At 38.7% G+C, this 144,179-nt stretch overlaps 4 protein-coding genes and 1 long non-coding RNA gene across 6 annotated transcripts; 3 read left to right on the forward strand and 2 right to left on the reverse strand.

Annotated features, from left to right (window-relative positions):
- Positions 1 to 8,869: 8,869 nt before the first annotated feature.
- LOC135463114 (protein NATD1-like) lies at positions 8,870 to 14,194 on the forward strand. The gene is made up of 3 exons (XM_064740436.1): positions 8,870 to 9,068; positions 10,438 to 10,568; positions 12,256 to 14,194. Exons 1-3 carry the CDS (start codon positions 8,885 to 8,887, stop codon positions 12,358 to 12,360), a joined length of 420 nt encoding a protein of 139 aa, XP_064596506.1. The 5' UTR covers positions 8,870 to 8,884; the 3' UTR covers positions 12,361 to 14,194.
- A 5,815-nt stretch (positions 14,195 to 20,009) lies between these two features.
- Positions 20,010 to 52,566, reverse strand: LOC135462862 (uncharacterized). Its single transcript, XM_064740151.1, has 10 exons — positions 52,300 to 52,566; positions 47,634 to 47,712; positions 44,507 to 44,674; positions 43,217 to 43,450; positions 40,001 to 40,237; positions 39,045 to 39,290; positions 33,205 to 33,489; positions 24,893 to 25,138; positions 22,255 to 22,491; positions 20,010 to 21,271 (listed from the first exon to the last, which is right to left on the reverse strand). Exons 1-10 carry the CDS (start codon positions 52,312 to 52,314, stop codon positions 21,177 to 21,179), a joined length of 1,842 nt encoding a protein of 613 aa, XP_064596221.1. The 5' UTR covers positions 52,315 to 52,566; the 3' UTR covers positions 20,010 to 21,176.
- A 1,102-nt stretch (positions 52,567 to 53,668) lies between these two features.
- LOC135462819 (vacuolar protein sorting-associated protein 4-like) lies at positions 53,669 to 68,028 on the reverse strand. The gene is made up of 11 exons (XM_064740098.1): positions 67,903 to 68,028; positions 67,553 to 67,565; positions 66,857 to 66,986; positions 66,284 to 66,416; positions 65,615 to 65,800; positions 64,701 to 64,854; positions 63,305 to 63,353; positions 61,082 to 61,308; positions 60,313 to 60,503; positions 57,679 to 57,755; positions 53,669 to 54,744 (listed from the first exon to the last, which is right to left on the reverse strand). The coding sequence occupies exons 1-11, from the start codon at positions 67,931 to 67,933 to the stop codon at positions 54,619 to 54,621; spliced, it is 1,317 nt and encodes a 438-aa protein (XP_064596168.1). The 5' UTR covers positions 67,934 to 68,028; the 3' UTR covers positions 53,669 to 54,618.
- An 8,536-nt stretch (positions 68,029 to 76,564) lies between these two features.
- On the forward strand, positions 76,565 to 92,135 carry LOC135462799 (uncharacterized). Of its 2 annotated transcripts, XM_064740065.1 has the most exons (10): positions 76,565 to 77,444; positions 82,897 to 82,925; positions 83,536 to 83,556; positions 84,645 to 84,665; positions 85,843 to 85,983; positions 87,354 to 87,411; positions 88,416 to 88,544; positions 88,929 to 89,015; positions 90,060 to 90,164; positions 91,346 to 92,135. In XM_064740065.1, exons 1-10 carry the CDS (start codon positions 77,345 to 77,347, stop codon positions 91,435 to 91,437), a joined length of 783 nt encoding a protein of 260 aa, XP_064596135.1. In that variant the 5' UTR covers positions 76,565 to 77,344; the 3' UTR covers positions 91,438 to 92,135. The 2 variants fall into 2 exon arrangements, with proteins under 2 accessions (XP_064596135.1, XP_064596137.1); XM_064740067.1 differs by lacking the exons at positions 88,416 to 88,544; positions 88,929 to 89,015 and having other exon boundaries at positions 76,572 to 77,444.
- Positions 92,136 to 108,667: 16,532 nt separating this feature from the next.
- LOC135463157 (uncharacterized) lies at positions 108,668 to 114,622 on the forward strand. The gene is made up of 3 exons (XR_010443528.1): positions 108,668 to 109,527; positions 112,993 to 113,042; positions 114,106 to 114,622. It is a non-coding gene; the product is annotated as an uncharacterized LOC135463157 (long non-coding RNA).
- Positions 114,623 to 144,179: the final 29,557 nt, after the last annotated feature.

Here is a 144,179-nt window from a genome sequence, read left to right on the forward strand (position 1 = left end):
ATACAATACGTTAATACCAATATCTTAATACCCTATACAAAATCTTAATACCCTATACAATATGTTAATACCAATATCTTAATACCCTATACAATATGTTAATACCAATATCTTAATACCCTATACAATATGCTAATACCAATATCTTAATATCCTATACAATATGTTAATACCAATATCTTAATACCCTATACAATATGTTAATACCAATATCTTAATACCCTACACAATGTTAATACCAATATCTTAATACCCTATACAATATGTTAATACCAATATATTAATACCCTATACAATATCTTAATACCCTATACAATATCTTAATACCCTGTACAATATCTTAATACCCTATACAATATCTTAATACCCTATACAATATCTTAATACTCTATACAATATCTTAATACCCTATACAATATCTTAATACCCTATAAATCCTCAACAAATTAGACCAGTAAAGTATACAATTTTACAATTTGAAAATATAATTCCTTACACTTTGAAGTCTAAATTGCATTGTTCAGGCAAGGGTAAAAATGAACTTTAAGAGTAGAAATGAAATGATCACACAGCCTGTGGACATCAGCTGACATAGCTCATTAATATGTCCAAACATGTCCCATGCCTGGGGGTGAAATTGTGAGGGTATACGTGTTGAGTACATGTTTCATACATCCCAAGAAAACCCTGTCTTAGAAGCTTTATGGTACAAATGAAAAAAGCTAGTTTACTCTCATATTCATATCACCTGTACAGGTACAGTTTATACCTGTATGACCTACACTTAATCTACTTAACTCTGCATGTCAGCGAGCTGGACACAGCTGACTGCCCAGATTATAGCTTGATTTACCTATTTGTATGTCACATGTCTATTATACCTATTTTTGTACATGTACATTACACTTGACCACTACATGTGTGTACACAGTATGTCTATAGCTCGTTTTACTAGTAAGTAATGTACATGAGTTATTAGGCTCATCAGTATACAGCTGGTCATACATGTATAGCTTTACGAATCACTTACCTTCCTCGTTAGTGATTAGGTAAGTATGCTCATTAAGCGTCAGAGAGGTGGGTTTGGCTGCCATGCTGAGCGGCCCGCCACACACAACTGACTGGTTATTACCGCTACAGGTTTAGGGTACACAATAATAAGAGTACACCATGTGTACCGCACATGTCACATGCAGAGCAGGACACCCCTCAGGCTGTGCTAAATGACCTGTTTTTGTGAGCTGGTATTACAATATTAGGACAGGGTTTTCATGGCCAGTACCTTACTGGGTTAATTAAAATACATAAATCGGCCAGATGTTGTCCTCGAAAATGGTGTATGACTTGACTGATTCAGTCTATTTGTTTGATTCGTGTTTTAGGCCACACTCAAAAATATTTCACTTAAAAAAAGAACGCTAAAATATGAAGTAAGTTTTGTGATACAGACAACTGAAAACTATGTGTAAAAATATGTTTATTTATTTATTTATTTTTTTTTAGATTTTTTAAAGAGTGCTGGAAGGCATTCAGATATTTGAATTCTATGGTGGAAATTAACGGCCAAAGGCCTACAGCAACTCGATGTCACATCATCTTTTTTTCCTGATGTTCACCAGAAGAAAGGAATTTTTGAACACATTATATCAGTAATCTTTTACCCATGGGTCAAAAGAGTTATTACAACATTCAGTGTCCTGATTAAAGTTGGAAAAACTTCTTGTGAGTTCCTAAACTCTGATAGTATGGTCCATAAAGCCCACCTTAGAATTCAAAGGTTTAAACAGCTTTAACTCTCTCCACAAAAAATCTAACAAAAATAAATGAAAATACATTTATGCATAGTTTTAAGTTGTCTGTATGATGAACCTTACTTCATATTTTAGCTTTCTTTCACTTTAATATTCAACAGCAGCCAGTAATGTTATTAGTTTCACTGTAAACAAACTACATATTCATCTTGCAACCATGATGACCTGAGACTTGCTTCAGAGCAGGAGAAAAACTCCAGTAAAAGTATTGTTATTGCTTTTTAAGTACATAAGTGTATAAGTATGCTTGTAGTTGTTGTAATGTTTAAGTCAAAAAGTACCTACATGTTGGTGTCACATGTTTACATGCCTATTTGTTTTATAAAAGATTTTTTATTTACAACAATATGATCAATGACGGACCATGGAAACAACAACAACAAAAGTAGCCTCTCTTATTATGGTACAAATTATCAATGGTTGTCATTAATAAATATTTGTTGGCGTTAACCCAATTCAAACCTATCTGAAAAAATATAACTGATCAGTGAGTGAGTGCTTGGGGTTTTATGTCGTGCTCAACAATTTTTCAGTCATATGACGACAAAGGAATCCTTAGGGTGTATGTAATGTGCCTCCTTGTTGCAGGACGGATTTCCACTGCTCTTTTATCTAGTGCTGCTTCACTGAGACGACTTACCAAAGGCAAGTAAGCCGCCCCACCCGAGCCATTATACTGATAAGGGTCAACCAGTCGTTGCACTATCCGCTTCATGCTGAACGCCATGGGAGGAAGTTACAGCTTCCTCTTTTAAAGTCTTAGGTGTGACGGGACCCAGGATTGACCCCGGATCTACAGCTCGCGAAGCGGACGCTCTACCAACTGTGCTATCCAGGCTGGTATATGATTGATCAGTAGGGAATTATTATTATTTTTTTTTAAAATCTGCCTAATGAAAGAGATAAGGATTTGAAAGAAATCAGCACTGAGAATAACAAAAAAAATTAATCAAAACCTCAATTAAAACCCGGGAATACATGCATGTAGGGCCTTTTTGTAGGGTCAAGGTTGTCTGGCCCCAGCACATCCCATAATCATATTTTTAATGTCAATGGCTTTAAACTGACCTGAAGGGGCTTACACAAGGGGGACGTAAATGTACACAGTACGATGTACTTCACGACAGTGTGTCAGTAGGCTAATTTCAGTCACATATAGATAGTGGATAAACAACTGCTTTTTAAGTACGTAAATGTATAAGTATGCAGTGACTTGCTATTTTTCTTAGCAGATGACCTTCCATTAATGATAATCTGGTCAACATTGAACATTGACCCAGTACTGTAACGCCCTAACATTTCATACTCAAAGTATGAGTGGCTGACAGGTGGAGATAGGATTTCCTGTGTTAATCAATCACAGCTCATGGCCCTCAGTATCAAGTGTGTCCACTGTTGGTGTCAGAGAGAGCTTGGACTGTGTTTAACTAACACTCAATTTTCACGCTGCCATACCTCCTTGATTATTGTTCTAAAATGTAAAAATCTGGTCGAAATTGAAATCACGATTGACAATAAATACTTACCCTAATTCTTGAGTTAACAGTCATTATTAAACACCGAGAGAAAACATTGCAAAATTGCTTTGTGTGATTATATTTTTGTTGAGCATATTTTTACAGCTTCAAGTAATTGGCTTCCCTTTAGACCCGGCAATGACATCAATTCAGGTCTTTAATCTCGTTTTTCTGGCAAGTTAGGTTCCTAACCAGCCCCAAAAAAGCGAACATGTCACAATAAAATCAAGAACGACACCACAAAAGACCATGAAACCTGCATGAACTTGAACATTTCATCACAATTAGTGCACATTTCATCACAATTAGTGCAGATTTCATCACAGTTAGTGCACATTTCGCGCTGCACCAATCAATCTCCGTAGGCCTGAACTGCACAAAGCGCCATCACATATCTGATACAATGAAATTGGATCTTTATACCGGAGATCTTAATTAAGCTACAGTTTAAATTAAACTGGTGTGTAGATTGTTTTCACAGTTATATTAATATACCAATCAACTGTATATTCCTAGCATTGTTTGGGTTCTAACGGGATCAAGAATTGTATGAACTGGTCTGTGTGATAGTTAGGCAAGTCCTCTGTGTACCTTACCTACTTTAGATCTTCAAGTGTTTTGACCTGTTAAGCACCTTTTTTTCCAGCAGAATTTATGCTGACAATTACCATGAAAATGACACCAAATATGATTGTTTGTGTCCCTTAAGATACAAGCTTCATAGAACTGAGCAAATTATTTCTCTCCACCCTAAAATTCTCTCTCGGAATGTTTCAAAATATTGAGTGAGTGAGTGAGTGAGTGAGTGCTTGGGGTTTAACGTCTAACTTAACCATTTTTCAGTCATATGACAACAAAGGAATACTTGTGGGTGTATGTGATGTGCCTCCTTGTTGCAGGATGGATTTCCACCGCTCTTTTTATCTAGTGCTGCTTCACTGAGATGCCTTACTGAAGGCAAGTAAGCCATTTCTCCTGAACCATTATACTGATATGGGTCAACCAGTTGTTGCACTATCCCCTTCATGCTGAATGCCAACTTCCTCCATGACTAAGTTGCACATTTTTTCATCACGTTGGCATGGCAGATTTACACAAGCATGTCAAGAGCTGCACAGCTTATCCCAGGAAACTCTATCTCCACTGAAATACAATCAACATTGATTCTGTTAGTATCCTTTTGAAAGACACATCCAAGCGCTTTTTGTGTAGCGCAATAGAGGACGTTACACAGTTGTAGCAGGGTGTCGGCAATGGGCTGTTTCCCACAACCTTACTTCTCCGGCTGGTTGGGACAGTCGCGGGGACTGCACTATTGGTTGCATTGTTGCTTTTTTTATATATAAATATATATACTCTGACTTCTCTTTTCAAACTACATGGTGCTTTATCTTGTTTTATATATACTGATAGATTTTTGGATTGCACTCAGTACAAGTACATGTACATGTTTCCTACATGTATATATTTGTTTTCTCTGTCAAGGCCGTGGGCAAGAACAGTTTCATTGTAAACAGACTGAGCTACCTGTGAGAAATAAAAATATTATTATTATTAATAATAATAATATTATTATTATTATATACTTCGACAATATGAGGGCTTTGTACACATTTATATTGAATATTTTAAACACCACTGATCTACTGCTCTACTTCACCACTGCAGCTGATCCTTTTCCGTTGTACACAAAAATACCGATTGCCAGGTTATACAATGTAATCTTTACATACATGTATAAAATGGTAGACAGGATGGGATGAATATACCCTACATAATCTAAAACTTTGTCCATGACTAAGTTGCTCATTTTTCCAGATTCTGGGAGAATTTTTGGTTTTAGAAAGGTGCTTTGAGAGGTGTTTGGAAGGTAGGATGATATCCTACTGGGAAAATGTAAATCAGAAGTATAAATATATCCTGACATTTATTTACCTCCAAAAATGCTCTTTTTTTGGTTGAATTTTTAGGTCATTTTGGGTATTTGGTGATCGATCTAAATGACTTACATGAATAAGAATAGTGTACATGTACTGACTATAAAAACACAATTAGCCAGTAAAGGTTAGATAGACTGCATAAGTACTGCTGCACTAAAATGTGGATCATCTCTATCTGCGGGTGGTCGAGAGTTTCCGCCGGGCTCTGCCTGGTTTCCTCTCACCGTAATGCTGGCCGCTGTCGTATAAGTGAAATATTCTTGAGAACGGTGTAAAACGCCAATCAAATAAATAAATACATCTACATGTAGACCACAATAACGGGCCTTTCTGGCCTGGTGGGTTATAGCATGCTGACGCAGCACAATGACCCAGGAACCTCCCACCAATACCGTGGCTATGAGTTCAAGTCCAGCTCAAGCATGTCAAGTCCAGTGAGTGGGAAGGTCCACCAGTAACCTGCGGATGTTCGAATGTTTCCCCTGGTTTCCTCCCACTACGATGCTGGCCTTCAATCATACAAGTGAAATATTCTTGAGCAAGGCTTAAACCACCAATCATATAAATAATTGTAGGCTGCTTGAGGCCTTTCCAATAAATTATTTCTGTATGGCTAAAACTTCCATGCCCAGTCACACAGTGGTGCAGAGATACATGTATGTCGATGACCTCCATTCAAAAGTATAAGAAAGCTATAATATGAAGCAAGGTTCATCATGCAGAAAGCTGAAAACGATGCACAAATATCCTTTCATTTCTTTTTTCAGATTTTGTTAAGAGTGTTTAAAGGCATTCAAATATTTGAAAACTATCATGGGCTTTATGAGCCATACTGACGGTATCTAGGAACTCTGATGAGACTTCATGTTTTTCCTGATGTTCACCAGGAGGAAGGAATATTTGTTCAAGGAGAAGAAAACCTAAAAACATGTCACAATAGGCTGAAAAAAGCACATTTTTCTATCTGGTGGTGCCTGCTGCATAATTTTGAAATTTTTCCTCGCCATACATGTAAAGCCTGAAAACGGCAAAGCTGGCATAAATCGCCGAGTCCATCATGTCCTCCATCTTTAACACCCTGTAATTTATGCTGGGGATTTGTTGTCTCTCAGCCAATGAGAGTCCTTAAATCTGTCGGCATGTTCCAGTAAACTTGGAACCTACGTCCAACATTCCGGTTTCCCGGTCATCAAGCGGAAAATGAACTGTACTGTTCGCTAACTTCTGGGAAGAAGAGTTCTACTGGAAATGTACGAACTAAATATCGGCGGTTTCCGACGGCAATTCTCCTCCTAACACAGAAGACTTCAGGACTAGTTCTTAGGCAAAATGGAGTCGCCCACAGTGGACTTTGGCGCTGACTTTATTTATAATTTGAGGTACATATTAGATTTTTTATGGCATGCACCTGCAAGGAAAAGCATACTCTTTTCAATGGTATTTGATCGATACTTAAATTTTCTTCTCCTTTAGCATTATTTCAGTATGGGATAACTCAAGGTTCATTTGCGTAACTAGAGTTGAAAAAAACTTCCTATGATATCAGAGTTCCTAATCTCTGATAGTATGGTCCATAAAGCAAACCTTAGAATTCAAATGTTTGAGCGCCTTTAACTGTTTTCACAAAAGTCTAAAAAAAAAATGAATGTATATTTAAGTGAAGATTTAAGTGATCTATTTTGTGATGCCTCTTTCAACTTTTTGAGGTCTCTTCTTTAAAAAAAAAAAAAGATGTAAAAGTATGTTAAGTTTTAAGTTCACCACTGTTGACTGTATCCTCTAAATTACTGACCTTAAAGTCTATGCCACACATAACACTACACACAATCTGATATTCATGCATCAGTTGTCAGTATGAAAAATGAAATACATGTGTTTGGATAAAAATTTACTTTTTAATATACTTGCACCCCAGCCTATTAACATAAGGCATTAATTTTCTTTTATGACTTGAACTTTTAACAAGTTTTTTTTTTAAATATTTTTTATATAACTATTTTTTTTCTCTACTAATATTATTTTTGGTCAACAGAATAGTGTTTTTGGTAGGATATACTGTGTAATCTTCTCTGCCATAATGTTACAATCTTAAATATTCATAGTGTTATTTATATATACTTGGCTATTTATCTCCTTTTTATCTCTTTTGTATCCCCCAATCTAGTGGCAACTAAGCATACCAGTACTGAAATAAAAATTGCATCTTAACCCTAATGGTAAGTATGGTTACTTTCTCAATCTTTTGTTCTGGTAACGTTAAACTAACCTGCCCATCGCATACTGACGTCATCACCTGCACGCGATATGATGCATTATGGGCTTTAAAAATGGGGTCAGAGTTATTTACAAGATGGTGGAAGGTTGAGTACTGCCCACATGCTCAGCACACATGCTGGAACTCTCATTCCTCAACCTTTTCACATAGGACAGAGCAACTTTCAGTGCAATTTGTGTACACTTTTAAGTTTATCTTGACAACAAAACTACATTGGTTGGACTAGCCAGTTTCAGGGCATCACAAAAAGTGTACTTATCACCAAGACAGGGCTGGACATGCTATAAACAATGCGAAACCAGTATACAGAGCTAACAAACATGTTTCAATGGCAATAATTCTTTGACCTCAACAGCACCTGCACATTCTCATATTGTCTCTCATGCCCATAAAGTTTCATGAAAATGAAATCAAAACTGCAGGAAGAGATTCATTCACCAGGGCTCATGACAATCTACAAGTCCCCATTCCATTTTTAAGGGGTATTAACTCTGGAAATATTGGATGCAGCACAATCCAAATGGCCTATGCTTATCCTCAAATGATCCCTGTCAATGCAATAAATTGTCCCAGGAATCGAATCATAAATATTTTGACTGAAGTCTGAACAGGATTTGCCTAAGTTCCTTAACCACTCATTCACACCCTCTCTCTCCTTCAGCACCCACCACCACCCCAGAAAGCTTAAGCAAATTTGTAATTGTAGACTTAAGGTTGCTACAGCTGGTCACAGTGGGCACCCTTTTCAGATCTTTGCTATCTCAACTTTACATATGCTTTACCCAACAGGGTTTTAAGAAATTAGAGGTCGTCATACTACAAAATTCACGAAAGTTGATTTTCTAGCATTAAGACCCATGTTAAAGTGCTCTGTTCAATCTCAGCTGGCTCTATGCCTCGAACAGACGCTCATCTGAAACAACCTTTGACAGGCAGCCAGAGAGTCCCAGCCAGATGTGACCATTCAAGGTTCAGTTTTCGATGTTTAACAAACGCTCACCTTCATTAGCAGACACTGAACTTGTTTCATCTTCATTATCAAGAAGCCTCGTGGTTACTTCGCATTCTGGATCAGCCATCTTAGCATGAACACACGCCAATCATCCAATCAATGTTAAAATGACAATAGTTCCGTAAAAGTGTCAACCTTAGTTTTGTTTTCATAGAGATTAGATTCGCGCCTCCAGCGCTGGAGAGCTACAACCCAGCTCTGTCAACTTCCGCCATGTGCGTGCAGACTAACGATTCAGTTCGAAGTAACGATTGTCTACCTTGTTCTCTATACATTTGCGGGTGATTGTTGGCACGAAAGGCATTTGTTGACGAAATAATTTACTGGAAATGAAGCTGACTCAGAAGCTGTTCAGGATAGTTGCAGATCAAAGTAAAAATTTTGGTGAAGTCAAAAATTTTTGGAAACAACATTTGACATCTGCCAAAATGTCAACCAAAACGTCAACCAAAACGGTAAAAGATGTCCAGCATAACAAAGAGAAGTGTGAATTTTTTCTTCAAATTTCTGAAGGTATGTGGAAAGAAGGACAAGGGTAAGAAATGGAAGCTGTAAATAGGGCTGTTCTGTGGAAGAGAAACTGATTGTTGTCACCAAAAAAGTCTCGGTCGTACCAAAGATGTTAAAAATGGTAGTTGTTGAAATTGAACTTGTTGCTGCCTCGCTTGGCGCTCAGCATTGAGAAGCTAGAGCAAAGACTTGGCTTCAGTGTCAGTATAATATGACTGGGCAGGGTGTCATGTCTGGTGTCTTCGGCATGATATTTCAGTGGAGGCATAGAGTTATTGGACACACCTTTAATGACTCCTTGTCATCATATGACTGAAAAATTGTTAAGTATGATGTAAAACCCCAAGCATCCACACATTCCAAAATAAGTCAAGCAATAACATTTGACACATACCCCGCTCGATCCTGCCCCCCTTGCCCGTTCCAGTGAATTAGTAGACAAATTTAGTGCAACGATGCATACAAGTGCAGTAGGTATACATCTTACTTCCAGAAGAAAAAATGTGAGCTCACTCATTGTCAGCAAATACAATACAATTGGTGTTCAAAAATTACTTATAATTGTCATGGTAACCAGTTGTACTATTGAAGAGGGGCCTCCGTGGCTCAGTTGGTTAGCGCGCTAGTGCAGCGTAATGACTCAGGAGCCTCTCATCAATGCGGTCGCTGTGAGTTCAAGTCTAGCTGATGCTGGCTTCATCTCCAACCGTAAGTGAGGTCTGCCAGCAACCTGGGGCTGGTCGTGGGCTTCCCCCGGGCTCTGCCCGGTTTCCTCCCACCATAATGTTGGCTGTCATCGTATAAGTGAAATATTCTTGAGTACGGCGTAAAACACCGATCAGATATACTACTGAATGCATGAATTTAAATGTGCAATATAATCTCCCTGGAAATGAGAAATGGCGTAATAAGCCTGATTTTAATCATAACGAAGTTGATCAAAGCATCACTGCGTAAATGTAAAATGTTTCACAAGTTTTCATTCCATTTGCGTGAAGGGATAATTATCAATTTAAGTTAATATTATTTTACATTTACCTGGTGATGCCTCGACTTCATTATTATTACTTACATTGAACCCAAATATAACTATGGGTCTATTATTATTACTTACATTGAACCCATGTATAACTATGGGTCTATTATTATTACTTACATTGAACCCACATATAACTATGGGTCTATTATTATTACTTACATTGAACCCACATATAACTATGGGCCTATTATTATTACTTACATTGAACCCACGTATAACTATGGGTCTTCAGCAGTACATAATGGGTGATCTTTAATTATTTTGATGTTGTGATCCGTGGTTTTAATCAGTACTACACACATCAACTAACTAATGAGCTGCATTTCCCCCCAGGTGGGCAGGCACTAAGGAATCACAAGGCTCTCCTATCTTATGCTTGGGTTGACTCTGCCCACATAGACATGTACCATACTGAGGTGCCATCCATATACAGAGGACAGGGTGTGGCCAAACTCTTAGCCAAGGTAAGTTATAAGTTCAGTAGTTTTTAACTGTCCAGAATACATGTACATAGAGAATGCAGCACGGGATGGAAAGCTTAGCTGACAATTAGCACAGACATTCAACCAAGTTTGTGTATAATGTGTGAGATGTTAAATTTATTAATTTACTGATTTGATTGGTGTTTTACACCATACTCAAGAATATATCACCTATACGACGGAGGCTAGGATTATGGTAGGACTCAAGGAAATCAGACTGAACTTCACGAAAACCACGACCATCCACAGGTTGGTGACAGACCTTCCCACACACGGCTGGAGAGGAAGCCAGTATGAGCTGGACTTCAACTCAGAGTGACCACATTGGTGAGAGGCTCCTGGGTCATTACTAACCACCCAGGCCAAGGAGGCCCCCATACTGTTAATCTGATGCAAGGCGTAGTTATCCACAATCAAGTTCTGCAGAAGTCCTGAAAGGGCCATGGGATTTTGCACAAATTTTGTAAAACTGCATTGAAGTGAGGTTTGACTGTACTATGGAGGTCAGGTTTATTTGCGGAGGAAACCAGAATGCTTACAGTAGGCCTACACCTCTGCCCTTCACCAGGTAAGTCCTGAAAGGCTGTGGGATTTTGCACAAATTGTGTAAAATTGCATTAAAGTGAGGTTTGACTGTACCATGGGGGTCAGGTTTATTTGTGGAAGAAACCAGAATGCTTACAGTAGCGCTGCACTTCTGCCCTTCACCGGGTACAGTAGTGCTACACCTCTGCCCTTCACCGGGTACAGTAGTGCTACACCTCTGCCCTTCACCAGGTACAGTAGCCCTACACCTCTGCCCTTCACAGGGTACAGTAGTGCTACACCTCTGCCCTTCACCAGGTACATTACCCCTACACCTCTGCCCATCACCAGGTACAGTAGCCCTACGCCTCTGCCCTTCAGGTACAGTAGTGCTACACCTCTGCCCATCACCAGGTACAGTAGCCCTACACCTCTGCCCTTCAGGTACAGTAGTGCTAAACCTCTTCCCTTCACCAGGTACGTACAGTAGCCCTACACCTCTGCCCTTCACTGGGCACAGTAGCCCTATACTGCTGCCCATCACCAGGTACAGTAGCCCTACACCTCTGCCCTTCACCAGGTACAGTAGCCCTACACCTCTGCCCTTCACCAGGTACAGTAGCCCTATACTGCTGCTCATCACCAGGTACAGTAGCCCTACACCTCTGCCCTTCACTGGGCACAGTAGCCCTACACCTCTGCCCTTCACTGGGCACAGTAGCCCCAATGCCCCAATCCTAATGCAGTATCATATGCATATTATCAGCCCAGCTTGTGCGAAAATGGTGCGGATGCTATGCAGATCTGACAGCCATGTCAGCCCATGTGCAGATGTTGGCCGGATCCTATGCCTATAATACTTGGCCGTATGATGTGAACATGATCTTCGTATCTGTGTGAGATACATCATTAGAATTGAGCAGTACTGATAAACCTCCTCATCAGGCTGATGTAGCAGAAACACCGCTCAAGATCTGGATTCTAGGCAAGCTGATCCAGACCTTATTCTTCATAAAATAGCCTGGAACATCCCCATTTTATCACCACCATATCAAAATGACTACATTCAGTGAGTTTTATCTAAATCTGTGAAATTGAAAACAGGTTCCAAAATATATAATGTTACTTTTTATTTCAATTACAGGCCGCCTTTGACTTTGTTGTGAAAGAGGATCTGAAGATGACATTGACGTGTACATATCTACAGAAATATTTCAGGGAGAATCCCTTACCCCGATTATCAGAGTAGAGTTGTATAGCTTGAGTATGCCGTAAAGAATTTTGGGAGTGGCATCAATTACATATCAGATAATTTAGTAACAAAAATTGTCCGCCATACTGGAGTACATAATTACCATGGGTTAATGGTTTAGCAGTCCGTCTCCAACATGGCTGTCACCAAAATAGGTCATGAACATGTTGCGGTTATGTTGTGGTAATTGTAGGTACATCGAAATGTGCGTCACTGATAATTACATAGAAATCTATGTATGTATTATGTGGATAACACTGTAGTCATTATTGTATGGAAATGTACAACTCAACAGCGCATGTGTCGCTCTCTTACCTCTTACCTCTTGACCTTTGGAGCCTGTGAGATGCACGTAGCCTTGTTTAGGCTTAGCCTCATCACTTGTCTCCTCTCGCGGAACAACTTAATCAGCATTTATAAATAAAATCGTTCCAGGTTTTGGTTAGAATCATGTTGTGCATGTGCTAGATAAAGAGAATGCATGTGTATAAAGTATTATCCGAGATAAAGGCTGAGATGGATTGTTTGTGACCCCAGTGACCTCGGCATTGTTGAAGATTTCTGTACAAAATTTGCTATTGGTGGCAGTGATGTGAAGCGAAAGATAGAGTGACACATGCATGCATACATTGTACATATGTAGGTCTTCATGTACATACATATATACATACTGGTATGGCTGGCTTACACTCAAAATTTGTAACCTTTGATTTCTGTGTAAACCTTTACATGGTGACATATTTGATTTCTCTGTAAACCTTTATATAGTGATATATTTGATTTCTGTGTAACCCTTTATATAGTGACATATTTGATTTGTGTGTAAACTTTTATATAGTGACATATTTGATTTGTGTGTAAACCTTTATATAGTGACATATTTGATTTCTGTGTAAACCTTTATATAGTGACATATTTGATTTCTGTGTAAACCTTTACATAGTCACATATTTGATTTGTGTGTAAACTTTTATATAGTGACATATTTGATTTCTGTGTAAACCTTTATATAGTGACATATTTGATTTGTGTGTAAACCTTTATATAGTGACATATTTGATTTCTGTGTAACCCTTTATATAGTCGCTATTTGATTTGTGTGTAAACCTTTACATAGTGACATATTTGATTTGTGTGTAAACCTTTATATAGTGACATATTTGATTTCTGTGTAGACCTTTATATAGTGACATATTTGATTTCTGTGTAGCCCTTTATATATTGACATATTTGATTTCTGTGTAACCCTTTATATAGTGACATATTTGATTTCTGTGTAAACCTTTACATAGTGACATATTTGATTTCTGTGTAAACCTTTACATAGTGATATATTTGATTTCTGTGTAGACCTTTGTATGGTGACATATTTGATTTCTGTGTAACCCTTTACATAGTGACATATTTGATTTGTGTGTAAACCTTTATATAGTGACATATTTGATTTCTGTGTAAACCTTTATATAGTGACATATTTGATTTCTGTGTAACCCTTTACATAGTGACATATTTGAATTCTGTGTAACCCTTTATATAGTCACATATTTGATTTCTGTGTAGACCTTTATATGGTGACATATTTGATTTGTGTGTAGACCTTTATATGGTGACATATTTGATTTCTGTGTAGACCTTTATATAGTGACATATTTGATTTCTGTGTAACCCTTTACATAATGACATATTTGATTTCTGTGTAACCCTTTACATAGTGACGTATTTGATTTCTGTGTAGACCTTTATATGGTGACATATTTGATTTCTGTGTAAACCTTTACATAGTGACATATTTGATTTGTGTGTAAACCTTTATATAGTGACATATTTGATTTCTGTGTAGACCTTTATATGGTGACATATTTGATTTCTGTGTAACCCTTTACATAGTGACATTTGATTTGTGTGTAAACCTTTACATAGTGACATTTGATTTCTGTGTAAACCTTTATATAGTGACATATTTGATTTCTGTGTAAACCTTTATATAGTGACATTTGATTTCTGTGTAAACCTTTATATAGTGACATATTTGATTTCTGTGTAGACCTTTATATGGTGACATATTTGATTTCTGTGTAACCCTTTACATAGTGACATTTGATTTCTGTGTAACCCTTTACATAGTGACATTTGATTTGTGTGTAAACCTTTACATAGTGACATTTGATTTGTGTGTAAACCTTTACATAGTGACATTTGATTTCTGTGTAAACCTTTACATAGTGACATATTTGATTTCTGTGTAAACCTTCACATAGTGACATATTTGATACACATACATAATTACCTGTTTAGTGTAACCTATAACTCCTGCTACATGTACAGTCTTTTCTTGTGATGCCTTATGGAATAAGATTTTCATAGTACCGGTACCTTGTTCCTTGCAGCTTAAAAGAAGCAGTGGTTTTAGTGAGTGTTTGTGAAGTAGGATTAAACAAGATCTCCCATATTTGGAAATGGATTGCTGAGATCACGCTGTCAGGTACTTAACATTAGCCTGATGAGATTTACTTCACCCACGATGCTAGCAGTGAGTGTAATTCCCTGCAGTAGACTTATCACGTCTATTTCGTGCTGCAGGTGGTTAGCGCGCCAGTGCAGCACAGTGATCGAGGAGCCTCTCACCAATGCAGTTGCTGTGAGTTCAAATCCAGATCATGCAGTCTTCCTCTCTGGCCATATAACGTGAATTCACTCAGCAACCTGCATATGGTAGCATGTGGGTTCGTCCTGGGCTCTGCCCGGCTTCGTCCCACCGTAATGCTGGCCGCCGTCGTACAAGTGAAATATTTTTGAGTGTGACATAAAACAGCAGTCAGATACCGGTAAAAAAATAACCCTTCTGTAATCATATTCTATCACAATGAACACTTTGGCATGTCTTTTTAATTTCTGTCAGGTACTGTTTCTTTGTTGTACTCTATATGATTCTTACAGCCAGTCGTTATCATTGGCATACCCTTGGGTTGAGAAAATTCCCTGTAAAGAAAAACATAGTTCCTCTATCCACTTATTTTATAATGTAGTCTTAATACTGTTCAGGAAGGCCTGGTAAAATTAACTTTGCAGTATGTTTGTGTTTCCGAAATTACAAAGTATAATTTCAGCAGTGCAGTAGGCCTAAGCCCAGCTCATGTTGTGGTAGGTGTGCCAGGGTTTCCCCTGGGCTAGTCTGATCTGTCTTGTTTCCTCCCACTATAATGCTTGCTGCTGTCGTATGTGTGAAATATTCTTGAGTAGCTAGCTATGGCATATACCTCCAGTGTCACATTGGAATCCTTGTCATCCTTCCCGCATAATTGTGGTAATTTGTGGGAACATAGTGCTCCCAGTTCATCTCCTTAATCAAAACAGCATCATGCAACCACCCCCACCCCTCCCCTCTCACCCTCGCCACATCGAGATCTTTATTATTTATTCAGTAAAACTGTAAGAACCGTTTTATTATATGTCAGTTAAGTTTTTAGGCTCCTGTAAAACCATTTTCATGTTGATTTTAACCTTTAATGGACGTTACTTTTCTATCATAATGACAGATACGATCCCAGTTTTGCCAGCACAGGAATTGTTAGTGTTTTAGGGTACAAATTTAATTATACATGAACCTCAGGGTCAAGATGTGGATGTCCACTGTTAGCGCCCTTAGTTTATAATTATGGACCCTTATGTTTTAGGGTACAAATTTAATTATACATGGACTTCAGGGTCAAGTTGTGGATGTCCACTGTTAGTGCCCTTGGGCCATTTATCATTATGGACCCTTATGTTTTAGGGTACAAATTTAATTATACACGGACTTCAGGGTCAAGTTGTGGATGTCCACTGTTAGCGCCCTTGGGCCATTTATAATTTTGGACCCTTATGTTTTAGGGTAGAAATTTAATTATACATGGACTTCAGGGTCAAGTTGTGGATGTCCACTGTTAGCGCCCTTGGGCCATTTATAATTATGGACCCTGATGTTTTAGGGTACAAATTTAATTATACATGGACTTCAGGGTCAAGTTGTGGATGTCCACTGTTAGCGCCCTTGGGCCATTTATAATTATGGACCCTTATGTTTTAGGGTAGAAATTTAATTATACATGGACTTCAGGGTCAAGTTGTGGATGTCCACTGTTAGCGCCCTTGGGCCATTTATAATTATGGACCCTGATGTTTTAGGGTAGAAATTTAATTATACATGGACTTCAGGGTCAAGTTGTGGATGTCCACTGTGAGCGCCCTTGGGCCATTTATAATTATGGACCCTGATGTTTTAGGGTAGAAATTTAATTATACATGGACTTCAGGGTCAAGTTGTGGATGTCCACTGTTAGCGCCCTTGGGCCATTTATAATTATGGACCCTGATGTTTTAGGGTAGAAATTTAATTATACATGGACTTCAGGGTCAAGTTGTGGATGTCCACTGTTAGCGCCCTTGGGCCATTTATAATTATGGACCCTTATGTTTTAGGGTAGAAATTTAATTATACATGGACTTCAGGGTCAAGTTGTGGATGTCCACTGTTAGCGCCCTTGGGCCATTTATAATTATGGACCCTTATGTTTTAGGGTAGAAATTTAATTATACATGGACTTCAGGGTCAAGTTGTGGATGTCCACTGTTAGCGCCCTTGGGCCATTTATAATTATGGACCCTGATGTTTTAGGGTAGAAATTTAATTATACGTGGACTTCAGGGTCAAGTTGTGGATGTCCACTGTGAGCGCCCTTGGGCCATTTATAATTATGGACCCTGATGTTTTAGGGTAGAAATTTAATTATACATGGACTTCAGGGTCAAGTTGTGGATGTCCACTGTTAGCGCCCTTGGGCCATTTATAATTATGGACCCTGATGTTTTAGGGTAGAAATTTAATTATACATGGACTTCAGGGTCAAGTTGTGGATGTCCACTGTTAGCGCCCTTGGGCCATTTATAATTATGGACCCTTATGTTTTAGGGTAGAAATTTAATTATACATGGACTTCAGGGTCAAGTTGTGGATGTCCACTGTTAGCGCCCTTGGGCCATTTATAATTATGGACCCTTATGTTTTAGGGTAGAAATTTAATTATACATGGACTTCAGGGTCAAGTTGTGGATGTCCACTGTTAGCGCCCTTGGGCCATTTATAATTATGGACCCTTATGCCTTCTGTGGTTAATTATGAGGTAAAGTTTGCCAAAATGTTGCCGACAAGATTATCTTGTTATGGGGTTGAAAAGGCAGTATATACGTGGCAGTTTTTGTAGTCAATAATAATGTCATTTTATAGGGAGTTTTCCCAACCCATTTTAATGTGAAAGAATTATTAATTTATTTGATTAGTGCTTTACATTAACGTCTGCGGTCAGCAGTATGGTGGGAGGAAAGTGGGTAGAGCCCTGGTGAACCAAAGTACATGTACAAACCAGAAAAATGGGTGCTTAAGAAAAAAAACTACTCAAAAACTTTTTAAATCTGATGTTGGTGAAGCAAGCTAGAGGTTGCAGAATAAAACCACTGACATTTGACAAGTCTTGTTGTTAAGACTTCACCGTGTGACATGATGTAAGAGATAAAAATTCACGAAAGGCCTATAGAAGCGACACCCGTCCTTACTGTCCACATTGCCACACTAACAATCTAGCCATGTTCCTGGGGATAAATCGGTTGATTTATTGGTTTGGTTTGAACACATTCTAGCTGCATTTGTTTCAACATTGTGCACGTAACTTGCAGACTATTGTTTTTCTCTTCTATCCGAGGCATATAATCATCAGTCTTTTAGCTAAGTTTGGCCAGTTGTAGGCTAGTATTACTTTAACAAATTCAGTCGCTGTGAGTTCAAGTCCAGCTCCTGCTGGCTTCCTCTGCGGCAGTATGGGGGAAGGTGTGCCAGCAAACTGCGGATGATTTCCCACGGGCAGAGGGCTCTGGCCAGTTTCTACCCACCATAATGCTGGCCGACGTTGTATAAGTGAAATGTTCTGGCATGAGTTCAGCCTAAAGCACCAATTAAATAAATAAATAAATAAATCAATAAAGAAGACTTTGTTAAAGAGATCTGTACTTACTACAAAATTTATCATTTTCTCAACAGAATTCTAGAAATCAGATGTCACCTTTTAATATTGGGTGCACATGGTATAGCGGTCCCTGCCTAGTAGATAGGGAGTTTTTGAGCTTTCGTTGCATCATACCACGTGATCCCTTAATTAACTTTAGGGCCGATCCCTTGCAGCAAAGCGCGATCCCTTGCAGCAAAGCGAGACAGAGCAGTAGACGCTATGTGAAGGTGCCCATTCCTGGGACTGTGCGTTACCGTCCTCCGTGGAGCTGGGAGATGTGCGACCATCATGTCTCACTTTGGACGTTTTGCTTAAGCCCGTGTAATCAATTAGAAAAAATTGATGAGAAATGAATGGCTAGTAGGCCTGGTTCCTTTTACATGTACACAAGGATATTCCCCCAACAACGACGGCCAGCAATACGGTGGGAGAAAACTGAGCAGAGCCTGAGGGAATGCACAGGTTGCTGGCCGACCTTCCTGGAGACCCGAGAGGAAGCTAGCATGAGCTGGACTTGAACTGTAGCACAAGAACATTGTACCATTCTTATCCTTTCATGTCAGATAAAGTTACCCACAGCTATACTTTAATTCCATAAAGGAAAATACAAATGCATGTTTGAATTTAATTTGATTTTCTCAGAATATACTTTCTCAATACATACTCTAGCGTCTGATCTCAGGTTGAACTCTGTTATACATTTTTTTTTGGTTTTTTAAGTTGTTTTGAAGTTACATGTAACCATGTTAGATGATAAGTTACATGTAACTGTGTTAGATGATAAGTTACATGTAACCATGTTAGATGATAAGTTACATGTAACCATGTTAGATGATAAGTTACATGTAACTGACATGATAGGAAACCATTTTAGGAAAAACATGGCTGTTTGTGGCTTAATTACAGTCTATCTATGTATGTCAATCAAATGGAACAAGATTCTCATTCCACAAAGCCATTTGTGTTTAAAACTTGAACTGTTACGTTAAACAATCAAAACGATATCTGAGCTTTTGGCTTCAGTCATGTCAGTTGAAACTGGCTTTGTTGAGTCTGCTCATAAACTTGTATTGTATCTGTCATAATTAAAGCACGCATCAGTCACAGTATATATTTTTCAAAAAATTTATTTAAAAAATCTATACAACATTATCCAACATGATGTATTATCATAATATTAAAACTGTCATAAGTGGGAAGATCTGCCAGCAACCTGCGGATGGTCGTGGGTTTCCTCCGGGCTCTGCCCGATTTCCTCCCACCATAATGCTGGCCGACGTCGTATAAGTGAAATATTCTTGAGTATAGCTTAAAACATCAATCAAATAAATAAATGAATAACATTAGACAAAAGTCCACTCACAATTAATACACATTAAAGCTGTACACTACATATATTGTAATTTTGTTAAAAATAAAGCAAAAGCCTTTCAATCACTAAGATACTTGGTTAACCAAACGGGAATTTTCCTGTGCAGTTCACCTACACATAGCTCTTGTCACACAAGCTGTACAAATGTAGTTTGTACATCATAATGACAGTGGAAAAGTGTACTAGTTCTGTCATAAGCTAGCAGTCAGCATGTACAAATATGTAATTAAGTTCATTATTTTAATTCCATCATGTAAAATCATTTATAAAGACAACAGTAGTCACGTTAGTTTAATTAACTCCTTTGACTGGGAATAACAAGAGACTCAAAGTTAATTTAACATGAAGGTATGGCTTTGTCCACACTGGCATTTATAGTGAGACTGTACACAGATACTGAACGTGTGTGTGTAGTGTATATTTATGGCCTGTGTAGTAAGTAATGGTAAAACAAGGCAAGAAAATTCTAGCATACATATTCACCACAAGGGAAGTAACTCAAAGATATACAGATTACGTGTGTGACCAGCAACTATATACATGTAGTCTCACATGAAATAGATATAATATCCTTTAAAGGCTGAAAGTAAGGCTTTATTGGAATTTTTTTTTTTCAAGTTCATTAAAAAGTACATCCACATCTTGCTTGTAGTTCCTTCGATTCTCCAGATAAAATATTCCAGCTAGATTCTTGTAGTTCAATCAGTGCAGTTTGCTTAATCACAATTTTAGTTTCCTTATTGGTCAGATATTCTAACCATTTTCTCGCCTGTCATGATATGCTCTGGTTCGCTCATGAACAAAATGAGTTGCTCCTCCATGAATGACACTGGTTTCAGATTACTCTCCTCTTTTTTTCTACTGCCTTGGTCAGGGAATAATATGTCAAGAGTCAAAAACACTAAACACCGATCACACAAGTAAATCTGCTCCCAGCCATGCCAGGGGGCGTATTCGTAGTCCTAACCAGCTAGCTAGTTTGTACTGCACTCCAACCGTCAGGACTGATTGTGAAGATTATGCTTTCTAAATTGTTGTTACACTTTTCCACTGTCTGTTGATCTCCTACAACAACAACAGTGCTCCTGTCATCAACATGATCAACATGGGGATAACAGTTAAATCCCCCTTCTTTCACGTTAAACCCTCAGCTATCTAGGAATAAGTTTCCTGCAAACAGTGAACTTTTTGATAAATTCAGTAATCGCATGGCTCACAGTTTCCTTCCATCTTCTGGTCAGTTGTCGGTTTTCTTGCCCCCTTTGAACCTCCTTGTACCTCAACATTAGCGTCCAACTTCCTGTTCTGCATCTTGCTGGTTTTGTCCAGAAGTTAAAAATAATTCTAAGAGATGGGTGTCCATTGGAATGGGTATACCTATATTTACCAGCCCTTTCATCGACCTACAAGCTCACCAACCCAAGACAGTCATAGTGAACACACAAGGACAATTTTTGCTTTTCCAATACATGATTGTGTTGAAGTACTTCATCCAAATCTGCAACAAGAAATAGAAACATATTGATTTATTTACTTGACTGGAGTTTAACACTGCCACGACTGCGGTCTAGCATATTTCACTTATATGACGGCAACCAAAACTGCCGAGCAGATGCCGAGGGAAACCCAATACCATCCGCAGTTTCTGGCAGACCTTCTCACTTGTGACCAGACAGCAAGTCTGCAGAAGCTGGATTTGAACTCACAACAAACGCATTGGGGGGAGGCTCCTGAATTATCGTGCTGTGCTAGCACTCTAACCACTCCTCCACCGAAGCCCTTATGGAAAACAAGTCAACTAACACATGTATGAGACCCAAAGAGCATGTCAGCAAAAATTCATGAATGTTGTGTCCACGAACCAGAAATACGGTGACAAAACGATGGCACCTTCAGACAGACATGGCCATGGCATTACTCTTTTGGTCCTGTTAAAGGCCTGAGGAGTAAATTTAATTTGATTAAATTTGATCCTGTAGTTCAGGAGACATCTTGCAGACAAGAAATAGCCAATGAAGGTAGCTAAAATATGTCCAATGGTATATCAGCTTGTGAACTGGTTTGAAAATCTAATAAGTTATCAAAGCCCCCACAAGAAAGTTTCAAATCAAAACCTCAGAATCAGACAAAAAGAGGAAAGTTTTTGGTCACTCTGGAAATTTTAAGTCACATACGGTGTCTCTTGCCAAAACTGCTTTGATTATACACATGCATGCATGCATACGGGTACATGTACACATGCATGTATATGGGTACACATACACATGCATGCATATGGGTACACATACACATGCATGCATATGGGTACACGTACACATGCATGCATATGGGTACACGTACACATGCATGCATATGGGTACCCATACACATGTATGTATATAGGTACACATACACATGCATGCATATGGGTACAAGTACACATGCATGCATATGGGTACACATACACATGTATGTATATAGGTTCATGCATACATGTTTTACCTGCATGGTTTATAAAGTGTACCAACGCATAGCCTTTCTCCACGAACATCTCCACATCCCGAACTGGGCCCCCATGGCTTCTCCTCTTGCTTTCAAAGTAGAGGTGCAATGCATCTTTGGTAATTTTTGGATCCAGATTGGTTACCCGGATAGAGTTACTCACGGGTACTCCCTCCACAGAGAGATAACACCGTTCCAGAGGTCGTTCTTTACAAGACTGCTGGAATTTGGCCAAGTCTGGAATAAAAACAATAGTGCGAACATGCAGTGCTCTATCAAATTGAACCAAGAGAATCATGATTTGTTAGATGTAAAAAAAAAAGGTCTAGTTTTTGTTATCAGCATTATTTGTTTCATATTTTAACAGTGTAGTGTCCCAATGCTGGCATATATTATATACATATCACTTCTGTCTAATATACAATAGAACACAGAGAATGATTTTTTGTTTTTTGATTGGTGTTTTACGCCGTACTCAAGAATATTTCACTTATACGACGGGGGCCAGCATTATGGTGGGTGGAAACCGGGCAGAACCCGGGGGAAACCCACGACCATCCGCAGGTTGCTGCCAGACCTTCCCACTTACGCACAGAGAATGAAATAATTCCTCAACCTCTTCAGCTACCAATATTTTGAAACATTTCAAGAGAACTATATGGGGTGAAGAGAACTAATTTGCTCAGTTTTATGAAGCTCGCATCTTCAGTGACCCGAACACATCATTCTAGCAACATTTTGGTAATAATTGTATGCTTAAATTCCACTGGAAAAAAAAGTGCTCTAGTGGTTTAAAAAGTTTGAAAGTTTACATTAGTACTTTTTGACATTTCACATATTGTGAATGAGTAAATATTTTTTTCCTCTGATATGATTTTATTGAAGTGTAAGAATTAGTTGTTTTAATAGATCATACCTGAGAATACAAAAAAGAACTTCCGAAAGGTTAATGTTGGTGAATTCATTTATTCAGTTAATGACACTTTTGTTATTAACTAGTACCCAGGTATTAAGCCTGTAGATTAATTCCTTTTAATGGTAGTTATTTATTTATTTATTTTTTTATTTGATTGGTGTTTTACGCCGTACTCAAGAATATTTCACTTATACGACGGTGGCCAGCATTTTGGTGGGTGGAAATCGGGCAGAGCCCGGGGGAAACCCATGACCATCTGTAGGTTGCTGCCAAACCTTCCCACGTACGGCTGGAGAGGAATCCAGCATAAGCTGGACTTGAACTCACAGCGACCACATTGGTGAGAGGCTCCTGGGTTATTATGTTGCACTAGCGCATTAACCAACTGAGCCACGCAGCCCCCTTTTAATGGTATTTACAACAGCCATAGACTTAATTTAGTGTCATACACAGGTTTCGTGACATTACTGTAATTTTGCAAGGTGTTTATTAAAGAATATTCTGAAAGCACTAATCTCTACACACTGATAAAATTATACGTTTTGAGAAGGCCTGAAAATTGCCAACCCAACCAATGTAGTTTTGTCCCCAAAATCTAATTATGCATGTGCATAAATTGTACTGAAAGTTGCTCCTTCATACGTGAAAATTTGAGGAATTAAGGTAATAAAGATTTAATACTCCAATGTTAATAATAATAAGCGAGGCAGCTGTTTCGAGTGAGCATGACCAGGATTTCTTAAAACATTGAAACCCTCGGCATCATACAGTTTTCAAGTCAAAAACTTTGAAGAACACACACCAAAACTGAACCTCCAGCCAAGTCGTGTTGGCAAAGTTGTTGCATCATGTACAGTAACATTACTCTCTCAGTTTGTTCAGAAAAGTAAAGATATGTATGTGTTGTTCATTTGATTGGCTAACAATGTGAAAAAAAAAAGAGAAACTCCTATTACATTCCTATTACAGTAACATGTATATTGGCTAAAAGAAGCCGACCAGGTGTCCAAATAATTAGATTGGATTTGATTTTTTGGGTGTTTTACGCCATACTCAAGAATATTTCACTTATGGCCACCAGCATTATGGTGGGAGGAAACCGGGCAGAGCACGGGGGGAAACCCACAACCTTCTGCACGTTGCTAGCAGACCTTCCCACGTACAAATAAATAGAAGAATTAGAAGATTTACAGAAGGGATAAATGAGAATGTTTGACCTGTTCTGCGCATGGGTACTACTGCACCGATAGACACAACTACCCTTTAGTGCACCAGTACTCGTCAGCATACATCCACGAGGGGACCAGAAGTACATCCACCAGCAGAACGGACGTCCATGAGGAGGACGGTGTAGAGTTATTTGTAAACGAACAGGTTACATGTTGCCGTCTGCTCATGGATGTCCGTTCTCCTTGTGGACGTGCTGCTCAGGGATGTAGGCTGCCCAGTGCTACTCCCTAAATGACCACAAACTTCCTCCATATCTACAACATCAATTTTCTTGATTCTGGCAGTAATTCTATTCAGTTTTTAAAGGTGTTTTTAGTTTTGTATCGAACATGGGCTGATATTCTACTGGAAAATTGAATGTTTCAGTGCCATATGTAATATTTTGTGACATTTATTTGCCTCTAAAAATGCACTTTTGTGAGTTTAAATTTTAGGTCATTTAGGGTGTCTGGCTTGAGTTTATTCGATCAGGCTTCCATTTATGAGACTCACCGACACTTTCACCGAACAGCAGCATGTAGGTATCAGGTTTTGGCCCTGGCACAATTCTGTTAGGCTCCTGTCCACAACATCTCTCGATGTACATGATGAGACACTCACGAGTTGTGTTACTATTCACTCCCTGTATGAATACCTTACAGGGGTCCATTGGGATGGGACATGGGGCGTGATGAGCCGTGACTTTCAACTTCACACCATTTACCTCATGGTCATTCCTCGACAGCACAGAGTTCACCACTGAAACATTTGTGTTCGAAACCATCACATTTTTGCAATGCCAAATTTTTCATTCACATGAGAGGGGTAGGTTTTATGGGTGGAGGAAACCAAAGTGCCTGAGGTATACCACAAACTTTTGTCAAGTTACTGCCAACTGTTGTACAGATATGCGCATTATATATACATATTGACAGAAGGCAAGTAGACGAATGTTAGAGGCGCAAATGGCCTCACCATGAATGTCATAGAACCTTCATATATGTCACCAAGGCCCCATGAATTGTGAGAGCAATGACAGTACTGCCAGGGGCCTCTGGGCTCAGTTGGTTAGCGCGCTAGCGCAGCGTAATGGCCCAGGAGCCTCTCACCAATGCGGTCATTGTGAGTTCAAGTCCAGCTCAAACTGGCTTCCTTTTCAGCATTATGTAGGAAGGTCTGGCAACAACCTGCGGATGGTTGTGAGTTTCCCCCGTGCTCTGCCCGGTTTCCACCCACCATAATGCTGGCCGCTGTGGTATAACTGTAATATTCTTGAATACGGCGTAAAACACCAATCAAATCAATCAATCAAATCAATACGGCCAGGTCAAACTTTGGGGCTTTCATGGTCATGCATGGGTGGCTAGTAGGTCAAGCCTTGTTCACAGTTGAATTTGACTAGTTGAATGATAATAGGAAAAGTTATTTTCTACTATGTCTTTTGTTCACACAATGATAATAATAATAATAATATCTTTATTTTCAGAGGGTAACAAACTCAGCAACAATTTATCCATGTATTATAGCATGTAACTAAACCACTGCCTGTTTTGACATGTACGTAATATGTTCCTTAGTTACTGGTAACACATATCCTATATAAAGACCTCTGTGGACATTCATATTCATATTCCTTGAAAATAACATGAAGTTTAAAAGTGCAGTTGGAATATAACAGAATGTAGAAAGTTCAAAGGCATCTTATTACCTTTTTCCTATATATATATATATATATACATACATACATATAGAGAAGGCTTTGCTATGTGATTGGCACTTTCTGGCACTTTTGGTGCAAATTTTTACACGATTTAACTGAGGAGGCAGGCAGGCTGTTCCACTGAACAGCCGCAGAGTATGACAAGCTTTTCTTAAGTTGTTCTTTCTGGGGAAAAGGGATTTTTACTGGATTGCTTGTACATGATCTTAGTTCATGATGGGGATTTTCTCTGACTGGGAACAACTTTTCATATAGTCAGGATAGTGGTCATTTAAGGATTTGTGAACAGTGAGATTTTTTTGGTATAGGATAATTTCATGTATAGACTTTAAGTTTAACATTTCAAAAGTTTCAGCTGATGACTTATTGTTAGGTTTGTCTAGGATAAGTTTTGCAGCAGTTTTTTTGAAGTTTATATACTCGATCAAGTAGGCCTTTGGAACAGCTGCCCCAAATTGGGACAGCATATATTAAATGAGGAAGGACAAAACTATTATAAAATAATAGTATTCTTTTAAAGGGAAAAAAGACTTCTGCCTCCTCAGTACTGACAATAGCTTAGACACAGTACTGCCCACTGAGTCAATGTGACTCAGCCATGAAAGTGTATGGTCTATATGCAGGCCAAGAAGCTTCAAATTTTGCACATTTTCAATTGTCTGGCCATTGACTGTGACATTGAGTGAATGCTGATGACAATTTTTTAATTTCTGGGTAGTTCTAATAAGGATGGACTTCGTTTTGGACACATTAAGAAGCGTTTTATTTTCAAAGCACCACTGGTTAATAAGTTCCATATTAGAGTTTAATTCTGACTGAATTTCGGATCATTGTTCAACAGCATTTCTATAGTCGATCATGATGGGTCCTACGATTTTGTCGTTGTCTATTGCTTTACGACAATTTTCGGACATTTTGATCAGAGCAGTGAAACAGGAATCCTGGGGGCGGAAGCCAGATTGGTTGTTGTTTCAGACATTTTGGTAAGAACAGTGAAACAGGAATGCCGGGGGCGGAAGCCAGGTTGGTTGTCATTTCGGACATTTTGGTAAGAACAGTGAAACAGGAATGCCAGCGGCGGAAGCCAGGTTGGTTGTCGTTTCAGACATTTTGGTAAGAACAGTGAAACAGGAATCCCAGCGGCGGAAGCCAGGTTGGTTGTCATTTCGGACGTTTTGGTAAGAACAGTGAAACAGGAATGCCGGGGGCGGAAGCCAGGTTGGTTGTCGTTTCGAACATTTTGGTAAGAACAGTGAAACAGGAATGCTGGGAGCGGAAGCCAGACTGTTTGTCGTTTCAGACATTTTGGTAAGAACAGTGAAACAGGAATGCCAGCGGCGGAAGCCATGTTGGTTGTCATTTCGGACATTTTGGTAAGAACAGTGAAACAGGAATGCCGGGGGCGGAAGCCAGGTTGGTGGTCGTTTCGGACATTTTGGTAAGAACAGTGAAACAGGAATGCTGGGAGCGGAAGCCAGACTGGTTGTGGTTTCAGACATTTTGGTAAGAACAGTGAAACAGGAATGCCGGGGGCTGAAGCCAGGTTGGTTGTCGTTTCGAACATTTTGGTAAGAACAGTGAAACAGGAATGCTGGGGGCGGAAGCCAGACTGGTTGTCGTTTCGGACATTTTGGTAAGAACAGTAAAACAGGAATGCCGGGGGCGGAAGCCAGGTTGATTGTCATTTCAGACATTTTGGTAAGAACAGTGAAACAGGAATGCTGGGGGCGGAAGCCAGGTTGGTGGTCGTTTTGGACATTTTGGTAAGAACAGTGAAACAGGAATGCCGGGGGCATAAGCCAGGCTGGTTGTTGTTTCGGACATTTTGGTAAGAACAATGAAACAGGAATGCCAGCAGCGGAAGCCAGGTTGGTTGTTGTTTCGAACATTTTGGTAAGAACAGTGAAACAGGAATGCTGGGGGCGGAAGCCAGGTTGGTGGTCGTTTCAAACATTTTGGTAAGAACAGTGAAACAGGAATGCCGGGGGCGGAAGCCAGGTTGGTTGTCATTTCGGACATTTTGGTAAGAACAGTGAAACAGGAATGCCGGGGGCTGAAGCCAGGTTGGTGGTCGTTTCGGACATTTTGGTAAGAATAGTGAAACAGGAATGCCGGGGGCGGAAGCCAGGTTGGTTGTCATTTCGGACATTTTGGTAAGAACAATGAAACAGGAATGCCGGGGGCGGATGCCAGGTTGATTGTCATTTCAAACATTTTGGTAAGAACAGTGAAACAGGAATGCCGGGGGCGGAAGCCAGGTTGGTTGTTGTTTTGGACATTTTGGTAAGAACAGTGAAACAGGAATCCCAGCGGCGGAAGCCAGGTTGGTTGTCGTTTCGAACATTTTGGTAAGAACAATGAAACAGGAATGCCGGGGGCTGAAGCCAGGTTGGTTGTCGTTTCGAACATTTTGGTAAGAACAGTGAAACAGGAATGCCGGGGGCGGAAGCCAGGTTGGTTGTCATTTCGGACATTTTGGTAAGAACAGTGAAACAGGAATGCCGGGGGCGGAAGCCAGGTTGGTTGTCGTTTCGAACATTTTGGTAAGAACAGTGAAACAGGAATGCTGGGAGCGGAAGCCAGACTGTTTGTCGTTTCAGACATTTTGGTAAGAACAGTGAAACAGGAATGCCAGCGGCGGAAGCCATGTTGGTTGTCATTTCGGACATTTTGGTAAGAACAGTGAAACAGGAATGCTGGGGGCGGAAGCCAGGTTGGTGGTCGTTTCGGACATTTTGGTAAGAACAGTGAAACAGGAATGCTGGGAGCGGAAGCCAGACTGGTTGTGGTTTCAGACATTTTGGTAAGAACAGTGAAACAGGAATGCCGGGGGCTGAAGCCAGGTTGGTTGTCGTTTCGAACATTTTGGTAAGAACAGTGAAACAGGAATGCTGGGGGCGGAAGCCAGACTGGTTGTCGTTTCGGACATTTTGGTAAGAACAGTAAAACAGGAATGCCGGGGGCGGAAGCCAGGTTGATTGTCATTTCAGACATTTTGGTAAGAACAGTGAAACAGGAATGCTGGGGGCGGAAGCCAGGTTGGTGGTCGTTTTGGACATTTTGGTAAGAACAGTGAAACAGGAATGCCGGGGGCATAAGCCAGGTTGGTTGTTGTTTCGGACATTTTGGTAAGAACAATGAAACAGGAATGCCAGCAGCGGAAGCCAGGTTGGTTGTTGTTTCGAACATTTTGGTAAGAACAGTGAAACAGGAATGCTGGGGGCGGAAGCCAGGTTGGTGGTCGTTTCAAACATTTTGGTAAGAAAAGTGAAACAGGAATGCCGGGGGCGGAAGCCAGGTTGGTTGTCATTTCGGACATTTTGGTAAGAACAGTGAAACAGGAATGCCGGGGGCTGAAGCCAGGTTGGTGGTCGTTTCGGACATTTTGGTAAGAATAGTGAAACAGGAATGCCGGGGGCGGAAGCCAGGTTGATTGTCATTTCAGACATTTTGGTAAGAACAGTGAAACAGGAATGCTGGGGGCGGAAGCCAGGTTGGTGGTCGTTTTGGACATTTTGGTAAGAACAGTGAAACAGGAATGCCGGGGGCATAAGCCAGGTTGGTTGTTGTTTCGGACATTTTGGTAAGAACAATGAAACAGGAATGCCAGCAGCGGAAGCCAGGTTGGTTGTTGTTTCGAACATTTTGGTAAGAACAGTGAAACAGGAATGCTGGGGGCGGAAGCCAGGTTGGTGGTCGTTTCAAACATTTTGGTAAGAACAGTGAAACAGGAATGCCGGGGGCGGAAGCCAGGTTGGTTGTCATTTCGGACATTTTGGTAAGAACAGTGAAACAGGAATGCCGGGGGCTGAAGCCAGGTTGGTGGTCGTTTCGGACATTTTGGTAAGAATAGTGAAACAGGAATGCCGGGGGCAGAAGCCAGGTTGGTTGTCATTTCGGACATTTTGGTAAGAACAATGAAACAGGAATGCCGGGGGCGGATGCCAGGTTGATTGTCATTTCAAACATTTTGGTAAGAACAGTGAAACAGGAATGCCAGGGGCGGAAGCCAGGTTGGTTGTTGTTTTGGACATTTTGGTAAGAACAGTGAAACAGGAATCCCAGCGGCGGAAGCCAGGTTGGTTGTCGTTTCGAACATTTTGGTAAGAACAATGAAACAGGAATGCCGGGGGCTGAAGCCAGGTTGGTTGTCGTTTCGAACATTTTGGTAAGAACAGTGAAACAGGAATGCCAGCAGCGGAAGCCAGGTTGGTTGTCATTTCGAACATTTTGGTAAGAACAGTGAAACAGGAATGCCAGGGGCTGAAGCCAGGTTGGTTGTCGTTTCAAACATTTTGGTAAGAACAGTGAAACAGGAATGCCAGGGGCTGAAGCCAGGTTGGTTGTCGTTTTGAACATTTTGGTAAGAACAGTGAAACAGGAATGCCAGGGGCTGAAGCCAGGTTGGATGTCGTTTCGAACATTTTGGTAAGAACAGTGAAACAGGAATGCCGGGGGCGAAAGCCAGGTTGGTTGTCGTTTCGGACATTTTGGTAAGAACAGTGAAACAGGAATGCCGGGGGCGGAAGCCAGGTTGGTTGTCATTTCGGACATTTTGGTAAGAACAGTGAAACAGGAATGCCGGGGGCGGAAGCCAGGTTGGTTGTCGTTTCGGACATTTTGGTAAGAACAGTGAAACAGGAATGCTGGGGACGGAAGCCGGGTTGGTTGTCATTTAAGAGATTGTTGCTGGAGATGAACTCATAGAGACAATCATGTGTGTGGCGTTCTAGAATTTTTGACAGTACAGGTAAGATGGAGATAGGTCTGTAGTTCTCAATCTTTGAAGGACCAGATGTGTGTAATGGTATAACTTTTGATTGCTTCCAGCTTTGCGGAAATATACCTGTGGAAATACAGAGGTTGAAGATTTTTGTAATAGCAGGGGTAATTATCACGGCACTTGATTTGAGGAAGTGAGGACTAATCCCATCTAAGCCTGTGCTTTTTTGTTGTATTAAAGTTCAGGAGATAAGTATTTACATCCATCTCTGTAATAAGAAGGATTGAAAACGTCTTACCTACTGGTTTTCTTTTGGAGATAAATTCAGATTATTCTAAGTGAGGAGACTGGATCAACAGTTGGGTCAGGAACGAGACTGACAGCAGCTTTGACAAAGAATTTATTCAGTTGCTTAGCCACTGCTTCAGGATCCTGAGGTTTATTACTTTTGACATCAGACTGCGAGTGAATGGGGACAGATGGATTTGAACTGGGAGAGAGCTTTTCAATGATTTTCCCGGAGTTTCTTTGCTTGTCATTTTGTATTGTTTCAGAGACAAAATCGCGCTTTGCTTTGCGAATTAGACTGTTAACATTGTTTTCTAAGCTGTTTCGATTCTTGTGGATCAAATAAGGTTTCGGGTTATAGACTTTTTTTTTTTTTATTGATAACATTTATGAATAACTGAGTCCATTGACTACTGGCGGAATTGGGGTCTGTGCAGGTGTCAATGAAAGACCAGTCTTCTGCAGGGAGCTCACTACAGAATGAGTTTGGATCAAAGTTTTTCCTTGCTCTGTATGCGATGGTTTTGTGAGAATTTGATTTACGTTTGAAGTTACGTTTAGGTGCCATAAACATGGCAAAGATGGCCAATTAAATTAAGGTTTAGCTTGTTGTGAAAGTAGATGTTTTGTGGGCCTGTTGAACATATGTGCTCCATTAAGGTCTTCGTCTGTTGTGTAATTCGAGTAGGGCTGGATATCAGTTGGTGCAGGATTCCTAACCAGTTAGGAGGCACATTTTCTTCGAGGTTAATACTGAAATCTCCAAGCGGAATGATTTCTTTTTCTTCACAATATAGGGTCTCAGGTATATGCTAAAAATCGGGAATCCATGTCCATGTGGAAGGTGCATTAGTGGGTCTGTAAATAAAACTGAGGATAAAAGGTTTGGAATTAGGTAGTTCAATTTCTAACCAGATGATTTCAAGAGACTCATTTTCCAGGTCCAGTCACCTAATGTATGGAACTGTTTCTGAGACATACACTAAAACAACCCCCTCCCCCTCCACACCCCCCCCCCCTTCTTTCTTCTTCCTATCTTTTCTCTCAAAAACAAATCCAGGAATTTCAACTAGTTTTTTTTAAAAAAAGGTTTTGGTTAGTCTGAAAATATCTATTTCTTGCTTTCTTTTGGTGAGTAAAATGTCCACTTATTCGACTAACACGTAACAGACGATATACATTCAGGTGACCAATTCTTAGACCATGACTGGGTAAGCCAAGTTCAGCACTGCATGTAAGAAAGTTCGATTTAAGTTTCCATAGTTTGGAATTGTAGTAGGTTGGGAAAATTGTGCTCTTATCAATGTCAGATTTACATGGACCATAAGTAAACATTCTAAGATAGTGCATCTGATCAAATCTAATAAGGTAAGTAAATATATTAATCATATCTAAGCAGCTATATTGAAGCATTCGGTCACATAAAATAACAGATGAGGCCGATGTATCACAGGGTTCATTAATTATATCAGAAGCACAAAGACTCACATTCACGGGGCTCTCAGGGAAGCTTGCATGACCATTAATACATGTATTTACATCATTTGTTCATGGGGCCACGCCCAGCTCTACCCTGAAGTAACTGGCATTGTTCTCTGTCTCTGGCATGCGCTTCGTATGTTGATTTTCTTCACAGATTGGTGTTTTATTTACAGATTCATTGTCTGGTATGGTAATTCCATTACTTGGAGGTGATCTTGCAGTACATTATAACAGTTAAACAAGGAGACAACTGGAAAACCTCTGACATCTTTATCAGTCAAATTCTACATGATGAAAGATTTATTTATTTATTTATTTGATTGGTGTTTTACGCCGTACTCAAGAATATTTCACTTATACGACGGCGGCCAGCATTATGGTGGGAGGAAACCAGGCAGAGCCCGGGGGAAACCCACGACCATCCGCAGGTTGCTTGCAAACCTTCCCACATACGGCCGGAGAGGAAGCCAGCATAAGCTGGACTTGAACTCACAGCGACCGCATTGGTGAGAGACCACAGAGGCCCCCACATGATGAAGGAAACAGACCAACTATTTTCCATTTGGCAAATCAAATTCGATCGTTAACCAAATAATCATCGCTAATTATTACCTTGTGGGTCACAGAACTTGATAAGCATGGTTGAGTCATCTTCCTGGGTAACATCTGACAACTCTCCACCTCCAGATCGGCGCTTGTTTTCGAAATACAGCTGTATGGTCTCCTTTGAAACTTTTTCAGTAAGCCCAGAAACCAGAACACCGTCTGTCAAATTTGTTGGTTTTCTCTCTGTTTTGCATGAGCTATTGGCTTCTTCCGTGTATGGTGATATCAATAAAGGTTTACCTCCTATCTTTATACCTCCCGAATTTCCAAATGCAAGTACTCTCTCAGCAACTAAAATGTCAAATTGTAAGAACAACAAAAAAAAAAGTGTTAATATCACCTGCAAAAATTACTGCAATCCTGTTTCATTATGAGATATTTTTCAACATATTTAATTCTTTTCTATGTACAAAAGATGTAAGCTACTTAATAGACTTAATACAAAATGAAGTCAATTCTCATACAAAATTTACACCCACAATTAAAACCAATACAAGATAAAATACCAGTATGGAATGGGACTTAAAACCAACACAAGATAAAATACCAGTATGGAAAGGGACTTAAAACCAACACAAGATAAAATACCAGTATGGAATGGGACTTAAAACCAACACAAGATAAAATACCAGCATGGAATGGGACTTAAAACCAACACAAGATAAAACACCAGTATGGAAAGGGACTTAAAACCAACACAAGATAAAATACCAGCATGGAATGGGACTAAAAACCAACACAAGATAAAATACCAGCATGGAATGGGACTTAAAACCAACACAAGATAAAATACCGACATGGAATGGGACTTAAAACCAACACAAGATAAAATACCAGTATGGAATGGGACTTAAAACCAACACAAGATAAAATACCAGCATGGAATGGGACTTAAAACCAACACAAGATAAAATACCAGCATGGAATGGGACTTAAAACCAACACAAGATAAAATACCAGTATGGAATGGGACTTAAAACCAACACAAGATAAAATATCGACATGGAATGGGACTTAAAATCAACACAAGATAAAATACCAGCATGGAATGGGACTTAAAACCAACACAAGATAAAATACTGGCATTGAATGGGACTTAAAACCAACACAAGATAAAATACCAGCATGGAATGGGACTTAAAACCAACACAAGATAAAATACCGACATGGAATGGGACTTAAAATCAACACAAGATAAAACACCAGTATGGAATGGGACTTAAAACCAACACAAGATAAAATACCAGGATGGAATGGGACTTAAAACCAACACAAGATAAAATACCAGCATGGAATGGGACTTAAAACCAACACAAGATAAAATACCAGCATGGAATGGGACTAAAAACCAACACAAGATAAAATACCAGCATGGAATGGGACTTAAAACCAACACAAGATAAAACACCAGCATGGAATGGGACTTAAAACCAACACAAGATAAAACACCAGCATGGAATGGGACTAAAAACCAACACAAGATAAAACACCAGCATGGAATGGGACTAAAAACCAACACAAGATAAAATACCAGCATGGAATGGGACTTAAAACCAACACAAGATAAAACACCAGCATGGAATGGGGCTTAAAACCAACACAACATAAAATACCAGCATAGAATGGGACTTAAAACCAACACAAGATAAAATACCAGCATGGAATGGGACTTAAAACCAACACAAGATAAAACACCAGTATGGAAAGGGACTTAAAACCAACATAAGATAAAATACCAGCATGGAATGGGACTAAAAACCAACACAAGATAAAATACCAGCATGGAATGGGACTTAAAACCAACACAAGATAAAATACCGACATGGAATGGGACTTAAAACCAACACAAGATAAAATACTGGCATTGAATGGGACTTAAAACCAACACAAGATAAAATACCGACATGGAATGGGACTTAAAACCAACACAAGATAAAATACCGACATGGAATGGGACTTAAAATCAACACAAGATAAAACACCGACATGGAATGGGACTTAAAACCAACACAAGATAAAACACCAGGATGGAATGGGACTTAAAACCAACACAAGATAAAATACCAGCATGGAATGGGACTTAAAACCAACACAAGATAAAATACCAGTATGGAATGGGACTTAAAACCAACACAAGATAAAATACCAGTATGGAATGGGACTTAAAACCAACACAAGATAAAATACCAGCATGGAATGGGACTAAAAACCAACACAAGATAAAATACCAGCATGGAATGGGACTTAAAACCAACACAAGATAAAATACCGACATGGAATGGGACTTAAAACCAACACCAGATAAAATGCCCAGTATGGAATGGGACTTAAAACCAACACAAGATAAAATACCAGCATGGAATGGGACTAAAAACCAACACAAGATAAAATACCAGCATGGAATGGGACTTAAAACCAACACAAGATAAAATACCGACATGGAATGGGACTTAAAACCAACACAAGATAAAATACCAGCATGGAATGGGACTTAAAACCAACACAAGATAAAACACCAGTATGGAAAGGGACTTAAAACCAACATAAGATAAAATACCAGCATGGAATGGGACTAAAAACCAACACAAGATAAAATACCAGCATGGAATGGGACTTAAAACCAACACAAGATAAAATACCGACATGGAATGGGACTTAAAACCAACACAAGATAAAATACTGGCATTGAATGGGACTTAAAACCAACACAAGATAAAATACCAGCATGGAATGGGACTTAAAACCAACACAAGATAAAATACCACCATGGAATGGGACTTAAAACCAACACAAGATAAAATACCAGTATGGAATGGGACTTAAAACCAACACAAGATAAAATACCGACATGGAATGGGACTTAAAATCAACACAAGATAAAATACCAACATGGAATGGGACTTAAAACCAACACAAGATAAAATACCACCATGGAATGGGACTTAAAACCAACACAAGATAAAATACCAGTATGGAATGGGACTTAAAACCAACACAAGATAAAATACCGACATGGAATGGGACTTAAAATCAACACAAGATAAAATACCAACATGGAATGGGACTTAAAACCAACACAAGATAAAATACTGGCATTGAATGGGACTTAAAACCAACACAAGATAAAATACCAGTATGGAATGGGACTTAAAACCAACACAAGATAAAATACCAGCATGGAATGGGACTAAAAACCAACACAAGATAAAACACCAGCATGGAATGGGACTTAAAACCAACACAAGATAAAATACCGACATGGAATGGGACTTAAAATCAACACAAGATAAAACACCAGCATGGAATGGGACTTAAAACCAACACAAGATAAAATACTGACATGGAATGGGACTTAAAATCAACACAAGATAAAACACCAGGATGGAATGGGACTTAAAACCAACACAAGATAAAATACCACCATGGAATGGGACAAAACCAACACAAGATAAAATACCAGTATGGAATGGGACTTAAAACCAACACAAGATAAAATACCAGTATGGAAAGGGACTTAAAACCAACACAAGATAAAATACCAGCATGGAATGGGACTTAAAACCAACACAAGATAAAATACCAGCATGGAATGGGACTTAAAACCAACACAAGATAAAATACCGACATGGAATGGGACTTAAAACCAACACCAGATAAAATACCAGTATGGAATGGGACTTAAAACCAACACAAGATAAAACACCAGCATGGAATGGGACTTAAAACCAACACAAGATAAAATACCGACATGGAATGGGACTTAAAATCAACACAAGATAAAACACCAGCATGGAATGGGACTTAAAACCAACACAAGATAAAATACCAGCATGGAATGGGACTAAAAACCAACACAAGATAAAATACCGACATGGAATGGGACTTAAAATCAACACAAGATAAAACACCAGCATGGAATGGGACTTAAAACCAACACAAGATAAAATACTGACATGGAATGGGACTTAAAATCAACACAAGATAAAACACCAGCATGGAATGGGACTTAAAACCAACACAAGATAAAACACCAGTATGGAAAGGGACTTAAAACCAACACAAGATGAAATACCAGCATGGAATGGGACTAAAAACCAACACAAGATAAAATACCAGGATGGAATGGGACTTAAAACCAACACAAGATAAAACACCAGCATGGAATGGGACTTAAAACCAACACAAGGTAAAATACCGACATGGAATGGGACTTAAAATCAACACAAGATAAAACACCAGCATGGAATGGGACTTAAAACCAACACAAGATAAAACACCAGTATGGAAAGGGACTTAAAACCAACACAAGATAAAATACCAGCATGGAATGGGACTAAAAACCAACACAAGATAAAATACCAGGATGGAATGGGACTTAAAACCAACACAAGATAAAATACCGGCATTGAATGGGACTTAAAACCAACACAAGATAAAACACCAGCATGGAATGGGACTTAAAACCAACACAAGATAAAATACCAGTATAGAACTCAACACATATCTTATTGTGCGTACTCCTACCACTGACTGCTTTATAAACTGAGTTCGGTACATTCACAAAGCTAAGCCATAATGACTTCATTAATTCCGTAAATTTGTACAATTATTCTAAAAAATTAACAATAATAGCTTTCTTCAAGTTCTAAAACCTTGTTTAAGAAAGTGTGGATGACATTGAATTGACAACCTAACTACTGAACGGTCATTCTAATTTCCATCCATTGTTTCATCGTTGTTTATCCACCAAAATATTTTCACAACAGGTTTGTATGCACTGCTCTATGCTGTCAGCTTCCGTAATCCAGTCAGAAACTGCTTCTTAAATATTTCGGTGTTAACCAGTCAGAAACTGCTTGTTAAACATTTCAGAGTTAACTGTCATCTGAAACCAGTCAGAAACCGCTAGCACTGCATAGCTGAAAAGATGACCCCAAACTGTTGACAGGATGACCCCTAACAGTTGACAGGATGACCCCCAAACAGTCGACAGGATGACCTCCAAACAGCTGACAGGATGACCCCAAACAGCTGACAGGATGACCCCCAAACAGCTGACAGGATGACCCCAAACAGCTGATAGGATGACCCCAAACAGTTGACAGGATGACCCCAAACAGCCTGTAGTCTTCTTGTACACAATCAACTTTCGAAAATTTGTTACAACCTCAGTCACTGGACCATAGACACAGCCAATGGGATGATGCACATTTTTATACAGCGACACTAGTTGGTAGCTAACACGTTTCACTCCCTTTCACTTTCACTGCTACCCTCATTCATAATTTCTTAAACAACCATACGAGTTTTATAAATCCGCACTATTAACAATTTTTTTTTTCAACTTGCCACATGAAAGTATTACCTGGCACGCATATAAATGAATATTCTGAGACCTGTGGCATGAAGAAACACAACTTAAAAAAAAATTATCATAGATTGAGAAACAAGGAGGTGAATTTTTGTTTAACAGTTCTGACAATTTCAAATATTTTAAAGAAACGTATGGTACTTGCTACACTCAAAATATTAGCAACTAAGGCAAAATCACGTCTTTCAGCTGTGTTAGTCACCCAGAGCCCCCACCCTGTTTCGTCCAAACCTGTGTGAACTCGTGAGTTGTCTGAAATGCCAATTTGGCTTATTCATTGCCTAGTTTGTTTGCGACTTAAAATATGTGTATCATGTATCACTGTTTCCACCACAAGTCCTCCCAAAAACAAGATCATATGTGATCTTATAAAAATATTAAAAAGAGCACAAAAAAAGAAATAAAAATATTAAAAAATATCTTTAAAAAATTTTAAAATGTCATATCAAAAAAAGCAAGAAGAATGTGCACAAACCTTTCCCATCCTTAAAAGTAATCTGTGCAGTTCCATTTTTAATGAATTTCAACATTTCAATTTCACCACCTCTGGACTTCCTTTTGTTTTCGAACAATAACTTGATCATTTCATCTGGAGTATTAGGGTCAAATCCACTAACAATGATTGCCCTGGATCCTTCCTCATCCTCTTCTTCCCAGAGGGAAAGAAACAGCTGGGCTCCCCCCAAAACCAAATCATTCCTCTTTAGAACTCTCAGGCAGACTGAAACACAAATAATGGTATCACACTGTACCTGGGACTCTTTCTAAATGTACATGTACATTAAGTCAGGCTTTCAGTCTTAGGAGATTATTTTTTATGTGAAGATATTGCCCTCAACCAAAGGCTTTACAAAGCATTTACTATCTGCTCTGTTGTGTGGTAGGTACAGGGCGACTGGCGATAACAGTTTTACAACACAAACATACTACATGTAGAGGGGGGCCTAAGTGGCTCAGTTGGTTAGCACGCTAGCGCAGCGTCATGACCCAGGAGTCCCTCACAAATGTGGTTGCTGTGAGTTCAAGTCCAGCTCATCCTACCTGCCTTTCTGGCTGTATGTGGGAAGGTCTGTCAGCAACCTGTGGATCGTCGTGGGTCCCCTTCCCCCCCTCCCCCCCCCCCCGAGTTCTGCCCCGTTTCCTCCCACCATAATGCTGGCTGCCATTGTATGAGTGAAATATTCTTAGAGTATGGCGTACTCAAATAAATAAAACAAATAAATAAATAAATACTACATGTACAATTCAGAATAATCTTCCTGGTCTGCAATATCAGTACAACAGAAAATTGGCTCAAAACTAAATTTTTCGATTTTTCTCATCGTGGTGACCATGATGAGAAAGTGGACAGAACAACCCCCAGGATCATGTACATCTATGTAGACACACAATTACAATGTACATTTCCATCAAGGTATGCTGCGGTCTCACCTTTTTCCTCTTGAAATGTCACCAGTGCGCTGCCCTCTTTCATCATCTGAATTTTTGTGACATTTTCTCCCCCTGATTTTTTCTCATTCTCAAAAAACAGCTCCAACATTTCTGCATTAACTGATGGGGCTAATCCTGACACTTGCAGCGTCCTTTGTTCTGGTTTCTGCCATCTAGACACCTTGATCTTTGTTTTCATGATCTCATGGTCGGATTTGGCTAACACTCCTTCTGCATCTAAAAGAATGAAAAAAAAAAAAGGTCAAAGATTCACATATCATCAATACTCGAAAAAATTTTATAACAACAGCTATTACTCTATCCAGCTATTATTAACTGGATGTCCGCCTTGTTAGAGAAGACCAGTGGTTCAATCCTGAGTGGAGTCAGCCTATAGACTTTAAAGTCAGCAATCTTGGTGCTCCTCCTCACTTAGTCCTAAAGATATAGGGGAAAGGGGTGATACATGTATTATAGGTGTACTGGCTGAGCTGATAAAAGCTACATGTAGACTGTGGAATTCAGTATAGAACAGGGATGGTCTGGTCTCTTCAGCTAAAGGCCTCGGGAAGTTGCGCGTTAAATATGCACTAGGGACTTCAAGGTAAGCCTGAAATGACTGACTTAATATTAAACCAGATGTAAGACATGTATGTTTATACACAAATTACTGTACAACGAATATGCTGGCCTTCCACTGATGCAAGAGGCTAAGTCTGCAATTTCGTAATTTATGGAAATTTATATGCAAACAGCTCATACACAAGGCCCCATCACCTTACCCACCCCCGCCCTCCCAATTTGTATTATACCATTTGTCCTCTATATATATGCTCCAAAATGAGGTACTTTCTCAAGACAGAGACAGTGTCCTTACCATTTAACTTGACATTCATTCTAATACACAGGAAGCAAACTTTTTGTAATTTTCTAATTTATGGTAATCAATATGCACACAGTCAGAGCATTCTGTGATTTTTCAGTGACTACCCTTAATATTTACCATGACACTGATGTAGCTGTTCTCAGATGCCGAAACCGGCGCCCCGGATACAATGTAAACTATGCCTGGAATTGCAGAAGTGAGCAAATAAAACTTTGTAACTCTTCCTGGCAGACATAGTGGAGCTACTATTCCAAGCCCTGTAGGGATTTGTCAAGAGGCTGTCTAGGTCTTGGGGTCTAGGTCTTGGGGTCTATGGTATCCCTTATAACTACAGACATATTTAAATGATTTCCTGCCACTAAAATTGTCATAGAAAGTCTTCATTCATATACTTTATAACTGCCCAAGTGTTGGATCCAGGAATTTTTCGGAAAATTTTTGCCCATGTAAGTGGGTAAAATCGACCAAAATTGCTGAGTGTCTGGAGGCCACAGATTTGTGTATGCTTGGAAATGGATGCTCAGCCACTTTAAGCTACATTTGTGAACATTATAATATGAACGTTTCATTTCAAAAAAGGCTGTTTGATTTTTTTTCCCCAATTTTTGCCCAATTAATTTGTTAGAAGAGTCCTTCTTAAGGACAAACCGAAATCCTGTATTCAGCCCTGTCACCCTTTGTTCTTTTTTTCTTTTACTTACTGTTTGTTTTTTATACCACAATAGCAGAATTCATTCTCTGTGTATGACTGTGTAAATCAGCCAGAGAGGCTAATCAGTCAAGGTTTTTGAGGGTTATTCCCCAATTCCTCAACTTTTTTGCATATGAATGAGCAACTTTCAGTGCAATTTATGTACCTATTTATTTTGATCTTGAAACAAATTTAAGGGCCAATTTTAAGGGCTTCACAATAAGTATAATTCTGTCAGTCTACACTCACCATTGCCATTAGAATATTGGCTTGAATAAACACTTTGCAAACATGAGAAAACTGATTAAAGAATTACATTGTTCAGTTTTGTTACTTATATTTTTTTTTCAGTGGCGTTTTACACTGCACTCAAGAATATTTCACTTATAAGATGGCAACCAGCATTATGGTGGGAGGAAATCGGGCAGAGCCCAGGCGAAACCTACGACCATCTCCAGGCTGCCTGCAGACCTTCCTACTACTGCCAATTAGTTAGAGAATTGCAAACAATGCATTTATTCAGATTGTTCGGAATTTCTTAAATGTTTGACAGACAGACAGGCAGTTGTTCTAGGCATGCTTGCTTTCTCAGGCTGCGTATTAACATACAGGAAAGACAGGACAAATTGGGTAAAGATAGGACAAAGCGTGGAACGATAGGACAAAGTGTGGAAAGATAGGACAAAGCCTGGAAAGATAGGACAAAGTCTGGAAAGACAGGACAAAGTGTGTAAAGATAGGACAAAGTGTGTAAAGATAGGACAAATTGGGTAAAGATAGGACAAAGCCTGGAAAGACAGGACAAAGTGTGTAAAGATAGGACAAAGCCTGGAAAGGCAGGACAAAGTGTGTAAAGATAGGACAAAGTGTGTAAAAATAGGACAAAGTCTGCAAAGATAGGACAAATTGGGTAAAGATAGGACAAAGTGTGTACAGATAGGACAAATTGGGTAAAGATAGGACAAAGTGTGTAAAGATAGGACAAATTGGGTAAAAATAGGACAAAGTAAAGATAGGACAAAGTGTGTAAAGATAGGACAAATTGGGTAAAAATAGGACAAATTGAGTAAAGATAGGACAAAGTGTGTAAAGATAGGACAAATTGGGTAAAGATAGGACAAAGTGTGTAAAGATAGAACAAATTGGGTAAAGATAGGATGAAGTGTGTACAGATAGGACAAATTGGGTAAAGATAGGACAAAGTGTGTAAAGATAGGACAAATTGGGTGAAAATAGGACAAATTGGGTAAAGATAGGACAAAGTGTGTAAAGATATGACAAAGTGTGTGAAGATAGGACAAAGTGTGTAAAAATAGGACAAAGTCGGCAAAGATAGAACAAATTGGGTAAAGATAGGACAAAGTGTGCAAAAAATACAGGAAATACTATTACGATAATTCTCAATGATATACATGAAGTATATTTAGAATGGAGCTATACATGCAGGATCAATGTCCGTGTATGGAGGCTGGACCATACTCCCACGGTTTGGCCATGATGGGCGTACAGTACTGGGATAGGACCCGATCAATCAAACACATAATTATCATGAACAAACATATTTTTAAATTCATTTAAATCTTTTCGTTTTTACTAAACCTTGGTATAATTGCATGATCCATCATAGTTAACCATTTACCTTCTTTCTGCAGGAATGTTATCAGCATGCTGCCATTTTTTTTCACCTGTATGTCTTTTATATCTCCACCTCCAGAATGCTTGGAGTTCTCAAAATACAACTGGATGTGCTCCTTATCAACATCAGGCAACCCTGTTACCTTGACAACACACTCTTCAGTTGCAGAGTGCTTCTGTACGGTGATCACCTTGCCACGGATGAGCAAGGAGGTTTTTCTTAGCACCGTGTTGACAGCTATGAAATTGAAGTAATGAAAAGAAAGAAAATCATCAAACCCCACAGCAACCATGGGTTACAGAGCATTACATTACAAGTCGTTGCCATATATATATGCTTATAAACCAAATGATGCATCAAAACTTGCACGCACAAAAAAATCAACAGTTGTTCAGTCACATGTACTAATTCCTCAACCCTAAGATTTCACATTTGAAAGAGCAAATTTCAGTTTAATTTATGCACATTTTAAAAATTGATCTTGGAGACAAAACTAGATTGGTTGGATTGCCCAATTAATACTATAACTTCATCAAGTCAACACATAAAAATGCCATCAGAATATGACTGAGTAAACACTTTGCAAACATGCTAAAAGGTTGAAGAATTACAGTAGGTTGTAATTTCAGCTTGATAATCAACTTATGCATATAAGTGTAATTCATTTACCAAGCAGGGGCAGCTTGCTAGAAGGGATAGTAAGCCTAAGCTGATATTACATCACTTGGATCATGAACCTAGCCTTAGCTATCAATCAGCAACCCCTGGCACGAGGGGACTGCATGCTACACGTACGGCAGTTGTGATTTGCAATCAGAAATTACAATCGGGTCGACCCTGAGTTGTAAATATTTATACAAACGTCCAAAAATCAACATTACCGATAAGTACAAATACTTGGCTTGTAGGTATACTGTTGAATAGTCAGAACATTTCCAGCAAAAAAGTCACGAAAAGATGTTATGAGCATGTTTTTTTTTTCCTTAAAACACATCAATGAGTCAGCTTGACTGTAAATTAGCCCTAGCAAGCCTGTTAACACATGTAACTTGGTGCGTGACACTACTGGCAAATTTTCACGCTATCCACCTCATTAGAAAAAGATACAGTGTTATTTACATGGCAATTTTGCTCTGTGTCATACAGCTGGCCGTCAATCGGATGTCACCTTGCAATCAGGTGCGGGACATCGTCAAGAACAGCTTATTTCCAGGCTTGTAGAGTAAATCTATCGACAAGACTGCCCTGTGTTCTTCGCGGTACAATAGCATGTAAAGCTTAGTAAATATTTACCACTCGGGTCTTTGAACTCGATAACCGCTGAGAGCTGTGTTGGGTTCATGGTGATACATTGGATTTCCCCTCCACTAAATCGCTGCTTGTTACTGAAGTACCGCTCCAACTCTTCTTTGCCTACACCCTCAGGTAGAGATGAGACCTCAATACATCGACATTCTGCATCTGATATTTAAACAAGATCAAGGGTACTTACTACATGTACGTGAAACTTGCAGGTACTAACACTTGATGACAATGCCTTGGTTTGAGTGAGTGCTTGGGGTTTAACGTCGTATTCAACAATTTGTCATATGACAACGAAGGAATCCTTAAGGTTTATGCAATGTGCCGCCTTGTTGCAGGATGGATTTCCACCACTCTTTTATTTAGTGCTGCTTCACTGAGACGACTTATCAAAGGCAAGTAAGCCGCCCAGCCCGAGCCATTATACTGATACGGGTCAACCAGTCGGTGCACTATCCCCCTCATGCTGAACGCCAAGCGAGGAAGTTACAACATCCTCTTTTAAACTCTTAGGTGTGACTGGACCCAGGATTGATCCTGGATCTACTGCTCCCGAAGTGGACGCTCTACCAATTGTGCTATCCAGACCGGTCGCCTTGGTTTGATTCAACCCTAATTCAAGTCCGTTAAATCACAAGAGTTTGTTTTTCACATATTTTTCGTATATCTGTACACGTATATACCATACAATTATGAATGCTTGAATGAATGAATGCTTGGAGTTTGGAAGAAAAGATAAAAGTTATTTCAGAAGAGGGCTCCATACAGACTAAAAAGACAAGGCATTTTTTTTTATTACGTGTTTGTTCACTCTACTGATCACCTTTCATTCTGGCATTCTTACGAGGCTATGTATATGGGATACAGCATTTTAGAGAAACCAGAAGCACAATGTCGCCTCATGCATACCTAGTCCCCCCTTCAGTAACAGAAGTGGGACATTCCTTTGTCGGCCGAAATATGGTCCTCATTATTACTACAGCCGAAGGCCACGCACTGTGGTCTCAGTTGAGACTTCGGTGAATAACATATTCATACATATTCATCAGCACTTTATCACTGAAAATGGCTTATTGAAAATCAAAACTGTTTAGTAATCAGAAGAAAAACAGCTGATTTGCCACTACTTCTACATGGTAATATGGTGAACTATAGGAACGGGTGACCTCACATAGAAGGAACAGATGGCATCTCAGGTGGTAGAAATATCACACCCTTGATTGGTTAAAACTGAAAGCAAGGTCACCCTTTCGATTTTTCCCATGTGGGCATTTTTCTTTACTTTGAACTATGACATCTCGGTTTATCCTACATCACAAAAATAAAAAGTGATGTTTTTTCAACTTTACAGGTGACTCTTTATCGATACATACATATACACACAATTGGTTTACTTTATTGTTGTCCTTGAGGTGTCATTAGATGCTGCCTGCAGCTCAAATATCATGCTGTAGACACCATACATGACACCTCACCCAGCCACATTATACTGACACCAGGTCAACCAGTCCTGTTTCCTTGCTCTAACCTCTCAGCGCTGAGCACCAAGCGAGGAATCAAACAAATCCCATTTTTTAAAGTCTTTGGTATGACCTGGGTTTGAACCTGGGTCTCCAGATGCAAATCAACCCAGGATTGAGTTGGGGGGTGGGGGGTGGGGAGATTAGTTTGTAATGGCGCTTCCCCATCCAAGTCGAATGATGCACGCCAATAACGAAACCCTGAATAAATTTTTTTCCCAGGTAAACTCCCAGTTGAGGCTGCTTTACACACATGTCCAGTACTCAAGAGAACTAAGCCTTTACACAGCTGTCGTAAAGAACACCAATGGTATAAGGATACACGCGTGGACAGTAAAGACGGGGAGTCCACAGAAAGTGCTAGGCTTTGACCCTTGACAAATTACGCATCTTCAAGCAACGATAGATAACATTTCAAGACATGCTTGGGTACATCGTTAAGTACACATTTTAAGTGTTAGGATCTGTAGCAGCGAGTGAGAAAATTGAGGACTGAGTTGTGCTGTATGCGCTGTAATATATACCTTATGCTTAAAGGGAGATAACTCCAAGTTTACTCTGAAAGTAAATCTGATGACCAAATCACCGTGTGCAATAAAATGGTACCTTTTGCAGGTGTAGATCAACCCACGTTAAAAACATAACCATAATGACTATTACCATGTGTGTCAGGACTGTAAAGTGAATTTCTTGTCATACCTGTACCATGCAATCAGTCAAAAACCCGTCTCAACTACTATATGCCTGCTATTAATATAATAATTTATGCTGACTACCTGTGGTAATTTTGTTCACATTTACAGGTAATGAAATATGGTGTGTAATGCCGAATTAAATGTCCACTGAATTCAGAGGTAAGAGATTACAAATTGCAAATAAGCTAAGCCGAAGTATTTTTGCACGAGAAATCGAATGGTGCAAACCGCATTGCTCTCCAACCAACACTTTTAGCTGTAACGGCGTGTAAAACATTGGTGATGACATAATTGCGTGCCCAGCAAGGGAGTTTACTCCTTAGAAACCAGAAAAATTTGCAATCTTTTAACACTTGTCGATTGGTTACATTATACCACATCTTTTGGCACCTTAATTATGTGGTTTCCATGACACGTGCATGCAAAATCTGAGGTGAATAATGGCAGTACTTTTTTAGACTCACAATCCCTAGCTTGAAGCAAAACATTGCTTTATCTGTTAATATCTATTTTATTTATCTGATTGGTGTTTTACGCCGTACTCAAGAATATTTCACTTATACGATGACGGCCAGCATTATGGTGGGAGGAATGCGGGTAGAGCCCGGGAGGATTCCCATGACTATCCACAGGTTGCTGTCAGACCTTCTCATGTACAGCTGGAGAGGAAGCCAGCATGAGCTGGACTAAAACTCCCAGCAGCCACATTGGTGAGAGGCTCCTGGGTCATTACACTGCCCTAGTGTGCTAGACAAATGAGCCATGGAGGCCCCCCATCTGTACATGGACACTGACATTAGTGATATGTCATGAGACACACCTGTACCTTACACAGGCAGGCTAATGACCCCCACCCAAACAAAACAAAAAAAAAAAAAAACAAAAAACACCAAAAACAATCACCTGCATCCATTGCTGTATTGTGCACAATCTTGGTTAATTCTTTTTCTTGGTCATTCAAAACAGTCTGAAGCTCAAGTTTCTGAAATTATAGGACAAAATTTCACCATTATTGAACAAACTGGTTTTTACCCAATATTAAATCCATGACAAAAAAAAATCATTCTATGATGATAACGCAAATAACAAGATCATATTTTGTCCATGATAACATGAATAACAAGACCATATTTTGTCCATGATAACAGGATCATATTTTGTTCATGATAACAGGATCATATTTTGTTCATGATAACATGAATAATAGGATCATATTTTGTTCATGATAACATGAATAGCAGGATCACATTGTGTCCATGATAACATGAATAACAAGATCACATTTTGTTCATTATAACATAAATAACAAAATCATATTTTGTTCATGATAACATGAATAAGAAGATCATATTTTGTTCATGATAACATGAATAGCAGGATCATTTTTTGTTCATGATAACATGAATAGCAGGATCATATTTTGATCATGATAACATGAATAACAGGATCATATTTTATTCATGATAGCATGAATAACAAGATCATATTTTGTTCATGATAACATGAATGGCAGGATCACTTTTTGTCCATGATAACATGAATAACAGGATCATATTTTGTTCATCATAAAATAAATAACAGATCATATTTTGTTCATGATAACATGAATAATAGGATCATATTTTGTTCATGATAACATAAATAACAGGATCATATTTTGTTCTTGATAACATGAATAACAGATCATATTTTGTTCATGATGACATAAATAACAGGATCATATTTTGTTCATGATAACATGAATAATAGGATCATATTTTGTTCATGATAACATGAATAACAGATCATATTTTGTTCATGATGACATAAATAACAGGATCATATTTTGTTCATGATAACATGAATAACAGGATCATATTTTGTTCATGATAACATAAATAACAGATCATATTTTGTTCATGATAACATGAATAACAGGATCATATTTTGTTCATGATGTTTAATCATAGAGCACTATTACATGTACACGGAGTTCATAAATGATTAGCTACATCTGGGAGTGAGTGAGTGCTTGGGGTTTAACATCGTACTTAACAATTTTTCAGTCATATGATGACGTAGGAATCGTTAGAATGCAGGTAACATGCCTCCTTGTTGCAGGAAAGATTTCCATCGCTCTTTTATCTAGTGCAGCTTCACTGAGATGTCTTACTGAAGGCAAGAAAGCCGCCCACCCGAGTCATCATACTGATACGGGTCAACCAGTAGTTGCAAGTCTTAGGTGTGAGTTAACCCAGGATAGACCCTGGATCTACCCCTCCTGAGGCGGACGCTGTTACCAACTGTTCATAAATGAAGCTACATCCGGGAAGAGTATCCACTGAATACTACATGTAGAAACTGAACAATTCCTCATATTGCTTCCAGAAAACTATGTTATATTTTATTTATTTATTTACTTATTTGACTGGTGTTTTACGCCGTACTCAAGAATATTTCACTTATACGACGGCTGCCAGCAGTATGGTGGAAGGAAACTGGGCAGAGCCCGGGGGAAACCCACGACCATCCGCAGGTTGCTGACAGACATTCCCACGTACGGTCTGAGAGGAAGTCAGCAGAAGCTGGACTTGAACTCACAGCAACCGCATTGGTGATAGGCTCCTGGGTCATTACGCTGCACTAGCGCTCTAACTAATTCAGCCACAGAGGCCCCCGTTAAATTTTATGCGGCCATGTTTTGGAAGGTACTGTTCTCAATATAAGTGGACATACCAAATTCACAATGTTATTAGTGTGTGTTCAGAGTAATATGGATATGTGCCTATGCTGGAATGTATATGTATCTTCACCTATATCTCCATGTATTTTGTATTAAAGACTGTTAATTAAATTTTAAGCATCTGGGGCCGATTTCACTAATCCATTTATGACTTAATTAAGGCAAAATTTAAAATGCGATGTGTGTCTTGATTTTCAACTCCCAGTACCAAAAACGGAGCATTGTGAAGAGGTTTTAAATTTTGACTTAAGTCACAAACGGCTTTGTCAAATCGGCCGCAGATCAAGGCATTTTGTGCTGGACATCATCTACAAAGTTTCTGGTGACAGACATATTATATTCTCTAAGAAATGCACTGATCGCTGCAGCTGGACACTTTTCCCCATGGACATTCCCCCCCCCTGACATTTTCCCCTCCTGGACATTTTCCCCTCTGGACATTTTCCCCTCCTGGACATTTTCCCTTCCCTATACATCTACATATACATATGATCCGTGGAAATTACAAATATGATATTCTAAGGAAGATGTCTTGTAATGAATAACCCAAGGGGTCAAAATTAGCAATTGTTTTTATGTATTCACAAAATTCAGGTATTTAGTGAAGATTTTAAGGCCTCTGTAGCCTGTCAGCGGGTCAAAACTGTCAGTTTTTTGTTTTGATATATTTGCAAAATTCAGGTAGTTGTCTTCATATGGTAAAGATATTATGTAGATAATTAAAGTAGAACTTCCCATTATATAATAAAGTAACAAGAAAGCTTAATGAATAAACTTGTGTTCCCTAGAATTTGGAGTAAACTGTGTCAAGTCATTAATCTTCACACTTAGGCTAATCATTTCTCTCTCAAGGGATTAACCCCAAAAAACCAAGTACACTGGCTACTGTCATTTTATTTGCATTGTTGGTTTACCCTTCACAGACAATAATCTCCTGCCCAAATAATAAAAAAATCAATTTATCATGAATAAGCTTTTTGTTTATTTTGTCTACTGTCCTTTTCCCATATAAGGCCTAAACTGTACAAACTGATTGTCTTACAAAGTGTTGATTTAAATGAAATGAATGCCATACATGGAAAACTCTGCTGCAGGTTTGCCAAAACTTTCCAGTTTGTAAAAGTTTCAAATGTTTTAATGTCTGACTATGGATAATGGAGGACAGACCACAGAAGACTTTATCAGATATATTCACATGTAGGGAGGGGAAAATGTCCAGAGGGGAATATATCGGGGGGGGGGGGGGGGGAGGAATGTCTGGAGGGGAATATGTCTGGAGGGAAAATGTCCATACAACTAGATCTGAATATACATGAATCTATATTTGATGTAGATGAAGCATCTATATTCATTCTTTAGGGCACATGACGTTGAGGGGCAAGTTCAAAACCGTGGCCTTGCAAAGGGAATTTGTAAATTCCCCTGCGCTCACTGCAGTGTGGGTGACAAAGAGCAGTGGACAATAAACACCTTGTCTGCTGAAGACCTTTTGAATTTCACTAATTTGACATGCATGTCTACACATCACATATACAAAGTTAGTCAGTAATTTGTCAAATGTCGGTGGTTTATTCCTAGCACGCTGCATTTCCTCTACCCATTATAGCTGACTGTCATCATACAAGTCAAAGAATTCTTACACAGTAAAATAAAGAAATTAAGCATATCTGTAATAGCTAGGACAACTTTAAGGCATTGCATGAAAAGGGACACAATTAATATGAGAAATGATGCGATGGTTTCACAGTGCAAAATTCTTCATTGGGAATTCCTGAAAAATAATACAGCACAGTTATTGTAGGGTGATTGTCTCTCAGTTGTTCTTCATTGAGATCGCAGTTATTGTAGGGTGACTGTCTCTTAGTTGCTCTTCATTGAGGTCACAATCATTATAGGGTGATGGTCTCTCAGTTGCTCTTCATTGTGGTGACAGTTAGGGCATATAGAAATTGTACCCCGTATTGGCCTTCATTTCAAATTAATTAACTTAAAAGTGGGAATCATATATCAATTAAATTAAAAGAATTAAAAGTTCAAAGTTGATGCTCACTGAGCACACCAACAATAATGGTGCAGTTAAAGTGAATGTTAATATGTACTGCATTTTAGCTCAAACTTATCACTTTTCAAGCGACAAATTTTGCTTGATTAACTCACCTGATTTCACCTTGTAAAATTCAGGAAAACTTAAGTGTTGGCCACACAATTATCATTTATGGCATTTATGTGTCCCCAAGTCAGTATTCTGAATTAACGGTAAATCATACAGGTCTCCACTGACTAATTAATGGCAGGTCTGATTTTCCGCGTCAAATTTTACTTTGCACTATAGGGGCCTACATTAATTGTACGATTCCCGATGGCTGTTTACCTTTAGGATGATATGCCTGGCAGCATAGCACCCTGTAAGCATCGTGAAGAAGAAACTGGACAGGCAGTGAAGGTTAACAATCGAAGTGTTCACCGAAATTTCCTTCAGGGGTAGGTGGAACCAATCCTTGTGAAACTATAGTGATGTGCCAAAGCAACTTAAGCCAGTTTAGTAGTATTAAAATACATACAATCTCCAACACGCCCACCCACACAAGCACAGGGTCCTTCAATTTACGTAAAACCACTTATCTGATGTCTTAAATTCGTTAAAAACATATAATATTTCAATCAGTCATATACCGGCATTTACTTTCACTTTCGTTTCGAGCAAATGGCGTCAACAAGTGAGGGCGCCCTACAGAAAAATTACTAAATCATCGTTCAGTAACAAAAGTCTTTGACGTATACACAGCTCTGGTCATTTTACTGACACAAATCGAAGAGAATATTTATTCTGAAGTCAACTCTACTCACTGGAAGGTGTGACATCGCTTTGTGGTCTGTTTGTTTCCTGATGATGGAAATGAATTTGTCACGGGAGTGTCAGTGTTGCATTCTTTTCACCAGTGCAGATTTTATCGCTACCTCAGTAACTGTCAGTGAAGATAATCCTCTGTCATCGAAGATAGTCTCTATCGCTTTCCCATAAATGAAAACATTTTACAAAAAAATCAACCAACTTGTCATTTCTACACCTCGTAACGATAAATCCTGTAAAGAAGACTTCCACAGTGATCGGTTAATCGGAGGAACGCCCGATGCGAGATTAGGGGATTCCCCAGCTGTTATTTCTCGCGATAGGAGACAAGTCTCGCGGTGTATTTTCACGCCCAGTTTACAGTGTAAGAGAGTATATACAGCAGATTTGTGAGTGCTCCATGCATTTGCACACATACGTGTGTGTGCTATGAAGTCATTTTCTATTTCGGATTTTAGCCAAATCCAGCAGCCAGTACAGTTGTCCAAATTCTGCATTATATTGAGGTCATATGAAATATACTCATACGCAATTATTTTTGGACTAGGTGTAAACTGGGATTAGCTATTGATGATAGACTTATCTTAATCCCAGGTGTAACACTGAAGACTTCACTTATAGTTAAATCTGAAACCCGTTTTAAACAACCAATTAAGTCTTCAATTTTGTACTTAGCCTAAAAAAAAAAAATGTATCACTGGATTAAATATGAAATAAAACTGCTGCAGTTATACACAGATTTGGATAATTGTAGTGGCTGCTGAGTGCAGCTAAAAATTTAAATATAAAATATGACTTAATACCAGTATTGGCTAATACACTTTTGAACAACTGGCCCAGAACACAAGGAGAGCACAGGATGGGAAGTTTTGCTGGCGTTGAAGCATGGATGAATTTAGGAAAGAAATTCAGACTATCTCAATCCTTATCATTTAGGGTTAGAAGTCTTGACACTCATAGGAGTAGTTCTTTAATAATTCCTGAGCTTATATTTAAGAACTAATGTTTAAATTTGTCATGAAAGTCTAGGACACCTCTTAAGTACTGGTATTAGAACGAAAAAGTGGGAGGAAACCAGGCAAAGCCTCGGCGATCCCACGATCAGCTGCAGGTTGCTGACACTGACCTTCCCACATACAGCCGAAAAGAAAGCCAGCATGAGATGGACTTGACCTCATTTACTGCATTGGTGAGAGGCTCCTGGGTCATTGTGCCTCGCTGGCTTGCTAACCACCTCAGCCACAAAAGCCAAGTTTTGAAGTTAAGAGAAAGTTAACAACTAAATTTGCAGTCTTTCATCTGAACTTTATGTAATTTTTATGTTTTCTGCACCGTTGACAACATTAATGTGTTCAGAAGACTGATCAAAATACATTACACTTTTGTTTATTATTACATTTATATTAAAAGCCCACATGTTCCATGAAATGTATATCTTCAATGAAATAAGTATCAGTTGAAACTTTCGCACTGTAAAATTATCATTTAATTTTAATTCAAACAAAAGGTAACAAGGAACAAGTAATTCTATTCACAATTTTCTGTGGAATGTATAGAGACTGGGAGTTATGCAATATAAACTTGCATAGTGTTACTGTCAAATTCAGAGAATAAATAAATCAATGTTTCAGAAGAAAATATAACAAACCCATAAGAGCTTGGAAGTTACAACAATTATGCATGTTCTATACTGGTATAATATTATGTTGACTTATTATAAAATCTTCAAGAAATACAATAAGTGTCTTTGTCCAGGACATCATTAATCTCTAAAAAATTAGGGACAAATAAATGTATTGAAAGTAGTATTTCATGATCCTAATATGAACCCGAGAATGTCATTTTTAGGCAAGTTCTTTGGGGAAAATACAGAAGGTCTTACAAGGTTTTTGACAGAATAGTGCAGTATACATTGCAGGTGAATTTCCGTTCATTTTTATACAAAGAAAATCAAACCAAAATGTATTTACAGAGAGGGATATAATGAACGTGAAAACTGGTCTGACAGGATATGGCTTTCAACTCAAAACCTGCGCTAGTATATGACCTAACACTTCACTCAAATAGATGTAATTTTAGATGCAAATAAGGGTCGTAAAATAATACTTTTGATGCTGAAACGTACTTTTCCAGTATGACATCGTCCTACAAGTACCCTTCAAACAAACATCAAAGCACATCTTTAAGGCATTTCTCACAATGAGTATAAATTGTGCTTGAGTCACTCAAGTCATCTTACATGAAGGCCAAATACATTCTCCCACGCCACTTCAGTTCTTTCATCATGAAAGGAAAATGAGAGTAATGTCATAATATTAGCCATGCTGTCCGAAAGTTGCTGTAAACTCGTGGAATTTCTTCAGTTCTGTCTCTGTGACTGTGGTTCGGTGGGTGTGAATGGACCTCAGGAAATCAGACATCAAAACATCACGTGGTTGAATCTGAAACACAATAAGAAAAATGATGACAACAGGCTGGGACAACCATCTGACATTACCACATTATGCGGCTGAATCTCAAACAAAGCAGGAAAACTTATCACAACAGGCTGGAACAACCATCGGACAATAACACATCGCATGGCCGAAACTGAAACAAAGCAGGAAAACTCATCACAACAGGCTGGAACAACCATCTGACAATAACACATCACATGACTGAATCTGAAACAAAGCAGGAAAACATCACAACAGGCTGGAACAACCATCTGACAATAACTCATCACATGACTGAATCTGAAACAAAGCAGGAAAACTTATCACAACAGGCTGGAACAACCATCTGACAATAACACATCACATGACTGAATCTGAAACAAAGCAGGAGAACTTATCACAACAGGCTGGAACAACCATCTGACAATAACACATCACATGACTGAATCTCAAACAAAACAGGAAAACATCACAACAGGCTGGAACAACCATCTGACAATAACACATCACATGACTGAATCTGAAACAAAGCAGAAAAACATCACAACAGGCTGGGACAACCATCTGACAATTACACATCACATGGCCTAAACTGAAACAAAACAGGAAAATTGATGACCACAGGTTTGGACAAAGCCTGACAATAAAACATCATATGGCTGAGTCTGAAACAAAACAGGAAAACTAGTGACTACGGGCATGACAGGTTTGAACAAAGTCAGACATTAACACATCACATGGGTGAATCTGATGACAGGCTTGACCAAAGCCTGATGATAAGACATCACATGGCTGAATCTGATGACAGGTTTGGACAAAGTCTGATGATAAGACATCACATGTATGAATCTGATGACAGCTTTGGACAAAGCCTTGCATTAACACATCACATGGGTGAATCTGATGACAGGCTTGACCAAACCCTGATGATAAGACATCACATGTATGAATCTGATGACAGGTTTGGACAAAGCCTTACATTAACACATCACATGGGTGAATCTGATGACAGGTTTGGACAAAGCCTTACATTAACACATCACATGGGTGAATCTGATGACAGGCTTGACCAAAGCCTGATGATAAGACATCACATGGGTGAATCTGATGACAGGTTTGGACAAAGTCTGAAAATAACACATCACATGGCTGAGTCTGAAACAAAACTGGAAAACTGGTGACAACAGGCATGACAGGTTTGCACAAAGTTTGACACATCACATGGGTGAATCTGATGACAGGCTTGGCCAAAGCCTGACATTAACACATCACATGGGTGAATTGCCACATCACAGTGACACAGCTGAATCTGAAACAAAGCAGCAAAACTAAGACACATTTCAGAGAGGGTACGAGAATATGTCATGAAATTCTTTTGACAACTTTTTAGTCCATTAACACATGTTAAAGGTAATGTTTTAATGCCTGTCCTAACATATTAAACTATAATTAAAACCTGTAAATAAACTAAAAAGTTGTCATTCATTTATTTATTTATTTGGTGTTTTACGCCGTACTCAAGAATATTTCACTTACACATCGGCAGTCAGCATTATGATGAAGGAAACCAAGCAGAGCCTGGAGGAAACCCACAACTATCCGCAGGTTGCTGACAGACCTTCCCACATACAGAAGTTGTCATCCATAAATAATTTGTTGACAAATACTACACGTGACAAATAATTACAATTTACACTGCAATTCAGGAGAGACATTTAGTAAAGAATTAATCTTGCTTAAAACCTGCTCAGTTGTGCAAAGTAATTATCTTAGGTTAAATGTACTGTAATTCTTCAACTTCTGCGCATATTTGCAAGGTTTTTATTCAAGCATATTCTGAAGTCATCATTCCCCGTACACTGATAAAATTAGTCTTCATGGGAAGCCTTGAAACAGGCCAGTCCGACCAATATAGTCTTGTCTCCAAGATCAAACTGAAAATGTGCATAAATTACATAAATTATAGGAAACGGTTGAGGAATTTGGGTACATGAATATCCAATAGCAGTGTAAATCTTCAACCTTTTTCTAACCGCTTAAACACTTTTTAAAGTGGAATTTATGCACACAATTATTATGAAAAATAAAATGATTTGTTTATATCAATTAAAATGCAAGCCTCATAAAACTGTGCAGATTATTTCTCTGCACCTCATAGTTCTCTCAGAATGTTTCAAAATACTGGCTGCAGAGGTGGTTGAAACGGTTGAAGGATGAGGGTAGTAGATGTGTGGTGGAACTCTCGTGCTGTCACAATATTATATCAATTCCTCCCATAATCAGGTCAGCCAATGAACTGGCAAGAATTGTGTAAATTAGCAATATGATCATCCTAATAATTCATGTACATTACTAGTAAACAAGAAACAGAAAAGCTGTGTACACACATGCAGTGGTCAAGTGTAATATACATGTACATGTAAAATAGTTATAATAGACATGTGACATACGAATAGTTAAATCAAGCTATAGTCTGGGCAGGGCCTCCGTGGCTCAGTCGGTTAGCGCGCTAGCCCAGCGTAATGACCCAGAAGCCTCTCAACAATGCGGTCGCTGTGAGTTCAAGTCCAGCTCATGCTGGCTTCCTTTTGGTCGGTAAGTGGGAAGGTCTGTCAGCAACCTGCGGATGGTTGTGGGTTTCCCCCGGGCCCTGCCTGGTTTCCACCCACCACAATGCTGGCCGCCGTCGTACAAGTGAAATATTCTTGAGTACGGTGTAAAACACCAATCAATCAAATCAATCAAATCTATCTGGGCAGTCAACTGTGTCCAGCTTGTTAACATGCAGAGTTCAGTAGATTAAGTGTGGGGATTAACTTTCCACATGTACATTTGACTAACCCCGGTCATAATATCATATCAGTTCCTCCCATAATCAGGTCAGCCAATGAATTGGCTAGAATCGTGTAAATTAGCATATATTAGCGTATATTTGCATACCCGATCTGCAGGAAGGTCTGTCATGTTTGCCTGTTTAGCTCTTGGAAAGGACGGATTACAAGGCGTTAGCTTCCCATCTACAAGCAGAAAAACATCTCATTTTGCATCATGGATTGTGGCCCTCCCAGAATCTTAAACTCAAATTATCGCATCAACAATTTTCAGCTGAAAGCACATATTTTATTCATGCCACCTACAAATTTCACCAACCCACAAACTTCACCTCAATGGCTAATTTTACTCACCCGAAATGTTTCACTCCTTCTACAAACCTCACCCTATGTGCTCTTCACCTCACCCACAAATTTCACCAACTTTTCATACTTCACCTCACTGGCTAATTTCACACAGCGGGAAAGTTTCACTCCTACAAACCTCACCCTATGTGCTCTTCACCTCACCAACCTTCATACTTCACCTCAATGGCTAATTTCACACACCCGAAATGTTTCACTCCTTCTACAAACCTCACCCTATGTACTCTTCACCTCACCAACAAATTTCACCAACCTTAATACCTCACCTCACTGGCTAATTTCACACACCCGAAATGTTTCACTCCTTCTACAAACCTCACCCTATGTACTCTTCACCTCACCCACAAATTTCACCAACCTTCATACTTCGCCTCAATGGCTAATTTCACACACCCGGAAAGTTTCACTCCTTCTACAAACCTCACCCTATGTGCTCTTCACCTCACCCACAAATTTCACCAACCTTCATACTTCGCCTCAATGGCTAATTTCACACACCCGGAAAGTTTCACTCCTTCTACAAACCTCACCCTATGTGCTCTTCACCTCACCCACAAATTTCACCAACTTTTCATACTTTACCTCAATGGCTAATTTCACACACCCGAAATGTTTCACTCCTTCTACAAACCTCACCCTATGTACTCTTCACCTCACCAACAAATTTCACCAACCTTAATACTTCACCTCACTGGCTAATTTCACACACCCGAAATGTTTCACTCCTTCTACAAACCTCACCCTATGTACTCTTCACCTCACCCACAAATTTCACCAACCTTCATACTTCGCCTCAATGGCTAATTTCACACACCCGAAATGTTTCACTCCTTCTACAAACCTCACCCTATGTACTCTTCACCTCACCAACAAATTTCACCAACCTTCATACTTCGCCTCAATGGCTAATTTCACACACCCGAAATGTTTCACTCCTTCTACAAACCTCACCCTATGTACTCTTCACCTCACCAACAAATTTCACCAACCTTAATACCTCACCTCACTGGCTAATTTCACACACCCGGAAAGTTTCACTCCTTCTACAAACCTCACCCTATGTGCTCTTCACCTCACCCACAAATTTCACCAACCTTCATACTTCGCCTCAATGGCTAATTTCACACACCCGGAAAGTTTCACTCCTTCTACAAACCTCACCCTATGTGCTCTTCACCTCACCCACAAATTTCACCAACTTTTCATACTTCACCTCAATGGCTAATTTCACACACCCGAAATGTTTCACTCCTTCTACAAACCTCACCCTATGTACTCTTCACCTCACCAACAAATTTCACCAACCTTAATACCTCACCTCACTGGCTAATTTCACACACCCGAAATGTTTCACTCCTTCTACAAACCTCACCCTATGTACTCTTCACCTCACCAACAAATTTCACCAACCTTCATACTTCGCCTCAATGGCTAATTTCACACACCCGGAAAGTTTCACTCCTTCTACAAACCTCACCCTATGTACTCTTCACCTCACCAACAAATTTCACCAACCTTAATACTTCGCCTCAATGGCTAATTTCACACACCCGGAAAGTTTCACTCCTTCTACAAACCTCACCCTATGTACTCTTCACCTCACCCACAAATTTCACCAACCTTTCATACCTCACCTTACTGGCTAATTTCACACACCTGGAAAGTTTCACTATCACCCCTTACCTTCCATCAATTCACCCCATCCACAACTTTTCCCACACTCAATGAAATCAACTCATAAACTGCCCTCCTCAATTTTACAGTCCTTGCGTACAGATCTTCAGCTATATACACTGTGAGGTCAGTTTTATACAGAGTAAGGCAATCCGAAAAAGGTTCAGAATTTGGGAAATGAATTTGTGGTATTTCATTTATTTCACACAATTAGACTGTCAAATATCAGCCTAAACTGTCAGATAAATTAGGATCCCAACCAAAAGGAATGAGTTCAATCCCAGTCTTTGAAAGTGAATTTGTGGATATCCAGCTCTCACTTTTCATAGCGGCTTTGGTGACGATAAGTAGTTGACAGCCCTTGTAGCTCAGCTTATGCAGTCTCACCTTAGCTGAAGACCACTTCCTTTCCACCAATATGAATGGTGTGAGAGTCAGTACCTCACAAGAGAGAAAGTGAGTTGAAAACTTACCAAAAGTCAGCAGTTTAAATCCGGCAGCCTAATTTCCTCTACCCATAATACTAACTGCCATCATGCATGTATACGTGAAAAAGTGTGGACTATTTGAGTGGCAGTAAAAACAATTAAACAAATAAATAAATAAATAAATAAAATAAAATAAAATGATCGCATAAGTGAAATGTTCTTGATTATGGCGCTAAGGACCAATCCATAAATGAATCCTGGACTAGTGATCTTACTGGGCAGTGTCCTCCAGTGTGTGGCTGACTGTAGGTCCCTGACTGGTTCAAACAGTGCCCCCAGGGTGAGGGTGGCGATATCACTCCCGGAGAAACCTTCGGTGCGCTCCGCTAACTCCTGCCACTCTTTCTCCACCAGGGCCATGGTGTTATCACGAGCATGGATCTTGAACAGAACCAGACGAGCACACCTACAAACAGACAGACATGAACATGTACCGTACATTTGGTGGCCGGGTTTTATTTATTTTATTTATTTGATTGGTGTTTTACGCCGTACTTAACAATATTTCACTTATACAACGTCGGCCAGCATTATGGTGGGTGGAAACCGGCCAGAGCCCCAGGGGAAACCCACGACCATCTGCAGGTTGCTGTCGGACCTTCCCAGGTACGGCCGGAGATGGAAACCCTAAACTAGTTTAGGTCAGGAAATACAGCTACATGTAGGTCACTCTGAACACTCAAATTCAACTAATCTGTTCTGATTAGAATGTGATTCCCCTTAATGACCTCAAATGTCTTCCACAAAAGTTCATTTCTAGAGGAAAATAAATGTCACACAATGTTATTTTTGGTGCTGAAACTTACAATTTTCCATCAGAATAGCACAGAATTGAGCGCCCTATGTTCCAAGCAAACCTCAAAACTCCTTTCTAAAATCAAAAGACCTCTCAGAACTAGGCAAAATAGGCAAGTTAATCATGGACAAAATTTCTGGGCCATTTAGGGTAAGTTTTAACTTGAGACACTCAGATAATGGCTGTACTTGTCTGGTAAGGGGACGTAAATTCTCTTCTGGAACCTGCGGAGAAATGCCGGGTCCAACTCCCAAGGACAGTTGGTGGCACACAGCAGAAAGATTTTGTCAGACTGGTTAGAGTTGTCTGCCCCTTCCATCTGCTTCAGAAGTTCAGTTTTGATTCGTCGAGTGTGCTCCTCTTCACGAGAGCTCCGCTGACGACAGACGCTGTCAATTTCATCAATAAAAATCACCTGAAACAAGCGTACATATATTTAATTTGGACAAATGATAAAATGTGTCTCAGCTCTTATTTGTTTTTCTTGCAATATAAATGAATATGATGAAAATTCACACAGTTACAAACAAACTTAACTTGATTTATATTTATTTTCCTTCTTTTCAGTTGTCACCTTTAAGTTTAACGAGTAATCAGATTCTATTAATTTTCACTTAACTTAAAAAATCTGAGTCACTTTCCATTAAGTTTTTCTGTAATAATTCTCTATAGGTTTATACATGGTCATATTCACAAGGGGAGATAATCCAACACACTGCTCATACACTTTTCACATCACAAAATTCATGGTCTTTGCTGGGACCTTTCCTAACTATTTTTCAAAATTCAAGGACTCCTCAAGGTCAGAACTTTGCCTTTACTTGCTATACACATATCTGTAAATAATAAGGGGAGTAAAAATAGACAAAAGTCCTGAATTAGTTTAGGTCATGAAATACAGCTACATGTAGGTCACTAATACACACTAATAAAACTAATCTGTTCTGATTAATAAAATGTTCTATTCTGATAAAAATAATTCCCCTTAATGACCTGAAATTTCATGACAAAAGGGTCCAACCAATTCATGACAACAGGGTCCAACCAATTCATGACAAAGGGTTCAACCAATTCATGACAAAAGGGTCCACCCCATTCATGACAAAAGGGTCCAAACAATTCATGACAACAGGGTCCAACGAATTCATGACAACAGGGTCCAACCAATTCATGACAAAAGGGTCCAAACAATTCATGACAACAGGGTCCAACCAATTCATGACAACAGGGTCCAACCAATTCATGACAAAAGGGTCCAACCAATTCATGACAAAAGGGTACAACCAATTCATGACAAAAGGGTACAACCAACTCATGAATTACATGATCACAGTAATGATGCTTGGTTGATATTGACCTTAAAATATCCACATTATACATATTAGCATATTATATGTTTATCTTTATGTGTCTGAAATCCGACATGCATGTACACCTATAATGTCCTTTGTTTTAAGTCAATAAAGAGTGAATGCACAGTTCACTAACTTTTTACAAGCTCAACTGTACAGTTCTTACTTATAGTAAATCTATAACTTCTTCAACCACTAAAGCAATTTTCTCGCTGGAAGTTATGCATACAATTATCATGAAAACGACACTAAAAAGGATTTGTTTAAGTCATTAAAAATATAATCCTCATAAAACTAAGCAAATTGTGTCTCTACAACCCAGAGTTCTCTTCATGGCCAAGAGCTCTCCACGACCCAGGGTTCTCTCCACTCCAGAGTTCTCTCCATGGACCAAAATGTCTTACATTTTGGTTACAGAGGCAGTTGAAAAGATTGAAGAATTAGAGTAGATTTTTTTGGTGTCAGGATAACCTATTTTGCCTTTTTTCCAGAATTTTAAGGGCATTACTTTTGCCTCTCATTTTTAAGGATTTTAAGACACTGTATGAACCAGATCAACATTCAAATGTGTTCTAACTAATGTGTATCTAAAGTCTATTCCAGAGAGTTGTGACAAAAAAACCAAAAACAATCAGGACAAATGCAATCAAATTTTTGCTATTATTTTAGTATAGCCCAAATAATTACAAGCTTTCACCAAATATCAGCCTCACTCGTGTGTGTGTGTTACCATTCACAATTGTTAATGAACTCCCTTAAATTTACATAGCAGGTCACATCTTACTTTTTCAAGGATGACTTTAACACTGTAAATAGTACAGGTAGGCATCCAAGTCTGATATTTAGTGAATACCACTAATTTCAGCTGTTCTTGGTATATGGATTTTGGGCCGCAGGCCTTCAGTATTGCCTGTTTAATGGAGGGAGGGCTGGGGTCTTCTTAAGCTGCAAACCCTATTCAATAACTATATCCATTTTCTTATGATCACACTGAATATTTTTACAAGCATCACATCCAGTTTGGTTTCACGCCTTCCCATAGATGTAAATTATCCCTACCGATCTGCCATCTTGTTTTGTAGCATGATGGAACAGCTCTTTGACAAGCCTGTAAACATGGAGAAAAAAAAACTGAGGTAAAGACATAAAATCAGACAATTACTAAGCATTTCTTTTGAACGGAATACCTGTTCGCTACACTTCTGCATACAAACATGTAAAATCTTTAAACAGGCTTAAAGAGCTACTTCAGTGTGAAGACTTGTATGTCCTCAAAGCAAGGTTAAATGATACGAATCAAAGTAGTCGGAATTGCTTTTTTACATTGTAAAAAAAAAATGCATTTTTATTAAAGCCGCTGTTGTTAGTTTGGGAGGATAATACGGAAACAAAAGTTTTCTTACGTTTCCAATTTTGCCTGGTGTTACGTCTTACAAGAACACACAACCTCACCCATCATTTATGTATAAACACAAATGACGTCATACTCTTTAACACAGCTGACGTAATTCCAGAATATATAACTGCCTTCTTTGAGGTCATATCTGCCTGATTCATTGTCACATAAGGAGTTTTATCACATCACATCAGGAAAATCTTACAGACAGTGCTGAGGATTTTGTTTTTGAGGACTCTTTACTTCTAGGGGTTAAATAGAGTCATTCATTGAAAATTCTTTTGAAACGAGGTGATAACTATATTACATGGGATATCTTTCATATCAGTTTAATATTTCCTCCTGGCCTCTCTTGGGACTGAAGCTGCATTTTAAACAACCTTGATACTATAAAACTTCATGATGTGAAACTGTAGCTTCTGGCACTAGGTCCAAATCCACTAGAAGGAACTAAGGGGCAGGTACATGTACCCTAGCGATATTATAAAGTGGGGGGTGGGGTGGGGGAGGCACTCATTAAGGCAGCTGAATGTGTGAATTCAGTTGAGTCATCTTTGGCCTAGTTTTTGCCTTTAGAAAAGGGACACATTTGGGAGAAAATTAGGAAATGGAGTGTCCAGGTATTAGAACCTAGAATCAAGCCTGACAGCTGATCCAACACTTCAATCATGGCTGCAACAAGTTAACTGATCCTTAATACATGGCTCCATCCACAGTCACCGTGATTTAAATTATAGTAACAACAAATCATTCTTATCTGAAACAGCCTGCTAGTTTGGAGCAATGAACCAGGCACGAGCCCGACTGATGTTTCGTCTCACCATTATGGTGGCCGCCATTGCATACTAGTAAGTAAAGTATTCTTGAGTAAGGCGTAAAACACAAATCATATAAATAAATAAAATCCTACCTGAAAAACAGTGTCTCCCACAAAAAGGCTTTAACCCATTTTAAAACTTCACATGGAAAAGTTTAACAGATGAATTTTGCGAGTGCACAAAGTCATTCCACATGCAGAATTAAGGGTGAAAAAACTAATGGGGAGTAACTCTTCCTCACCTTTCACTCTCCCCAACCCAGCTAGAGACTAGATCAGCACTGGAGACGCTGTAGAAGGCAGACTGGATCTCTGCGGAGACAGCTTGTGCTAAGCGGGATTTGCCAGTACCCGGGGGACCATACAGTAATATCCTCTTCCACGGCTTTCTTCCACCTGATCAGAATATATCAATTTATATTCTGTTTTATATTGAACAAGAACATGCAGGACTCATGACTTATTCATGACTTGAGCAGTATTTTACACAATAATTTTGCTTGAATATCAGAAACAGAGAGATCTGAATATTTTAGTACGTCATAGTCTTAGCGCATAAATAGATCTTAAATCGTAACTGCTGATCATTTTATGTATGTTGTGTACATTCGCTGTTTGACATGGATTGCTTTCAACCTTTCAATATTTAGTTAAGTATAACTTAACTTATAACTTATCTTAAGTCTGTCTTAATTTCAGGTATGAACAAAGATATGGTCAAATACAGATTTGCACATCTGACATCTGACTGACATCAGGAGATTGTAAATAATTCCTTTATAAGCTTGCCCTTTTACTCAAGAGTACATCACTTATAGAACAGTGACCAGCATTATGTTGGGAGGACACAGGGCAGAGCCCCGGGGAAACCCACGACCAGCTGCGGTTTGCTGACAGACCTTCCCACGTAACATTGAAAAGAAGCCACGGATGAGACAGACACTGGGATGAAAGAAAGGAAACTATAACGTACTCATAATTTTGACATTTTCAGCATTTCTGAATTAAATTCTGAGCATTTGTTTGAAGTATTTTTTGTATAAATAAAGAGGAATTCCTCCAAAAAGAGGACAAATCTCATGCCCAGAAGCCTTAATAATGTCTTACATATGTTACTGGTATGGTATTCTTCAAATTTTTCAAATACGTAAATTACCTGTGAATAATTGTGGATACTGAAGTGGCATAATGATAGCTTCTCGCAGAGCTTGTTTTGCCTCATATAACCCTGCCACATCACTGAATTTGATGCTGCTCTTTCTTACGATGGTTTCCTCAATAGCCAGCGATCTGTTAAACTTCTCTGCACTGTCTCCACTAGCATGAGTACTGCACTCTATGTCTGCAATAGTACCAGGTATTAAGTGACAAGACATTCAGTGTTAGCTGCAGATGTTAGTGTGTCCAGTAAGAAAAACAATTTATCTTCATTTTTTCTTTTATATACACAAAATAATTTATGGTACATGTAGCCGCCTGCAGCATTATAAGAAAAATTTTAAAGGTTGTCAGATAAGAGAATGCTAAGTTCTTTTTGTCTGGAAAGAGTATGTTGTCATCCACGTCAAGCCTTTTTGCCTAGTATTCACTGTATTATATTTAAATTCAAAGGCTTGATCAGCACTGAACAATCTCATCAATTTTTCAACTTTGTTGAAGTTGATATTCTTGGAATGGAATTATAAATTATGACTTAATTTTGAAAATGAAAATCCAGTGGCATTTGAAGAACAATACGAATGCTCACATATTCAGAAAACCCCCCAAAATATAAACAATATCAAATTTTTTAAATTATATTTATCTCTGACATGGGTAGCTGAACCTTCTTCCTTGGTGCGTCTCTTCCTTGGTGAGGTCTTCTTTTGCTCATTTTGTTGCTGATCCAGTTGTCTCATCTTTGCAAACAGTAGGTTACTCTGTCCTTCCAATGTCTGAGCTAGCTGATGTAAAGCTGTCTACATGTAGTTGTGATGAAACAGAAAAACATTAGTCAGAATTCCACAGAATTTAAGGATAATATATACAAGTGCATGTATTGTACCACATTACAGTCAAAAACAAATGTTAGTGCCAAAAATATTTGAAAAAGAGAAAAGTGATTCTGAGATCCACTTGACTGACTATTAACCTAAGCAAACATTCTGTACATTTTCAATATAATTTATGCCACAAAAACTATCAAGAAAGGCATTTACTTTGCCTTCTTGGGAATTTTCGTTCCAACACCTTTTTCCTGTACGAAGGTAACACTTTTTTTAAGCCACATACCTCAAACTTTCCCTACTTTTCATTTATCCAAAAGAAAAAATTAATTAATAATAAAAAAAGCTTTCTTTACCAAAAGACTCATACATGTACATGTATAGACTGTCCCCCAAACACACCTATGTCTTACCTTGAAGGGCTCATTAGGCTCATGTTGTGCCAGTCCCAATATCATACTCTGGGAATGTTGAACATTTGACAACAACAACTGTATGTCCACATTGGAAGGCTTTTCTGCCTCTTTCACAGCTTCTTCCAGGCTGAAGTGAACAAAGCCGTAATATGCATAATAAACAAAAAACTGGACTGTGTGAATGTTTGATAACAGTACATTGTAAGATTCTCCTGGTTTAAATATGCTTTCACCTGTTAAAACAGGAAAGGCTGTCCCATTTTGTAAATTACTGAGCTTACTAATTACAAACTTGTTCACACTAAAATTAATTTAATCATGATGACATGCACTTTTAGCATTTTACAATCATAGATTAGAAAATTAGGAAGAAATGAAAAAGAAATAATGATCACTCCTACACTGTTTCCACCATTGTTTGTGTTAACTTTTTGTATCCATGGACTATAAAGAACTCATACTGCTGTCATTGCTGTTAAATTCTCAAAATTGTTCCTCAGCTAAAAATGTAACTCAAAAAACAAACTCAAACATCTAGCATTACTAGAAATACAAAGAAGCACAATATAAATTAAAAAACATTAAAATACGAGAAACTGAACTGAAATAGGCATATTTCTGAAGTCATAGCCCTAATTCAAGTGATGTTCCTTTTTTTTTCTCTATGTACTTATATGCATATGGCATACTTACCATCTTGATGCCTCTGTAAAAGAAGTTTGGAAAATGTCACGAGAACTGCTAAACTACTAATTTTTACTTTCACCTTAATTAACCATAAACATTAAATAACAATCAGATTTAATGTCATTGATGCCTAAATTATTGACACAAGAAACATATTGCTTTATTTAACAGATTGTCACCAACACTTCTGATGGAAAGGCAAATGTAGTGTTTAATAGTACTAAATTGTCTCGGGAAATGTACCACTGATTCAACAAATCATACGTCTTGGCGTTGTTGTTGCGCTTATAAAACTGGAAATTGATCAAACCTTACATTTTATTGTGACGTTTGTACGGGTTGTGTTTTAATCTTACCTTCGTATATTCGATAAGTTGTATCGTCCATATTATAAACATTTAAACTATCCTAACAAATCAACACTGACATCTTTCAAATTTAGCAGTCCAGCCAAAACTTTTTTCACGTCTCAGTTTGCAACTGCGCCACCTATCGGTTTTCGTGATCGTAAAGCAAGGAGTGAGCTCCCCTTAAAACACTATGATGCTGGTCACCATCATATATTAATTGAAATATTTCTTAGTGCATGGCGTAAAACAACAATCATAAATAAATAAATAAATAAATAAATAAATACCGGGTAAGTAGCCTACATATCGGAAGTTTGTTTTCCAATTTCTAAAACAGAAAGTCGAGACAGTTTTGCCGGCTATAGGACCTATACGAAGTAAGCCGTAAGAATAAATGCATGTTGTAATAGGCCCACTATTACAGAGATTTAATGGAATAATTTACGATAACAATCAATTAAAATTGTAGTATTTTACTTTTGTATAAAGCCTATTTTCTTCATTAACATCCGTGTACGTTGTTGTAGAATTACACAGTAACAAGCTTCATTTCTTACGTAACAAGGTCAAAATATTGCTTGACAACGTAAATTATTGGTAAGTTATTGTAAAACAAAAGTAAGTTATCGTAAACACCAAGCTTAATGACTGAAATTTTGACTTAGGTCTAAGATCACCTCCTTCCCCCGAGGCCAGAGCTATTACGTGTAATAAGCTGGTAGACTACAGCACGGTTACATCGGCTATTGTAGAACAGTTTTTGGACAATATTGTACCACATGTAGGATAAAAGGATTTTTGTGACAAATTCACAGTTTATTTCTCCCCTTCCATAAACAGGCCTATTACTTGGTTCCTAGCAGCGACAAATATAAAAAACGAAATATATAGGTTAATATGATCTGTATTATAATGTAAAAGGTGAAAGAAAGAAAAAGAATGATACACACATATCCTGCCTATCACGAGAGGAACAGACTGATACTGCTGATGACACACGAATCGTCAAAAAGCAAATACAGCTGTACTTAACAAGCAAGCCGGTCCGTGATCTTTCCCAACCCACCCATCCTGGAACGTTAGCTCCTTCAGTCGGACATACGATTGCGAAACCCTTCGTTTCTATGGTCAGTATTGTTACCTGGGTTATAAAACGCCTTCCCAGACATCTATGTAGGCGCAGCACACAGCCTTCAAAAGATATTTCGCTCTATTCCCATGCATGCGCTGCAGACACACCCGAAAGGTGTGCCGTGGTACTCATCTGGATTTAGACAGCTTTATCACGTACCAGGGACCGGGAAATATTTATCAAGGGTTGGGGTGGGGGATCGAAAGGCAAACCGTTTTACTATTTATTCAGTTTTTAATAAAATCTCCAACCCTTGACGATGTCATAAAATAATTTATATAGATATCTACAATCATTTGCAGGTATCTTTAATCACTTCATGATATGTTTAAATCATTTCATGCTGGCTTCCTCTCCGGTCGCACGTGGGAAGGTCTTGCAGCAACCTGCGGATGGCCGTGGGTTTCCTACGGGCTCTGCCCGATTTCCTCCCACCATATACTGCTGGCCGCCGTCGCATAAGTGAAATATTCTTGAGTACAGCGTAAAACACCAATGAAATAAATAAATACATGAATAAATAAATAAATAAATAAATAAATCATGACAACTATAAGGAATGCAACTGAGAATTGCTTCGGTGGCCTGTAGCGTTAGAACGTCGGCGTTGAAGTCGGAAAATCTGCGATCAAACCCGGATCAGGTCATAAAGAAGTGACTTTAAAAATGGCACTTGTCGCTGCCTCAATTGGCGCTCAGCTGTACGAGGTGAGAGCAAGGAACAAGGACGCGCTATACTTCAGTCGCGGCAGTACTTTGGCAACAGTGTATTTACATACAGTATATATACACACACCAAAAGACTCCTCTTCGTCATCGGTGTGAGCCAATAAACCTGCATGGATAGGAGTCAAATAAATTTTAATTACGACAAATCGAAGATCATGAAGAAAAGTGAAATGAAAACATATATGTTGTTATTTCTGAATAAGTACTCAAATGACAAATGACGTCATCTGCAGTTTAACGTGATTTAACACCTGTAGAAGAAAGACGAGAAGCTTTTTTGCACTTTTATATGTGTGAACACATCCTAAACTGCACATTATGTTTGAACACATTCTAAACTGAACATTATGTGTGAACACATCCTAAACGGAACATTAAGTGTGAACACATCCTAAACTGCACATTATGTGTGAACACATCCTAAACTGCACATTATGTGTGAACACATCCTAAACTGAACATTATGTGTGAACACATCCTAAACTGCACATTATGTGTGAACACATCGTAAACTGAACATTATGTGTGAACACATCCTAAACGGAACATTAAGTGTGAACACATCCTACACTGAACATTATATGTGAACACATCCTAAACTGAACATTATGTGTGAACACATCCTAAACGGAACATTATGTGTGAACACATCCTAAACTGCACATTATGTGTGAACACCTCCTAAACGGAACATTATGTGTGAACACATCCTAAACTGAACATTATGTGTGAACACATTCTAAACTGAACATTATGTGTGAACACATCCTAAACGGAACATTAAGTGTGAACACATCCTAACCTGAAGATTATGTGTGAACAAATCCTAACCTGAACATATTGTGTGAACACATCCTAAACTGCACATTAAGTGTGAACACATCCTCAACTGAACATACTGTGTGAACACATCGTAAACTGCACATTATGTGTGAACACATCCTAAACTGAACATATTGTGTGAACAAATCCTAAACTGAACATATTGTGTGAACACATCCTAAACTGAACATATTGTGTGAACACATCCTAAACTGAACATTATGTGTGAACAGATCCTAAACTGCACATTATGTGTGAACACATCCATAACTGCACATTAAGTGTAAACACATCCTAAACTGCACATTAAGTGTGAACACATCCTCAACTGAACATACTGTGTGAACACATCGTAAACTGCACATTATGTGTGAACACATCCTAAACTGAACATATTGTGTGAACAAATCCTAAACTGAACATATTGTGTGAACACATCCTAAACTGAACATATTGTGTGAACACATCCTAAACTGAACATTATGTGTGAACAGATCCTAAACTGAACATTATGTGTGAACACATCCATAACTGCACATTAAGTGTAAACACATCCTAAACTGCACATTAAGTGTGAACACATCGTAAATTGCACATTAAGAAACCCCAACGTTTCATGTACACACACCCCTCAATGTGTTGGTATACAGCCGGTCAGCTATATCACCCCTGAATTCGTCGGTTCGAATGCAAGCTTTTCCTCTGCGGTTTTAGGAGGTATTTGTCTGATCGTTATGGTGGCTTACATCCTGTAGCAGGACACTGATTTCCTCTACCCATAGACTTGACCACCATTATATCTATAAGTGAAAATAAACCACTCATATAAAAAATAAGCTAGATCATTCGACTGACCTGGAGGTTTGGCAAGTATACACTCCAAAAATTAATCTGTTAATTTTAACAGAAAGTCTGTTGTTTGAGTAATGCTAGATTGTATTCTGTTATTTTAACAAAATGTTCCGTCATACTCAGCATAACGTCCTGTTAATCTGTTAGAATCTCTATGTTATATTATACAATATGAGTGTTATATTTAACAGAATAATCTGCTGCAATAACATTACAATACATTCTAGCATCACTCAGACAACAGACGTTCTGTAAAATTAACAGATTATTTTTTGAGTGTACCTTTATGGGGACATTCAATGGTTTTCTGCTGGTGCCTTCTATACCGTAGTCATTATAATTCAGGTGAAAACGTCACATGTCCCAAGCATGTTAACTTACGAAGCAGCACATATATACAGCTTTAATTTTACTAACTAATGTTAAACTAATCTTCTATAGAAACGGTTAACTTTATGGGATTATATTGTTACTGAAACTCCGTGTCTGGTTTTGTTTCTCCTGAGATATTCGATGCAAAAGTAGGCGTATCACAATTTTGTAACCGTATGAAACGGTCGAAAGCTTGTTTAAAACGATGTTAAATTCAGGATAGAAGCGGAGAATTTTTTGCCTGGTGTCTTTAGCCTGTTGCTAAAGTGAGACAGCACTGTACAACCTATAGAACGCAGGAATCAGGCAAGACGAAGCTATCTTCGGCTTACAAGTAAGTGAACATAGCCTTAACTTTAAAATAGTTTACTGCGCTAAAATTGTGATTTACCTTATGATGTTTTGCTCTTCAAAACACGGAGGATTGAATCGGACATTTAACTTTAACGTTCGGCTGTAAGTTGTGGTCCCAGGATCATGAATCGATCTCAGACTTAAGTCAAAATTCCAATAATTAATCTTGGCACGTTCCTTTCCGTTATTTTAGATGAAATTTGTCTTACAATAATTTACTCAGCACTGTTGCCGTCGACGAATATAACTTTGTGCGTAATTCGACCGCAAAATAATTACATCGAAAGTGACGCTAAACCCATGGCAAACAACTGTAACTGTTTAATTCCAGAACATGTACTGCAATTTACAGAGACGTTTAACTTGCTAGTGTTTAAACGCAGCTCTAGTTGGCTTTGTCCTCACTATAATATTTGCCGCCGTCGTATAAGTGAAACATTCTTGAGTATGGCGTAGAACTCCAGTGAAATAAACAAATAAATAAGTAAGTCAATAAAGAAAAATAAATTAGCGAGCGTTTACAGAAGATTGTTCATCATGATGTAGTATACGATTTAAAATTTTGATTGGGTTTTGAAAACTTAATTGACGATCTATACTTTAAGAGTTCCAGAAAAATGTCTCAATTATTTGACGGACTTTACCAAGAAGTGTTCGGGGGAAATGTGCTTACGTATTGTATTTTGTCACCAGATGGGATACCACCACCCCTCCACTAGAGCCTCCCACTTACTTTCCCACAAAAAGGGTGTAGCTTTTGAGATCTTGAGGTATTCTTCATGAACACTGACAAACATTTAAAAAGATTTCAGAACTATTGTGGTGTAGGTGATAGGTCAACATTTTTAAGCATGGAAATTCTACCTTTCATAACTTATAACGCGATCTCTCTACATAGGGTCATGAGAATTCCGAACAAAGTCAAATAAAGGTTTCAAGTCGTTTTTTCTGTCGAATTTATATTTATTTCTAAGAGCTAACAGACAACCTTGCTCCCCTTGAATATCAAAATGAGGTAGCCTTGTTGATCTTGACTACAAAAGTATTTGTTCAGGATCAACATTCTGACAGATAGAATACCAATGCAGAGCAGGTCAAGTGGTGAAAACATCCTGCGCGCAGTGATAGAACCTACATCTTAATTGAAAATAACTCTGCCGCTAATTATCCCACTCACGTCAAGACACACCAACGGAGGAAGCATTCACATGGCTGTACATTTATAGGGCCAATCGATGGTTAACGCTTTACCCAAAAGTGTTCACTGATGTCGGCGAATTTTATGCTTGAAGTAAACTTGTGTATGTAAATGTAAGAGGTTACATCTGACGTTAAAAGAAAAGAACTACTTGTAGTTTTCTTTCTTCAGGTTTCTAGCAACCGGCTGGGGTTCGTGGGGTTCGTATAGGTGAAGTACGGCTTAAAACACCATTCAAATAAATAAATGTTAAATTTACTTGTGCTTTAGTCTCCAAGGTTAGTAGGGGCCTCCGTGGCTCAGTCGGTTAGCGCGCTAGCGCAGCGTAATGACCCACGAGTCTCTCACCAATGCGGTCGCTGTGAGTTCGAGTCCAGCTTATGCTGGCTTCCTCTCCGGCCGTACGTGGGAAGGTCTTCCAGCAACCTGCGTATGGTCGTGGGTTTCCCCCGGGCTCTGCCCGGTTTCCACCCACCATAATGCTGGCCGCCGTCGTATAAGTGAAATATTCTTGAGTACGGCGTAAAACACCAAGCAAATAAATAAATAAATCCAAGGTTAGCTCTGAGCAAAGCTAATTGCATTATCTGTCATTCATACCTACCATATAGTGTTGAATGGAGTGCAGATTGTTGAAGAAGAAAAAAAATAAAAGTGCCTAATCGTTTGCTATAACTTTTGATTCAAAATTTCACCACGGTATGTAAATTGCATAACCGTAAGTCCCGTGACTTTACGCAATACTTGTAAGAATTGCAATTTTTGTATGAATTTGAGGTAGGGGTAATATTGACCAGCTTTACCTTGATCCCTGTTCCAAAACCATTGTCAAACCTAGAAACACCAGCTTTGCACATACCCGTAAAGGAGTGGGGTGGCGATGTTTACAATAGTAGCAGGCTTATTGACTGAAATCGGATTGCTATAATGGTCTGACTTGCAAAATGAAATTTATACGTACCCAACACGCTATAGTTCAGCGCACACAACAGTGGTCAGATTGCCATACTGAAATCTACGCAGGGCAATGGCCAGACTGAAATCTACAAATGACAACAGTCAAAGTGTCAGACTGAAATCTACCCAGGACAATGGCCAGACAGTCAGGCTAAAATCTACCCAGGACAATGGCCAGACAGTCAGGCAGAATTCAACACACGAAAATGTCCATTTGTGGCTGACTGAAATCTACTAATGAAAACGTTCGCACTGCCAGACTGGAAGTTACACTCGACTATGGTCAGACTGAAATCTGCAAATGACAATAGTCAAAGTGTCAGACTGAATCCTACACACAACAACGGTCAGGCTGAAATCTACCCACGTCAATGGTCAGACTGAAATCTACACACGACAATGGTCAGATTGCCATACTGAAATCTATACTCGACAATAGTCAGACTGAAATCTGCAAATGACAATAGTCAAAGTGTCAGACTGAAATCTACACACGGCAGTGATCAGACTCAAATCTAAACACGGCAGCGGTCAGATTGCCATACTGAAATCTATACTCGATAATAGTCAGACTGAAATCTACAAATGACAATAGTCAAAGTGTCAGACTGAAATCTACACACGGTAATGGTCAGACTGAAATCTCCACACGGCAATGGTCAGACTGAAATCTACACACGGCAGTGGTCAGATTGCCATACTGAAATCTATACTCGACAATGGTCAGGCTGAAATCTACAAATGACAATAGTAAGACTGAAATCTAGATATCACAGGCCATTGCCATCAACATCTGATGCAATAAATGGAAACAAAATAAATTTAGAAATTTTGTTCCAAAAATGCATAAATCCTCAAGCAAAGCTCATTTTATTGTGGTTTCGAGAGTAATCCTCACCGATCTTTCTCATTCATTAAATGGTACGTTAATGATAACAAAGATATATATCTAACTTTGCTTGAATCCCCAGATGGTACATCTGAAATGGACTTGTTCAAAGTTTGTTCAAAGACCAAAAGACTTTCAATCTATATTTTTGAAATTTTTCAGTGACTTACATGTCCAGAATTCAGTCCAGCTTCATAACTGTGGCTGATATATGTCTGTTTTGATGCCTAGATTCTTAGCATGTTTGTTTTGGATTTGATTGATTGATTGATTGATTGATTGATTGTTTAAAGCCGAAATCAATAAGTTTGCACTTATATACAATTGCATTGAGTTTTATACGCGGAGGAAAAGCCAAAGCCCTGGGTATAAACCACCAGCCTTTGGCAAGTTATTGAAGAATTTAGCATTCTCTCAATGAAAGCGAAAAAAAAAAAAAACGCATTTTTAACATGCACGCGGAGCTGCTTTAACTGGGCGCCAGAATTACTTTGTACAGCAGGGCCTGCTTTTGGACAATGTGAACGATAACCCACTTCGCCGCTATTCCGTATATATTACATATCTTTGGTACATGTACACTGGGTGTCTTCGTAGGGTTCCTTATTGCCATCTTACTCATAAACCTTAAAACGGAATATGCAATTGTTGGTAATCCCCAGTCACAATTTACACTACTAGAGCAGAGGGTGCCAAATAAAACCCTTCAAGGTTCTTGCCATAGTGGGAAACGATCCTAAGAAAATCTACAAAAAGATTCCCTGAAAAATTTTAATTTCAAAACCTCTCATTTAACTAACTGAGAGAAAGTGTTTCCAGTATCACGAATTAACCTTTTAAAGAATGTTTCTCGCAGAACCGTAAACCTTCAGGGGGCCTCCGTGGCCGAGATGACTAGCGTGTAAGCGCGGCGCAATGATCCGGGAGCCTCTCACCAATGCGGTCGCTGTAAATTCAAATCAGTTCATGCTGGCTCCCTGTCCTGTCGTAATTCTGAAGGCATGTCAGCAGCCTGCGGATGGCCGTAGGCTTCGCCCAGGCTTTACCTATTTTCCTCCCACCAAATGCTGGCCGCCGTACGTCGTATAAGTGAAATATTCTGCAGTACGGCGTAAACCACGAATCAAATAAATAAATTAATTACACCTTCAAGATGTCCTATTCAATCTCATTCTCCACAGTCGTGTTTTTTTTACTGTAAGTTATTAACCCAGCTTGACCTAGTGTTCCAAGCATAGCCTATTGACGGCGGCAGAGGTTGACGTTTTAAATGCAATCTCCAAACAAGGACGTACTAGACAGCGTCAAGAGGACATGGTAATTTTTTTTAAGGAGTGGGGGGGGCTAAGGCGAAAAACGCCCTGTCCAAACTTGACTCCGCTTGTTACAAGGACAGGAAACAGACTCTCACTGTCAAATTATTGTCGCAGCATCTGTACAGATGACGTTTTGATTGGCTGCGAAATACACTGACGAAACCTCAGGTGAAACAACAAGATAATCCACGAGAAAAAAAAAAGTGCATTTAACTCAGGGATAGGAGTCAGGGCTAAATCTGTCATACCGGAAATACGGATTTGTTACTAGTGAATTGCGTTAGATCGGGAAAAGAACAGTACAAACTGAAGGAAAGAAACTGCGCCGTAGATTTGTATAAGCCTATATTTGATTGCAGCGCTCCAACAAGTTAGTTTGTGGACAGTTGCGAGAAATACCTCTGCCACCGAAGCGTTTCAGAAGAGACGATAACGCGCATGTATCTACATACGTCTCTTTAATGCACGTGCGCATTGACCGGAACTACGACTCGCCTTTTATTTGCCCAACAAAAACTCAATATTGATGGCACGCCTGAGTTAGTTTAAAAAGGGGCACTGCGATTTCAGTTGACGGCGACAGAGAAAATAGTCGTGTGAAGCTTGAGAAATATAGGCCCAGGACATTTTGCCTCCTGTCAGAGGGACACCTCTAGCTTAAGGAGTTCGGTTGAGGTGGCAGAGGTCACAGGTTGTGTGTTGATTACCATCGCGCTGCCTATATACACACCGGACTTACCACGTGCGGTGAAATAACACGTGTTAGTGGGGTCTTTCTGGAGTACACAAACTGGTTACCGTTGTGGTGATTTACGAAAACATTCAAGATGGCCAAAAATCTGATGTGTGCTTTCTTTTTGATTGCTCTGACTTATAGTTTGTGTCACTCGGCGTCAATATCTGAGGAAAAAATCGAAGCCAAAACAGGTATGTGTATACCTTTATTATGTGTTCCATATAAACTATACGTGTCAACGTTTCTATACATGTATATACAATATATCGCGTGACTTATGTATTCGAGACATATAGTAACGGTGTAGTATAATGTTCATGAATTGTATGTAAAGTGTCACATTAAATATATATACGGCCTGGTTTTTTTATGTTGTTTGAATAGTGTTCTCATAGTCGACCGTGACTTGACCTGTACTAGGCATATACACACATTTATACAAGTGCTCTGTCACATTATATATGTATACAAACGGTTTAAATGGCGTGTGAAAACAGCAGTACTGTTATAGACCTTATAGTTATTCACATTTACAGATATACACATATGTCCAGATAAGCTGTAAAACGTGTAGGCCTATATATTTGTACGTGTGTCTCAAATGTACACACGTACACCTTGATACACGTATTCCGTAAAGAGAAGAATGATAATATGCCTGTATCATCCGAAGTGGGATGTATCACACAACACTTATCATCCTGTATCAAGTGCACTCAAAAAATTAAGTCTGTAAACAGAAAGACTGTTGTCTAAGTGATGCTAGAATGTATTCTGTTATCACAACACGACCTTCTGTCATATTCAGTATAATAGCGTATGGTGAGTGCCTTACTTGTCAGTGAGATATTTTGAGACCTTATATAGATTAAAAAAAAAATAATATAGGCTAAGTAGATATTATGCTATACACTGAGGGCGGATAAGGTTAGAGCTTGATCGCCCAATGCAGCAAGACCCGAACTTGTGTCGAAAGTTTAAAACACCATCTCTTCCTTGTGCATGCAAGAATTGTTTCTTTCCACAAAAGACACCCTAAAAACACCATATGTGTGGTTAAGCTAGAACGAAAAACACCTTATACACCTTATAGGTCTATGTAGAAAATATTGGCCTGTCCATTACATATATTTATTTTATGGGTTTATTTATTTGATTGGTGTTTTACGCCATACTCAAGAATATTTCATTTAAACGACAGTGGCCAGCATTGTGGTGGAAGAAAAACGGTCAGAGCCCGGGGGAAACCCGCGGCCATCCGCATGTTGCTGGAAGACCTTCTCACTTGCGGCCGGAATGGAAGCCAGAATGAGCTTGACTTGAACTCACAGTGACCGCATTGGTGAGAGGCCCAAGGGTCGTTACGCTGCACTAGCGCGCTAACCAGCTGATCCACTGACGATAACTTCAACCAATATGATGTGCATATCTCTACGTCAGATGTATTGTGAGTATGTTTATAATGGTCAGTGGTTTGGTTAAGCGTTTAACAGCAGTTAAATGTATCTGTACAAATATAATTGAAATTCGTCCCTGTATAAGTCAACTATAATATAATACATATATGTATGACGGGAACCCATACATGGGAACCCATACACGGGAACCCACGAATAGGAACCAATACTCGTCCATACATGCTCCTCTTTATTGTAAACAATCCCATTGTGTAGGACCGGGATATACCCATCTTCACACCCTGTACACAAAGCTCAAAGGGTAACCCAATATCTGCTGTATAGTATACGTGCTCATTCAAATGAAACCGTGCCAGGTAAGCATGTATACTTTGTGTGTGGGGAGAGGAGTTGGTGGGGGAGAGGCTTCGAGCACCTGCATGACCCTAAATATAGTCCTTGTGGGGGTGTGAGTGGGACACACAGTGCAGACCTATCCAAATACTCAAGAATGTATACCAATGAATGTATAGATGAAGAAAGATTTGCCGTCTTTCTTGTATGTGTATAGTCACCCTCGGAAAATATTTACTCTGTACGTTAATAACTTTGTATAGTGGACGACGTCACCGCCTACATCCGCACAGCATTTTGGGATTTAAAGTGGGATAAATGGCAGCTTTAACTGACTGTGACAGACAGGGGATTTTTCACTTCCGTTGAAAATATATATGACGAAAGACAAACGATTGCGTTCCATATAGTTTTGTACAAATAAAATGCAAGGTTTATTGTATTCTAGAGTTCCGGGTATACCGGAAGTCAACGGTTGTGCTGAAGTGTTCAGAGCAGTTTAACTACACTTTAGTTAGATAAAGTAAAAATGTTAAACATATGTACACTGTAAGAAATGAATGCAAATTTACAGCCTGAAGCACTGTATATTGTTACATTAAATCATGTCGTACCTATGTAATTTTACTCTAGTCGATGTGTATTTACGGCATTGTCTGTAGAACTATAGCGGTTTGACCATTTACAGTGCAGTTTGCAGTAAATGTACACTGGTTTTCTGGGTAGATATGTAGATTTAGTTCATTTGCAATGGAGTTAACTGATTATTTACAATGGTAGACGTGGAAATATACTATTATTTTGTGTGTAACTATTAAACAGCACATTTTGTAAATCTATTGTGAAAACAACTGGTCACAAAATTTACCAGCACTTTTTACTGTAAAATAACAGTGAAATTTGTTACAGTGTATAGCGCTGCGGGGGTTCTTTATTATCCGGTAATGATCCGGCACATTTTTAGTGACAGCCCGGTGAACGGTAGTATATATTACAATGTATATATGTTAAATGTGATGGCACACAGCATGTTGAGTAATTCTAGACCAGTGACGTCTAATAACTTGCAATAAATATTTTCTTACCTAATTCTGCTTAAACCTTGGTGCAAGGGGGCGTCTAATTTGCTACAATTTATGCATTTACATGAACAGTTAGAATAAAACCCTAACTGAGGTAAATTGAAACGAGACCATATTTCACCGGTTACGTGTTACCATTTGAAAGCTATCACACACTGTCGTCGCTGCTCGGGTTTTTCATTCTATGATGTACATCTTAATGATATTACAATAAACGCTCTGTTGATGTGATGCCTTTCACTGTTACAATGAGAGTAAAACAAATCAAAAACCAAACTCCACGGTCTTTCCGTTCCAGGGAGCCGTGAACACACACCTGCCGTCCATTTACAGAATTCTCACATATATGCGGAAAAGACATCAGTTTGGTTTAATTCCTAACTTACGTTTACCCCAACTTCTAATCTCACAATTCAAAGCGCGTCGAGATATGGACGCCATATATAGTACATGAATATATATTTGGTCCGCTTTTACTGCAAGATAACGGACAATTTGATTTTTTTTTCATTGTTGTTTTACGCCGTACTCAAGAATATTTAACTTTCACGACGGCGACCAGCATTATGGTGGGAGGAAACCGTGCAGAGCTTAGGCTTAAGCAGATATATCAGGTACAATGTTCAGTGAAAACTGGACAATTGACGTATTAAAACGTGACATCTTTCCTAACATGCTTACCTAACTACAGAGAAATGTGTGTTTTCACACAGAAAAAAACATATTCACGCAGAGAAATGTACATAGGTGATACGCCTCGCTAAAACTAAACATACACGTAGAGAAATGTACATAGGTGATACGCCTCGTTAAAACTAAACATACACGTAGAGAAATGTACATATGTGAAACGCTTCGCTAAAACTAAACGCACGAATGACAAAGTTTACATCAAATGTAACTGTACCGCTACTATGCTATATTACATGCTCAAGGTTACTATAAGTAAGAGCATTTTATAAAAAAAAATTTAGTTCCACTCGATATACTTTGCCTCTCCCGTACTCCACTTTTTAGTTCAGAGAGACGTAAATGAAGATGCATCAGCGCAGAACTTTATAAACATGTTTTACCAGTTCGCAGTTTGCAGTATTGACTTGTATAATGTATTCATTTTTTAAGTGACAAATTTATACACGCCGTAGTAATGAATTCATCATGCATGTGACGAATGACGCGTTTATGAGTGGAGAAAAACCAGCCGTGCAGATTCTGGAGGAAAACTGTTCTACTTTACTTGGTACATGTACACCAAACCCTTAATGGCATAACTCCGAGTCGGTTTAGTCGTCACTCTTTGGATTCGTACTCGCAACCACCCTAGTGAACTTTTTATTTTTTTATTTTTGTGAAATTTCTTTGATTTGTTGGCACACTCAAAAGTTATTTATCAAACGACGCTGTGCAGCTTTATTGATGGAGGAAAGTAGATTCGCAGGAGTAAACCATTGACATTTGGCAAGTAACTGATGAACTCTTCCACAGTTTTTTCACCCACGTTTAGAGTGCTGAGCTCAGAAGCATTAAATTATTTCCAAGGTTATGTCATGCAGGCTCGTAATAATGAGCTTAACGCATTTAAACCCAAACAAGGAAATGAAAGACAAACATTAAATCCGTGATCAAACACTCCCGGATACTCGTGCTAACACTGAATGTGCACCTAATGTTTGGCGAGCCACTTGAAGGTGTATCCAGGTCTCTATTCAAACAAATAAAACTAAAAAAGGGATAGATGCAAGTATAGGGCGCAAGTGCAAATGAAGCTAAAAACGATAGACACATTTATAAGGTTCACATGTTTAAAACAAGCTTTACAAACGATACATGTATATATAGGGCGCGAGTTCAAATCCTGCTACCTCCACCCCCATAAATGTCTACATTTTATGTACATATTTTATTAAAGCGAGGGCATCGTTGATTACAAGCTATGCGAATTGTTGGAATGTCCCGTATAGGGTAAATTCCTGTTCATCAAAGTCATAAAGCCATAGAGACATTTTGATATTTCCTTGATTTCATATAATTTACAACCTTAGACAAAAGTATGGTGGGGCTATACTAAATACCCTGGTCCTACGTACCAGCGGAAAAGGGAAGTAAGTCATGTGTCAAGTGATATACAAACAAAGTGTGAATAGCACCACGTCCTTGCGTAACACTGCGGTATATACTTTACAAGATCATTATCACCGGATGTTAGATTAGATTATCCGAGTATTTGATTTATTACTGATAGCAAAAGGTTAAGGAGTGGTGAAATATGGAACCTCGATAAGGCCATCATCATTGATTCGCAAATTCATCTACACGATACAGGATGCGGGTTCAATTCCAGCGATTGACGTGAAATTTTGGGATTTTTCTGGTCTCACCATCTGTGAGGCGTGGATGACAATAAGCAGTCGACAAAGGTCTGTGGCTGTTTGCGCAGTTAAAACTTTGTTGTATTTATGCACTTGATTTATGCATAAATATGTTGTGGATATATAGGCCTAATATACGTCGTCTACACATAAAACTTACCACCGTCGTATAAGTGAAAAATTCTTGAGTATGGCGTGACAAAGCAATCATATCAAATTACATTACTATAAATGAGTACAGCTGGTAAGACTTTAGTTCTCTTATATTACAGCATATACATATCACTTCAATACATAGGGATCCCAACGACGAACGATGGAATTCCTCAAGGCGAGGGAATTTCTCAGGCTAACAGGAATTTGTTAAAACGTATTTTATGCTATCAGCGAACAAAATCAATACTGGTATCGGTAATGTTTATTTTGCTTCATTTGTTTCAGATGTCAGAAGTAAGAGGACGGCAGACAAGGTATGTCATTTTACCGTTATCTTTAAGCTTAGATTTCGGCACTTAAAATGTCATGATCCTTAATGCCATGCAAGGTTTGCTATTGTGCTGCTCGAGGATGCTAGCAAATATTGGCATGGAAAGCCGAATATGTTCCATGCATTCTTTGTTTGTGAAACTACTCTCTTCGTTGTTTGCATTAAAGATTCTAGTTTTATGAAAAACAACTTTACTGAAAGTCAGGATCGTGTTACTCGTGTCCTTATTCATAAATATTCTGAAAGCTTTGTCCCTTTAACAATCCATACGTGTGTCTATTAATCGGTCCTGATTGGCTGACAGTGGGGAGAGAGATTCATCGGTTAAACTCTATGGTTTTAGTCCCACTTGAATAAATGTGCCATACCCAATATTTAGCTTGGGCTACATACCCCTGGACATGTATATCCCTTACACCAGCCAATCACAATCGATACCGTATCCCTTTAAGTGTTTGCAACTCGAGGCTTTGACACGAAAATGGGGATTTTCAGAATCTTTATATCAACGGGGACTTCCTTTATGTTGTGATGTGCTTATATTTTGCATATTTCTTATTTTCTTTTTTTTTGCTTTATTTCCGTTCATTTAGATCAGTGATCTTAAAACAAAGGTATGTGTCACCTATATCAAGCTTTTAATTCTGCAAAATTTCCAGTAATAAATCTTGAAAGTCGTAGAGATTAAAATATACACGTCACGTTAATTGCATTGGAGACTTTATGCTTTAAAAAAATCGTTAAAATATAAGTTTGATTTCTTTTTAGCAGAATGGAATACCGTACCTTTTCTCGTGCAGTAGCGGTTCACGCCTAAGCTGAATTGAACACTGTTCTTGTAATGAATACGAACCGGTTTACCCACAAACCGGTACGTACCACGAACGCGGGAATGAACAACAGTGTACCCAGCTTGGACCCGAACTCTCATTAGGCGGGAAAGGTTGCCATTCTGGAAATGGTCAGAAAATAGTGTAGTTAAAGAACATTGTAGAGTTACCGGTAGGCCTACAGCACATTATTTTTCCAAATTAAAGTTGAATCTTACGGAGAGTGTCTTTATCAAAAGGTAACAGAATATTCTCTGACTGGGTGAAAGTAGTACGAGGTATTCCCCTCCCACGGAAATCATGGGGAGCGATAGTATTTTGCCCCTACTGGGATAACAGATTTGGGGAATGCCTTCATTTTACTGTAGACTGGATTTGGATGAACGAGAGTAGCATCCGTTCATTATTATGTATTTTCACACTTCACTACTAACACATTCCTACATAAAAGTGCAAAGAGTATTTCATAAACACATATAAGAAAACGTATGCTTTATCTTCCGATATGAGTTGATAAAGGACGAGCAGTGCCATACAATCGTGTGGACTTTTATCCAGATAAAATTGACAAACCTTCCCATAATTTATTACCTCTACTCGCAAATTCCCGTTAATCTCGCAAGATATCCACGTATGTTCAGCACTGCTTATTGAGACTGTCTCTTGCTGGAGATTTGATAGCCTTTAGCTTTACCTACAAGGGAGAGAAACCCGGGAAACACTTTCCGTACTGAATCCAAACTGCAAGCACATTTCCTCGTAAATGTAAGACTGAAGAACATGTATAAACGCGTGCAACAAATTTTACTGACTCAAAAATTAAATTTTTGAAATTATACGTTATATTTTAAACATCCATTTGAAAATTTCAGCTTGCGCAGCTCCAGAAATTGGTGAGTGGTTATGACAAACTTTTGACCAACTATGATAATCAGGATTAACAGCACGTTCATTTAGATAACATATATACTTATCATTCTATTAATATCACTTTCATATACTAACATATGCGGACGACCGTTTTAAGGCCACTTCCATCCTCAGGTCGATGGAAGACCTTCCCGCATACGGCCGGAGGTCGTATGTGTTTAAACCCAACTTCATTTAGTTCGCAACCTGCGCATGGTCGTGGGTTTCTTCATCGTGGTGCTTGGTTTCATCCTATCGTAATACAGGCCGCCGTCGCATAAGTGAAATATTCCTGAGAACAGTGTAAAACGTCAATTAAAAATAGTAAATAAATAAACCTGTTGGTTGGGTTGCATCTTTACGTCAGAGGATTTGTCATGTACCTGTAGGACTGTGCCTTGTTCCTCCCACCTGTAAACTTGACACCTGTCATAAAGGCACATAATGCTTTGGAGTACACAGCGTATCTCACCATAAGCACAGATTGTTTTGATGACTTTAGTTCTTCTTCTTTTTAACTTTTCTCCATGTACCTTTTGCCACATTTGTTATCATGCTTTCAAAACTTCGCTTTTTGTTTAGCTTTCTACCCATATATGATATTACCGTACTTTCTTCAACACTCAATTTACCAACATATTGAGGGGTAGCTAATAATGAATAAAATCCTTTAAACTCCCGGCCTATATAGATATAAATCCGTAATTCCGCATTTGCTTTTTGGTGTTTTGCTTTCTCCAATATATTACGCTACAGCAGCTCCTTTCTATTAACACGATATCTGGTTTATTATTGAGTATATTTGTCTTCAACATCTGTTTTCAAACATACTGTATTTGCCTATATCTATTGCTAAAATGACACTACAGCTAATAGTTCAACATTTCTTCCATTTTGTTTTGTCTAAACTGAAATTACTAATTTTTGCTAATTCAGTGAACTATCTATCCACTAAATAATTTGACAAAGCCTAATTGTCATGTATGGTTAAACTAATAATTATTTCCCTTATAAGGCCATAAGGTCTAGACTATAGACAGTGTTTACTCAAAGTATTAAACCAAACAATTCCAGTGGACTTATTCGAGAAGACAAATCAACCAAATCAACCAAAATGTTTCATCTTTTCTCTTCAAGTTTTCCCATCTTTTTTCCCCACAGTTAGACGATATTGACAAAGACAAAAGTACAAAGGCGTCCACGCCCACCCCGGAAGCAACGACACCTGCGCCTCACTCGGAAAAAATTGACACGGAAAAAGGGGAGAATACTCTGTCTCAAGCAGACCTTCTGCTTCTGAAGGTGATTGAATATTAAAGCACGAAAAAGTCGCGTTACTATTTATGTAGTAATTTCTCCAGGAATACTTTCTAAAAACCATACTCTCTATATCCATTGACCAAAATGGTAATAGCTGTCAGGAAACTGAATACTGAATACTGCAAAATATCCAAAAATCATTATATATATGATGCCGACCATTTTCTCAAGAAAAATTTGCTGAGATACATATACTAGCGTTGAGTCATAGTGTAAAGCTTTCTGTATTATGAAAGATTTACAGCACATAGAGTAAAACCAGACTAGCGACGGCAGTGTGAAAGCTGGTAAATGGTGACACGTAACTGGTGAAACATGGCTACAGCACAGAGAGTAAAACCAGAGCAGCGACGGCAGTGTGATAGTTGGTAAATGGTGACACGTAACCGGTGAAATGCGGCTACATCACAGAGAGTTAAACCAGAGTAGCGACGACAGTGTAATAGTTGGTAAATGGTGACACGTAACCGGTGAAATGCGGCTACATCACAGAGAGTTAAACCAGAGCAGCGACGACAGTGATAGCTGGTAAATGGCGACACGTAACCGGTGAAATACGGCCACAGCACATAGAGTAAAACCAGGGTAGCGACGGCAGTGTGAAAGCTGGTAAATGGTGACACGTAACTGGTGAAACATGGCTACTGCACAGAGAGTAAAACCAGGGTAGCGACGGCAGTGTGAAAGCTGGTAAATGGTGACACGTAACTGGTGAAACATGGCTACAGCACAGAGAGTTAAACCAGAGTAGCGACGGCAGTGTGAAAGCTGGTAAATGGTGACACGTAACTGGTGAAACATGGCTATAGCACAGAGAGTAAAACCAGAGCAGCGACGGCAGTGTGATAGTTGGTAAATGGTGACACGTAACCGGTGAAATGCGGCTACAGCACAGAGAGTAAAACCAGAGCAGCGACGGCAGTGTGATAGTTGGTAAATGGTGACACGTAACCGGTGAAATGCGGCTACAGCACAGAGAGTAAAACCAGAGCAGCGACGGCAGTGTGATAGTTGGTAAATGGTGACACGTAACCGGTGAAATGCGGCTACAGCACAGAGAGTAAAACCAGAGCAGCGACGGCAGTGTGATAGTTGGTAAATGGTGACACGTAACCGGTGAAATGCGGCTACATCACAGAGAGTAAAACCAGAGCAGTGACGACAGTGATAGCTGGTAAATGGCGACACGTAACCGATGAAATACGGCTACAGCAGAGGGAGTTAAACCAGAGCAGCGACGACAGGGTGATAGTTGGTAAATGGTGACACGTAACCAGTGTTCGTCGAATGAGACTATCTGTAGCTCAGTTCGCCTGTTCCATGAATTTAGATATTTTGTTTCTTTCTCACAGAGTCTGAAAACTGCTATGGAAAATATGCACGATGAAGGAAAGGTACACAAGAAAGAAAGTAAGTCAAACAATATCTATGATCACATATCATTCACTGTATGGAAATTAATTATGAATGATATTTTAATACGCAGGTTTCGAGATATGACGCTACGACAACAGAGTAACGTCCCTTTGTGATATGACGTCGTCGCTTTACGGCACGGTAGGGCCAATCTGGCTATTTTAACATGGGGTGGTACAATGTATTAGAATATAGAGAACTGAATGAAAAGGATCAGACTGATCTTCTGAATTGTGTTTTTAGGTGGATTTGCATTTTCAATATTGCACCAAAGATGATGTTCTGCCGATACTTTGATCTAAACACCATCTCTGTCATGTTAAAAGATAGGCAAGTAGCCCTACTGTGCCGTAAAGTGGCGACGTCATTTTTCACCAGGACGTCATTCTGTTGTCGTAATGCCGTAACTCGAAAACTGCGTATTGCTTTAATTCAGTATTGCGTGGATTGGCTAATGCATGGACGTAAAGTACACAACCTGCCGGAATCACATTGTTTGGAACGTGAGGCACTAACATTAAAGCCTACCGGCCTAATTAACATTCGTAGCTCTGCAAGTTTTACTAACAAGCATGAACTACAGCTTGTAATATGTTTACTTATTAACTTAATTCCACGTGTTATGCATTCAGAGATAATCCTTGTTAGCTAAATTAGCTTGTGCGTAGGTGTATGAATTCACTCTCCACTTGTGTGAGAAAGCAAGCCTATAGCATTGGTAAACCATCTAAATCATAATGAAATCAACTGATTTATCAAAACAGGCTTGTATCTCGGGCTTGATCTAATGATTGATGATTCTGCGAGTGTTTGCCGTTAAATACTGAAGTTTCCTAAGTTGCTGTGATTAATTGCAATGACTAGCATTCAGTACTAGTTTACGGTCGTATGTATTAAGCTATACAACGATAGTGAGGTTGAAGTCTTCACTAATTCAATACTGTTTTCAGTATGCTGTGCAACACAGTCAAATAATAACACATCACTAATACATTAAGCTGTAGATTTGGGGCACTTTTACGAGGCACCTTTGGGGGATCCAGAGAACCAGGCAGATGACAAAAGAACCGTACATGATAAGTTTTACCCTCAAGATCCAAGTCAGTCCTTTCGCCTGCCTCAAGACGGTACGCTTAGCTCATTGCTTGTCGTTAAATATTTCATTAGTATTTTCCATCCAAGACGTAATAAAAAGTTAATGATTTTAGGGTTGAAAGAACCATCTTACTTCGCATTACTTTGCGAAAGCTAGATTTGAACCCTTTACCTCATTGATCAAGGGATAGGTTTCATCATACATTCACCGGAACACAATGTACGATTTAAATAATGAAATGATGCAATAAGTCTTCGACTGTGTTCATAATGGAAAGTCTTTATTAAAATTATCACCCGCTTCAAAATGAACCCCAGGATAATCGTGAAAAATGTAAAGAGAATACATGGATTATTTATTCCATTCTAGTGTTTATGAAAGGCCCAGATTTGCTACCATGTATCGTTATTTACAGGGATTCCTGCGAAGAGAACGAACATCAAACCTTTTATGGACACGAAAAATGGTCATTTTGAGGAATTCTCCGAAGACAGATCAGAGTGTAAATTTTATATAGCATCCGAGAACCCTTGTCCATTGCAAGTCTGTTGTAATGAATTAGATCTCTGTGCTTCAGAATACGAAAAACCAACCCCAATATGTAATTTTTTATCAAAGTTTATAGAATACGTGGTGACAACGGCACGGCACGAGTGACAGCACCAAACGGGTACTGAGTTCTCCGCGTTTGAAATGAACTGCTGGTTGTAGTATGTTTTTATTATAAGGTTAATGAAATTTAAATCGAATTTCAAGCATCTGTAATATTTAACCGGGCGCGTTATCTTGCTACCAGGTGTGAAAGTCCAGATTCAAAACAGTTAAGTAAAACAGGGTTTTCTAACTAAAGTGTTGAAGTGATATTGGAGCCAGTTGAGTTAATTGACTGGTGTTTTACGCTGTACTCAAGAATATTTCATCTATACGACGGCGGCCAGCATATTGGGAGGAAATCGGGCAGAGCCCGCTGAAAACCCACGATCATTCGCAGGTTACTGCAAGACCTTCCCGCGTACGGCCGGAGAGGAAGCCAGCATGAGCTGGACTTGAACTCACAGCGATCACATTGGCGTACTACCCCCCTCGGCCACAGAGGCCCTCCCCCAGTTGAATTAAAGTTAATGCAGCCAACATTATAGGTCAACTCTATAACCACAATGCTAATTTTGCAATTGGATGTTCAAAGTCTTCCTACACAGAACTAAATTGGGCAAGGGTCCTCTCGTCTGTACTTATATTCCAATTCTTGTCCTCTAAGGCCAACCTTTTAGTTTCTTCTGCCTAAAACCAAAGACAGCGTACTAATACAATAATTGCTTGCACGGCTTTTTATGCTTACATGTACTAACCAATAACTTAAACTTACATTTTTATTACGCCTTTTTGTGATATTTTAAAATAGGGATAGAGAAAAAATAGATCTCTTAGACAAAGGTTCTGAAAAAAAGTATTGATAACTGAATATCCTTTCTAGTCACCAAGTGTTATAGATAACACGCCACTTTTGTTCTCTTATTAACCTTGACATTTACCTTATTTGACAAAGTTTTAGAGAAGGTCGTCTACAGGCTGCTCTCTGACCTTGACCTTGCATTGAGGAATGGTATATCGGTGGAAGATATAATCAAGTATTTGTACGAAACGGAAGAAGGTGAGTTTGTGGACGAATAAAATGTTTTGTGAATTAACAAAATCAAGGTTGTGGCTAAAATATTTATTTATTTGACTGTTCTTTTACTCAGTGCATAAGAATAATTCACTTGTCTGACTTTTATGGGTGGAGGGAACCAACAAGATTTAAAAAAAAACAAATACCCACACACAGACACACACACACACACACACACAAACACACACACACACACACACACACACACACACACACACACACACACACACACACACAGACACACACACAGACACACACACACACACACACACACACACACACACACACACACACACAGGCATCACCTCGCCAAGTAGCTGAGAAACTTCCTGACTAGCCTACATGCCCCGATAGCACAGTTGGTAGAGCGTACACTTCGGGAGCGATAGATCCAGGGTCAATCTAGTCACACCTAAGACCATAAAAGAGGAAGTTGTAACTTCCTCGCTTGGCGTTCAGCATGAAGGTGATAGTGCAACGACTGGTTAACCCGTATCAGTTTAATGGCTCGGGCGGGGCAGCTTACTTGCCTTCGGTACGGCGTTTCAGTGAAGCGGCACTAGATAAAAGAGCGGTGGAAATCCGTCCTGCAACAAGGCACATTATATGCACTCTTAAGATTCCTTCGTCGTCATATGACTGAAAAAATGTTAAGTACGACGTTAAACCCCAAGCACTCACTTAGCACTCACGAAAACGTTAAACTGAAGTATACGTCAGATTAAATACCGTTAAAAATCCTCCTGGAAATGATACCAATTTTAGTAGAACGTTTCCAACCGTTGAAGCTGCTTCAGCCGAACAATGTATATGACGTATTTAAGTGCCCCACTTTCCATTCTTTGTTGTGTAAATTGCTTTAATACTAAAATCATTTGTAATATGTTCACTCTGTTTTTTTTGATTCTGCGACGGTCTTTTGTGACCTTCAATGTGGACATTACAGATCGTGTATATGTAGCTGTGTTTGTTAAGAGATGTGACGTCACCGGTCACAGAAGACCACCGTAGAATCCCCTGTTTCAAATACACAATGGGTTTTACTTTGTTGAAAAAAATGATAAAAAAGTATAAATGGAACAAAAAATTTTCTTTGCCTTTATTGTATTAGTCGAGCTACCGGGGTCTGTTAATTAAACAAAGAAATCTTACCCTTGTTTTAGCTGCCCGAAAAAAGCAACAGGGAAATCGAATAGAAGAAGAGGAAAGGCAACTAAGAGCTCTACTCAACAAAGAGCCCGCCCCACGTGACTAGACAGATTTCCTCTTCGGGCCGTCGTAACAGCCAGTCGTTGTCAGCGTAACAACGGGGTTCGGTACTTCGACAAAACTTACTCGTCTGACCGCTGGCTATGTGGAATTTTGCATTTATTTGTATAAATTATACAACTTTTCTGAAATAAGTGGTTTTCTGTTCAGCTGAAAAAAAAAATGTTTTAGGAAGCATTTGTGATGTTGGGAGAACTTAATACACGTTGTGTTTCGTACTGCATTATTACCATTTTGGTTTGATATACGTCTCGTCAAAGGACTTGTGTATACATATCAAATTCTAATGTATAGTCTAATGTGTAGTGCTAACATTTAATTTATGCATTTTACCGAACAATGTATATGACGTATTTAAGTGCTCCACTTTCCATTCTTTGTTGTGTAAATTGCTTGAATACTAAAATGATTTGTAATATGTTCACTCTGTTTTCCTTACAGCGCGTTTTTTCATAGCCCTTGACATTGTGTAAAGATTCAACTGGATAACTAGCAGATAAACCGCATTTCTGGGCTTTCTTCGCATTCAATGGCTTTAATATTCCAATAATATGTAATATGTTCACTGTTTTTACCACAGCGCGTTTATTTCGTAGCACTTGCATTTTTGTAAAGACTCCATTTGGTAAATGGCAAATAAACAGAATTTTTGTGTTTTTATTCACAAATGGTAAATAAACAGAATTTTTGTGTTTTTATTCACAAATGGTAAATAAACAGAATTTTTGTGTTTTTATTCACAAATGGTATTATTCATATAATGAATAGTATAAATCTGTTGATCAAAAAAATCCACCACAAATCATGCGAAGTGACTTTTGATGATGTTATTGCCATTCAGAATAAATGTTACAAAGATAGGTATACTTATGTTTATGTTTACCTATGTTTTCTTTCTTCCACAATATCAAATGAAAACATTCATTGTGTTGTCATTTTACATGGTGAGTAAATATTCGTTGGGTCAGTAGTAGTCTATTGTCCTTATATTTATCTATTTATTTGATTGGCGTTTTACGCCGTACTCAGGAATATTTCACTTATACGGCGCGGCCAGCATTATGGTGGGAGGAAACCGGGCATAGCTCGGGGGAAACTCACGACCATCCGCAGGCTGCTGACAGACCTTCCCACGTACGGCCGGAGAGGAAGCCAACTTGAGCTGGATATTTTCATTATAGGTATACAAATAATTTCCAAGCGCATTTGAACGAGTTTAAAAATTTTCCAATTTTTGCTCATCACTTCGCTGGTTTACATCAGCTGCGTTGTAATAAGTACCATCGCGACTGGTTATTTCTATTTTAAACTTTCGGCTATAAGTAATGCGCCGTTTGGTAGCCGAGAAGATGTCAAATCTGTGGGCAAAGTCCATTTGACAGACCCAGCACTTGTCTTACTTCCAACTGGAAGAGAACCCCAATGCCTTGTACGTACATGTACTACCATACCACAACATTTGTATATAGAAAACTTCATGTACATCATACCGTCGGTTCTAAAAAACACCATTTAACATTGGCTCAAGTGAATAAGGTGCCGAACGATGCGGAATAATGCAAGAAATCGGCAGATGTTGAAAACTTTGCAAATTGCTCTGGTTTCCAAGGAGAATGGGGCGTTGCTGGACACGCCATTGTGACGGCAACCTTGTTTTAAACGCCGCTCCAGATAAAAGCATTTACCTTAGAGCAGCGCGGTTTGCACCATTCGATTTTTCTTCACAAAATAATGTCGGATTAGTATCATTCCAAGCACATTTGAGTACTTTTTCCATTTCCCAGTATTTGGCCTAATAATTTTACTGACTGCCATCAGCCACGATGTAGTGTGTACCATGGCGACTGGCCATTTCTGTGTTGAACTTTGGTTATAAATAAAGTGCTGTTCGGTAGCCAAGAAGATGTCAAATCTTTGGGCCTAGTCCATTTGACAGACCCAGCATTTGTCTTACTTCCAACTCGAAAACAAACTCAATGTCTTTATGTACCTGTACTACCATACCACAGCATTTGTATATAGAAATGTTAAGGTCCTTGATACCATCTGTTCTAAAAAATACATTTTAACATTGACTCCCATGAATAAGGTGCCAAACGAATCGGAATAATGCAAGAAATCGACAGGTGTTGAAAAATTGTAAAATTTCTCTGGTTTCCAAAGAGAAAGGGCCGTTCCTGGGCATCCCTGTGTGACGTCAACCAAGTTTTAAACGCCACTACAGCTAAAAGTATTGATTGTGGAGAAATGCAGTTTGCACCATTCGATTTCTCGTCACAAAATACATCGAATTAACTTTTTTCGAAGCCCATGTGAGTAATTTTACCATTTTCCAATTATAGCCCCTAATAATTTTACTGAATGGCATCAGCCACGATGTGGTGTATACCATCGCGACTGGTCATTTCGCGGTTTGCACTATTCGATTTCTCGTCACAAAATACGTTTCCAAGCGCATTAGAACGATTTTAAATTTTCAATTTTCACTTTGCTGGTTGACATCAGTTACGATGTCGTGTGCACCATTGCGACTGGCCATTTCTATGTTAAACTTTTGGCTATAAATAAAGTGCTGTTCGGTAGCCAAGAAGATGTCAAATCTTTGTGCCAAGTCCATCTGACAGACCCAGCACTTGTCTTACTTCCAGCTGGAAGACAAACATAATGCCTTGTACGTACATGTAATACCATACCACAACATTTGTATACAGAAATCTTAAGGTCCTTGATACCGTCTGTTGTAAAAAAAAATACAATTTAACAAAGTTTTTCCTTGCCCTAATCTCATACAGCTCAGCGCCAATTGATGCAGCAACAAATGTCATTTATAAAGTCACTTGTTTATGACCCGACCCGGGGTTGATCGCAGATCTTCCGACTTCGACGCCGACGTTCTAACGCTATAGACCACCGAAGCAATTCTCAGTTGCATTCCTTATGGTTGACAGAATTTCTTTATTTATTTATTTTATTGGTGTGCAGTAGTTTTACGTCGTACTCAAGAATGTTTCACTCATACGACGGCGGCCAGCAACATATGGTGGGAGGAAATAGGGTAGAGCCCGGAAGAAACCCACGGCCATCCGCAGGTTGCTGCAAAACCTTTCCACGTGCGACCGAACAGGAAGTGTAGCTTGAAAATAGCATGAAATAATTTAATGATATCATGAAGTGATTGTTTGTAGATATCTATATAAATTTTTTATGACATCTTCAAATATTTTTTTAGATTTTATTAAAACCTGACTAAATAGTAAAACGATTTGCCTTTCCATACCCCACCCCAACCCTTAATAAATATTTCCCGGCACCTGTTACGTGATAAAGTTGTATAAATCCAGATGAATACAACGGCACACCTTTGGTGTGTGTCTGCAGCGCATGCATGGGAATAGAGCGAAATATCTTTCGAAGGCTGTGTGCTGCGCCTACATATGCCTGGGAAGGCTTTTTATAACCCGGGTAACAATATTGACCATAGAAACGAAGGGTTTCGCAATCGTATGTCCGACTGAAGGAGCTAACGTTCCAGGATGGGTGGATTGGGGAAGATGACGAACCAGTTTGCGTGTTAAGTACAGTTGTGTTTGTCTTCCGACGATTAATATATCATCAGCAGTATCTTTTTCTCTCGTGAGAGGCAGGATATGTGTGTATCATCCTTTTTTTTTCTTTCACCTTTTACATTATATATTGACCTATATATTTCGTTTTTTCATAGGAACCGAGAGATATTTATCGAAGGGGAGAAGAGAAATGTGAATCTGTCACAAAAATCTTATTATCCTACGTGTGGTACAGTATTTTCCGAAAACTGTTCTACAATAGCCGATGTTTCAGTCATTAAACTTGATGTGTACTTTTCTGTTATTTGTTTTACAATAACTTACTTTTGTTTTACAATAGATTGCCCAGAATTAACGTTGTCAAGCAATATTTTAACCTTGTTACGTAAGAAATAACAATTTGAAACACTGACTTGAGCCTCAGATCACTTCGTAGACGGTGCTATTTTCCAACAACCTACACACGTATTCATTAAGAAAAAGGGCTTATACACAAAACCAAAACACTACTTTTTTAATTGATTTTCATCGGAAATGATTCCATTAAATCTCTTTAATAGTGGGTCTGTTACAAAGTACATTTGTTCATACGGCTTACTGCAAATAGGTCCTATAGCCGGCAAAACTGTCTCGACCTCATGTTTAGGAATTGGAAAACAAACATTGCCATATCGTTCTGTAATCAACTTTATATCAAAGCCCCTTATTCCAAGAACCACACACCAAAAGTATTTTTAGGGGAGCTTACTCTTTTTTTTACAATCACGTCAACCGATAGGTGGCGCAGTTGCAAACTGATACGTGAAAATAGTTGTGGCCGGACTGCTAAATTTGAGAGATGTCCGTGATCATTTGTTAGGATATTTTAAATGTTTCTAAAATTGACGATACAACTTATCGAATATACGAAGGAAAAATTAAAACAACACAACCTGTACAAACGCCATAATAAAATGTAAGGTTTGATTAATTTCCAGCTTTACAAGCGCAACAACAACGACGGGACATATGTTTTGTTGAATCAGTGGAATATTTCCAGAGAGAATTTGGTACTATTGAGTATTGTATGGCCTTTCTATCAAAAGTGTTGGTGACAATCTGTTAAATAAAGCAATATGTTTCTTGTGTCAATAATTTAGGCATCAATGACATTAAATCTGATTGTTATTTAATGTTTATGGTTAATTAAGGTGAAAGTAAAAATTAGTAATTCAGCAGTTTTGGTGACATTTTCCAAACTTATTTTACAGAGGCATCAAGATGGTAAGTATGCCACATATTTTTAAGCACAAAGGAAAAAAAGGAAATCTCTCTTGAATTAGGGGTATAACTTCAGAAATATGCCTATTTCAGTTCAGTTTCTCTTATTTTTTAATATATGTATATCATGCTTCTTTGTATTTCTAATAATGCTAGATGTTTGAGTTTGTTTTTTTTGAGTTACATTTTTTAGCTGAGGAACTTCTGAAAGTTTAACAGAAATGACAGCAGTATGAGTTCTTAATAGTCCATGGATACAAAAAGTTAACACAAACAATGGTGGAAACGGTGTAGGAGTGATCATTATTTCTTTTTCATTTCTTCCTAATTTTCTAATCTATGATTGTAAAATGCTAAAAGTGCATGTCATCATGATTAAATTAATTTTAGCGTAAACAAGTTTGTAATTAGTAAGCTCAGCAATTTACAAAATGGGACAGCCTTTCCTGTTTTAACAGGTGAAAGCATATTTAAACCAGGAGAATCTTACAATGTACGGTTATCAAACATTCACACAGTCCAGTTTTTTGTTTATTATGCATATTACGGCTTTGTTCACTTCAGCTTGGAAGAAGCTGTGAAAGAGGCAGAAAAGCCTTCCAATGTGGACATCCAGTTGTTGTTGTCAAATGTTCAACATTCCCAGAGAATGATATTGGGACTGGCACAACATGAGCCTAATGAACCCTTCAGGGTAAGGCATAGGCTGTTTAGGGGACAGTCCTTAAAGCTGTACAAGTACATGTATGAGTCTTTTGGGAAAGAAAGCTTTTATATTATTATTAATTAATTTTCTTTCTGTTTTATAAATTAAAAGGTAAAAATTTGAGGTATGTGGCTTAAAAAAAGTTTTTTACCTTTGTACAAGAAAAATGTGATGGAAAATAAATTCCCAAGGAAAGCAAAGTAAATGCTTTTTTGGCAAAAATGCATGCAATGTTTGCCCAGGTTAATACTTAATAGGCAGTCAAGTGCATCTCAGAATCACTTTTCTCTTTTTAAAATTTTCTTGGCATCAGTAACTTTTGTTTTTGACTGTAATGTGGTACAATACATGCACTTGTATATATTATCCTTAAATTCTGTGGAATTCTGACTAATGTTTTTCTGTTTCATCACAAATACATGTAGACAGCTTTACATCAGCTAGCTCAGACATTGGAAGGACAGAGTAACCTGCTGTTTGCAAAGATGAGATAACTGGATCAGCAACAAAACGAGCAAAAGAAGACCTCACCAAGGAAGAGACGCACCAAGGAAGAAGGTTCAGCTACCCTTGTCAGAGATAAATATAATTTAAAAGATTTGATATTGTTTATATTTTGGGGGGCTTTCAGATTATTTGAGCATTCATATTGTTCTTTAAATGAAGACCACGAAGGACACAAACAACTAGAAATGACCACTCAAGCACTGGATTTCCATTTTCAAAATTAAATCATAATTTATAATTCCATTCCAAGAATATCAACTTCAACAATGTTGAAAAATTGATGAGATTGTTCAGTGCTGACCAAGCCCTTTAATTTAAATATAATAGAGGAATACTAGACAAAAATGCTTGACGTGGATGACAACATACTCTTTGCAGACAAAAAGAACTTAGCATTCTCTTATCTGACCACCTTTAGATTTTTTCTTAAAATCCTACAAGCAGCAACACGTACCATAAATCAGTTCGTGTATGTAAAAGAAAAAATGACGATGAATTGTTTTCCTTACTGGACACACTAACATCTGCAGCTAACACTGAATGTCTTGTCACTTAATACCTGGTACTGTTGCAGAAATAGAGTGCAGTGCCCATGCTAGTGGAGACAGTGCAGAGAAGTTTAACAGATCGCTGGCTATTGAGGAAACTATCGTAAGAAAGAGCAGCATCAAATTCAGTGATGTGGCAGGGTTATATGAGGCAAAACAAACTCTGCGAGAAGCTATCATTATGCCACTTCAATATCCACAATTATTCACAGGTAATTTACATATTTGACGAATTTGAAGAATACGATACAAGATAGGACATCTTGTGTAGATAGGACATTATTACATAGATAGGATATTATTAAGGCTTGGTTTCCAGTCTTACGTGGGAAGGTATGTCAGCAAATTGCAGCTGGTTGTGGGTTTTCCTGGAGCTCTGCCCTGTTTCCTCCCAACATAATCCTGATTGCCGTTCTATAAATGATAATTATTTACGATCTCCTGATGTCAGTCAGATGTGTGAATTTGTTTTTGATGATATCTTTGTTCATACCTGGGATTAAGATAGACTATCTCACTTAAGATAAGTTATACTTAACTAAACATTGAAATCTTGAAAGCAACCCATGTCAAACAGCGAATGTACACAACGTACACAAAATGATCAGCAGTTAAGATTTAAGATCTATTTGTGTGCTTAGATAGTGAATTACTAAAATATTCAGATCTCTCTGTTTCTGATATTCAAGGAAAATTATTGTGTAAAATACTGCTCACGTGTCCCATCCAGCGCATCAACCATTTTTTTTAAATAGTATAGTTTATACTACTGCACAGCTCAAGACATGTAACTGATGGACAAATAGATGAGTCTTGCTTTGTTCCTGTACTGTGAGGGATTAGCTCAAAATTTGACTGAGTTCTGCATGTTCTCGTCCATGCCATTGTCTTACAATATCAGACAGAATATAAATTGATATATTCCGATCAGGTGGAAGAAAGCCGTGGAAGAGGATATTACTGTATAGTTCATTGCTCCAAACTAGCAGGCTATTTCAGATAAGAATGATTTGTTGTTACTATAATTTAAATCACGGTGACTGTGGATGGAGCCATGTATTAAGGATCACTTAGCTTGTTGCAGCCATGATTCAAGTGTTGGATCAGCTGTCAGGTTTGATTCTAGGTTCTGATGCCCAGACATTCCATTTCCTAATTTTCTCCCAAATGTGTCCTTTTTCTAAAGGCAAAAACTAGGCCAAAGATGACTCAACTGAATTCACTCATTCAGCTGTCTTAATGAGTGCCCCCCAGTTTATAATATCACCAGGGTACATGTACTGCCCCTTAGTTCCTTCTAGTGGATTTGGACCAAGTGCCAGAAGCTGCAGTTTCACATCATGAAGTTTTATAGTATCAAGGTTGTCTAAAATGCAGCTTCAGTCCCAAGAGAGGCCAGGAGGAAATATTAAACTGATATGAAAGATATCCCATGTAATATAGTTATCACCTCATTTCAAAAGAATTTTCAATGAATGACTCTATTTAACCCCTAGAAGTAAAGAGTCCTCAAAAACAAAATCCTCAGCACTGCCTGTAAGATTTTCCTGATGTGATGTGATAAAATTCCTTATGTGACAATGAATCAGGCAGATATGACCTCAAAGAAGGCAGTTATATATTCTGGAATTACGTCATCGGCGTTTAAGACGTCATTTGAGATTATACATAAATGATGGGTGACGTCATGTGTTCTTGTAAGACGTAACACCAGGCAAAATTGGAATCGACAGAAAACTTTTGTTTCCGTATTATCCTCCCAAACTACCAACAGCGGCTTTAATAAAAATGCATTTTTTTCACAATTTAAGAAAGCAATTCCGACTCTCTCGATCCATATAATTTAACCTTGCTTTTAGGACATACAAGTCTTGACACTGAAGTAGGTCTTTAAACCTGATTAAAGATTTTACATCTTTGTATGCAGGTATTCCTTTCAAAAGAAATGTTTAGTAATTGTCTGATTTTCTTTTTATTTACCTTCATTATCACCAACATATAGTTCTATGGGAACGCATCAAACCAAATTGGATGTGATGCTTATAAAAATATTCAGTGTAATCATAAGAAAATGGATGTAGTTATTGAATAGGGTTTGCAGCTTAAGAAGACCCCAGCCCTCCCTCTATTAAACAGACAATACTGAAGGCCTTCGGCCAAAATCCATATACCAAGAACAGCTGAAATTAGTGCTGTTCACTAAATATCAGACTTGGATGCCTATCTGTACCATTTATAATGTTAAAGTTAAATCCTTGAAAAAGTTATGATGCGACCTGCTCGGGAGCTCATTACTAATTTTGAAAGGTAACAAAAGTGAGGCTGATATTCTTGGTTGTGGAGAGAACTCTCCTGGATGTAGAGAAACAATTTGCACAGTTTTATGAGGATTGTATCTTTAATGACTCAAACAAATCCTTTTTAGTATCATTTTGATAATAATTCTATGCATATCTTCTGGCTAGAAAAGTGCTTTAGTGGTTGAAAAAGATTTATTGTAAGTTAGAACTGTACAGTTGAGCTTGTAAAAAGTTAGTGAACTGTGCATTCAGTATGCATTGACTAAAAGCAAAGGACATTATAGGTGTACATGCATGTCGGATTTCAGACACATAAAGATAAACATATAATATGCTAATATGTATAATGTGGATATTTTATGGTCAATATCAACAAAGCATCATTACTATGATCATGTAATTCATGAGTTGGTTGGACCCTTTTGTCATGAAACGGTTGAACCTTTTTGTCATGAATTGGTTGGACCTTTTTGTCATGAATTGGTTGAACCCTTTTGTCATGAATTGGTTGGAAACTATTGTCATGGATTGGTTGGACCTTTTTGTCATGAATTGGTTGGACCTTTTTGTCATGAATTGGTTGAACCCTTTTGTCATGAATTGGTTGGAAACTATTGTCATGAATTGGTTGGACCTTTTTGTCATGAATTGGTTGGACCCTGTTGTCATGAATTGGTTGAACCCTTTTGTCATGAATTGGTTGGACACTTTTGTCATAAATTGGTTGGACCCTTTTGTCATGAATTGGTTGGACCCTTTTGTCATGAATTGGTTGGACCCTTTTGTCATGAATTGGTTGGACGCTTTTGTCATGAATTGGCTGGACCTTTTTTTTTCATGAATCAGTTGGACACTTTTGTCATAAATTGGTTGGACCTTTTTGTCATAAATCAGTTGAACCCTTTTGTTATGAATTGTTTGGATCTTTTTTCATGAATCGGTTGGACCTTTTGTCATAAATTGGTTTAACCCTTTTGTCATGAATTGGTTAGACCCTATTGTCATGAATAGGTTGGACTCTTTTGTTATGAATTGGTTGGACCTTTTTGTCATGAATTGGTTGGACCCTTTTGTCATGAATTGGTTGGACCTTTTTGTCATGAATTGGTTGGACCCTTTTGTCATGAATTGGTTGGACCCTTTTGTCATGAATTGGTTGGACCTTTTTGTCATGAATTGGTTGGACCCTTTTGTCATGAATTGGTTGGACCTTTAGTAATGAATTGGTTGGACCCTGTTGTCATGAATTGGTTGGACCTTTTTGTCATGAATTGGTTGGACCCTTTTGTTATGAATTGGTTGGACCCTTTTGTCATGAATCGGTTGGATCCTTTTGTCATGAATTGGTTGGACCTTTTTGTCATGAATTGGTTGGACCCTTTTGTCATGAATTGGTTGTACCATTTTGTCATGAATTGGTTGGACTCCTTTTTCATGAATTGGTTGGACCTTTTTGTCATGAATTGGTTGAACCCTTTTTTCATGAATTGGTTGGACTCTTTTGTCATAAATTGGTTGGACCGTTTTGTTATGAATTGGTTGGACCCTGTTGTCATGAATTGGTAGGACACTTTTGTCATGCATTGGTTGGACCATTTTGTCATGGATTGGTTGAACCCTTTTGTCATGAAATGGTTGGACCCTGTTGTCATGAATTGGTTGGACATTTAGTAATGAATTGGTTGGACCCTGTTGTCATGAATTGGTTAGACCCTATTGTCATGAATAGGTTGAACTCTTTTGTCATGAATTGGTTGGACCCTTTGTTATGAATTGGTTGGACCTTTTTGTCATGAATTGGTTGGACCCTTTTGTCATGAATTGGTTGGACCCTTTTGTCATGAATTGGTTGGACCTTTTTGTCATGAATTGGTTGGACCCTTTTGTCATGAATTGGTTGGACTCTTTTTTCATGAATTGGTTGAACCCTTTTGTCATGAATTGGTTGGGCCCTTTTGTCATGAATTGGTTGGACCTTTTTGTCATGAATTGGTTGGGCCCTTTTGTCATGAATTGGTTGGACTCTTTTTTCATGAATTGGTTGAACCCTTTTGTCATGAATTGGTTGGACCTTTTTGTCATGAATTGGTTGTACCCTTTTGTTATGAATTGGTTGGACCCTTTTGTCATGAATCGGTTGGACCCTTTTGTCATGAATTGGTTGGACCTTTTTGTCATGAATTGGTTGGACCCTGTTGTCATGAATTATTTGAACCCTTTTGTCATGAATTGGTTGGACTCTTTTTTCATGAATTGGTTGGACCTTTTTGTCATGAATTGGTTGAACCCTTTTTTCATGAATTGGTTGGACTCTTTTGTCATAAATAGGTTGGACCTTTTTGTTATGAATTGGTTGGACCCTGTTGTCATGAATTGGTAGGACACTTTTGTCATGCATTGGTTGGACCATTTTGTCATGAATTGGTTGAACCCTTTTGTCATGAAATGGTTGGACCCTGTTGTCATGAATTGGTTGGACCTTTAGTAATGAATTGGTTGGACCCTGTTGTCATGAATTGGTTAGACCCTATTGTCATGAATAGGTTGAACTCTTTTGTCATGAATTGGTTGGACCCTTTGTTATGAATTGGTTGGACTCCTTTGTCATATAATGGTTGGACATTTTGTCATGAATTGGTTCGACCTATTTGTTATGAATTGGTTGGACGTATTTGTTATGAATTGGTTGGACCCTGTTGTCATGAATTGGTTGGACCCTGTTGTCATGAAATGGTTGAACTGTTTTGTCATGAATTGGTTGAACCCTTTTGTCATGAATTGGTTGGACACTTGTCATAAATTGGTTGGACCTTTTTGTCATGAATTGGTTGGACCTTTTTGTCATGAATTGGTAGGACACTTTTGTCATGAATTAGTTGGTTACTTTTTCATGAATTGGTTGGACCCTTTTGTCATGAATTGGTTGTACCATTTTGTCATGAATTGGTTGGACCCTTTTGTCATGAATTGGTTGGGCCCTTTTCTTCATAAATTACTTGAATCCCTTTTGTCATGAATTGGTTGGACCCTTTTGTTATGAATTGGTTGGACTCTTTTGTTATGAATTGGTTGAACCCTTTTGTCGTGAATTGGTTGTACCCTTTTGTTATGAATTGGTTGGACCCTTTTGTTATGGATCGGTTGGACCCTTTTGTTATGAATTGGTTGGGCCCTTTTCTTCATAAATTACTTGAATCCCTTTTGTCATGAATTGGTTGGACCCTTTTGTTATGAATTGGTTGGACTCTTTTGTTATGAATTGGTTGAACCCTTTTGTCGTGAATTGGTTGTACCCTTTTGTTATGAATTGGTTGGACCCTTTTGTTATGGATCGGTTGGACCCTTTTGTCATGAATTGGTTGAACCCTTTTGTCATGAATTAGTTGGACCTTTTTGTCATGAATCAGTTGGACTCTTTTGTCATGAATGGGTTGGATCCTATTGTCATGAATTTGTTGGACCCTTTTGTCATGAAATTTGAGTCATTGAGGGCAATCACGTTCTATTACACAGTTGGTAGAGCGTCCGCTTCGGGACGGTTAGATCCAGGGTCAATCCTTGATCGAGTCACACCTAAGACTTTAAAAGAGCAAGTTGTAACTTCCTCGCTTGGCGTTCAGCATGAAGGGGATAGTGCAACGACTGGTTGACCCGTATCAGTATAATGGCTCAGGCGGGGCGGCTTACTTGCCTTCGGTAAGTAGTCTCAGTGAAGCAGCACTAAATAAAAGAGCTGTGGAAATACGTCCTGCAACAAGGAGGCACATTACACGTGCATGCACCCTAATGATTCCTTCGTCGTCATATGACTGAAAAATTGTTGAGTACGACGTTAAACGCCAAGCACTCACTCACTCACTCACGTTCTATTAATCAGAATGGATTAGTTTTATTGGAATGTTTGGAATGACGTAGCTGTATTTCATGACCTTGACTAGTTTAGGATTTCTGCCTTTTTTGACTCCCCTTTTTGTTGTTATTTACAAATATGTGTAGAGCAAGTAAAGACAAAGATCTGACCTTGAAGTGTCCTTGAATTTTGATAAATAGTTAGGAAAGGTCCCTGCAAAGTTTATGAATTTGTGATCTGAAAAGTGTATGAGCAGTGTGTTGGATTATCTCCCCTTGTGAATAGGACAATAGGACAATAAACTTATAGAGAATTATGACAGAAAAACTTAATGGAAAGTGACTCAGATTTTTTTTAAGTTAAGTGAAAATTGATAGGAACTGATTACTCGTTAAACTTAAAGAAAAAAAAACAGAAAAGAAGGAAAATAAATATAAATCAAGTTAAGTTTGTTTATAACTGTGTGAATTTTCATCATATTCATTTATATTGTAATAAAAAGAAATAAGAGCTGAGACACATTTTATCATTTATCCATATTAATTATATGAGCGCTTGTTTCTGGTAATCTTTATTGATGAAATCGACAGCGTCTGTCGTCAGCGGAGCTCTCGCGAAGAGGAGCACACTCGACGAATCAAAACTGAACTTCTGAAGCAGATGGAAGGGGCAGACAACTCTAACCAGTCTGACAAAATCTTTCTGCTGTGTGCCAGCCAACAACTGTCCTTGGGAGTTGGACCCGACATTTCTGCGCAGGTTCCAGACGATGATTTACGTCCCCTCACCAGACAAGTACAGCCATTATCTGAGTGTCTCAAGTTAAAACTTACCCTCAATGGCCCATAAATTTTGTCCATGATTAACTTGCCTATTTTGCCTGAGAGGTCTGTTGATTTCAGAAAGTAGTTTTGATGTTTGCTTGGAACACGGGACGATCAATTCTGCGATATTCTAATGGAAAATTGTAAGTTTCAGCACCAAAAATAACATTTTGTGACATTTATTTTCCTCTACAAATGAACTTTTGTGGAAGATATTTCCGCAAAAGGGGAATCACATTTTATTGATCAGAATAGATTTTGAGTGTTTAGAATGACCTACATGTAGGACTATTTTATAAACTAGTTTTAGTTTTCTATCTCTTTTGACTCCACATTTTGCTTGACTCTTACTGATTCATCCATCTTATGGGACCACTAAAGATTTTTTGTGAAGTTTGTTTAATTTCGTATCAGAAAAACTGACGTGTTGGCATCAAAAGTATCATTTAAGGCCTTTATGTGCTTCTGAAAGTGCCTTTTTACTAGTCTGCCATACTTTAAGCAAAATAAAGTGTTTCAGTTTTGACAGTACTATTTAGATGTATTTATTGAGTTTCTCAGAATATATCAAAATGATACAAGGGAAATATTTTTTGAGTACGGCGTAAAACACCAATCAGATAGATAAATATATCAAAATGACACAGCATAAGAAGAACTGGAATGGTCGGGAAATTAGGAAAGATTCACCTAGTTTTGGACAAAATCAGGATTTACTGTAATCGAAATTTAGGGATAGTGATGTTGCTTTTGTGATCAAATGATCAGGATTTGAGGCATTGAGTTCATGCAAGTGTCAAAACTTCAAACATCTGACTTGAAATGATCCGTTATGGTCAGTAGTCCCACGGCCAGTCCTGGGTCAGATCACACCTAAGACCTTAAAGAGGAAGTTGTGACTTCGCTTGGCATTGAGCATTGAAGGGAAGTACAACGACTGGTTGGCTCATATCAGTATAATGGCTCAGGAGGGGCGGCCTACTTGCCTTACTCACTCACTGCATCTAAAATTACATCTGTTTCAGCGAAGTGTTGGGTCAAATACCCGCACAGGTTTTGAGTTGAAAGTCATATACTGTCAGACCAGTCTTCATTTTGATTAAACCCCTCTCTGAAAATACATCTTGGTTTGATATTCTCTGCATAAAAATGGACCGAAATTCCTCTGCAGTGTATACTGCACTATTCTGTCAAAAACCTTGTAAGACCTTCAGTATTTTCCCCTAAAAACTTCAGGTTCAAAAAATATCATGAAATACTACTTTCAGTACATTTATTTGTCTCTAATTTACTTCAAAACTTGATAACTTCAAAACTTGGCTTTGAAGACCTTTAAAGGCTTTGAGACTGAGGTGGTTAGCAAGCCAGCAAAGCACAATGACCCAGGAGCCTCTCACCATTGTGGTAAATGAGTTCAAGTCCATCTCATGCTGGCTTTCTTTCCGGCTGTATGTGGGAAGGCCTGGCAGCAACCTGTGGATGGTCCTGGGATTCCCCAAAGTTTGCCTTGTTTCCTCGCACCATAATGTTGGCTGCCGTCGTACACGTGAAATATTCTTGAGTACGGCGTAAAACACCAATCAAATAAATCAGATTTATAAATAACTTCAAAACAGTTTACTGCATGCATGCTCTAAAATTGTTACCATGCTAAATTCTTATCATAGGAATTTTCGTTTTAATACTGGTACTTAAGAGGTGTCCTAGACTTTCATGACAAATTTATTTATTTATTTATTTATTTGATTGGTGTTTTACGCAGTACTCAAGAATATTTCACTTATACGACGGCGACCAGCAATATGGTGGAAGAAAACCGGACAGAGCCCGGGGGAAACCCACGACCAATGACAAATTTAAAAATCAGTTCTTAAATATAAGCTCAGGAATTATTAAAGAACTACTTCTATGAGTGTCAAGACTTGTAGGCCTAAATGATAAGGATTGAGATAGTCTGAATTTCTTTACTAAATTCATCCATGCTTTAACGCCAGCAAAACTTCCCATCGTGTGCTCTCCTTGTCTTCTGGGCCAGTTCAAAAGTGTTTTAGCCGATAGTGGTATTAAGGCATATTTTATATTTAAATTTTTACCCGCACTCAGTAGCCAATGTTGTTCTCCAAAGTCAGAGTATAACAGCAGCAGTTTTAATTCATATTTAATCCAATGGTACATATTTTTTTTTGGTGAAGTACAAAATTGAAGACTAAATTGGTTGTTCAAAACTGGTTTAAGACTTAATACCAGATTTAACTATAAGTCAAGTGAAGACTTGACTTATAGTTAAATTTACACCTGGGATTAACTCAAGTCTTCAGTTTTACACCTGGGATTAAGATAAATCTTTCATCAATAAATAATCCCAGTTTAACTTAATCCTACTTAACTCAAAAATAATTGCGTAACAGTATATGAACTCAATATGATGCAGAATTTGGACAACTGTATTGGCTGCTGGATTTGGCTAAAGTCTGAAATAGAAAGTGATTCATTGCAGAAGACGTTAGAAAAGTTTGTTTGTGAGCTGTATGGCTGGGTTGACTCGGACTCAGATGTGGACAGGTCACTGATTGTAAATTGCCACCAAATGCAGACAACCTATATTTACATGCTATGAGGGCAAATTACCAAACAAAAGTCTACAGATCTTGTTTGAAACAAAACATCTGTGCTCCTAGTCCAACAGATCATGGCTGGAAGATAACAGACTCCAAGCTCAGTATCCGTTGGTCCACTATGCCCGTAGCACCAGACCAGGTTCTTAAGAAAGTCAGTTGTGGCTGTCAGAAGAGTTCTTGCGATTTTCTTTAATGTTCATGTAAGAAGGCTGGTATGGACTGTACAGATATGTGTCAATGTAGCGGATGCCAAAATCGTCAGAACATTAATCTGCAGGAAGACAGTGACGGTGATAACTCCGCTGATTAGAACTCTTATTATTGCTGTCTTAAAAATACTGTTTACAAATTGTGTGACTGGTTGCATTTCAGTTCACAATGACTGGCTACACTGCTTTTTTTTTTTGTTGTTGAATGTAGAATAACAGATGAAGTCACAGTCTTCGGCCTTTATGTGTATTCTAGCATTTACTTGACAGGTTACTTTGAAACCAAGATCTTCTGTTTTTCAGTTATGGATATTTCTAGTACCAGTAATTAAGTTTTTGACAGTAAATATTCTGTGTAAATAAATAGATTGTGGCCATATGCCATTATGTACCATATGAGACGTGGTTTCAATCCCATTCTCGGACAGGGAGCTTTCGAGGCTCCCCCGCTTCCATTGTTTGTGGTGCCTTGGTAGCAATAAGTGATGGAGGGTGCTCTTTTGTGGGTGGTGTTACATGCAGCCGTTCGTTGGACATCCCCTGCTGTCCACCACTGTGACATACGCTAGTGTGTCAGATGTGGGAGAGTCAGTTACTCGCCAAAGGTCGGTGGTTTACAGCGGGCACTTCGCTTTCCTCCACCAATAAAGTCTGTCCGTCATCACATAAGTGAAAAATTCTTGAGTATGACGTTAAACAACAATCCAAAACAAAAAAAAAAGAAGATAAAGGACAGCTAATGGTGTGAACTTTCTCTTACATGCTGAAAGCAACTATTTCATGATGTCGTCATGAACGTCAATGACGCATGTAAAATTCTTCGACAAACATATATCCTAGCAGGTGTAATTTACAAAATATATTGAAACTTAACCTGTACAGCTACTCAAGGGTTGTTATGTTTATAAACCATGTGTTTCTAGGTACGTGTCAGGTGAGATTCATGAAGTATTTGATTGGTGTACCGTTTCAAAATAGCGTATACAATTCAGTTCTGAGAAAAAACAACTCCTCCTTCAATGCTTGGTTTTCATTAGTGAACAAATATTTTCAGTCGAACACTGGTGATTCTGAACAAGGCTTTCACGGGGAACATTTTGATATAAAATTCGTGTATTTAGACTTTCAGGCTGAAGCACTTCAAATTTCTAAGCCCTTTGACAGATTCGGCCCATGGCCTACATGCAGTATTAGCTATTACATTTTCGAACAACTGGGCCGGGACTCGAACTATCTGACCCACAATTTAACAACGGTCACACACGTGCGTGTATACATGTAGGGAGCACTCATCAGATCTGCTATACATACTCTCCGACATTATAAACAGGGCGTAATCATACATTGCGAGACCTTTCCGCTATCCCGAGAAATGACAGCTCCCGTAGGCCCAAATCGATCGTTCCTTCAAGACGACCAATCACTGTGGAAGTCTTCGTCACGGGATCTAGCGTTACGACGTGTGCAAATAACAAGTTGGTTGACTTTGTGCAGAGTGTTTGCATTTGTTGGAAAGCGATAGAGACTATTTTGGAGGACAGAGGATTCTCTTCACTGACAGATACTGAGGGAGCGATAAAATCTGCACTGGTGAAAAGAATGCAACACTGACACTGTCTTGACAAATTCATTTCCATCAGCGGTTCGGTGGGTAACAAACAGACCACAAGACGAGGTCACGCCTTCTGGTGAGTAAAATTGACATCAGAATAAACATTCTCTTAGATTTGTGTGTCAGTAAAATGTGACCAGAGCTGTGTATACGTCAAAGACTCTTGTTACTGAACGATGATTTAGTAATTTTTCTGTTGGGCGCCTTCAATTGTTGAGGTCATTTGCTCGAAACGAAAGTGAAAGTAACTGCCGGTAGGGCCTATATGAGTGATTGAAATATTATATGTTTTGAACGAATTTATGACATCAAGTTAGTGGTCTTACATAAATTGAAGGATCCTGTGCTTGCGTGGGCGGGCGTGTTGGAGATTGTATGTATTCTTATACTACTAAACCGGCTTAATTGAGTTGCTTTGGCAAATTACTATTTTCACTTTCTTTTTGTACCGGGATTAACTTAATGAGTTTAGAACAACACTGGTTGCTCAATAAAACATACTGCTACAAAACACTACAGTAGAAGTAGCTCAATTAAATTCAACAATTTCAAATTTTTCACCGTACCGGTATCACATTTAATTTAATTGAGTTACACTGTACTTTCATTGACCGAGTGTTATACATTCGCCTGGTTATATTTGGACGGTACCTGGATAGTCATGGATTGCTTCCATCCAACCCTGAAGGATATACTTCGTAAAATGTCGAAGAACAGTCGATTCCTAACCTTTACTGCCTGTCCAGTTACTCCTTCATGATGCTTATAGGCTGCTATGCTGCCAGGCATATCATCCTAAAGGTAAATCGCCATCGGGAATCGTACAATTAATGTATAGTGCAAGTAAAATTTGAAGCGAAAAATCAGACCTGCCATTAATTAGTCAATGGAGACCTGTATGATCTACCGTTAATTCAGAATACTGACTTGGGGACACATAAATGCCATAAATGATAATTGTGTGGCCAAGACTTAAGTTTTCCTGAATTTCACAAGGTGAAATCAGGTGAGTTAATCAAGCAAAATTTGTCGCTTGAAAAATGCTAAACTTTAGGTAAAATGCAGTACATATTTACATTCACTTTAACTGCATCATTATTGTTGGTGTGCTCAGTTAGCATCAACTTTGGACTTTTAATTCTTTTAATTTCATTAATTTCTTAAGTGTGCCCCTTAATTAATTTGAAATGAAGGCCAATACGGGGTACAATTTCTACATGCTCTAACTGTCACCTCAATGAAGAGCAACTGAGAGACCATCACCCTATAATGACTGTGGCCTCAATAAAGAGGAACTGAGAGATAGTCGCCCTGTAATAACTGTGACTTCAGTGAAGAGCAACTTAGAGACAATCACCCTATAAAACTGTGATTTCAATGAAGAGCAACTGAGAGACAGTAACCCTATAATAACTGTGACCTCAATGAAGAGCAACTGAGAGACAATCACCCTATAATAACTGTTACCTCAATGAAGAGAAACTGAGAGACAATCACCCTATAATAACTGTAACCTCAAGGAAGAGCAACTGAGAAACAATCACCCCATAATAATTGTGACCTCAGTGAAGAGCAACTGAGAGACAATCACCATATAATAACTGTGACCTCGATAAAGAGCAACTGAGAAACAATCGCCCCATAATAATTGTGACCTCAGTGAAGAGCAACTAAAAGACAATCGCCCCATGATAACTGTGACCTCAATGAATAGCAACTGAGAGACAATCACCCAATAACGACTGTGACCTCAATAAAGAGCAACTGAGAGACAATCACCCTATAATAACTGTGACCTCAATGAAGAGCAACTGAGAGATAGTCACCCTGTAATGACTGTGACCTTAATGAATAGCAACTGAGAGACAATCACCCTATAATAACTGTGACCTCATTGAAGAGGAACTGAGAGACAATCACCCTATAATGACTGCGACCTCAATGACGAGCAACTGAGAGACAATCACCCTTTAATAACTGTGCTGTATTATTTTTCAGGAATTCCCAATGAAGAATTTTGCACTGTGAAACCATCACATCATTTTTCTTATTAATCGTGTCCCTTTTCATGCAATGCCTTAAAGTTGTCCTAGCTATTACGGATATGCTTAATTTCTTTATTTGACTGTTCAAGAATTCTTTGACTTGTATGATGACAATCAGCTATAATGGGTAGAGGAAATGCAGCGTGCTAGGAATAAACCACCGACATTTGACAAATTACTCACTAACTTTGTATATGTGATGTGTAGACATGCATGTCAAATTAGTGAAGTTCGAAAGGTCTTCAGCAGACAAGGTGTTCATTGTCAGCTGCTCCTTGTCACACACACAGCAGTGAGCGCAGGGGAATCTACAAATTCCTTTTGTAAGGCCACGGTTTTGAACTTGCCCCTCAACGTCCGATGCCTTAAAGAATGAATATAGATGCATCAAATATACATTCTTGTATATGTAGATTTATGCACAGGGTGTATATTACACAGCACAAGTAGGCCTACGCAATTTTAAGTCAAGGTCGTCCACACACCTGACAAACCTATACATGTTCTTGTTGGCTGTTAGTCAATACATGCTGAACAGGTCTGTACCAGTTCTTTGCTTCCGAGAATTATGAGTGACATACTTCCATTGTGTAAGTCAAACACTAACTGAATAAATGCCTTACACCTAGAACTCCTTGAATTACAGAGAGAAACCCCCACAGCCTATTTGTGTGACTGATCTGCTGACGTATTATTGTATTACATGTACCTTACCCACTGTGCCTTATAATTTAAGGAAACTTCAGTAGCACTGTACTGCAGGTGGGTACCTTTCTTGCATTAATATATACATTGTATGCAAACAGTTTTTTCAAACTTCTTTTTATCCCCCCACCCCCACCCCACCCTCCTAACGAAATTTTGGCGGGTGGTGGGTTTGGGTATACTTGAATAGCCCTGCCTGTCCATGTGTCTGCAGGCACAGTTTTGTCCTCTCATCTCCTCCCAAACAGCTGCACTGGTTTGGATGATGTTTGATGAAACTTTTCATACATCGATCTTACCTGTCATCTGAAGTTGTGCATTCTTAGATTTAGTGGCAATCGTCATTATTTTCATAATTAGCCTCATTTAGGACTTGTCTTAATAGTACTTTTCCATGTATTTAGATTTTTGTCGATGCAACTCTGCCTAAAGCATTGAAACTATTTCCATGTCTTTCCTATTGATCTAAATTTGTGCATGCTTAAGATTGATTACAATCAGGTAATTAATTTCGTAAAAGCCCTTGCTGAGCTACGTGCACGTACATGTATAGTGCAATAATAGATTTTCATGTCCGTGCAACTCTGCTAAAGTATTGCACCAATTTCCCTGAAAACTTTGTGCATAAGTTTTATATCATATAAACATCTGCGTGCAAGAATAATAATGGCACGTTGATTATCATTTTTATCTTCATCTTCTTTCTTTCATTGTTGGAATGTTGGAGAAGGAAAATCATCTCAAAGGGTCTTTGATGTGGATTCCGAATATTGTTCTCTTTTCCATTTCAGACTGCGCCATTTTGTGAAGTTGTGAAGCACGGTGGGATTTGTGTCGACAGGTAAGTCCTGTAAGATCGAGTATGCCTATTTTTATGGCTGGATGTTTCTATCAGGTGAGTGAATTGTCTTTACTCGGTCGTGTTACCGACAGTATTTAGTTGGTTTGGTCGTCCTCAAATCGACGGCGTGTTTTTGTATAGACTCTACCCTCAGCCTGTGGGTGAAACTCTAACACTGTCGATGCGCAGTCATTATATTTCCATCTCATAGAAAACATCTAACAACAACTTGTATATAAGCGACCTTCCCGTTATGATGTATATGTTATAAACACCCAGATGTATATGTAAGCATGAAGTGACTATGTGTAGTATTAACGCCACACACAGCAGACATTACAGCCTCGCCTATTGATCATGGATAATGGAAGGCGTAACACAGCTTCGCCCGTCAGGGCGGTGGTATACCCACATGCAGGACTGGTATAGAACTGGTATAGATAAGATAGGGCTGCCTGTGTGAGTTTTAACAGATACTAACCTACTTTTACAGCCTATAGCTTACGGATCTCCTGTTCAGGCTGATAAGTTGTCTTTGTATTCCTAACAATAACACAATAAAATACTGGAAGGTGGCAGAGTTTGACCCGTCACAATTTTCTCAGATAGAGAAACTTTAGACATTCGACCCCATTATCACATAGTGTCATGTTCTACTGACAACCACTGTAGTCCAGACATTTGGCTCCATTATCATGTACAGTTAAGCTCCTTTCCATGCCACTGTCCTCCAGACGTCTGAGCCGATTATCTTATACCTGAAGTCCCACCATTTCTGTTGAAGATGTTTGCAAATAGGCTGGTCCTACCTTTAAATCGTCAAATGTCTAACTGAGCAGTTATTTCCACTCAGGGAAGCGAGGCGCTCAAACTCTCATGTAACATGTATCGCAATGCTTCTTTAGCAATAGCGACAAAAAATACTGTACCCCATATGTTGTTGGAAGAGAGGAATATGCACTGAACTGCAGATGGAGACGGTGTACTGTGTTGAAATTTTATATTTTCGTTAATGGAGATTTGTATTGGTACCAGTTTAAGTAATTTGCTGGTTTTATTTCAGTAAAAAACCGAGGGTGTAATGGCTGAAAGCAAGGAAAATCGTGAAGCAGTCCTCACATGTCCGATATGTGTGGAAACATTCCGCAAACCAGTAACGTTACCTTGTCAGCACAGTTTTTGCAGGGAGTGTATTGGTGTGTATGCTGACAAGTTTAAACCTGGACAGACAGATGAGGTCTTCACGGGGAGTGAGGGTGTTCACCAGCTGATCTCATGCCCTGTATGTCGGACACCAACCAGTCTGGGGAGAGAAGGTGTGGCTGGTCTGCCTCACAACTTTCATCTGGCTGAAATAGTGGAGAGGTTCTCTTCTGCTGTGAAGTTTGAGGATGATACCCCATATTGTTCTCTGTGTGAGGAGGATAATCAGGCTAAAGCTGTCAAGTTTTGTACCAACTGTTGTTTACTGTATTGTAAAGACTGTCTGGTTTCTCTTCATCCCATGAGGGGGGCTATGAAACGTCACTGGCTGATTTCCTCCCTGGAGTACCTCTCTCAGGAAACCTCACAGCGACAGACCAGCAGCAGGGATGAACAATCAACTCAGCAAGCGTCATGTGCGAGACATGGTCAGCCGTTCGTCATGTACTGTGAACCGTGTCGGATGGTGATCTGTGTGGGGTGTATGGTTGAGCATCCGGGACATGCTGTGCGGGATATACCATCTGCAGCTGAGAATAACAAGGTAATGCGAAAAAGACATTCGTATATCAGCCATCGACCAAAATTGATGTTCTGTGTCATTAATAGTAAGGTCAATGCCCAAATCAACAATTGACACGAACCATGAAAAAACTAAGAAATTGTACAAAGTACAAGATTACCTTGAGAAAGAGGTGCAATGCAAAGAGAACTGTAGTAAACAGTTATAAATGGTGTGAGAAAGACACAAGAAATATTCTAAGCAAACGACTTAAAATCACTCTCCAAATCGTGTACCATGCTAGTATATAAGTCGATAATCAAACTAAATATATCATGACTTGGAACTATATGTTGACCCAAAGTCTTTAATCTATAGTGAAGAATGGGGCTGTTTGTCTTGTACTGTAATGAGTCGTTTGAATGGCAGATTTTGTAATGTAGCGTTGTTTCCATTACAGCCAGCTGATTTGAACAAGAGTGGTGAACTGGAGAAAGTGCTAAAAGAAACTAAAGAATCACTGTCAGGAGTTATGAGACTGCACAATAAGATACTGGTTGGTATTTTTGATGACACTTGGTCAACTTGTGATTTATTGCATACTTGGTGAGTCGTTTTGAGTATCTAGACTATTGCTATCATTCACAAATCCAGGAAACATACAGCTGTCAATTATCTAGGCTAAATAAATCTCTATTCTGTCACATATGATATATGTACATTTTCAACTGAACAGTTAAACCCGAACAGCGACAACTTTTAACAAGAACTTAAACATGGTAATGCACGGACTACTGCAGGAGTTCATTTGCATGAGGGACGAGTCTATTTGCCTCTTTCTGGTTTATCTAACCAGACTATTATATCATAATTACAACTTTTTTCTTAGTGACACAACCGCGATATGCTCTCCTCAGGCAACTTCAGCAGATACATCATCGCCGATAATACGCTGTCATGATATCTGCATTGTATATACCTACTCCACATATGTGATGGGGTTTAGAGTTTGTGTTTGAGCCAACCACTGGTGGTCTCCACAACATAAAGGCTACACCATCTCACCCTGCCCGGAGCACCATTTGCGATGTTGAACCAACAACGTTTCTGAGTCGACACTTACATGTGTATGTACGCCACTAGATTAAAGGAAAATTCCCTCCAGCCAGAAAGTACATTGTTGACCCATTTGTGTGGTGCTTATATTCCACTCTGTTCCACAAGCATGTATAATTTCTTGAACACACCCGCAATAGTCTGGATGAGGTAATAAATGTTGTTTCTGTTTTGCAGGAAAACAAGGAACTTCACATTGAAGAGGTAGAAAGGGCTTATTGTGCAGCCTTGGAAGCATTACAAGCCTGGAAACAACAGTCCTTAGATGGCATAGAAACCCGCTATTCACAGTGGAGTGTGGAGTGTAGCGCTATACTCAAACATTTCCAGCTACAGGCTCAGAAAATGGAGAGGATGGTACAGGCTTCCAAGGATTTAGTAGCGTCATTGGACGTCGAGTTTTTACAGGTAAGTCAGTCATGCACAATCTCTAACATTGGTTCAGCTGCCTCAACTCCAGTTAAATACTTTTCAACTAACCACACAGGACGACCTGTCAATTATTTGTCAGCCTCAGAGAACATATGTAGTTTTCTTACATGTATGGACTGTAGATATCTTGGTTCTGACCGCTCAGTTGTAAACAAATGTGATATGTATGTTGTGTACGTACACAGAGGCATCTCATTTACCATTGTCACATTATTGAACCTGTGACGGGCCTCATACAATGACATTAATGAACAGTGATCAGGTGTTCAAATCCATCTCATGCTGCCAGGTCTGGTGAATTTTTATTTCCAGGTTCAACTGCTTTGCTTTGTTCAGTGGTTCTCTCTGGTCGCTGTCTGTTTTTCTACCCATAAATGTTACCGCTGTGTAATTAGACTAATAAACAACTCCACGATCCTGTATATGTAATATTAAAAAAGAGTACGTTGTTTGATGTTTTTCGAAAACGACGTGTGAATACGAACTGTAATAAAGTCCTTATCAGTGTTTGAAACAATAAATTAGCCAAGGTACAAATTGTATATAGACAACCATATCTCATTTGATGTCCCCTTGGGCTCTGCCCAGTTTCCTCAAACCACAATGTTGAACGCCATCATATAAGAAAAATATTTTGAGCACAACATAAAACATCTATCAAACAAACCATCAAGTTTTGGCTCAATATGTTGTCCCAATTTTCAGTTATCCGGATGATGATGCCTGCTCCTGTTTTGACTTTTGTAGCCTAAAACAGTTGATTTACCTGGATCAGAAAGTTCAGACCCATAGTTGATAAGCCATTAACACAACGGCTACTTTCACAAGCTTGTAACACACAAAATATGATAGCATTTACTGTGTTTGAGGTATTTGTTTGTTTGCAATGTTAAACATCATCCTTGTTTTATGCACAAGTATATTTCATTCAAACCTAAATTTTTTATAGGCTATTGTTTTCATAAATATGCTGCCAGGATTACATATATATATTAGCTAAAATGAGCAGGCCAGGTTCCCCAGATTTTAGAAGGAATAGGGTAGGTAAGGAATCTTTGTTTCGGTTATCATTGTTACATGATTTTATATGTATGCTCAAATGTGTTTGTTGACAGGTTTCCACGGACTTCACCAAAACGTATGTATAAATATGTTATACCTCTCTAGGTTTGTTATACATGTGAACATGTCAGCAGATGTGTTTCTGTAACACTGAGTACCAGCACTGTAGTTGTTCAAAACATAACCCAAGTGTAAAATATATCTAGTGTTCAAACATACATTTGCTCAGACAAATCAGACGTAACCTGCTAGGTATATCATGACATTTTCATAACTGTGCGGTACACAGGATTACCACACGACTGTGTCTCTTTGTTTTCTCTTCTCTTCTCACAGAACTGATGACCAGCTGAATGAGATAAGAGCAGATCTGGAGAAACATGAGGTCAAGAGAAAGAAGCTTCTAGATTCTATACAACATGACCAAGTTGTTCCTAGACAGGTGACTGTAAAAGAGACAGTGCAAGAACATCAGGACTTAGAAGCAGCAGTTGGTGGACAAATGTCACCCCTACATGTTACAAGTAGGTTCTTATATGTATAAAAGGTATACAGCAGGGTGTGCTCAAAGGACATAAATGACTTTAGGGTTTACAGTAGTATGTGCATCAAAGACACAAATACAAAGTGGGGAAGGCGCACAGCTGTGTGTGTGCAAAATAGACGGTATTAAGAAGAAAACAAACCGATATGAGCTGTAACAAAGCAGGGCGCACCCAGAAAAAGAACATTATTCCAAGAGTAACAAAAATGAGAAGAGTTTACAAAGAGCACAGACAGTGTGAGGTGTACATTAGGGTGTGAACAAAAGAGAAACTGATGTCAGGCTTACAGTAGGGTGTGGGCAAAAGACACAGAGTAATGCAGTGTACAATAGGGTGTACACAGAAGACACAAACTAATGTAAGGTATGCATTAGGGTGTGCACAAACATAAACTTATTTTCGGCATTAATTAAGATGCTCAGAACAGACACAAACTAATTTGAGGTTTGCGTTAGTGTGGGCACAGAAAAGACAAACTAATGTGAGCCAAAACAGGTACAAACTTATGTGAGATATATACTGAGGTGTGCACAAAGAATAAAACTAATGTGATAATGTGAGACATACAGTAGGGTGTGCACAGAAGATGCACACTAATGTAAGGCATACAGTACGGTGTGCACAGAGGACACACACTAATGTGAGGTATACAGTAGGGTGTGTACAGAAAACACAAACTAATGTGAGGTGTATAGTAGGGTGTGCACAGAAGACACAGACTAATGTGAGGTATACAGTAGGGTGTGCACAGAAGACACAGACTAAAGTGAGGTGTACAGCAGGGTGTGTACAGAAGACACAGACTAATGTGAGGTATACAGTAGGATGTGTACAGAAGATACAAACTAATGTGAGGTATACCGTAGGGTGTTTACAGAAAACACAAACTAATTGTGAGGTGTACAGTAGGATGTGTACATAAGACACAAACTAATGTGAGGTGTACAGAGTGCTTGAATGAGTGAGTGCTTGGGTTTAACGTCGTACTTAACAATTTTTCAGTCATATGACGACGAGGGAATCCTTAGGGTGCATGTACGTGTAAGGTGCATCCTTGTTGCAGGACGGATTTGCACCGCTCTTTTATCTAGTGCTGCTTCACTGAGACGACTTATCGAAGGCAAGTAAGGACGCCCCGCCCGAGCCATATACTGATACGGGTCAACCAATCGCTGACTATCCCCTTCATGCTGAACGCCAAGCGAGGAAGTTACAACTTCCTCTTTTAAAGTCTTAGGTGTGACTCGTTCAAGGATTGATCCTGGCTGGACCTACCGGTCCCGAAGCGGACGTTCTATGAAGACAAGAAGACATATATATATTATCTATATATAGGCCATTTTTTTAATGTTCAAATATTTAACAGTTTTCTTTTGTAAATTACTGCAGAAAATTTAATCCTATACTTGATTACTACTAATAATTCTGGTAGATTAAATAGACTTTTGGGGTATTGTGCCAAAGAAAGTCACTTGGCAAGTTATGTGTGCCGAGTTACTCCCCTTACTACACATCCAGCTTCCATAGCTTGTTACTCCACGAATGCCAACACGGCGTACTACGGCTTCACAGTGAATTGTGTGCTTAAATGTGCCATAACTGACAACTAAAATCATGTGTCGGATAGAGGAAGGTACTATTCTTGTTGTAGGTGATAAGTTTCAAACAAATTAGAGCACTAAAAGTCTGTATTTTAACCTAGTACTTGGTCTATGTCGTACCCGTCATTTAGTGATGGGTCCAGTTCTTGTCGAAGCTCATCTCCTTCAAACTGGCTGAAAATGATGTGTATAAATTACATTCGTGTCAGCAATATGTGTGATTTTATTCCCAAAGAGTGTGTTCAGAAAGTAAAACCACGATATGTGTACAGGTATTTACAGCTCTGTCTTACAGCGTGTGTTTATGGTTTGCTGTTGTTTATGATGCTTCTGTTGTGTTTTTGCAGAGCCGACGCTGAGATTCACAGAGACAGACCACAGAAAGCTGAGAATCACTGACAGCGGCTCAGTGGTAAAGGCTGAGGACTTGTCCTGGGGGTGGTGGAGAGCTGTGACAGACGGGTGTACCAGACGGGCAGGTACTACTGGAGGTGCAGATCACCTGTTCACCTGACTGTAACTGTTGTGTAGGAGTGACACAGGAGAGCTGTGGCGTGAGGGGGAGGATAGACCCTGGCCGTAACTCCTGGTACATTGGGATGGCGTACCGTGGTGATAAGGTCAGGTGTTGTAGTCACAGTGGTGGTGGTGAGATCAAACCTGACTATCTACAGTACAGGACGTTACACTCGACCTCATCACCTGGGTGTGTACCTGGACTGTGATGACCAGTCACTGACAGTCCTGGACTGTGACAACAACCAGGTAATGTACACAGTCAGTGATGTTGTCGTCACAGAGCCTCTCGTGCCACGGGTTGTGTTTGGTGTCGGGTCTGGATCTGTGTCTGCCTCGTCTGGTAACGGGTGACTCTGCAATTCTGCCTCAAGTTCTCTGTGATATGATAAGCACTTCCTGACCATGGGGTAATTATTCATTACATCTTTTCCATCATATTATAATTTGTTTCAAATAGAGTGGTTAATTATGTCTCTTTGAACAAATTTTGGGTATAAATGTTTTAGTTAATGTCAGAAGTGTGGCTAATTCAGTAATCTGTCACAAGCTTACAGCTTGGTGTAGTTGTACACAGTCTGTCTGACTTGTCCTGAACATCAGTGTCCGGTTTCTTCCAGACAAAATACATGTAGATAATGACTGGGTAGTTTTAGTTTTAGTAATTGAGATTTGTGAGAAAGAGACTGAGGGTATAAAGGATTATTTTTCTTACCATGAACGGGCCGGTATGTCATAACTCAGGAGTAATTTGAGATTAAATCGTCAAAAAAGATCAGATCAGATTCACGTTGTTGTTGCAGCACGGTACACAAGACAATTCTATTTTGAATGATACCAGCGATGTTTGTTGAGAGAAATAAAACCATAATTTGTAATGGGTTTGAGAATGATTACCTGGCTGAAAGGTATTACCTAACTAGCGATAACAAAGAAAAAGATCACATGGATGAGTACAGGTAGAGCTTTTGGCACTTGACCTCAGATGCAGATTGGGCTAGAACAGGTTGGTTGGATAAGCTACATGTAGTCATCTTGGTTGTGTTATGTAACTTGGATGTAAGTTTCCAATAAAAATGAAAGAAAAACATAACCTGTGGGCCATTATTAAATAAAACCTTTGAGTGCAATCCGACCAGCCCTCAAATAAAAGAACCCTAGCTTGAAAGGGTATTTTTCTTATAATAGAAGTTTCATTACTCAGAATATACAAAAAATCCCTATTGACCGACCCTATTTTGTCTCCATGATGAGGTTAATCCCATGCTGAACAAGGACTGTTTTTAGGATGCCGTTGTCAGCTGTAAGTTTCTCGTTTTCTGTATGTTTCTCTGTTTTTCAACTTAGTTTATTCAAACATTGGCGTTCTTTGTCATGATCTGGGCATAGTTTGTGTATCTCACATGTTAACAATAGTAAAACATTTTAAGCTGTTTAATCAGATTTTTATCTTCACTATAAAACACAGTGACATTTACTGGACTATTTGTGTTTTATTGAATACATCTACCACATTACTATGTAAACATCTGGCATGTTTTCTATAATAAACACTTATGTCTTAGTTACCAAAACAGTTTTTTGATGAATAAATACCAGTTGGCATTAATCCAAACTGTAATAAAACTGTGTTTAAAAACACTTATTTTTATGATGTACTGTAAATCGTTAACCTTTAGCCTCTAAAAGTGTTTTCTGGAATCTGTGCATACATTTTTTTATGAAAGTGATGTTAAAATGATTTGTTTGTGTCACTCAAAATGTAAGCTTTCATAAAACTGTGCCAATTATTTATCTACACTCTGTAGTTCTCTGACAATATTTCATATTATCGGTTAAAGAGTTGGCTGAAGAGGTTGCAGAGTTAGAGTAAGCAATATGAGGTAGGCTGAAAAAACTTAGGGTAAGCAATATGAGGAAGGTTGAATAATTAGGATAAGAAATATAAGTAAGTGCTGTGATATGACATGTGACATGTATTATTGTATTCACTGTCCTGTAAGCATTAGGCCCACATTGTGATATTTTCTAATACATAGTTTTCTAAAAACATTGATTACTTTACTTGAGGAAGTGGCTTTTATCCCCAGTACTGTTACTAGGACAACCTGTGGTCAAGATTATGAGGTCACTGCACCATTTTATCAGCTTGCTGTTATTTTGATGTGAGTTGTTGTTGTGTTCATGTATGATTCGGTGATGTTTTGCCATTATCTGCCTTTGTGTTCACACTTCTGAAACGTATGCTTAATAAAAAATAAGTGATTGTGTAATGTGTAGCCGTCGTTTGAATGGTTGAATTACAGTCAATGAGATGTAGTAATACATACAAAAAAATCATACACGCTATGTAGCATTTTTACACTAAGTTATACATATACCAATTTCACAATCAACATGTTCAAGCTACCTGATGGGTATCTTCTCAGTAGTGCTGGTTTCCTCTCTGTCTGATAACTTGTCGGTATATGATCTAATGTGTATCTATTTAGGTGTGGGTGGTTTCCTCTGTGTGACACCTTTGTCCGTATGTTATATGATGTGTATCTTTTCAGCTGTGATGGGTTTCCTGTCTGTCTGATACCTTGTGCGAATATTACCTGGTGTGTCTTCTCAGGTGTGATAGGTTTCCTGACTCTCTGACACTTGGTCCACACTTGACCTGATGTGTGTCTTCTCAGGAGAGCTGGTTTTCCCCTCTCTCTAATACCGGGTTCACACATTACCTGATTACCTGATGTGTAACTTCTCAGGAGAGATGGCTTTCCTCTCTAATGCCATTTCCACACATTGTTATGTTATGTGTTATATTATGTGTGACTTTTCTGGAAAAATGGTTTTGCTTTCTCTAATACCGGGTCCACACATTACATGGTGTGTAACTTCTCGGGAGGGCTGGTTTTCCCCTCTCCATAATACCGGGTCCACAAATTACATGGTGTGTAGCTTCTCGGGAAGGCTGTTGTTGCCCTCTCTCTAATACAGATTCCACACACTACTTGATGTGTAACTTCTCAGGAGGGATGGTTTTCCTCACTTTTTTAGCTTTAAGCATACTGACGGCTGATTTTATAGTCTCTGATATAAAGAACGCCAAGTCCAGCTCATGCTGGCTTCCTCTCCGTTCGTACATGTACGCGGAACGGTCTACAGCAACCTGCGGATGGTCGTATAAGTGAAACATTGTTGAGTGCGACGTAAAACACCCACCAAATAAATGTGTATAATTTATAACTCTCCACCGGTGAGGTTCTAAAAGCAGCAAGCCTGGGCTTTAAACTCCTGTGTTGGGCAGAAAAACCTTATAAAGCATGATTTTCTGGCGGAATCGTAAATGATAAAACCATAGGTCATGTACTGCCTAACTTCCTATGAGCGGGGAAGGGAAGAATTTAGTTAACCCACTCTTTCCTTGTGTAGGATGATATGATTTCTTGATGGAATGAAGACGTGATGAGCACCAGATGACGAGGTGTTGAGGTGAAAAGCTACAAAATCAGGAAAAACGAAGTTCGCTAAGTATTTATGTTACATAGACGTTAATCATCAAGATATTAAGAGCTAAAGCATGGGAATGAAATAAATACAGCGCGCCTGGCGGTAGATGTATGTATATCATAACACAACACAGCAAAATCATTGTTAAAAATTGTATCCATGGGCGGGGGGGGGGGGGGTGGGCGGGGTTAGTGCGGTATAACAGACTAGCTAATTCTGGAGACACAGGTGCGAGTTTCAGTAGTTCCATGGGGAGTGTACAAACGATCATGATATAATAGACTACGTAGACTCTCATTATAAACATAGCCAGGAACATCATATGTCCACGGTTGCGCCTGTAGGTGAAATAAAGGCTCACCAAAGAAAAGTCTCCCTAGGTCCGTTTTCTCCCATGAGATATTTTACACGTAACACTGCACTGGCATTACTCTTTTACTCTTTTAGTTCAAAAATGAGATAAGCAAACTATTTCTAACACACATCGTGTAATATGCAGAGCTACGAGTGATATAGATAACTGTACAGCTGCTATGGTAGACTCACACATGCATACCCGTGTGGAAAAGGCACAAATATCAATTTTTTCACTTCTATATGCAGTGTTTTCCATAAACGTTTTCACATTTAATTAGCAGATGAAGATTAACTAGAAAGCATACTTAATATTAATGTATAAAACAACAGTTGTTAGAAAGAAATAGAAAGACTCCAATTGACAATAAGTTCAAATTGTTGGTTTATAAGAGTTGTTTGCAGTACGAAGTCATGCAAGTGTGAGGAAGGTCACCTAAACTCCATCCCAGGCTGGGGTTGAAAAGCGTTATCTTGGCACTTAACACAAACATAAACTCAGATAGGTAACTTTGGTTTTAATTTTTAGTATGTAGGCCAACATATGGTTATAAATTTGAATAAGTTTCTTTTCAGTTTATAACTAAAATATATAATAAGCCCCCATATAAATTCCAGTATGATTTCAGACAAATGCCCCATGACATTCATATATAATTCATTATTAATATAATTTATTTTCTCTGAAAAATGTATATTTTCAATACTCACATATATATCTATATATATATATATCTATATACATATTAAATAAAATCAAAAAGTTGATGCAAGTAGATAATTAAAATATATCCAAAGGTAATTAAAATATGTATATCTGTCTTAATCGCAACATACAGCTGTAAATGAATCATACAAGGACCACGTGGTTAGCACGGTAAGAGGTTGCAATACCCTAGATGGCTATAAACTCCTTTGTTAAATGTGATAAATGCAGATATTGCAGATACTTATGTTGGTACTTTTTCTTTCATTTTCTTTTATCTGTGCTGGTTTTTGTTAAATAAAATGTTTCTATATTGTGGTTATATAAGCAGCCTGTCATGAACTAATATATAATAGAATCGCTAAGTGACGGACTGCTCAATGGTTTGCTAGGGTTCCAATGGTTAAATACATTACACTTATTAAGTCTTTGCTCTTCGCTTTAACACATGCAGTGATTGTGGAAGAGTATTAGAATAAGAGGTCAGATATAAGCCAGATTAGAATATCTGCGTCCACGTTTATGAAATGTGTTTTCTCCTGGGTCTACTGGGTATTTAGGCGTGTAGTTTATAACGTGTTCAGCTTGGATAATTTTACAAATTTTAATGAGGAAAATAATATGTAAAGGGCTGAAAGTTTAATTTGTCATCGTGAACTACCATTTCAGGCTGCTGTGAAAGTGTACATGATAGACTCTTTATATATTTTAACCATCATACATCATATACGATTAAATAAATAATGGGTTTCTCCATGTTTCCTCTGATTTGCTATGAGTGTTGTTTTCAAATTGGTATTTATTCTTTAACAGACTAGAAAGTGTTTGCCTAAATTACGGTATTTAATTGAGCATGAGGTATAGGGGCAAAATGGACCTTGGATCGGGGCAAAACGGACCAGTGTGCCGTTTTGCCCCTTCCCACTCTGGTTAATGGAATGTTCGTGGAAACTGCCACTTGGCAATGAAAGACACACACAAAATATGTGAGCACTGGGGTAAAAACAGGCTTACCATAGATCAAAGGCGATCAAAATTTTTCCCGCCCACAAAAGTCGGTTTTGTCGCGTGGGTCCGTTATGCCCCACTCTCCCCCAGACAGCATTAAGATTATAAAATTTAAAAAATAAAATTGTATAAAAATTATGAAGATATGCCTGCTATGAAATGACAGACAACTTTCTGTTATTCAGAGTCAAAACGGCCTGCTAACAATAGCTGCATGGAATGCAGTGTATTCCTACATGGCGGCGGAGGTTTTAATCCAGAAAGGTGGACGACGAAACATGTGCTTCGAACTCACGTCACTTTTGCAAACCTGACGCTATCAAAAACGATATATTATGATCAGATATTTATAGATTACAGTTACAGGTATATTAAAACGCTGCAAGTAGACTGGTGCATAATAACGGAAACAGCCTTTAGACTAATTACAAATTAGACAAGAACACAGTCACTTTCGATTTCAACAAAAATATCTACATCTCTACATCTTCTAATATAAATGTACACAGTTCCGTGATATGAAGATGACGGAAGTTAGTTTCATTTATGTTTAAAGTCACCTCACACTGGAGGGAGAATCCGACGAAATTCGAGCCTGTGACACGGCTCCTGTGTCGTCCGTCCTCAAGGCTAAACGATTTGGCTATAAACAAGCTGGCTGCAGTAATACTGTTCACGTGAAGAACATGGGTCTATTTTCAACGCATTAAAAACGTCTAATTGTTACACCCGGGTGCCTTAACTCCTAGGGCCTTGATTGCGGCGTGCATGCCTGATTGTTAGAGCTAAGTTCACATGAATGGGTTGGCAGCTAGTGAATAGGGTTCTGTGGAGCTGCATGCTATTGTAATGCTTGTTCAATTCTGCACACAACAGTCCTGACAAGCCTGCAGCACAACTTTTTGGCACAGGCTATCTTTCCTGGCTGTGAAGAATGTAGATATATTACGGGATTTGGTTGTTTTCTGTCAAGCTTTGAAACTATTTTGACCTGACATTTGATAGATTTGTGTAGTGAGAGAGATCATAATGGAGACTTACAACATGTGTGTACGCGCAATTTGTGAGTCGTTCTTTCGAGTCTGTTGCGTCTATACATAATTATCTCAGTGGAGTTCCTGCTATGCATATTTTGTTAGGGTGGGTAGCTCCCAGTCTTGAGGTTATTAAACTGAGGTAACTACTTCGAGAATTAAAATGTTTCTCTTGGCCTTTTTGGTATGGCCAGAAATTCTAATTTGGCAACGGTTAGTTTGGCTAAGTCTGACTCTAGCAAACAGTTAGTCTTACAGAAAGTGCATATGACCGACGATTATCTAATGTTATTTATGAAGAGGTCTAAAACTATTCAGTTTTGTTAGCGGGAGTTAACCGGGATCTCCTTTATGTCAGGTAGCTTCCTTCAGGACTACGAGGTCTATGTACAGTTGTGGTGATCCCGATATGGCTCTGTTTTCTCTGCCTCATAAGAATACATTTCGTCCTGTGACATATACGTCGTATCTGCGTGTTCGTCGCCTGTGTTTGTCTACAGCAGGTTATAATGCTAGCCTATTATTTTAAGCATAGTTTTCGGAGGGGTGGTGCGTCGTACGCATTTCAGGCTCAGGTTGCAGGTGAAGTCATACAGATGTCAGGAGACTGAGCTAGTGATGTTTACAGATGTTACAGAAGTGGATTTAAAAGGTCGTATAATAGTGTCCCGGCGCATGAGGAACCTGATCTTGTTTGAGAAGGTATAATACGTGGCGATGATGCAGTTGGTGTCGGACTCTACATGTAATTCTTCTGTTGACCTGTTTATTTTCTCATAATGGAAAGGAGCGGCGTTGATTTCTTTTCGTGAATGTAGATGTGTTTCATATTTTTTGGCTTTGTTGTGTTTTGTTGTCCGTTGCTTGCGGCCTGGCTGGGTTCCTTCAAGGTTGTTGTTTCGTGTATTTCATGTTTGTTTTTTTTTTTCAATTTTTATGTATTGTAATGATAGGGTTTATGTAGAATATCATCTTGCCTTTGTGCTATTGTAACAACATGTATGTATGTTTCTTAGGTATCGCAATGGGCTGTCGCTGTCTACATTTAAAGCTGTTTTCATTCCCGGATTTGTAGTCCATGTATGTATGCGTGCATCAGGTCAATTGTAGTGTTTCTATGTGCATTAAAGTTCATAAAGCCTTATATTCAACCCGGTGCTGGAGTCACTTTCAAAAAATACACCGTGTCATTACACCGAACCCAGTTAAGACCTTACCAAAAATCAACATAAAGTTAGTAAAACAGATCGTCTCCCTTAATATCGAAAGCCTTTAATATTTATTTTATTGATTTATTTGATTGGTGTTTTACGCCGTACTCAAGAATATTTCACTTATACGACGGCGGCCAGCATTACGGTGAGTGGAAACCGAGCAGAGCCCGGGGGAAAACCACGACCATACGCAGGTTGCTGGCAGACCTTCCCACGTACGTCCGGAGAGGAAACCAGCATGAGCTGGACTTGAACTCGCAGCCACCGCATTGGTGAGAGACTCCTGGGTCATTACGCTGCGCTAGCGAGCTAACCAACTGAGCCACGGAGGCCCCGAAAGCCTTTAAAAATGTTAACGTTTGTTCAATGTGTTGACTATGTTCCAGGTATTTTTACGTCACAAAACAAACTTCTGTCAAGAAGGGTGGTTTTGATTTAAGAAATCGGCGATCTAGGGACAATGGTTTATACTGGCTTTTACGGTCATTGATGACTTCACCTCGGTCATTGCGTACCAGGGTATAATTTTGGACTTTTGGATTTGTCCACGTCTTACGAACAGTTCTTTCTGCAGTTTGTTAAATAGCTTTGTTTGGTCTGAGGGGAGCATTGGATGGTACGGAAGTCACATTGTCTGACGTGGAAAGAGCCTTGAGTAGGGAGGGGGGCGTGCAAGTAACTTAATCTGTCCTGAAATGAGCATTAGAGGGGATGGAAGCCACTTTGTCTGTTCTGGAAAGAGGATTTGGAAGGAATAAAAGGCTCTTTGCTTAACCTGGAATGAACATCTGATCTGGAAAGAGCATTGTAAAGAATGGAAATCTGACCTGGAAATAGCATGAAGCGAATGAAAGCTGCTTTGTCTGTCATGAAAAGAGCATTGCTGGGATGGAAACCGCTTTGTAGGAGATAAGAAGAGCATTGGATGGTATGAAAGCCACTTTGTCTGTTCTTGAGAGATTCATTGGGGGGATGGAAGCCCCTTTGGCATGCGTATTTGTATCTTACTGGCTTCTCTAACGCTTTGTTTCGAGTGTGAACTTTAGAGATAGAAGTTTATATGTGTGATAGAGATATCCGAGCCGTACCTTATATAACATTGAATTGGCTTGCGCGGGTCTATTCTAAAGGTCCAGAAATGAGATACAGTTGCTACCCCTCGTTGTATGTATGAGACGTCAACCATGCGAGACATGTATATTGACTTTAATAAATACATGTACTTCCTTTAAGTCCACCTAACAGAGCCTTATGAAAGTTTATTTCGCTATATGGTGAATTCCAACGGATGCCCACTAAAGAACTAAAAGAAAAGGTCTCCCAACCTGTGTGCCCAATACCAATTTATGTAACGAATAATGTTATTAGGTTTAGAAGAAGCCTTCCGGTGTAATACGCCTGCTTGTGTATGTATATAATTGCAGTTTATTTGGAGAATCATCTCATGGCCTATACACTTTGTCAAGTTTGACCGTTTATTATAAAGCCAGGAGGGTAAGCAAAGCAAGAAACAGACGGCAAGAATTATTTCCTCTCTGGTTTGCCCAAACATGCTTTTTATCTCAAGGATAGACTTATTTCCAACGGCTTTTCTCTCAGACTTGGTACATTCGTTCACATGGTAGTAACAATCAACATGGCCGACATGTAGGCACCTTTGCAATATTACCTTGGACTGTTGTTTTGTAACGATGGTGATTGTGCGTATAGCAGCGCGTTTCTGGATAACCATTTATCTGGGTGAGTACCGCAAACTTCAACATTTTGTGTGATGACCATGGAGGATTCCATTCTTCCAGCTTCCTCGCTGGCTTCCTCTTCTTCGATTCAATTCACTTTATTCATTCATTTTGTTAGCTTACAAGGAATAAGATAGAAGAAGAAAGAAAAACAATGATACATTTGGCTAATCAACAAGAAAAAGGACATTCCATCTACCATAAAGTTTCCTAAATTGATTAGTTCTCCCTTAACGGTGTGTTGGAGACGGTATATTACTTTATATACACTTGGTTTTAGCGAAATATGTTTCGTAACCTTAATTGTTTTAAATTTGGGCATTCCATTAAGAAATGATACTAATTGCCAACACAGCCAGAATCACACCTTTGTATATAAACGATCATTTGTGTTTTCATTGTAACAAAGGCCTGGTTGTGTGGGGAGTCTATGGTTACTTGTCGTAAATGTAGCAAGACCTTTGTAAGTCTTTGGATTTAACACTGACATATCTACTTCATATGTAATATTCATATTTCTATCCCATATGTAACCGAATCCAGATTCACACAAGACATTTTCAACCAATGATAACGATATAAAATGACACACATTGCGTAAGGAGTAAATCAGTTGATAGTTAAAGGTGGAGAAAACATAAACATTACATAAAGTTTAGATGAAAGTGTGCTATCCGTAAACTCATCTATTGGCAACAAAATTTCTTCAGTAGTTCTAATGTACTGAGTTAATACAATGAAACAATAATCTGTTACATTTAACAGGGAGCCTGTTGTGTGAGTGATGCTAGAATGCATTCTGTTATTATTATTATGTTATCTGTTATTATTATTATGTCATATTCAACATAACATTCCGTTTGTCTAATAGAATCGTTATGGTGTATTAACGGACCATTTGTGTTATATTTAAAGGCAGAGAAAACAAAAACGGTTCAGATGAAAGCGTACCAAAAGTTAGTCGTAAATGTGGTCTTCAATATTTTTTCCGATTTTTCTTTAAAGAGACACCTGAAAATGGTTCTTGTATGGTGAGTATTTGGGGCCACCTTTTCGTATATACATGTATAGTCTTTGTGTAATAATGTTATAAACCAGGATGTAACACACTAAACTTTGGTCTTTTCTGCTAACAAATATGTCCAACCTGGATTTTGATCATATTTACCTGTTTAATATACTCATAAATATTATTATAATTCAGATTTAAAGCCTGTGTTTGTCTATAAACAACAAATTTACATTGAAACAAATTTATTGGACATGCAACAGATTCTTATTTAGAACATTATTATGCAAAAATGATAAATACCAAAATGTGATCCCAAATACCCACCATACAAAAATATTTTTATATACCCTTTTTCTCCGGAAAAAAAATAGTATATATATATCAATATACATAAATATATAAATGTATATATATATATATATATATATATATATATATATATATATATATATATATATTAAAGACCATAGTGGCAAATAAGTCGCTCTTTCATGTGAATAAAGGAATCATTTTTATGTTTTCTTCTGATTTTCTTCACGAAAATGCCTCTAAAATCGAAGTAGGTATTACTTAATAAACCACTTAAAACAGTGCATAAATATATTTTCATTTATTGTAAAGATTTAAAGGCGTTTAAATAGAACAGGGGTTCTGAGGGGAGCTTTATGGACCATACTATCAGAGTTTAGGAACTCTTACGTCACGGGAAGTTTTTTTCAACATTTCAAATCACAACACTTAATGTTAAAATAAAAAATAACTAAAATAGTGTTGCCAAAAATTCCTTTGTTCTGGTAAACATCAAGAAAAAAAAGTGATGTGACACGAGATTTCTTAGATATCGTCAGTAAAGCTCATAAAACCAAATATTTAAATACCTTTCAACACTCCTAAAAAAATCTGAAAGAATAAATAAAAGTTTTTTTTCGCATAGTTTTCAGTTGTCTGTGTGATGAACCTTACTTCATATTTTAGCTTTCTTTTACTTTAAGTATGATATCTTACTTTCTCGTCCTTCCGCAATTCGTAACTAAAAAGGCAGCATTGCGCTCGTAAACTCGGATATACAAAGGAAAGACACCAAGTTCTCTTTAAATAGTATAGTCTGCATATGAAGACTTTAAATTGATAATTTATTTGATCAAAATTTAAGAAAAAGCTTTCGATTAAGATTAAAGATTCCGATCAACAAACTTTACAGCCATGAAAAGAATTGGTTGGATAGTCTTATTAATAAAAGGTAATTTGTAGATCAATAAGGATCGATAAAGAAGTTATTTTTTTATGTAAGAGCACTTGACACCTGGATGATTAGCTGTTTCCTGGCATTAATGTATTATCCAGTAAAATTAAATACAATACCAGGATCCAGAACATCTTTTTATATCTGCTTTCATCCTAATGCCAAGCGTGACAAAATAAAATCATCCAGATCATTCAGATTTAAAGAAAACAGTAGCGGTGACAATTTGTCACCTTGTCTTACCCCGAACTGGCAAATAAAAAAAATTACTTCTGCTTTTCTTTTCATCCCATATGCAGGGTTTAATTGAGCTATATATGTTTTTGATACGAGTCAAACATGTCCCCGTTATTTCGTATAGTTTTGCATAGTTTATCTCACAACCCATCCTTCCAAACTTTATCAAATACTGTAGGGAAATCTATAAGTGTACAATATAACCTTTCTTGTAACTAAGAAAATAATTTAAGTTAATAAGTTTCAAACAAAGTATTATCCACGGTAGAGTATTGTTTCCTAAACCCACTCTGTGCCAGAGTCTGTTTTAACAATTGCAGTAGACATATAACCCATACAGCTTAAAATTGTCACAGGGTGATAATTATGTGGTTCAGCTAGGTCGCTCTTGTTTTTGTAAATCGGCCTGACAATCCCAATTATCCAACTTTCAGGTATAACCCCGGTATCAAACATATCATTAATTAACTCATATAATAGCAACATTATCAGTCATAATCAGTCAACGAGTCCTCTGTGTCAGTGTAGTCACTTATCTTAGCAAATATAATGAAAGTTGAAATCTCCCATCAAACACATTTGTTTAAAGCTGGGTCCGAGGCGTGTGATGTCATCTTATAGTTCTAATGATAAAACAATGTTCGGCATTGCCTGGTCTTATAAGAACTCCAATGACAGATTGTCCACTTTTTTGAAGAGATGGTTTTGGTAACATAACATAAATAATCTGAGATGGATATTATATCAGTGTCTCTTAATCTTGTTGTCAGCGCGGCGAAATGACTTTCGAACTTCTCACCAATGCGGTCGCTGTGAGTTTAAGCCCAACTCACGCTGGCTTCCTCTCCAGCCATAGGTGGGAAGGTCACAGAGTCCTAGCTAGCGTTTTATCGATTGGCGCTCATTCATGCCTCTCGGAACGTTGGCCATCTCTCTGTGAAACAGCAGTACCTAGCGCCATGCCTAAAAATGTCCTTTGTAAAGTATTTTTCCGCATTTTTAATTTACTGTCGAATAAAACAACGTTATGCACTATAATTCCATCGGCAAACGATATCGCACACAAGTGTGGTTATTTTTCGCCTCCAATTCCCGAGAGTTACTTTCAAATCGGAAACCTGTTAGTTAAGACATGTTGAGAGCCTGAGGCATGGTTTCCGAAGTTCCGGAATCAGCTGGCTGCGCAAATGTCTGTGCAGACGCTCAAATTTTGTGACCTTCCCAAGCCATTGCTTAATAAATCGTTGGTGTTTTACGCCGTACTCAAGAATATTTCACCTATACGACGGCGACCAGCATTATGGTCGGAGGAAACCGGGCAGAGCCCGGGGGAAACCCACGACCAATGACAAATTTAAAAATCAGTTCTTAAATATAAGCTCAGGAATTATTAAAGAACTACTTCGATGAGTGTCAAGACTTGTAGGCCTAAATGATAAGGATTGAGATAGTCTAAACTTCTTTACTAAATTCATCCATGCTTTAACGCCAGCAAAACTTCCCATCCGGTGCTCTCCTTGTCTTTTGGGCAGTTGTTTCGAAAGTGTTTTAGGCAATACTGGTATTAAGTCATATTTTCTATTTAAATTTTTACCCGCACTCAGCAGCCAATGCAGTTCTCCAGTCTATGTATAACTGCAGCAGTTTTAATTCATAACACCTGACAAGCCTGTCATGTTCTTGTTGGCTGTTAGTCAATACATGCTGAACAGGTCTATACCAGTTCCTTGCTTCCGAGAATTATGAGTGACCTACTTCCATTGTGTAAGTCAAACACTAACTGAATAAATGCCTTACATACCTAGAACTCCTTGAAATACAGAGAGAAACCCCCACAGCCCATCTGTGTGACTGATCTGCTGACGTATTATTGTATTACATGTACCTTACCCACTGTGCCTTATAATTTAAGGAAACTTCATTAGCAGTGTACTGCAGGTGGGTACCTTTCTTGCATTAATATATACATTGTATGCAAACAGTTTTTTCAAACTCCTTTTTATCCCCCCCACCCCCACCCCACCCCACCCTCCTAACGAAATTTTGGCGGGTGGTGGGTTTGGGTATACTTGAATAGCCCTGCCTGTCCATCTGTCTGCAGAATTTGGTCCTCTCATCTCCTCCCAAACAGCTGCACTGGTTTTGACGATGTTTGATGAAACTTTTCATACATCGATCTTACCTGTCATCTGAAGTTGTGCATTCTTAGGTTTAGTGGCACTCGTCATTATTTTCATAATTAGCCTCATTTAGGACTTGTCTTAATAGTACTTTTCCATGTATTTAGATTTTGTCGATGCAACTCTTCCTGAAGCATTGAAACTATTTCCATGTCTTTCCTATTGATCTAAATTTGTGCATGTTTAAGATTAATTACAATCAGGTAATTAATTTCGTAAAAGCCCTTGCTGAGCTACGTGCACGTACATGTATCGTGCAATAATAGATGATAATAACTCTGCTAAAGTATTGCACCAATTTCCCTGAAAACTTTGTGCATATCTTTTATATCATATAAACATCTGCGCGCAAGAATAATAATGGCACGTTGATTATCATTTTTATCTTCATCTTCTTTCTTTCATTGTTGGAATGTTGGAGAAGGAAAATCATCTCAAAGGCTGTTTGATGTGGATTCCGAATATTGTTCTCTTTTCCATTTCAGACTGCGCCATTTTGTGAAGTTGTGAAGCACGGTGGGATTTGTGTCGACAGGTAAGTCCTGTAAGATCGAGTATGCCTATTGTTATGGCTGGATGTTTCTGTCAGGTGAGGGAATTGTCTTTACTCGGTCGTGTTACCGACAGTATTTAGTTGGGTGGTCGACGTCAAATCGACCCAAACTAGACATACGCAGTCATTATATTTCCATCTCATAGAAAGCAACTAATTTTGGCTGATATTGTTAATTGTGTCGATCTTGTCACTATATATACAGGGCGATGGTAAGGCGTTATGCAGAGTTATGCTTATGATCGATTACTGGCTGTGCCGGAAGAACCTAATTTTTGTTTGTTTCTTTGTTTACAACGCTTGCCTGCCTAAACCAAATGCAAAAAAAAAAAAAAAAAAAAAAAAAAAAAACTTGTATATAAGCGACCTTCCCTTTATGATGTATTTGATGTATATTTATGCATGAGGTGACTACATGTAATATTAACGCCACACGCCACACACAGCAGACATTACAGCCTCGCCTATTGATCACGGATGATGGAAGGCGTAACTTGACACAGCTTCGCCCGTCGGGACGGTGGTATACCCACATGCAGGACTGGTATAGAGCTGGTATAGATTAGATAGGGCTGTCTGTGTGAAGTTTAAACAGGTACTAACCTACTTCTACAGCCTATAGCTTACAGATCTCCTGTTCAGGCTGATAAGTTGTCTTTATATTCCTAACAATAACACAATAAAACACTGGAAGGTGGCAGAGTTTGACCCGTCACAATTTTCTCAGATAGAGAAACTTTAGACATTCGACCCCATTATCATATAGTGTCCTGCTCTACTGACTACCGCCGTAGTCCAGACGTTTGACTCCATTATCATGTACAGTTAAACTCCTTTCCTTGCCACTGTCGTCCAGACTTTTGATCCGATTATCATATAGGGTCATGCATCCATCACTGTCATTATAGTCCAGATGTTTGAACCAATTATCTTATACCTGAAGTCCCACCATTTCTGTTGAAGATGTTTGCAATTTGGCTGGTCTTACCTTTAAATCAGCAGACTCTTATTTTTACACACCAATCTGCTATTCATGGGTGGAGCTGTAAAAAGTTGTCTCGTATACATGATAAATGCTAGAATCGTCAAATGTCTAACTAAGCAATTATTTCCTCTCAAGGAAGCGAGGCGCTGAAACTCACCTCTAACATATGTATAGCAATGCTTCTTCAGTAATAGCGACAAAAAATACTGTACCCCATATGTTGTTGGAAGAGAGGAATATGCACTGAACTGCAGATGGAGACGGTGTACTGTGTTGAAATTTTATATTTTCGTTAATGGAGGATCTGTATTGGTACCAGTTTAAGTAATTTGCTGGTTTTATTTCAGTAAAAAACCGAGGGTGTAATGGCTGAAAGCAAGGAAAATCGTGAAGCAGTCCTCACATGTCCGATATGTGTGGAAACATTCCGCAAACCAGTAACGTTACCTTGTCAGCACAGTTTTTGCAGGGAGTGTATTGGTGTGTATGTTGATAAGTCTAAACCTGGACAGACAGATGAGGTCTCCACGGGGAGTGAGGGTGTTCACCAGCTGATCTCATGCCCTGTATGTCGGATACCAACCAGTCTGGGGAGAGAAGGTGTGGCTGGTCTGCCTCACAACTTTCATCTGGCAGAAATAGTGGAGAGGTTCTCTTCTGCTGTGAAGGTTGAGGATGACATCCCATACTGTTCTCTGTGTGAGGATGATAATCAGGCTAAAGCTGTCAAGTTTTGTACCGACTGTTGTTTACTGTATTGTAAAGACTGTCTGGCTACTCTTCATCCCATGAGGGGGGCTATGAAACGTCACCGGTTGATTTCCTCCCTGGAGTACCTCTCTCAGGAAACCTCACAGCGACAGACCAGCGGCAGGGATGAACAATCAACTCAGCAAGCGTCATGTGCGAGACATGGTCAGCCATTTGGCATGTACTGTATCCCATGCCGGATGGTGATCTGTATGGGGTGTGTGGTTGACCATCCGAAACACGCTGTGCAAGATATACCATCTGCAGCTGAGAATGACAAGGTAATGCGAAAAAGACATTCGTATATCAGCCATCGACCAAAAAGGATGTTCTGTGTCATTAATAGTAAGGTCAATTCCCAAATCAACAATTGACACGAACCTTGAAAAAACTAAGAAATTGTACAAAGTACAAGATTACCTTGAGAAAGAGGTGCAAAGAGAACTGTAGTAAACAGTTATAAATGGTGTGAGAAAGACACAAGAAATATTCTAAGCGAATGACTTAAAATCACTCTCCAAATCGTGTACCATGCTAGTATATAAGTCGATAATCAAACTAAATAAATCATGACTTGGAACTATATGTTGACCCAAAGTCTTTAATCTATAGTGAAGAATGGGGCTGTTTGTCCTGTACTGTAAGTCGTTTGGAAGGCGGATTTTGTAATGTAGCGTTGTTTCCATTACAGCCGGCTGTTTTGAACAAGAGTGGTGAACTGGAGAAAGTGCTAAAAGAAACTAAAGAATCACTGTCAGAAGTTACGAGGCTGCACAATAAGATACTGGTTGGTATTTTTGATGACACTTGGTCAACATGTGATTTATTGCATACTTGGTGACTCGTTTTAAGTATCTAGACTATTGCTATCATTCACAAATCCAGGAAACATACCGCTGTCAATTATCTAGGCTAGATAAATCTCTATTCTGTCATATATGATATATGTACATTTTCAATTGAACAGTTAAACCCAAACAGCGACAACTTTTAACAAGAACTTAAACATGGTAATGCACGGACGACTGCAGGGATTCATTTGCATGAGGGACGAGTCTATTTACCTCTTTCTGGTTTATCTAACCAGACTATCATATCATAATTATGACTTTCTTCTTTGTGACACACGCTCGATATGCCCCCCTCAGGCAGCTTCAGTAGATACATCCTCGCCGATAATACGCTGTCATAATATCTATATTGTATATACCTACTCCACATATGTAATTGGGTTTAGAGTTTGTGTTTGAAAAAAACACTGGTGGTCTCCACAGCATAAAGGCTACACCCTGCCCGGAGCACCAGTTGTAATGTTGAACCAACAGCGTTTCTGAGTCGACACTTACATGTGTATGTACGCCACTACATTGAAGGAAAATTCCCTCCAGCCAGAACGTACATTGTTGACCCATTTGTGTGGTGCTTATATTCCACTCTGTTACACAGGCATGTATAATTTCTTGAACGCACCTGCAATAGTTTGGATGAGGTAATAAATGTTGTTTCTGTTTGGCAGGAAAACAAGGAACTTCACATTGAAGAGGTAGAAAGGGCTTATTGTGCAGCCTTGGAAGCCTTACAAGCCTGGAAACAACAGTCCTTAGATGGCATAGAAACCCGCTATTCACAGTGGAGTGTGGAGTGTAGCGCTATACTCAAACATTTCCAGCTACAGGCTCAAAAAATGGAGAGGATGGTACAGGCTTCCAAGGATTTAGTTACGTCAATGGACGTCGAGTTTTTACAAGTAAGTCAAACATGCATAGTTTTCTACCATTGGTTCAACTGCCTCAACTCCAGGTAAATACCTCAACTAACCACACAAGACAACGTGTCAATTATTTGTCAGCTTCAGAGAACATATAAAGTTTTCTTACATGTATGGGCTGTAGATATCTTGGTTCTGACCGCTCAGTTGTAAACAAATGTGATATGTATGTTGTGTACGTACACAGAGGCATCTCATTTACCATTGTCACATTATTGAACCTGTGACGGGCCTCATACAATGACACTAATGAATAGTGATCAGGTGTTCAAATCCATCTCATGCTGCCAGGTCTAGTGAATTTTTATTTCCAGGGTTCAAACTGCTTTGCTTTGTTCAGTGGTTCTCTCTGGTCGCTGTCTGTTTTTCTACCCATAAACATTACCCCTGTGCAATTAGACTAATAAACAACACGACAATCCTATATATGTAATATTAAAAAAGAGCACGTTGTTTGATGTTTTTCGAAAACGACGTGTGAATACGAACAGTAATAAAGTCCTTATCAGTGTTTGAAACAATAAATTAGCCAAGGTACAAACCGTATATAGACAACCATATCTCATTTGATGTCCCCCCGGACTCTGCCCAGTTTCCTCAAACCACAATGCTGAACGCCATCATATAAGAAAAATATTTTGAGAACAACATAAAACATCTATCAAACAAACCATCAAGTTTTGGCTCAATATGTTGTCCCAATTTTCAGTCATCCGGATGATGATGCCTGCTCCTGTTTTGACTTTTGTAGCCCAAAACAGTTGATTTACCTGGATCAGAAAGTTCAGACCCATAGTCGATAAGCCATTAACATAACAGCTACTTTCACAAGCTTGTAACACACAAAATATGATAGCATTTACTGTGTTTGAGGTATTTGTTTGTTTGCAATGTTAAACATCATCCTTGTTTTATGCACATGTATATTTCATTCAAACCTAAATTTTTTTATAGGCTATTGTTTTCATAAATATGCTGCCAGGATTACATATATATATTAGCTAAAATGAGCAGGCCAGGTTCCCCAGATTTTAGAAGGAATAGGGTAGGTAAGGAATCTTTGTTTCGGTTATCATTGTTACATGATTTCATATGTATGCTCAAATGTGTTTGTTGACAGGTTTCCTCGGACTTCATCAAAACGTAGGTATAAATATATTATACCTCTTAAGGTTTGTTATACATGTGCACATGACTATTGTCAACAGATGTGTTTCTGTAACACTGAGTACCAGCACTGTAGTTGTTCAAAACATAACCCAAGTGTAAAATATATCTAGTGTTCAAACATACATTTGCTCAGACAAATCAGACGTAACCTGCTAGGTATATCATGACATTTTCATAACTGTGTGGTACACAGGATTACCACACGACTGTGTCTCTTTGTTTTCTCTCCTCTTCTCACAGAACTGATGACCAGCTGAATGAGATAAGAGTAGATCTGGAGAAACATGAGGTCAGCAGAAAGAAACTTCTAGATTCTATACAACATGACCAAGTTGTTCCTAGACAGGTGACTGCAAAAGAGACAGTGCAAGAACGTCAGGATTTAGAAGCAGCAGTCGGTGGACAAATGTCACCCTTACTTGTTACAAGTAGGTTTTTATATGTATAAAAAGTATACAGCAGGGTGTGCTCAAAGGACATAAACGACTTTAGGGTTTACACTAGTATGTGCATCAAAGACACAAATGCAAAGTGGGGAAGGCCCACAGCTGTGTGTGTGCAAAACAGACGATATTAAGAAGAAAACAAACCGATATGAGCTGTAACAAAGCAGGGCACACCCAGAAAAAGAACAGTATTCCAAGAGTAACAAGAATGAGAAGAGTTTACAAAGAGCACAGATAGTGTGAGGTGTACATTAGGGTGTGAACAAAAGAGAAACTGATGTCAGGCTTACAGTAGGGTGTGGGCAAAAGACACAAAGTAATGCAGTGCACAAAAGGGTGTACACAGAAGACACAAACTAATGTAAGGTATGCATTAGGGTGTGCACAAACATAAACTTATTTCCGGCATTAATTAAGATGCTCAGAACAGACACAAACTAATTTGAGGTTTGCGTTAGTGTGGGCACAGAAAAGACAAACTAATGTGAGCCAAAACAGATACAAACTAATGTGGGATATATACTGAGGTGTGCACAAAGAATATAAACTAATGTGATAATGTGAGACATACAGTAGGGTGTGCACAGAAGATGCACACTAATGTAAGGCATACAGTACGGTGTGCACAGAGGACACACACTAATGTGAGGTATACAGTAGGGTGTGCACAGAAAACACAAACTAATGTGAGGTGTACAGTAGGGTGTGCACAGAAGACACAGACTAATGTGAGGTATACAGTAGGGTGTTTACAGAAGACACACACTAATGTGAGGTATACCGTAGGGTGTTTACAGAAAACACAAACTAATGTGAGGTGTACAGTAGGATGTGTACATAAGACACAAACTAATGTGAGGTGTACAGAGTGCTTGAGTGAGTGAGTGCTTGGGGTTTAACGTCGTACTCAACAATTTTTCAGTCATATGACGACGAAGGAATCCTTAGGGTGCATGTACGTGTAATGTGCCTCCTTGTTGCAGGACGGATTTGCACCGCTCTTTTATCTAGTGCTGCTTCACTGAGACGACTTACCGAAGGCAAGTAAGCCGCCCCGCCCGAGTCATTATACTGATACGGGTCAACCAATCGCTGACTATCCCCTTCATGCTGAACGCCAAGCGAGGAAGTTACAACTTCCTCTTTTAAAGTCTTAGGTGTGACTCGTTCAAGGATTGATCCTGGACCTACCGGTCCCGAAGCGGACATTCTATGAAGACAAGAAGACATATATATATATATATATATATATATATATATATATATATATATATATATATATATAGGCCATTTTTTCAATGTTCAAATATTTAACAGTTTTCTTTTTGTAAATTACTGCAGAAAATTTAATCCTATACTTGATTACTACTAATAATTCTGGTAGATTAAATAGACTTTGTGGTATTGTGCCAAAGAAAGTCACTTGGCAAGTTATGTGTGGCGAGTTACCTCCCTTACTACACATCCAGCTTCCATAGCTTGTTACTCCACGAATGCCATCAGGCGTACTACGGCTTCACAGTGAATTGTGTGCTTAAATGTGCCATAACTGACAACTAAAATCATGTGTCGGATAGAGGAAGGTATTATTCTTGTTGTAGGTGATAAGTTTCAAACAAATTAGAGCACTAAAAGTCTGTATTTTAACCTAGTACTTGGTCTATGTCGTACCCGTCATTTAGTGATGGGTCCAGTTCTTGTCGAAGCTCATCTCTTTCAAACTACCTGAAAATGATGTGTATAAATTACATTCGTGTCAGCAATATGTGTGATTTTATTCCCAGAGAGTGTGTTCAGAAAGTAAAACCACGATATGTGTACAGGTATTTACATCTCAGTCTTACAGCGTGTGTTTATGGTTTGCTGTTGTTTATGATGCTTTTGTTGTGTTTTTGCAGAGCCGACGCTGAGATTCACAGAGACAGACGACAGAAAGCTGAGAATCACTGACAGCGGCTCATTGGTAAAGGCTGAGGGCTTGTCCGAGGGGTGGTGTGGGAGAGCTGTGACAGACGGGCGTTACCAGACGGGCAGGTACTACTGGGAGGTGCAGATCACCTGTTCACCTGACTGTTACTGCTGTGTAGGAGTGACACAGGAGAACTGTGGTGTGAGGAGGACAGACCCTGGCCGTAACTCCTGGTACATTGGGATGGGGTACCGTGGTGATGAGGTCTGGTGTTATAGTGACTGTGGAGGTGAGATCAAACCTGCCTATCTACAGTACAGACGTTACACACGACCTCATCACCTGGGTGTGTACCTGGACTGTGATGACCACACACTGACAGTCCTGGACTGTGACAACAACCAGGTAATGTACACTGACAGTGATGTTATCGTCACAGAGCCTCTCGTGCCATGGGTTGGGTTTGGTGTCGGGTCTGGATCTGGACCTGTGTCTGCTCGTCTGGTAACGGGGGACTCTGCAACTCTGCCTCAAGTTCTCTGTGATATGATAAGCACTTCCTGACCATCGGGTAATTATTCATTACATCTTTTCCATCATATTATACTTTGTTTCAAATAGAGTGGTTAATTATGTCTCTTTGAACAAATTTTTGGGTATAAATGTTTTAGTTAATGTCAGCAGTGTGGCTAATTCAGTAATCTGTCACAAGCTCACAGCTTGGTGTAGTTGTACACACTCTGTCTGACTTGTCTTGAACATCAGTGTCCGGTTTCTTCCAGACAAAATACATGTAGATAATGACTGGGTAGTTTCAGTTTTAGTAATTGAGATTTGTGAGAAAGCGACCGAGGGTATAAAGGATTATTTTTCTTACCATGATCGGGGCGGTATGTCATAACTCAGGAGTGATTTCAGATTAAATCGTCAAAAAAGATCAGATCACACTCACGTTGTTGTTGCAGCATGTTACACAAGACAGTTCTATTTTGAATGATACTAGCGATGTTTGTTGAGAGAAATAAACCATAATTTGTAATGGGTTTGAGAATGATTACCTGGCTGAAAGGTATTATATAACTAGCGACAACAAAGAAAAAGATCACATGGATGAGTACTGGTAGAGCTTTTGGCACTTGACCTCAGATGGAGATTGGGCTTGGTTGTGTTATGTAACTTGGATGTAAGTTTCGGATAAAAATGAGAGAAAAACATAACCTGTGGGCCATTATTAAATTAAAGTGAGTGCAATCCAACCATCCCTCCAATAAAGGGCCTACCTGAAAGGGTGATTTTCTTATAATAGAAGTTTCATTACGCAGAATATACAAAAAATCCCTATTGACCGACCCTATTTTGTCTCCATGATGAGGTTAATCCCATGCTGAACAAGGACTGTTTTTAGGATGCTGTTGTCAGCTGTAAGTTTCTCGTTTTCTGTAAGTTTCTCTGTTTTTCAACTTAGTTTATTCGAACATTGGCGTTCTTAACACTTTGTCATGATCTGGGCATAGTTTGTGTATCTCACAAGTTAACAATAGTAAACATTTTAAGCTGTTTATCAGATTTTTATCTTCACTATAAACACAGTGACATTTACTGGACTATTTGTGTTTATTGAATACATCTACCACATTACTATGTAAACATCTGGCATGTTTTCTATAATAAACACTTATGTCTTAGTTACCAAACAGTTTTTTGATGAATAAATACCAGTTGGCATTAATCCAAACTGTAATAAAACTGTGTTTAAAAACACTTATTTTTATGATGTACTGTAAATCGTTAACCTTTTTAGCCTCTAAAAGTGTTTTCTGGAATCTGTGCATATATTTATTATGAAAATGATGCTAAAATGATTTGTTTGTGTCACTCAAGAAGTAAGCTTCATAAAACTGTGTCAATTATTTATCTACACTCTGTAGTTCTCTGACAATATTTCAAATTATCGGTTAAAGAGGTGGCTGAAGAGGTTGTAGAGTTTATAGTAAGCTATATGAGGAAGGTTGAAAAACTTAGGGTAAGGGATATGAGGAAGGTTGAACAATTAGGATAAGAAATATAAGGAAGGATACCACAGATATATTTTATGTATATGACTTTTTTTCCTTTAAATAAATTTTACTTGTAAGTGCTGTGATATGACATGTGACATGTATTATTGTATTCACTGTCCTGTAAGCATTAGGCCCACATTGTGATATTTTCTAACACATAGTTTCCAAAAACATTGATTACTTTACTTGAGGAAGTGGCTTTATCCCCAGTACTGTTACTAGGACAACCTGTGGTCAAGATTATGAGGTCACTGCACCATTTTATCAGCTTGCTGTTATTTTGACGTGAGTTGT

This window comes from Liolophura sinensis, chromosome 2 (genome assembly GCF_032854445.1).
Source record: "Liolophura sinensis isolate JHLJ2023 chromosome 2, CUHK_Ljap_v2, whole genome shotgun sequence".
In the NCBI taxonomy this organism is placed as follows: Eukaryota; Metazoa; Mollusca; class Polyplacophora; order Chitonida; family Chitonidae; genus Liolophura; species Liolophura sinensis.

Coding starts and splice junctions, on each gene's coding strand:
- LOC135463114 (XM_064740436.1), top strand. CDS start 8,885: ATGAAGCTGACTCAGAAGCTGTTCAGGATAGTTGCAGATCAAAGTAAA. Junction 9,069..10,437: donor TTTTCTTCAAATTTCTGAAG/GTATGTGGAAAG, acceptor ATTTCCCCCCAG/GTGGGCAGGCACTAAGGAAT. Junction 10,569..12,255: donor TGGCCAAACTCTTAGCCAAG/GTAAGTTATAAG, acceptor TTTCAATTACAG/GCCGCCTTTGACTTTGTTGT.
- LOC135462862 (XM_064740151.1), bottom strand. Junction 43,451..44,506: donor CGAGTTCAAAGACCCGAGTG/GTAAATATTTAC, acceptor TCAATTTCATAG/CTGTCAACACGGTGCTAAGA. Junction 21,272..22,254: donor ACACTTTATAAACCATGCAG/GTAAAACATGTA, acceptor TTCTTGTTGCAG/ATTTGGATGAAGTACTTCAA.
- LOC135462819 (XM_064740098.1), bottom strand. CDS start 67,933: ATGGACGATACAACTTATCGAATATACGAAG. Junction 66,417..66,856: donor AGCCTAATGAGCCCTTCAAG/GTAAGACATAGG, acceptor AACTACATGTAG/ACAGCTTTACATCAGCTAGC. Junction 65,801..66,283: donor GAGACGCACCAAGGAAGAAG/GTTCAGCTACCC, acceptor GTACTATTGCAG/ACATAGAGTGCAGTACTCAT.
- LOC135462799 (XM_064740065.1), top strand. CDS start 77,345: ATGGCCAAAAATCTGATGTGTGCTTTCTTTTTGATTGCTCTGACTTAT. Junction 82,926..83,535: donor GTAAGAGGACGGCAGACAAG/GTATGTCATTTT, acceptor CCGTTCATTTAG/ATCAGTGATCTTAAAACAAA. Junction 87,412..88,415: donor AAAGGTACACAAGAAAGAAA/GTAAGTCAAACA, acceptor TAATACATTAAG/CTGTAGATTTGGGGCACTTT.